Genomic DNA, 144,179 nt, shown 5'->3' with positions numbered 1-144,179 from the left:
TATACAGTATCTGCCACAGCAAGTGACATACCAAAAAGACGAATATCATTGAATTAAAAATCAATGCACAAAGGATAAAAATATAAAACACAGAAAGCATGAGTCTCGTCAGCCTCCAAGAGCCAGAGAATCTGTCTCACATAGTGTTCTCCGTCTTCAGTCCTCTGCCAGCCCAGACACAGCTTGTCCCTAGCCTAACAGTGTTAAGAAGCCGGCAGAGCATCATGAGGCCGCTACCACCCTATCCACCCTACCTTTGCAGCCTTCTCTCGCCTGGAATGCCTACTCTAAACTCCTTCACTCTTAATACAGCCATCCGTGCAGCGCTCTCTGGTGAATCCAGCTTTCGTTGTACACTACGCATGTATAAAGCCCATACGCTGTTGCGGTTTTCACAACATAATTCGGGATCATTCATAATCACCATTTGGAATCAAAGAAAGGTTCCATTGGCATGACAATTTCACGATCTTGTCCCTCAGAAAGATGAATTTTGAGTTGCTTGAAGATGAACCATGCTTCGGTTTCTTTTATATCCCTAGCTACACCATCCACAAGCTGGATACTATAAAAGAAATCAATATTACATGTTTATTGATTCTTTCACCACGCCAAGGCTCTTTGTACACGGAGGCAATCCTGGCTAGCTAATGAGATTGTGTAGGCATAGATTGATCTGGATCACAGTGAAGTCAGGAGGAAGGGAGACAGCTATGCCTTTTTACCTTCTTGGGAAGTACGTTAAAATCTCAACCTGTAACCTGCTTTTTAAAAGTCAATACAGTGGTGGAATTTTTCAGAAAAAAAAATACATGACTTCCTGGAAATTTGATGTATGTATCTAAGTGCACGTGGCTTTCCATCAGTCACCGGAATGTAGATGTCCCATACTGCAGTAATTATGAGAGGTTGTCACTTTTTCATGCTGAAGAAGTTCTTGTTTGCCACAAGCCTTCAGTTAGTAACAGAAATGAGGGTATATAAATACAGCGTGATGTTTTTCCATGGAGAAAAATTGAAATAGATGTCATCAACAGCGCAAGAAGTATTAATAAAAAGGAGGAAAAATGATGGGGGGAGTATCACAAAAAGCAATCAGCCAAGCCTGTCATTTCAAGAAGTCTAGTACAAATTGGGCAGGAAGAAGGTCTTTGACGGATGAGCGGTCAGACGGTACCCACTACCTCCATGCGGTACATCTCTCAACTCCTCAATAAGAGGCATTTTATAAACATACCTGACAACAACACACAGCCGTATTCAACTTTTGCCAGAAATGAATGTTTATTATTTTCTTGTGTAATCATAGCAGAATGTCTGGGAATGATGAGGATTTTTCCCTCTCGCAATCTCAAGTTATGAAAGCTTAGCTTTCTTGGAATTAAACAACCAGGATGTTATCTAAGCTACATCAATTTTAAAAGCAGTTTTGAACTAATTCACCTTACCCACTGATAAATATAAAAGCTGCCACACTTGACCCGTGCTCAGAGTTTAAGGGACAAATACATGCATATATGTTATGTATGTGCATGATACGCATACACAGAGCACATGTATGTGTGTATGTATCCTTGTAGTAATCCTGCCTGTTTCTTATATCTATATGAAAATGCATGGGAAAGCATGCCTTGAGTATGAACTCAGTCTCATAGGGGACCGCCCTGAGGCTAGCAGGAGAGGCCAAGCGCAAATTCTGCAAGCCTGTGCTTCCTAGATTGATCTACACTGCCAGTAGACACAAGTGGTTCCAGCCTTTGGAAATTCGAGGCCATCCACAAATGAGAGCTTTCAACCTTTCTTTTCATAGCCTCCTTTCTGACAAGAAAGAAAAAGAAAATCAGATTTGCCTATTGCTCAAGAGTTGTAAAATTGTGGGCCACATGTAGCCACAGGAAACGCATCCTACCACATTCTCAGGCACGCCGAGCTGAGCACGGTCTTTTCTGTTACTGTCAACCTTGCCACACCTTTGATTCTTTAGCACGGCTGTAAATCAGGTCACCACCTTGTTTGCACCATAGCAACAGCCCGTTGGCGTTACATATATTTTAATAGCTTAATTCCATAAGGCAAACATTCTGTGGTATCCATTGCATGCAAAGACAAATGGGGAGACAGCCTACTCAAGGCCGAGCCCAGCTCCAATGCTTTCAAACCCTGGGACTCTTCATAACTGAATGGTGTGATATCACAAAACAGGAAGTTTCAAGTTAGCCAATGTCATCAGAATCTACACAAACCTTAAGATTAAACAAAGACTTGCTCCTTAAGAGTTAATCTCAAATCTCCAGGCATCCTAATGTGAGTTCAGCATCATGTCACATACAAACACTGAATATGCAATAAAAATCAGTTGGCATTTCTATAATCCTACACTGCTGGAATCATATTGTTCTGGTAGGAAAGAATGTCGTCCTTCGGGAGGTGTAAGACTGTCGTCCGTCCGGATATTTTCATCAACCTGCGCCACCTTTGTTTCATTCCAATTCCACAAACTTCTTCCGTCATCTTCCTAAAGTTCCCACGTTAACTTTTCACTCGCAGCTCCTTCAGCTTTCTTCCTAGACCCTTAACCCTCTCACTGCCAGTGGAATAGTCAACTAAGCCTTGCTTCAGTCACCTTAGGGTCTCCGGTTCATGTCTTTGTAGTGTAATGCCAGGAAAAATTGTTTAAAAATGTAGTTTTGTTCTTTCAGGAACCAAGAACCTTTACAAGTCTTAGTACTATATCAAATATGGCCTCAAAGGGTGTGCATGCTGGGAATAAACAAGCCCTCAAACACGAAGCCCTCACAGTGACGGAGAGTCCTTCACTGTACATCTGTAGCTCCTCCTCAGCTCTCTGTGTAGCCCTGGCTATCCTGAATCTCATTCTGTAAATCAGGCTGGCCTTGAACTCACAGAAATCTACCTGCCTCTACTTTCCAGTGCTGGGATTAAAGGTGTGCACCATCACTCTCCAGCCCTAAGCAAACCAATTCTAAACACCATTGTTTCTTTCGCATAGTCCCCAAGTCCCACAGGATCCCATTCGATCACCATAAGGCAGGGAAGGTTGCTGCATAATACTGTTTTTATTTTTCTTCACACCAACTTCTCTGCACCATATCTCCACAGCCTTCTTCGCCTTCACCCTTGCTGTGCTTTCCCCACTGCCAGTTAAAAGAGGAGCAGTCCCACTGAGGTCCCGCATCTTGGAGGAACCACTGATATAAACATAAAACCTTTACACTTACAAACAACCCCAAGCCTGGCCTGCGGTACATGCCAGCAGTCCCAGCCTAAGGAGCCTGCGGAGAGTGGATTGTAAATTTAAGGCCAACCTGGATTGGTTGGTTCCAAGACAGCCTGGATGATGAGACCCTATTTTAGGAACAAACACTATCCCTTCCAAAAACAAACACACAATAATTAAACAAATGAAAAAATCCCACAAAGAATCCTTTCGACGCTTATAGTGATTTGCGTGTGGTGAAAACCTTGATTTGTTTGTCTGTTTTATTGATTTTTATTGAGCTCTATATTTTTCTCTGCTCCCCTCCCTTTTTCTCCCCTCCCCGTCAACCCTCTCCCAAGGTTCCCATGTTGTCTAGGTTCTCTGGGACTGTGATTTGTGAGCTGGTTTTCTTTGCTTTATGTTTAAAAACCACTTATGAGTGAGTACATGTGATAATTGTCTTTCTGGGTCTGGGTTACCTCACTTAAAATAATGTTTTCTAGCTCCATCCATTTGCCTGCAAAATTCAATATGCCGGCGGGGTTTTTTTTTCTGCTGTGTAGTACTCCATTGTGTAAATGTACCCCATTTTCCTTATCCATTCTTCTGTCGAAGGGCATTTAGGTTGTTTCCAGTTCTGGCTATGACAAACAAAGCTGCTATGAACATAGTTGAGCACATGTGCTTACGGCACGATTGATCATCCTTTGGATATATACCCAAAAGTGGTATTGCTAGGTCCTGAAGTAGGTTGTTTCCTAATTTTCTGAGAAATCACCACACTGACATCCAAAAGGGCTGTACCAGCTTGCATTCCCACCAGCAATGCAGTAGTGTTCCCTTTACCCCACAACCTCTTCGGCATAAGTTGTCATCAGTGTTTTTGATCTTGGCCAGAAAACTTTGATTTTATTTCTTCATAAGGTGTTACGTTTGTAGACTTTCTCACAAACACCACCACTCCCCCTCTTCCATCACACACTTCTAAGACACATCAGAAGCAACTTAGAAAGTCCTGGGATACCTCTCAGCATCATTGCTCATCTCTATTTGCAACAGGCCTGAAGCATTTTTTATTGTGGTTCCATTTTTAAGCAATACTTCTCCCTCTTAGCCTAGGTAAAGACTTTGTTTCATCCATGAATCAACTCTCTGCCCACTGAGATGCTAGAAAACCACACTCTCTCAACCTATTCACCCATGGGCTTTCCTCAAACCATTCTGCTATGAGCCACTGTACTAACACTCACTGTGCATGCTTCACCACACAACACACACTTGGAAGGTCTCTACTTAACAATATCTCTGGAATGGAGTTATGATTTTCTTGCCAGCCACAGACCAAATGCTTTTCCCACTCTTAGTGGAATTAGCCACCACCTACAACGTGTTACCCTTAACCACTCTTCCTTCCCATGGAGCCACCACCCCCTGATGTTTCCTCTTCCCCTTTTGCCACTTGCACGCGTAATCTCTCTAAATCCTTCTTTCTTAGCTCTAACTCTGAAGTAATGTCTAACGAGCATCCTTGCCTGGCCTGAAAATCGTCCTAAGCCTGGCTTCATTAAGATTCACTGTGAATTTGTGCTCTGCATCCCAAATGAGCTTAGTTCCAAGTCTTTTCATGAAAAAGCTCTTGTCATGTAAACCTCTAGACATCTCTATAAAGCAATAAAGATGTGGACTATCTCGTCTTGCTTCGGGAATCGGCAAACATTAAAAACAGGAACTGCCATGGATTCTCCCAAAGCTGCCCATAAAATAATGTTCTAATAGAACAATAGATTGAGAATGAAATTACTTACGGCTTTAGAAGTTGTTTGAATGGCATTGCTTATATTATGAAGACTGTTAGCTCTAGCAATTCCCATTATAGGAGACAGCAGATGGTTACTGGGGGCTGGCTAAGTGCATTTTTCTCAGTGATGCAGCCACTGGCATGTGATGCTACCCAGAGAAAAAGTACTCCCAGGAGTGGAAGGGGGTGTTTCCCAACTCCCATTTGTCATCATTTCACTGTGAGCAATTAGATAACACAGGGAAGTGCCAGGAATAAGAAAGGAACGGCAGGGTTTCTTCCTTGATCACGCAGGTTTTTTAAACCATATTTCAGAGGGAAGAATGACTTTATAGCTACTAATATCAATCATTTAAAAAGATATAATCAGGCATATTAGTAAACACCAGTAATTCTAACAGTTGGGAGGGAGAGCTTCAGCTCTACAGAAAGTTAAAAGTTAACCAGAATTACAGTAATAACCCAAGCTGGTCCTGGACATCTTGCACCCAGGCCCAGCCAGGACGATCCCGCTCATCCTCCCTTCCATGTACCATCCTCAAGCCCCAGATGTAGCCCTAGATCCAGTGTCATCCCTGCCCAACTCCCTTCTACCTCCAAGATGGACTAAGAAGCAGTTCTATGCACCCGCACAGACCCTCCTCCTACCACCCCACATTACTGCTCCATACTACCGCTTCCATGTTCCACATGCAGGACCCCAGCCTACTCTAGTCAGCTCTTGACATACTACCTCCAACCCCAGCTTGAAAAGATTGCACACCCTGCATGCCAGTCCAACCCCTGTATCCTTATGAACCCCAGGAGACAGAATTTAAAAGAACATCATAGGGCTAGAGAGATGGTTCAATGATTAAGTTCACTGCCTGCTCTTCCAGAGATCCTGTGTTCAATTCCCAGCAACCACATGGTGGCTCACAACCATCTATAATGAAATCTGGCACCGTCTTCTGGCCTACAGACATACATGCAGACAGGACACTCTATGCATAATAAATAAATAAATCTTTAAAATTTATCCAAGTATTGAAGGAATTTAAAGAAGACACAAAAATGATTCAATTAACTTAAAGAGAATAAACACCTGAGTGATTCCCAAGAAAACATAAGCATAAAGTTGATAAAAATGATGAGGACAATCCAGATTTAAAAATGGAATCCAACAAAGAGATAGAAACATAAAAAAAAACTGAAATAAGAATTAATTGAAAAGTCAAGTAACCTCACAAGAAAATTCAAGGAAAAATCTTACAGACTGACTAAATCAAACAGAAGATGAATTAGCATGTCTCAAAGATAAAATAAAAGAATATGACAACAAAGAATATGAAAAGAAAACTAAAAACACAGGAAAGGAGCATACAGGGATTGTGGGACAATGATCAAATAAAAAGACTTCAAATTATATAATATAATATAAGTCTTATATTATTTATTATAAATTACATAATATAATATAAGTCTTCAAATTATAGGCATAGATGGGTGATAAGTCAATGAATGGCACAAACATTCTAAGCCAGTGGCACAGACCAGACCTGCAACACGATCATAGAAGAAAACTTTCTCAAGCTGAGGAAAGACACACTCACAGAGATACAAGATGTACCAAAAAAAAAAAAAAAAAAAAGACAAGGTGAGAAAAGAAATTCCCCACATTATATTATACTAAAAGACTAAATACACAAAAACAAAGAAAAGGTATTGAAAGCTGAAAGAGAAAACACACAAATCAAATACAACAGAAAACCCAGAAAGTCAGAAGAGCCTAGAGCTGGGCACTCCAAGTTCTAAGAGACCGTGACTGCCAAGCTAGAGTATTTACTCAGCAAATCTATCTGCCTTGCTGAAAGGAGAAAGAAAAACAAGCTGAAATAATTCACATCCAGAAAACCAATGGTGGTGGTTTGAAAGAAATGGCCCCCATAAGGAGTGGCACTATTAAGAGGTTTGGTTTTGTTGGACTGAGTGTGGCCTTATTGTAGGAAGTGTGTCACTGGGGTGGTGAGTTTTGAGTTCTCCTTTGCTCAAGCTATGCCCAGTGTGGACACAGACTGCTTCTGCTGCCTGCAGATCAAGATGTAGAACTCTCACGTCATTCTATAGCACCATGTGTGCCTACACGCCACCCACCATGACAACAATTGACTAAACTCTGAACTGTAAACTAGCACAATTAAATGCTTTCCTTTATTAAAAAAATTGTTGTGGTCTAAAATAATGACAACAATGACAATAATTATAATAATAAACAAATTTCTAGATTCAGTCAAATTACCAAACCCATCCTCACAGTGACACACTTCCTCCAGCAAGGCCTCACCTACTTCAACAAGGTCACACTTCCTATAGTGCCACTCCCTATGAGCTTATGGGAGCCACTTACATTCAAACTACTACCACAGCAGCCATACCACTCCTGGGCCTATGCTCAAAGGACTCAACATTCTCCTCCATAGACACTTGTTTATCAATGTTCAGTGCCATTCTCTTTTCAATAGACAAGAAACAGAAACAACCTAAATGTCTTCCAACAAATGAATAATGAAATTCACATATGGAAAGTGCATTCCATATGTGAATTGGAATTTAATTCACCTGCAAAAAAATATGAAATCATGAATTTTGCAGATAAATGGATGGAACTAGGAAGTAACAGCATGAGTGAGCTAACCCAGATCCAGAAAGACAAACATTTGCTATTGTTTCTCATCTGAGGATCCTAGCTCCAAATCCTCAGATGTGAGTATACACGTGGAATAACCACAGGAATGTGAAAATGGACTATGATGGGGGAAGATCATTAGAAAGGGGGTTAGCGGGATACACGTTATATGATAAAGTGAGGGAAATGGAGGGGCTTCGATTGGAGTAGAAGAAGGAAAGCAAAGCAGAAAGAAAAGGAAGGATAATAGAAAACTCCCACTATGGATGTACAATAAAACGATAAAAAATCATATTGTTTTTATTTACCTAAAATTATATAATATATAATACATATGTATACATATATATATTTATATACATACACACGTATAGTTTAAATGAAGTTATTGTACTTGAACCGACAATGCTCCCCATGAGAACCATAGACTATCTAGCAAATTGGCAGTACAAGGCATGAGAAGTTTCCTTTTAAGTTGCTTGTCAGAGGACTCCAAGAAACTCCCAAAACAATATTGGCTATTGCTGTTGCCCTTGGGTGCCTCCCAGACATTGAAATTAAGTCCTCAATGCTGAAGACACTGCACATTTCGGATATAGGACTCAGAGAATCGAAGCTGGATCTGACCTAAAACCCTGTTCCCTGAAGTGTAGCTTTACTAGTTCAGGAAGGTGCTATAAAAGTTGCCAAGGGGGCTGGGCAGGGGTGGCACACACCTTTAATTCCAGCACTCTGGAGGCAGAGGCAGGTGGATCTCTGTGAGTTCAAAGCCAGCCTAATCTACATATTGAGTTCCAGGTCAAGCTCCAAATTGAGAAACTCTGTCTTGAAAAACAAAACAACAACAACAACAACAACAAAAGAACCAACAAAAATAAAAAACTACCAAGGGGCAGGAGCAACAAATAGATTCACCTTGATTTGATGCCAATGAACCACAACAATGACCAGCATAGCAAGATATGCCTTAGATTACACTCATCTTGGCAGTAACCAACGACTGTTGAATTAGACTTAAGGCCCACTAAGCAGAATGGAAATCATGACTGCTACAGGAAATACAGCCAACTCCCTGGAGTTAATGAGGTCATGGAACTTAGAGGGAAACCTGCTACCTCTACTTTACTAAACCATCATAATTCCCAACGGTATTCTAAATATTTATTCTTGCATCTACAGAGTAGTATAGCTTTTACCCTAACCAAAGAAGCATTTCTTTGTAATTCATGTTGACCATGGCATGGTAGACTGGTTCTTTTCTCATTGCTTCTGCCCTCAGGTACCAACAAGCTGCTGCTAGGGATGCTGAGTCCTCAACTCGGTGCCCCCCCCCATAGGCAGCGCTGAGCAATGGAGGAGGGAAAAGAGACCTCAGAAAGAACTCACCTTTAACTACTCCTTGGGTGTGGCCAGGAGTGTCTCCAGTAGAATCCTGATAATGTGTTGGAAGATGTTGCTGACTGGTCAGAGGTCGACCTCGCCCCTTGGCCTAGCAGCTTTTCTCAATGAGCTAGGCAACAGGGAACTCTTTCCCCCCAGCAAAGGTTCCCACTCTCTGCCTAACCTTATCTGGAGGATGTCTCTGAGCTGGAGGATGAACTTATCTGAAAGCTCTCTCTAAACCAGATGTCAGTCTCTAAAACCAGATGCCTAATTCATCTTTAGCTTGACCCTTGGAACAGATCCCTGCTAAGAAGTCTTGAACCAGGAGTTCTGCTATAGGGCCCTTCTGCCACATACTAAGTCTTGTGACAGGAGCAAAGAAAACCCCCACAAACACATCCTGAGAAAACAGGACTAAATTGTTCTTCCAATTCTCAGTAATTCATAGAAGTAACTTCAAAGCCAAATTCAAAGAAGTTACTATGTTACCCTCCATTTCTTTCAGAGTTCTATACCATGGTAAGTTTTTCTTGTGGTAAAGAGAATATTGAATTCAACAGTCAAAAAGAGATTTTTAATCTTAATCAATTCTTTGGGTATTGATCACTTCCTGGCTTAACTAGAACCCTCCAGGCTTCAAAGAAATAAGCCATTGCTGCTCTAAGAGTTGCTGGGGTGTAGCTAATAATAACCAATTGCGTAAATTTGTGCGTGGTGACGAGAAGCTGTGTGACAAATTTTCAGGCTGGTCGATGACTCAGAACCAGACAGGAAAACAGAGCCAGCAGGACTTCTAGATTTCCTCTCGGGGTGTGCTCCATCTTCTTCTCATTCCAGGGCTGAATGGTGATGACTTCCTGGTGGTGGACCCGCTTAGCAGCAATGGGGTTTACGGTTCTAGCCTGGGACCTGGCAAAGCAAGGATCAGGAACAAGCTCTCAACCTAAGCCTTTGAATCCACGGGGTCCACCGAGGAAGGCTCTTCTGTGCGGCGCCCTGTGTGGCTTTGTGTTATAATCCTGACTAGAGTGATAAGAACGTGAAGAAAGGGCGGCCACACAGCCACATGTTCCCAGGTGGGCCATGCTCACTTTGAAGGAGTGGCACCATCTATGTGACACCCCGGAACCTCAGCACAGTCATTAGGTACCGCGTGAGTAGGCGGGGTTAGCTTGTCTCAGTAGGAAGTAGCAGGAGAAATCTCAGGCCTCAGTTACAGGGAGAAGACAGCTTCAGATGCCAGTTTTCGCACACTCTCAGTTGTTCTTAAACTCTCCTACTCAGATCGGAGGAAGGCTTTGCCCATCTGAGCTGCACCTGAAGAAAGGCTTTGCCATGGTCTGCGCCCGTGGTCCTTCTCCATGATACATACTCACTCCGGCCTTCATCTGTTCTTTATACATTCGCTGCAGGTTTCCTCGGCTCCTGCGAGCTCAGAGACTGGGAGTCTACTGTAGAATCTACGCTGAAGTACAAACAAAGGCCCTGATCCTTGGCGGGGTAGCGCACGGAAGAGAGGAGCAGAGAGATGATCTTCGCTAAGTGGTGTGAGACCAGATGAGAGGATGAGGAAGAGAAGGTTCAGGAAATGCAAGCCAGAAATGAGGCATAACCTTAAATACACAAACAGGCACGCGGGAGAGCAGCAGCTGTAATACTTGTGGGCAGAAGAACTAAGAATCAGGACTTGAGAGGTGACTCAGCAGAGGCGGAGAGCACTTGTTGCTCCCTTGCAAGGAACCCAAGATCAGGTCTCAAGGAAACCTACCAGCTCCAGGAGATGCAATGCTTTCTTTTGGATTCCCCCAGTAGCTGAACACACACACATAAACATAAAAAAGGTGTGTGGGTTTTCAGGTGGGAAGCTAAGCAAGAGCTAGGGTTAGAGGGAAGCAAGGTCTGCAATATCAAAGCACTTGGGTATTGGGCTAGACAGTGTGTATTTCTGTCTGAAGCTGCGGAGAAATGCTTTAGGTTGGTTCCACAGTCGATTCCTGTTTTCGGAGAAATGGCTCCTTGGATGTATCAGGAATGAATGAGGGGTAAGCAAGATTGCATAAGACGGCTTCAGTGTGGTGCTACCTCTTAATCTTTGAGGCAATGTGAAACTATGAGCGTGGTGTTAATGTATCTGTGTTCACAGGCCCCACAAAGAAGCAGAGGATGCCATGGTATCAGTCATGTATCTTTAAACATCAGGTCTTTGTAATATTTTCTTGCCAAGTTAATGGAAATTAACAAAAGAGCAACTTAACCCTGGGGCAGGGGCTTTCCACCTCTAGGTCGTGACCCAGTTGGAGGTTAAACAACTCTATCACAGGGTTCACCTAAGACCATCTGCATATCAGATGTTTACAATATGATTCATAACAGTAGTAAAATTATAGTTATAATGTAGCAATGCAAAGAGTTTTATGGTTGGGGTCGTCACAACATGAGGGAACTGTATTAATGGGTCCCAGCATTAGGACTAGGGAGTTAGCTTACCGTCCGGAATCAATGGCTTCTTAAACAGATTTTGAAAAGAACTTTTTGTTTTTGTTTGTTTGGGTTTTTTAAGGTAGTTGACCATGAGAATAAGTTTGTCGTCTCCCCAGGAAGACTAACTGGCCTCAGTGTCTCCAGTCACTTTTACATGGGCGGCTACGGTGAATACACTCCAGGTCTCTTACCAAAGAGAGATGACTTTAGAAACAGCTTTAGCGGTAAGACACGAACAGTTTCTATATGACAGCCACGTGTTCCAACATTTGCGGCAAGGCTAAGCCTTCAAAGAGTAAGATTCCAGTTCCAAAAACCACCACGTGGGTTCCTTTCCAGTCTGACCTAAAATTTTATTTTAATGAAAGACATTTTTTTCACTGTTTATCTGTCACTTACTACAAGTTTACTGGATATTTAAGGTGTTTTAATGAACATAACAAAGATTCCTGCACTTGTGAATTTATAATCTACTAGGGTCGAATAGAAAACAGATATAATTCTCAAAATAAGAAATAAGCAATTATAGAGTAGCATAATAAGATAAATTCTATAGAAAAAAAGAAAATGTAGAGCATAATAAGAGGGAACTAGGAATATGGGTAATCTTTTGCAAAGGATGCTTTTAAATATGTTGAGCATGGCAAATCTCAGGTTGTTGCTGTAAAAACTGAAATTCTAACTTTGGGATTTATTGTGCGAAGTAAGAGGCCAGCTCCAGTCAGCCTACCCACGCCACCGAGACCGCCCACAGAGGTCACGGCAAATCGGCCTACCCACGCCACCGAGACCGCCCACAGAGGTCACAGCAAATCGGCCTACCCACGCCACCGAGACCGCCCACAGAGGTCACGGCAAATCAGCCTACCCACGCCACCGAGACCGCCCACAGAGGCTATGGCAAGTCAGCCTACCCACGCCACCGAGACCGCCCACAGAGGCCACCTCAAGTCAGCCTGCCCACGCCACCGAGACTGCCCACAGAGGCCACCTCAAGTCAGCCTACCCACGCCACCGAGACCGCCCACAGAGGCCACCTCAAGTCAGCCTGCCCACGCCACCGAGACTGCCCACAGAGGTCACGGCAAATCTGCCTGCCCACGCCACCGAGACCATGCCCACACAGACCACGGCAAGCTACCAAGATTAAAAGGGCTCTTGAAAGTCTGATGTGGAAGGTCACACCAGACCTAGCACTTGGGAGGCTGAGATAGGAGGATTACCATGAGTTTTAGGCCAACCTTGGCTTCACAATGAGTTTCAAGGAAGCCTGGACTACAGTGTTAGATGCTGAGAGGAAAAGAAAAGGTGAAACACCACCTTTGGACAAGGAATTGCTTTGCTAAGTTTCCATCACTAGGTTCAGAAAGAAATAGGCTACAAAACCCAATTGTAAAATAAAAAACGTGCTTTGAATTAATACAATAATAACACATGGTACAACTAAGCTTCACCGTAGATCCAGAGCCGAAGTATTTGGTCACAGCACTGCTCATATGGTGTCCTCAGGCCCTTAGCCAGGTCCAGGCTGCTGTCCAAAAGACGTGTAGGAACGGAGGCCAGCTCAGGAAGGATATCCTGGGAGGCAGGTGCTGTCTCAGGCAAGGCAGGGTCCCGCCTGCCTGGAAGCACTCTAGTCCACACCCTGCCTGACTTCCCCCTTCCAAATGCTTACACCACAGGGAGTTAGCACGGCTAATCCTTCAGACCACAGGGCAAGGTCTAATAAAATCACTTCTTTCTGTCAAGAATCTCTAATAAACATTTTCTTTGAAGCTCTAATCGGTACTGATTCTCAGAAACATGTCTTAAAGACAGCTTTAAAGCATATTGTGGCTTTGTGCTAAATGTAGTAAAGAGATGAACCGCTCTTTCATAGCAGGAGATAATCGGAAAGGGATTACAGAGGCATAATAAATCACTCGGCTCTTGACGTTATATTCAAGGAAAGAGATGGGCAAGCTTATGTATAAATGCAAAGGCTGCATCTTCCACTCAGCAAGGCCGAGATCTGTAAAAGATCAATGGGAACTTGTCAGTGACTGAGAGAGCTAGGTCAGTGGTAGAGACTTCGCTAGTTTCAAACCCTAGGACACACACACACACACACACACACACACACACACACACACGCATGCGCACACACACTATAAATCCACCATTCCGACCATGCCACTTATTCATGGATACACTCTTTATTTAAGCAATTCAGATTGGCTAATTGCTCTGTGTGAGAGGCTGGAATAGCATCAGAGATCCTAGTGTGATCTCTGGAAGAGAGCTGCCAGGTCCTTCAGCTCTCCATCATGACCCTAACTGGCTGTCTAACTTCTTCTACCTCGCCGTGCTTTCCCTTGCTATGCTGTTCTGAGAGTGAGTTGATAAAAGACACAGATCCCTACCCGGCCACAGCAAGCCTTGCATGCTAGCAAGTAAGACATAGCAAGCCCTGCAGGCTAGCAGGGGGAGGCACAGCAAGTCCCGCATGCTAGCGGGGGAGGCACAGCTCCTGAACCAGGCTTGCTGTTTCCTTGGTTACAAACAGTGATCGAAGCACAGCCTACCGAATCAGGCAGCCTGCACTCTGCCACCCCACAGTTATGTGAAACACGGTGTGCACACTGGGGAAGCAGGGCAATCTCCACACCTCTTAGCCGAGAGGGGAACCTCCTTGACAATTTCTGCTTAACCTCCAGCCTTGAAGATGAAAGAGGGAAGCCACGGGTTTGCTTTTTCATCCCTTGACACTTTTCTATCTGTGCTCTAGTATTTGCTGCAAAGCACTGATAACTGCTGCCAGCTTTCCACAACAACCAAACCACATCTGTCCCAGCAACCCACAGTTCCCGAAAGCTCATGTATATCTTCCCTCTCAAATATGAAATAGGATAACTTCTTAAGAGCATATATCTGGGCCTACCCAAGAAATGCTTAATTGGATTCTCCACAGTAACATCTAAAAAAAGTGTTAATTAACAAGACTCCCCATGGTTAGATGCAATTATAATTAGTATATAATATCAAAATGGACAGAACCTAGTGGAAGAATTTAACATTTGGGGTAAAGTTATGGAATACATCTTTAGCAATGCAGTCAAAACACATACCAGAAGATCATCTGATTTAGTCTTTGTCATTTCTATAAACACTCTCAGCAAATAACACCAACCCAAATGCTTATAGTATAACATACACATCCTCACTACACATAGAGTTGTTTGGTTTTGTTCTGTGAATTGTAGGTTTTTTTCCTACAATATTTAAGTTTCTTGAGGATACCAAGGTCAGCCACATTCTGCCATCTAAGCAGCCAGACCAACAGAGCTGACCGGTGCTGGCTGATCCAGTGATGCCTCCCTGCTACTCATAGCTGCTTCTGTTCACAAAGCTATAGACTTCTGAGACTGAGACTTGTGGGTAGTGGTCTCAGACTGAGCAATAAAGAAGAAAGGAAGAGAGGAAGAAAGAAGAGAAGAAAAAGTAAGAATATAGGGCCCCCAGTGATAGTCAGTCCATGCTTTTCAGCAGAACCCCCTTTATTTATAGAAAATCAAGCCTGGAGGCTACTGTGCAAACAGAACATATGACAGGCGATAAACATCTTTGTCACCACCAGGGTCTTTTCCCAACACGATTGTCTACTTATTTCTTCCCCCATTGTCACCTGGTAGAAGTCTTTGGATGATAACCCTTAAAGTGTGACTCCTAGACCAGCCCTCCTATCACAGCAGAGCTCATTAGAAATATAAACTCCTTTTTATAAAACTAAATTTACTTACTTAATTACTTATCATGTGTGTGTGTGTGTATACACCGAGTCTTTCTTACCTAGCCTTACTAGTGAGCGCAAACTGCCTTCCTCAAATTACCAGTTCAAATGTTATCCTAATCCAGAAACACATACACATGCACACACATGCACAGCCCTTGGTCCAATCCATTTATGATCCATAAAATGAATGATCACAGTATCGATTCATTGTTCTGTTTGTCAAATCTGTGGTCTCCGTCTATTCCAATTCCACTTGCCAACTCAAATCCCACCTTCTTAGTGGAAGCCCACTTCCTGAGCCCTCACTACACTCTCTACCCCTTTCTATGCCAGGTCCTTTCCACTTGATATTTTACCACCTAATATAATTTTATGTGCAGCGAATACATATGTGTGTGTGTGTGTGTGTGTGTGTGTGTGTGTGTGTGTGTGTGTGTGTGTACATACACACACTTCTAAAAGTTCAATAAGCTTCTGGAGGCAGAGCTGTGACTCCAAGTTTTCAGTAAGTTTCTGGAGGCAGAGCTGTGACTCTAAGTTTTAAAGATCTCCACAGCAACTGGAATGATGCATTCACACCATACATGCTTATATAACAAGTTGCTGCTGTTAGACATACTCTACAGGCTCCCTTGCAACTACACATGAGCCGGCAGCAGAAGTCTAGCCAGCGCAATGTCACCAGCGGCGATAAACACTATTTCCAGGCCATTTATGTGAAGACCTTATGCACAGCTGTGTCTGCCTAGCCAACTTCAAGCTGCTCGTGCTATAGATATTACATTTAAAAAAATCAAGTGTTAAAAAAATTAGTGCTTCTTGGTGCAGCAGCTATTAAATATTTATTGTCAACTAAAGGGAATGAACATGAGCTAAATCAGAATGACTACCAGTAGGTGAAGCTGTTATTCCAAAATAATGTACTCAACAACTATCAAACAGTTTCTTGATTTTTTTTCCAAACAAGAAAGGAGTTAGCTTGATATAGTAACTTAAAAATACTGTCAAATAATAGAGATTGTAAACACCGTCATTTCTTTGGTGCCCAGCCAGCATCACTTCCCACTGCACGCATGCTCAGAGCTCCAAAGGCTTCTGTAACTATTTTCTTACCTTTCAGATGCGTGGATTGTGCACAAAACCTGCTTCATGCTGTTGTATTAGGCAAGCACTGTTATATCTTCCCTATGAAAGGGAAGGACTTCCTTGATTACACAGACGACCTTACACAATTTTCCACTGTAACTACTGTATTGTCTCTAAGCCGCATCGCATATGACTGATGGGAAGCATCTCTACAAAAAAAATGCATTTAACTGTGTTGTACTGGTTATGTTTTTCTAAATATAGCATCATATTTTTAGTCAAAAGCTTACCATGGCATTTCTTCATAATGTGGACATTTCATTTATACATATAAAAATGTTTTGAATAAATGCTTCCAGACATAAATACATCATGGTTTTTTTAAGTATTTTGTGTGTGGTTATAAAACATACTAAGCATACTAAAACATACAAAACATACCAAAAGAGCTAGTATTAGAATTATGCAACATTTTTCTTTAAAATTTTCAATATTATAAAGGAGGAGATTTCTGAGTAGAATACAGGACCTTCTAATCTCAAGGCATTATATGGTGTGTGTGTGTGTGTGTGTGTGTGTGTGTGTGTGTGTGTGTGTGTGTACGGCTTGAGCTCCTTCAGGAGTCTCCTTTAGTGGGCAACAGTAAAGCCCCACAGTTTGCCTTCTGAACTGAAGGCATGAAAACGAACCCAGACATACTAAGTAGGGGTAACTTATTCAGTGCCATTTCTATCCTTTGCAAATGCAATATAAGAGAGGCCCAGAAAATGATGCTCTATGGTCTACACCAGTTGTTTACAAAAATTCCTATAGCAAATATGCACATATACACACATGTCACAAAACAGTTTTCTCATGATCCCTGAGAAGATCAGATACTCTTCAGTAGGGCCACAGGCCCTCTGGAGGAAGACAGTTCTCCAAAGGACGGAGGCAGAAGCAAGGACAGTGCACCTCCACGTGTGATGCTTTTGTTCATCTAACAATTACCCACGCCTTCTCACTATAGAATGACTGTAAGAAACTTCCTTGAATTGCACAATACCTTATGGAGAGCATACATGCTTACATATATTTAAAAAACTAAAAAATACAAACCCAAAATACTTCCTGACCAGAACACCAATAGCACAGGTTCTAAGATCGACAATTAATAAATGAGACCTCATAAAACTGAAAAGCTTCTGTAAGGCAAAGGACACCATCATTCGGACAAAGTGGAAGCCTACACTTGGAAAAGGTTTTTAACTACACAACTGATAGAGGGCTATTATCCAAAATATTTAAAGAACTCAAAAGGATATATATATATATATAAATGACCCCAATTAAAAATGGGGTACAGGGTACAGATCTAAACATAAAATTCTCAAAAGAATGCTCAAATGACTGAGAAACACTTAAAGAAATGTTCAACATCCTTAGTCATCAGGTAAATGCAAAAGAAAATTACTTGGAGATTTCATCTTACATCTGTCAGAATAGGATCAATAAACAAATGGCAGCTCATGCTGGCAAAGATGCGGAGTAAGGAGAACATTCCTCCATTGAGGGTGGGAGCGCAAACTTGCACAACCACGCTGTAGATCAGTGTGGCAGTTTCTCGGGAAGATGGAAACAGATCTACCCCAAGATCCAGCTACACCACTCTTGGGCACATACCCAAAAGATGCTCCATCCTATCACAGAGACCCTTGCTCAACCATGGTCATTGCTGCTCTGCTTACAATAGCCACAAATTGGATACAATCTAGATGTCTGTCAATCGAAAAATAGATCATGAAAATATGGCACATTTGCACAATGAAATAGTATTCTGGCATTTAAAACATAAAAATCGTGAAATTTTCAGGAAAATGGACAGAACTAGAAAAAGATATCATCCTGAGTGAGGCAAATATGGTATGTTTTTTTTATGTGAATATTAGCTGGTAAATCAGTGATGAGCAAGCTACAAGCCTTAGAATCACAGAGATCAGGCCGAAAATAAGGGGCTAAGGGGAGGGCAGAGAGACATAGCTCTCCCTGTTGTTAGGAATCTTCCTAATGCGAGCTCTCTGAGGATGCAAAAATTTCAGTCAAGCCAAATCACAACAAGCCAAATTAAGAAACATCCAGGTTTAATGGGATTCCTGCACTTTCTGATGGCCCAAGGGTGAACCGGGAAGCCACAATCGTGACCACCACTGGGAGTAGGGGGGAAGAGACCACGTGGGAACTTTTCAGGAAGTAGTTTAAATAGACTGGGGAGTGGTCAAGATTTTGGCGGGCTCATTTTGACCCTCCTCCAGGGATGGGTCAAAACTTGACAGGCACTGGGACGCAGCCTCCATTCGAAGGCCAGAGACCCGGGCTTACACCTATGAAAGGGAAATAGAATAAATCCTTATGGATGGATGTGGTAGGGACTGAAACTGAGGGATCAAGTGGGAAGGGGAAAGAAGATGAAAGAGGGAATACAGGAAGAGACAACCAAAAGTAAGAGCCATTTGAGGGGTCATACGGAAGCATAATGAAGTAGAACCTTCCTAAAATATATACGTATATGGAAGCAATCTGAGTGAAATAGTCAAATAATGGGGAAACAGAGCCCCCACTGGACATCTCTCACCAAATGAAGCTTCCATTACTGGGACTGAACTACACATCTAACTGAGTCGTTGACCAAAGAGGTTCCATAGGAACCCACAAACAATCCAGGCCCTTGCCAAGACTACAGGGTGCCCTCCACAAACTGTTGGCAAGGCCCCATTTTTAAGACAATACCTATGCAACTCAGTAAACATGCAGAGGACGAGCTGCGCCTGCGTAGCGCCTGCGTAGTGCTGGCCCTCCTCCGTGCTCCACAGACTTACCCCTGAGAGCGAGAGCAAGCAGGCAGACGGATCAAGCTTCCTTTCTCTGTGACCTTGTTATAGGCTGCCAGCAGAAGGTGTGGCCCAGAGTAAAGGTGAATCTTCCCACCTCAAGAGATCAGGATTAAATATGGGTCTTTCCACTTCAAATGATTTAATTAAGAAAATATCCTTCCCAGGCAAATGTACCGGGCCTCTTGAGTTTTAATTAACTCCAGATGTAGTTGATTGCCGCTGCTCTAGAGGAAGTGGGATGCGGGAGAATGAAGCTGATTTATTAAAAAAAAAAAAAAAAAAGGAGGCTAAAGTCTCATGCAATACCAACTTTATTCATAGCAGCAGACAATGTAAACTTCGAGAGTTAAGAAAGTTCGTATGAGTAAATTCCTGTGAACTCAAGCTGTCTACAATAGCAAAGACAAGCTGAGCACGCAAAAACATGGGTTTCCCTAGAGTCCCACCTCGGACAGTTTAAACATTTAGTTTGTTATCAATACCAAGCAGTGATAAGTAATGTCCAGTAATGTCCCTTTCTGCTGTGCCCCGAAGAGAGCACAGAAACACATTCCAAGAGCATTTCTGTTTTGAAGAAACTGAGTCACGAGGCCTTTGCCCTGCTCTCTTGGAGCGTTCCCATGAGGATTCGGGGTTCTCCTCACCCAACTCCATTCCTGGGTAGACAACCAAGAACAGCCATCACACTAGCATATCCATTTCCTTACCTTTTTTAGCTGGAAAGCACCTTTTTTTTTTTTTCCAGCTCCTAGTCACGTCCCCATATTTAAAGGCAGAGGAGAGGCCCACTTTGATGCTACCATTTCCGACCTTCTCTTCTGGTGCCCTTACACTTAAAGGTCTGTGTGATGTCATTTGCCCGACCAAACATTCCAAGACAGCCTCCTTATCTGAAAGTCAGCTTCATAGGTATCACCTGTGACCACTTCTCTGCTATGGAACCTGGTGTTTACAAGTACTGTAAAGATTAAGATGTCAATAGACATCTCTCGTGGGGGGAATCCATTCTACCAGGGCTTATAAATTGTAATTTATATTGAATTATAATTAAATTGTTACCCTTCTGAGATCTTTATCTATCACTATCATTTGGTAATCTTGAAAGACAATACTGAACTTATACATTTTCTCCAAATTAGAAATAGCTTGTATGATAGCACAAACCCTAGGTTTTCATCAGTCACTGTGTGGGGAGAAAGCTCTATCTCACAACTAACCAGCAAAGCCTTACTTGACAAAATAAGTAGACGTGAGCAATAACAATACATCTTACAAGTTTCCTTACAAGGACTAAGTGCTTTCATATAGAAACAGGTTGGGACTAAGTCGTGATGGCATCACAAATACTTACATAAACATGAATGGGACTGTTGGGGTCACTCTGGGGTTCTCCAACTGATGTAACCACAAACTATTTATTATGTTAATTATTAGCTGAGGTACAGCTAGTTCTTGCGACTATCATTGTCATAATAGCCTCCGAAACTTGAAGCAGCTGCATTTTCTGTTGAGTAAATGATGCCTCAAAAAAAAAGTGATTTAAAGATATTAAGACTGACATTCATGGGCGCTCAGCTCTCTCTGCAGCGGAGTTCAAAGGATTTTTTTTCCTTTTGAAAGTTTTTCTTATTCAGTTCCCAGCTCAATAACAACAATCCCCCCTTTAAGGGAAAAGAAAACGTGTGTTTTATGATACGCTTTTCAGTAATGCCTAAGACGTTTTTTTTCTGCATTTGCCTGAATCCTGGGCTTTTACTTTTATGTCTCTACATTTTTGTGTTTCACCTGAAGCAGAGCAATATTGAGTTTCTAAATAACATTACGGGTAATAAAGGGCTAAAACTCACTCTTCTGAAAAAATAACTAACAGTCGTGCTAAAATATTTTCTAAATTCCCAAGAAGCAAATCCTTAGCCAGAAGCATAAATCTCGTGGTGTTTGAAACCAATTATAAAAACAGACTCTTAAGGCAGATCAAAGATATCCTCCTGCTTCAGCCTCCAGAGTACTGGGGCTCCGGTGTGCACGGCCATAGAAAGCTTCAAAGTATGGAAATGTGTAAAATGCTCCTTTTGATCCGTTCCTCAAAGCTAGGGAAAGGAAACTTTGCTTTGGTGTGCAAAGAAAACTCTCTTTAAGAGAGGGGCGAGAGTGTGCAGAGCCCCGGCACAGTGATGAGAACCACGCCCTCCTGTTTGGACTCCGTCGGCACACAGCTGTTTTCCAAGGCTAGCTCTTGTGGGACAGGGCTATAAGCGGCGTTCATGGCAGAACCTGCCATGCTCCTGGTGCAACAAAGAAACGTGAAACTATATCTGTTGTTAGTGAGTAGGAAAGTTTAGTGTGTTTAACACTTCTAGGGCTGGTGAGCTGGTTCAGCAGGCAAATGCACTTCCTGCTATGCCTGAAGACCTGAGTTTGATCCCTAGAACCCAAATGATGGAAAGGAGGAAAAAAAAGAAACAACTCCTACAAGTTGTCCTCCTCCCCCCCACATGGTGCACATATACACACACAGAGACTGAGATAGATAGATAGATAGATAGATAGATAGATAGATAGATAGATAGATAGATAGATGATAGATAGATAGATAGATGATAGATAGATAGATGATAGATAGATAGATAGATAGATAGATAGATAGATAGATAGATAGATAGATAGATGATAGATAGTAGATAGATAGATAGATAGATAGATAGATGATAGATAGATAGATAGATAGATAGATGATAGATAGATAGATAGATAGATAGATAGATAATAGATAGATGGATAGTAGATAGATAGATAGATAGATAGATAGATAGATGATAGATAGATAGATAATAGATAGATAGATAGATAGATAGATGATAGATAGATAGATAATAGATAGATAGATAGATAGTAGATAGATAGATGATAGATAGATAGGTAGATGATAGATAGATAGATAGATAGATAGATAATAGATGATAGATAGATAGTAGATAGATAGATAGATGATAGATAGATAGATGATAGATAGATAGATAGATAGATAGATAGATAGATAGAGGATGGATGATAGTTCATAAATGTAATATAAATAATAAAACTATTCTAATTTAACCACGTGGTCATGTTCTTTGAATGTATTTAAACAAGTTTTATTCCACTAACGTGCTTTTCTTTTTTTGATAAACTATAAGACATGTATTTATAATGTATATCATATTTTAAGCATGTCAACATCATAATATGAAAACACAATCTGCTCTCATGGTTTCCAAAACATAGAGGCTGCTGTAAACCTTCGCCGTGTTTAACCTAAGTATCCTGTGAAAGGGAACCATGCCCATATGCACCCCATAGGAAGCACCAGACACGCTCCTCAAGGCTGGGGGTCGGTGCTACTGGGTGTTAGAACACCTGCCTAGAACGCGTGGTGGCCTAAGTTCCGTCGTCAGCACCACTCAAAGGGAGGGGGAAGGCAAACAAGGTAGAGTCAAACTTGACAAACAAGTCTGAAGCCAGTGTGAGTGTCAGAGACGGTAAATGCAATCCCGTCGACGGGACCTCATTTAAAAACATGAGACCGAGAGGGTGTGGAATGAAACTAACCTTGCCCTTCGCTTTGTCTTCTTGCAAGTACATAAACGGGCCAATAGATGGCGCAACCATCATTGAAAAATGTAAACACGTTGGCCCGCTTAAAGTTCTTTATTAAAAGTCCTCGGGGCTGCAGTTCCTTTGTTTCTGTGGCCTGCCTGCACCAAGCGGGGTAGGCGCTTTGTTAGCGAGCTGCCCAACCAGCATGGAGGCCTGATCTCTCGCGCCAGGAGACCCAGCGTTGGGGTGAGTTTCTGGCCCCCGGCGCCAGCCTGGGAAGGGGAGCTCAGGGGTTCCTCGGCCCCCTGTCCTTCTTGGGCTCTCTGCAGGGCCTCTACTCCCTGGGTGCTGCCTCTTTCTTCCTGATCACCCAGCTTCCATCCAGAGCCCTCCCCACTTCGGCCCCACTGCCCTCTTTCGGGCGCGTGGCATTGCCCAGCCCAGCCTGTCTGGGCACTGGGTCCGAATCCTCGGGGCGCCCAAGCGGGCTGGAGTTCCTTTGTTTCTATGGCTTGCCTGCACCAAGCAGGGTAGGCACTTTGTTTGCGAGCTGCACAACCAGCACGGAGGCCTGATCTCTCAGACCCAGGAGACCCAGCATTGGGCACAGAGATCTGATCTCTCGGCGCCAGGAGAGCCAACATTGGGGAGAGCCAGCGTTGGGTAGGCAAGGAGACCTGATCCGGTAAAAGAAGATCCATAAGGGAGCATTTGGAAGAAAGGATGGGCAGACGCCAAGGCAAGAATTCGCCCAACAAGCTGAAAAGCAACATGAAGCCACCAGAAACCAGCGACCTCACAATGGGAGGACATGAACACCTTAATCAAGAAGAAGGAGAAAAGATTGACTTCATGAAAGTGATTGACGCCCTTAAAGGGCGTGTAAAAAAACGCCCTTATAGAAATGGATGAGAAATATAACAGAAAGTTTGAAGAATTGAATAAATCAGTGAATGATACCCTAGAAAACCAAGGAAAAACAATCAAACAGATAATGGAAACAGTTCAAGACTTGAAAACTGAAATGGAGGCAAAGAAGAAAACATAAACAGAGGGCCGGCTGGACATGGAAAATCTAGGTAAACGAATAGAGACCTCAGAAACAAGCATAACCAGCAGAATACAAGAGATAGAAGAAAGACTCTCAGATTCTGAAGATACCATAGAGAAAATAAACACACTGATCAAAGAAAACAGCAAGTCCAACAAACTCTCATCACAAAACATTCAGGAAATATGGGGCACAATAAAAAGACCAAACCTAAGAATAATAGGAGTAGAAGAAGGAGAAGAAGTGCAGCTCAATGGTACAGAAAATATATTTAATAAAATTATAGAAGAAAACTTTCCCAACCTAAAGAAAGATATACCTATAAAGGTGCAAGAAGCATACAGAACACCGAATAGGCTGGATCAAAAAAAAAACATCCCCTTGCCATATAATTATCACAACACAAAGCATACAGAATAAGGAAAAAATATTAAGAGCTGCAAAGGAAAAAGGCCAAATTACTTATAAAGGTAAACCTATCAGACTTACACCTGACTTCTCCATGGAAACCATGAAAGCCAGAAGGTCCTGGATAGATGTACTGCAGAAACTGAGAGACCATGGATGCAAGCCCAGATTACTATACCCAGCCAAGCTTTCGTTCACTATAAATGGAGAAAATAAAATTTTCCAGGATAAAAACAAATTTAAACAATACGCAGCCACAAATCCAGCCTTACAGAAAGTAATTGAAGGAAAATCACTAACCAAGGAGTCCAACAATGACCACAATAACTCAGACATCTAGAGACCCTTCACCAACACAAATCAAAGAAGGGAAACACACAAACTCTACGACTAAAAAAAATGACCGGAGTTAACAACCACTGGTCATTAATATCACTTAATGTCAATGGGCTCAACTCACCTATAAAAAGGCACAGGCTAAGAGATTGGATAAGAAAACAGGATCCAACATTCTGCTATTTACAAGAAACACACCTCAACCACAAAGACAGGCACCTACTCAGAGTAAAGGGCTGGGAAAAGGCCTATCAAGCAAATGGACCTAAGAAACAAGCAGGTGTGGCCATACTAATCTCTAACAAAGTTGACTTCAAACTTAAATCAATCAGAAGAGATGGAGAGGGACATTTTATACTCATAACAGAACAGTTCATCAGGATGAAGTCTCAATCCTGAACATCTATGCCCCTAATATAAAAGCACCCACGTACATAAAAGAAACATTGCTAAAATTCAAGGCAGCCATCAAACCGCACACACTAATAGTAGGAGACTTCAACACTCCTCTCTCACAAATGGACAGGTCAATCAGACAGAAACCTAACAGAGAAATAAGAGAATTAATGGAGGTAATGAAGCAAATTGACTTAACAGACATCTATAGAACATTCCACCCAAATAGGAAGGAATATACCTTCTTCTCTGCAGCTCATGGAACCTTCTCGAAAATCGACCACATAGTCGGTAACAAAGCAAACATCCACAGTTACAAAAAAATATTAGTAACCACCTGTGTCTTATCAGACCACCATGGATTAAAGTTAGAATTCAACAACAATGCTACCCCCAGAAAGCCTACAAACTCATGGAAACTGAACAGTCAACTACTGAACCATACCTGGATTAAGGAAGAAATAAAGAAAGAAATTAAAGTCTTCCTGGAATTCAGTGAAAATAAAGAAACAACATACTCAAACTTATGGGACACTATGAAAGCAGTCCGAAGAGGAAAGTTCATAGCACTAAGTGCCCACTTAAAGAAAACAGAGAAAGCTCACATTGGAGACTTAACAGCCCACCTGAAAGCTCTAGAAAAAAAAGAAGCAGACTCACCTAGGAGGAGTAGAAGACTGGAAATAATCAAACTGAGGGCTGAAATCAACAAAATAGAAACACAGAAAACAATCCAAAGAATCAATGAAACAAAAAGCTGGTTCCTGGAGAAAATCAACAAGATTGACAAACCCCTATCCAAACTAATCAAACGGCAGAGAGAGAATTTGCAAATTAATAAAATCAGAAATGAAAAGGGGGACATAACCACAGACACAGAGGAAATTCAAAGAATCATTAGATCTTACTACAAAAGCCTATATGCCACAAAACTGGAAAATGTAAAGGAAATGGATACTTTTTTAGATAAATATCATTTCCCAAAGTTAAATCAGGACCAGGTGAACAATCTAAATAGACCTGTTAGTCGCGAAGAATTAAAAGAGGTTATCAAAAACCTCCCTACCAAAAAAAGCCCAGGACCAGATGGTTTCAATGCGGAATTCTACCAGAACTTCCAAGAAGACCTAATACCTATACTCCTTAATGTATTTCACAATATAGAAACAGAAGAGGCACTGCCAAATTCCTTTTATGAAGCTACAGTTACTCTGATACCAAAACCGCACAAAGACTCAACCAAGAAAGAGAATTATAGACCAATCTCACTCATGAACATCGATGCAAAAATCCTCAACAAAATACTGGCAAACCGAATCCAAGAACACATCAGAAAAATTATCCATTATGATCAAGTAGGCTTCATCCCAGGGATGCATGGCTGGTTCAACATATGAAAATCTATCAATGTAATCCATCATATAAATAAACTGAAAGAAAAAAACATATGATCATTTCATTAGATGCTGAGAAAGCATTTGACAAAATTCAACATCCCTTTATGATAAAAGTATTGGAGAGATTAGGGATACAAAGGTCATACCTAAATATAATAAAAGCTATATACAGCAAGCCGACAGCTAACATCAAATTAAATGGAGAGAAACTCAAAGCCATCCCATTAAACTCAGGAACACGACAAGGCTGTCCACTCTCGCCATACCTCTTCAATATAGTGCTTGAAGTTCTAGCAATAGCAATAAGACAACATAAGGGGATCAAGGGGATTCGAATTGGAAAGGAAGAAGTTAAACTTTCGTTATTTGCAGATGATATGATAGTGTACATAAGCGACCGCCAAAACTCCACCAAAGAAATTTTACAGCTGATAAACAGCTTTAGTAATGTGGCAGGATACAAGATCAACTCCAAAAAAATCAGTCGCCCTCTTATACACAAAGGATATGGAAGCAGAGAGGGAAATCAGAGAAGCTTCATCTTTCACGATAGCCACAAACAGCATAAAATATCTTGGGGTAACTCTAACCAAGGAAGTGAAAGATCTATTTGACAAGAACTTTAAAGCATTGAAGAAAGAAATTGATGAGGATACCAAAAAATGGATGGACATCCCTTGCTCTTGGATTGGGAGGATCAACATAGTAAAAATGGCAATTCTACCAAAGGCAATTTATAGATTCAATGCAATCCCCATCAAGGTCCCATCAAAATTTTTCACAGATCTTAAGAGGACAATAATCAACTTTATATGGAAAAACAAAAAACCCAGGATAGCCAAAACAATCCTATACAATAAAGGATTGTCTGGAGGCATTACCATCCCTGACTTCAAACTCTATTACAGAGCTACAGTGATGAAAACAGTGTGGTACTGGCATAAAAACAGAGAAGTCGACCAATGGAATCGTATAGAAGACCCGGATTTTATCCCACAAACCTATGAACACCTCATTTTCGATAAAGGAGCTAAAAGTATACAATGGAAGAAAGAAAGCATCTTCAACAAATGGTGTTGGCATAACTGGATGTCAACCTGTAGAAGAATGAAAATAGACCCATATCTATCACCATGCACAAAACTCAAGTCCAAATGGATTAAAGACCTCACTATCAGTCAGAACACATTGAACCTGATAGAAGAGAAAGTGGGAAGTACCCTACATCAGATGGGCACAGGAGATCGCTTCTTATGTGTAACCCCAACACCTCAGACATTAAGGGCAACATTGAATAAATGGGACCTACTAAAACTGAGAAGCTTCTATAAAGCAAAGGACACTGTCACCAAGACAAAAAGGCAACCTGACTGGGAGAAGATCTTCACCAACCCCACAACAGACAAAGGTCTGATCTCCAAAATATATAGAGAACTCAGGAAACTAGACTTTAAAATGCTAATTAACCCAATTAAAAAATGGGGCACTGAACTGAACAGAGAATTCTCAGCAGAGGAAGTTCAAATGGCCAAAAGACACTTAAGGTCATGCTCAACCTCCTTAGCGATCAGGGAAATGCAAATCAAAACAACTTTGAGATATCATCTTACACCTGTCAGAATGGCTAAAATAAAAAACTCCAATGATAGCCTTTACTGGAGAGGCTGTGGAGGAAGGGGTACCCTCATCCATTGCTGGTGGGAATGCAATCTTGTGCAACCACTTTGGAAATCAGTGTTTCGGTTTCTCAGGAAATTCGGGATCAACCTACCCCTGGACCCAGCAATACCACTCCTGGGAATATACCCAAGAGATGCCCTATCATATGACAAGAGCATTTGTTCAACCATGTTCATAGCAGTATTATTTGTAATAGCCAGAACCTGGAAACAACCTAGATGCCCTTCAATGGAAGAATGGATGAAGAAAGTGTGGAATATCTACACATTAGAGTACTATGCTGCGGTAAAAAACAATGACTTCTCGAATTTTGCATGCAAATGGATGGAAATAGAAAACACTCTCCTGAGTGAGGTAACCCAGACCCAAAAAGATGAATATGGGATGTACTCACTCATAATTGGTTTCTAGCCATAAATAAGGGACACAGAGCCTACAATTGGTAATCCTAAAGAAGCTAAGTAAGAAGGTGAACCAGAGGAAAAACATAGTTATCCTCTTGGCTATGGGAAGTAGACAAAGTTGCCGGGGAGAAAATTGAGATCTTGGGGGTGGGGTGGGATGGGGGTAAGGGGAGATGGGGAGAGAAAAGGGAGAAGGGGAGGAAGGGGGGAACTTGGGGGAAAAGGAGGATTGGGATAAAGGAAGGTTGGATAGGGGAGCACGGAAGCACAATTCTTAGTTAAGGGAGCCACCTTAGGGTTGGCAAGAGACTTGACCCTAGAGTGGCTCCCAGGTGCCCAAGCCGAGGTCCCCAGTTAATTCCTTGGACAGCTGAGGATAGGGAACCTGAAATGACCCTATTCCATAGCAATACTGACGAATATCTTGCATATCATCATAGAACCTTCATCTGGTGATGGATGGAGATAGAGACCCACACTGGAGCACTGGACTGAGCTCCCAAGGTCCCAATGAGGAGCAGAAGGAGGGAGAACATGAGCAAAGAAGTCGGGACCATGAGGGGTGCACCCACCCACTGAGACAGTGGAGATGATCTATTGGGAGCTCACCAAGGCCAGCTGGACTGTGACTGAAAAAGCATGGGATAAAACTGGACTCTCTGAACATGGCGAACAATGAGAGCTGATGAGACGCCAAGGACAATGGCAAGGGGTTTTGATCCTACGTAATGTGCTGGCTTTGTGGGAGCCTAGCCAGTTTGGATGTTCACCTTCCTAGATGTGGACGGAGGGGGGAGGACCTAGGACTTACCACAGGGCAGGGAACCCTGACTGCTCTTTGGACTGGAGAGGGAGTGGGAAAGGAGTGGGGGGAGGAGGAGGAGGGTGGGAGGAGGGGGAGAAAGGTGGGCGGAGGGGGAGGGAAATGGGAGGCTGGGAGGAGGTGGAAACTTTTTTTTTCTCATTTTCTCAATAAAAAAAGATTTAAAAAAAAGAAAAATAGTATAAGCTAGGTATAGCACATAAATCAAAAATAGAAACATGGTAGCAATATGGAGCAGTAGAGAGTAACTTAAGAGATACAGAGGAGTGCTAGAGAAAGGAGCAGTCCTTTTGCCTTCAACAGCAAACTCCAGGGGCTCTGTGGTTAAGAACACACAGTGCTCTTCCTTAGTAGTTGACTTTTGTCTGCACATTGCAGTTTGCAATCTCTTCCAACTTTACCTATAGGAGATATGACACCCAACTGCATATATACTGTATACCCTCACAAATATACAAATACACATCCCAGAGCACATAAATAAATGAATAATACATAAATACATAGAACAAACAAAACGATGAAAAACTCTAGAGTCACAAGGCAGTGAATCCTCATAACATCATCTTCCTTGCATGCTGAAGGGTGAAACTTTTAAAAGGCCTGCTGGCATCTCTGTGCTCCTTCCCACCAGGTTCAGACATGTCTCATTTCACCTCTTCCCTTTCCTTCCTACCTTACCACAGACTGTTTTCATATTCACTTGGGCACTGAAAGTTTGGAGAAAATTATGCCTAATATATTTTGATGGTTTTACTTTATTGCCAATTAGACTACATTTGGAATTAACTAAAACATCCCTGAGGAATTTGTTTTATTGCATTATTTGAAGAGCTATCATAAATTCTGGTCTTCTGGAAAATGAACATCTGGATCGCACTTCTGGAAAATGAACATCTGGAGCACATCTGGAGAATGAACATCTGGATCCAACATCTGGAATAAACATCTGGATCCAACATCTGGAATAAACATCTGGATCACACATCTGGATCACACATCTGGAATGAACATCTGGATCACACATCTGGATCACACATCTGGAATGAACATCTGGAATGAACTTCTGGAATGAGCATCTGGATCACACATCTGGTATGAACATCTGGATCACACATCTGGTACGAACATCTGTATCGCACATCTGGTATGACCATCTGGATCGCACTTCTGGAAAATGAACATCTGGAGCACATCTGGAGAATGAACATCTTGGGCACACATCTGGAATAAACACCTGGAGATGAACATCTGGATCACACATCTGGTATGACCATCTGGATCGCGCATCTGGAATGAACATCTGGATCAAACATCTGGAATGAACATCTGAATCGCACAGCGGGAAATTAACATCTGGATCACACATCTGGATCACACATCTGGAATGAACATCTGGAATGAGCATCTGGATCACACATCTGGTATGAACATCTGGATTGCACATCTGGAATGAACATCTGGATCACACATCTGGAATGAACATCTGAATCGCACAGCGGGAAATGAACATCTGGATCACACATCTGGATCACACATCTGGAATGAACATCTGGAATGAGCATCTGGATCACACATCTGGTATGAACATCTGGATCGCACATCTGGTACGAACATCTGGATCGCACATCTGGTATGACCATCTGGATCGCACTTCTGGAAAATGAACATCTGGAGCACATCTGGAGAATGAACATCTGGATCCAACATCTGGAATAAACATCTGGATCCAACATCTGGAATAAACATCTGGATCACACATCTGGATCACACATCTGGAATAAACATCTGGATCACACATCTGGATCACACATCTGGAATGAACATCTGGAATGAACATCTGGAATGAGCATCTGGATCGCACATCTGGAATGAACATCTGGATCACACATCTGGAATGAACATCTGAATCGCACAGCGGGAAATGAACATCTGGATCACACATCTGGATCACACATCTGGAATGAACATCTGGAATGAGCATCTGGATCACACATCTGGTATGAACATCTGGATCGCACATCTGGTACGAACATCTGGATCGCACATCTGGTATGACCATCTGGATCGCACTTCTGGAAAATGAACATCTGGAGCACATCTGGAGAATGAACATCTGGATCCAACATCTGGAATAAACATCTGGATCCAACATCTGGAATAAACATCTGGATCACACATCTGGATCACACATCTGGAATAAACATCTGGATCACACATCTGGATCACACATCTGGAATGAACATCTGGAATGAACATCTGGAATGAGCATCTGGATCACACATCTGGTATGAACATCTGGATCGCACATCTGGTACGAACATCTGGATCGCACATCTGGTATGACCATCTGGATCGCACTTCTGGAAAATGAACATCTGGAGCACATCTGGAGAATGAACATCTGGATCCAACATCTGGAATAAACACCTGGATCCAACATCTGGAATAAACATCTGGATCACACATCTGGATCACACATCTGGAATAAACATCTGGATCACACATCTGGAATGAACATCTGGAATGAACATCTGGAATGAGCATCTGGATCGCACATCTGGAATGAACATCTGGATCACACATCTGGAATGAACATCTGGATCGCACATCTGCAATGAACATCCGGATCACACATCTGGAATGAACATCTGAATCGCACAGCGGGAAATGAACATCTGGATCACACAAAGATAAGTTTAAACACTCCAGTCTTCTGCATAAATACACCACCGACTCTGCCCTGCTACCCTGTCATGATGTCCTTTTTTTCTGCTGGGTCTTTTGGGCCTCGCTGAGCAGCCAATTATAATTACAGCAGCTGCGGGCTGTTGTGTGTTTATGTGCCCAGCAATATTATAACATATTGTTCTGTGTTGCTTTCATCCTTACTTGTCTCTCTGCTGTTCTGCGAGATTCTCACTGTCACTGTCATTTTATAGAACATGAAACGGAGGCTCAGAGGACCAATACAGCTAATGGGTGACGGAACTGGGATCAAAACAAAAGTCCCCAATTTTAATACCAATCGGATACCATTACCAACACAGGAAGCCAGATCCACTCCAGGAGGAGAACCTGTGGCTGTTATCTGGGAGATGGATCAAGAGCCTGCCCACCTCTCACTGCCTCTGCTGGTTCCTGTCTCTCACTAAGCAGCATGCAGATGGCTGAGAAAGTCTACCTGCTTCAACGTGAACAACTACCCACAGACCTGTTCCCAGGGCAACAGACAAAAGGACAGACATAATCTTACAATTTAGTCTGAAATCAGATTGAAATTACAGGTACCTGGGAATGATAGTGAGCCCTGATGCTATCAAGATGTCACCCTCATAATGATGCACGATGTGGCAAGACAAAGGCTATTTTTCCTGCTGCTTTTCCCAGGGTTCCCAGGGTAGCTTCCAGAAAACAAGACATCAGCTCTGTGAAGTAACACTCCCAGAGCTTGTTCACAGAACTGTGGTCGCAACAGAGAAATACTGTTCAGAAGTTATCAGATCTGTTTTTTCCCCTTCTGGCGGGATGACACCATCCATATGCCATGTTGTAGGAGACAACTCATGGGCTCTAATGCGCTAGATCACTGCTGCTCCGCTGGTAACATTAACTGTCCGTGCCATGCCTGGCTTAGGTTCTTGCATTCCCAGAAAGAACACAGCTTTCATAGGGCCGTAAAACAACCAGACGGGGGTTATAATTAGCAGAGTGAATTAAATGTTATAAGCACATGGAAGAAGCTATAACCAAGTTCACCTGGACACGGTGTGTCTGAAGGATGGGAATATGAAGGAGGAGTATCAAAACAAGGTTTCAGAGAAGTGCTGGTTTTATGGAGAGTATGAAGAATAAATTGGGTATTTCCTGGCAGAGATAGTTAAGAAAGTTATTCCAGGTTGTCTCAATTTAAGAGGCATGAGGCATGGACTTCATGCTGTGGTTGAAGGATGATGAAAAATTTCCCTCATTGAATGTGTAGATGATAAAGAGGAGGAAGAGACATTCAGAAAAGTAGATGGGTACCGATCTTAAATGATTCACTGTGTTGCAATGAGAATTTTTTTAAGGATTTGGATTTTCTCCTCAAGGCAATGGGGAGCATTCACGTGTTTTAAGAAGGCCAGCGGCGAGATAAGATTTATCACCTAGAAAGATCACTCTGGCACTGCTTGGAAGCAAAACTGGAGGCTAGCCAAAACAGAGACAGAGGTATGAGGAAGCCTCTATTTGCCACCAGGTGGGAGGGGAATGGGACTCTTTCTGGGATGTACAAAGGGGGTTAAAACTGGCAGACATGCAGAAGAAAGAACAAAGGAAACCTGCTGTTTGTGGGAGCAGGAAACACGAGAGGACAAGTTTTACCATGAGTAAAATCGCCTGAACATAATGACAGAGGAAGAGGTCTGACCTGGTATCCAAACACTTGAGGGAGAAAAACACCAGAGAAGACATCTAGACGAGAAAGACTGATAAAGAGTTGATGTATAGACATGAGAACATTCGGAGGAGAGAGCTGGTAAATAGCATCCAATGGGACAGAGAGGTTGAGCAGGATGAAGTTGACCTGAGTTTATGAATTAGTCATGGAATAGATGAATAAAGTTGTACAAAGGCAGACAGAGGGAAGATAATGAATTATTTTAATAAAAGTGTGTATGTATACATGAAAAAAATTAAAAATAAAAAAAATACTCTCTGACTAACAAAAAAAAAGTTTTACTAGTTTCATTTCTTTTGTAAAATTAGTAACTAGTTCAACCTTTATAAACTGTCTACATATTTTGTGCTCTGTGTAATCTTCAAACAATAATCAAAGTCGTATATGATTTAGTAAGAGATTAAGTCTACATTTTGTTGACCTTCATTTTAAAGGTTATCATTTTAAAGATATAATTCAAATTTAACTTAACACAACAAGCACATAACTTCCTATTTAATAGTATACTATTATATATGTATATGCGTGTATACATATAGATACATATAAATACCCTATTTTAATGCAGGGGAAATAGTCTCAGAGGTGCATTTGGTGTGTCTGAGTGGGGTATGTGTACTCATTCCTTATACCACTTCCTCTAACTTCTAAACAGATGATGACTTTCAGTTTAGATTCCTCCTTGTGTAGTCTAGGAGAGCACTGGTGAACATGGATTTGTCGGGTTAAGTATGTTCTCATCCATCAGTTTCTGGGTTCCAGCAGAATCTTGCCACCCCACACAACGGCTTCCTATCCGCCACAAATGCATCTGGCACTCATTATCTCAGCACAGTGCGCCTCTCCGGAAGCCAGAGCTTGCTTCTCACACCTCAGTGGCCTGTCCGTCTTCTGCACCGGAGTTATGAATGGTTATTAGCCACCTGTGGGTGCTGAGAAACAAAACAGGCTCCTCCACGAGAGCAGCAAGCGCTTATAACCATTGAGCCCTCTTTCCAGCCCGTGTAAGGGGTTGGTTTGTTTGTTTTGTTTTGTTTTAACAGGGAGCTCCATTTGTAGGACTTAGGGGAAAGTTGGTACACTACATGTTTATTCAAACCTGAATAACTTTTCAGATGTATATACTTCTGGGGCATTTTTACCAAATGTGAAAACAAACCGCTGACAGAGAACAAATAAAATGAAGCAAGATTCTCAAGGGCCAGCGTGGAAGTGGCTCTGCCCGAATGCTGCCTGCTGAGGCCGTGAGACTATGAACTTAACCTCTGAGGCCTATACAGAAGAGGATCCGACATGAAGGCTAATACAGGCCTAAGGTGGGAATCTAATAAGAGACTGTTGGGGCCCTCAACAGTCACACACATATAAGAATAAATGAGAAAACATGAATTTTTGCCGAGACATCAAGAAAAAAAAAAGCTTGAGACCAGTTAGAGGGGAAATATATAAAATAGCAAAAGGTGGAAAATAGTTAAGAGCCCTCAAGAAAAATGTGAAGCCACTTAACTTGCCATTGTAGACATAAAAACATAAAACTGGAGAAGCTAAAACAGTGTAACATTGAATCAAGAACAGACTTACAGAATAAGAGTATGAAGAAGAAGCATGGGACTGTGTTCAAGGGAGCTCATCAGCAGGAAGGCACCCAGTTACACAGTAACACATCCCTTCAGACAACTGGAACTGGATCTTTGTCCTGAATAAAATACATACATTTTTTTCAGACGTACTAAGAGTTTCAGTTTTGGTACAAAGGACAATTGTTAAATGTTTCAGGAGATAACAGCATACAGTAACGCTGTTGGCCAGGTGTGGCAGTGCAGGCCTTTAATCCCAGGACTCAGGCAGCAGAGGCAGGTGGGGTCTCTATGAGCTTCAGGCCAGCCTGGTTCACACATCAAGTCACAGGCCAGCCAGGGATATGAGGTAACAAACTTTCAGTGTAGAGTAATATTGGGCTGAAAAGATGGCTCAGCCATTAAAGGCTAAGCACACAAGCAAGAATATATAAATAAGGCAATATTTTAATATCCTACTAGGGAAAGTAAATAAATCTGAAAAAAATAAAACCATGAAAAAGATTATGATTTTGACCATGCTGAATTCTGACCTTCTGTGTGTTGTTACATTTCCGTGCCAATGGCGATGGTCTTCTGCATGGCCAGATCCCCATGCAGTCCTGACTCAGAGGCAGTCTCTGAGGCTTCTACATAGTCTAACACTACATTTAGATGAAGCGTAAAAACAAGCAAAATTAAAAACTGAAACTCTCAAGAAAAGTATTCTCTTTAGTTTAGGACAGTGGTTAGCTAGCTCCCTGAGTGGGAGATCAAAGGGTATGGAGTCTACATCCCTGGGACCTTGAAGGTCTCAGGAATTCTTCAGGTTTTATGTTTTGGGGCCTGGTGGTGAGGGTAGTGGGTTCAAAGAGGTTCATTTTTTTAAATCTTTGTGCTGTATATGTACATGGTATGTATAATGGACTCCGCAATAAAAAATTTTTTTCAACTAAAGAGCTACAAAATATTATGTGGAGCATTTTTAAATGTTAAAACTGGCTTAGAAAAAGGGCTGAGAAGACGCATGCAAAGAGACAAAAGCCGCTTCACTGTGATCATTGGTCAGAGCAAGGAAGTTTTTGTGCTGTGTTTACGGTGTGTTCTGACCTGCTGTGAAGTCCTGAGTCCTGCTAGTGCTTGTGGACGTGTCATTCTGCCCTTCGCTGTGCAGAACATATCTTCCTTCATCTAGGAAGAGCTGTGTGCACCTAAAGACCACAGTATCTGGGAGGGTCATTCCAGCATGAAGAAAACAGATCACAGAGAATAAAGTTACCATGTTGAGAATTGCTATGTGTTCTAGTCACAACAAGGAGTGTGAGCATGTCAGGGAATAGAGAGTAGGTTTGCTTCACCACCCTGCATGTGTCCTCATAGCAAAACATCCTAAATATTTACCTGTCAGCTAAAATTTCTCAAACAATTAGGACACTTCTCGTTATTTTTACCAAAATAAAATGGTATTTTAACACACAGTGCCAGTGCAATGATTTATTCCCACAGCTATAGACAGCACAAACTAGATGAGTTTTAAATTTATAATCTCATTGATTGGTCTGAGTTGTATATAAATATCTCGATTTATTTTCAAATATTATTATCATAAAACGCGTGTGCTAAATACAAGCTTCAGGCTGTATATTGTAGGTTGTTAGGGTTTCTATTGTTCTGATAAAACATGACCACAAATACTTAGGGAAGAAAAAGTTTATTTCAGTTTATAGTTGCACGGCACAGTCCATCCCTAAGGGAATTCAGGGCAGGAACTCAAACAGGACAGGAACTGGGCAGTATGTATGTACTTATTGCAGAGGCCATGGAGAAGTGCTGCTGACTAGCTTGCTCCCATGACTTGCTCAGCCTGCTTTCTTGTAGAATACACTAGCCAGGTGTGGCATCTCCCACAGTGACCTGGACCCTCCTGTATCAACCATCAATCAAGAAAATGCACCACCAGCTCACCTACAGGCCACACTGCAAGGGATATTTTCTCAATTGAGGTTTCCCCCTTCCAAATCACTCTAGTTTGTATCAAATTGAAATAAAATCAGTCAGGCTGTACTTAAACCCTGGAATCTGAATTAAGTGAAATACAGATGTGTGTCTCGTCGTAGCATGTATTTAGTGCTAGTATTTCAAGTGAAAATCGAATTTTGAGAGATAAACCTAAACTGTAAGTTTTACTAAACTGTGTTAGTGTTTTTTTTACAATTACTACTTAGTTGTCAGTGTTTCTATTTCATGTTAAATCCAAAGTTTGACTCCAAATGAGTCAGCAATCTAATTCAAAACCTAGAGCAATAACACTAATAGAAACAGCAGAGGGTGGGTTGCCAGTCTGTTGCCTGTTACAATTGCCCCTCACGTATGGTGCAACAAAAATTCAAACAACAAAAGAAAGATAAACAGGGTTGAATCCAGACTTATGCTTATACATATAGGGAGGTTATTTTTATGAAAAGGAACTTATCTAAGAAGGGGGATACTTTCAAACCTCATAACCTATATGTTTAGTGTATAGAATAGGTGAACCTTCAAACAGTAATCACTGGGATGATGGGCCATGCCACATGTCCAATAGTCCATCTGATAAAACAATTCTGCTTTTAAAAGCATAAGATAAATGTTAGAAGGAATGTGAAGAAATGAGAGTCCTCATGGGTTACTGCTGGGAAAGCAAAATGCCTTTTTACTTTTGTTTTAATCACGGTGGGAAAGTGTAGAAACTGAATTATCATACAAACCAGAAACTCCACTCCTAGTTGTATAGTCAATAGAACTGAAAATTCCGTGTGTGTGTACGTGCAAGTGTTTTTGAGAATGTGCACATACGTGTGCATGTGTTTGTATGAGTGTACACATGTGTATGCATGTGCTTATTGTACAGCTGAGTGTGGAGGCAAGGTTTAGAGTATACACCTGAATCAAGAAGGTAGACGTAGCAAAGCTCAGTAGCAATGGCATGGTTTGAATGAGAAGGGCCCCATAAGCTCCGTATGCTTGAATTCTTGGTCCCCAGTTAATGGAACTGTTTGGAAAGGATTAGAAGGGTGTGTGGCCTTGTTGGAGGAGGTATGTCACTAGCTTTGAAGTTTCAAAGTTCATGTCAGGCCCAGTCTCTGTCTCTATCTCTTTCCCTGCAACTTGTGGATCAGATCTGAACTCTCAGCTACTGCTCCGGAGCAATACCAACCTGCCTCCTGCCACACTTCTTACCATGACGTTCACAGACTAACCCTCTAAATGCTTTCCTTCCTTTATAAGATGCCTTGGTTATGATGTCTCTTCACAGCAGTAGAACAGGAACTATGACAGCAGTCTCTGGAGGAGAGCAGTCTTCAGACAGCAAATATCCAAAGATATTTGCTTCTCTCCACCCTGTCAACTCTCGCACTTGGCCCAGAAGGCTTTGTCTTTCCTCTGGGCCTCATGGGAGTGGGATGGAGCATTGCCAATTTCCCATGTCTCTGAAGCTTTCTTCCTTAACATACCAGATCATCAACACACATCCACACGGGATTTCATACACTTGGGACTTCCTCTGCTCCCTACGTGTGAGATGAAAAGAAGGCAGCTGTGGTGACTTATTTCTATCTATTAATTTTTAATGAGGCTCTTTCAGGTTCCACTTTCATTGGTGGAAAGTTTCCTATAAGACATTAAGCCTCAGGTGATCTGTTTCTTATTCCCATGCCCTCTTTTTAGATTTATTTTTATGGATGTGTATGTATAATATGGGTGGTATGTTATTACACAGTAACTACAGATGATAAATGAAACATGTTAGGAGTTTAAATATACTCACCACTTAGGTGATAAACGAGAATATAGTTGTTTGAGCTGATTTATTCATTAAGTGGTATATACATGTAACACATCACACCGTGCTCCATTAATAAGGACAGTATTTATATATCAAATTAATTTCTAAAACATTTTGTTATTTTTAATTATGTGCGTGTTGGAAGAGAGACATGCACTCTTGAATACAGGTACCAACAGAGGCTGGAAGTGTGGGATCCTCCTAGAGGTTGTGTAGCAGGCCGCTGCAAGCCACCCAGCTGCCCAATATGGTTGCTAAGAGCAGGAGGCACTCTTAGCCACACAGCCATCTGACTCTAGCCTAGACAGGACACTTTTATTCTACTTACTCATTCAGGTTCTATTTCCTATTAAGGAAATATTTTTGGCATCTGAATATTTTTTTCTCCTGCCAGCTCATCCATTTACTGCAAAAGATGTCTTAGAAAACTTCATCCAGACTTTCCGTTTCCATGATGTGCTATCCATCACTTGATTTATTTTTGAAAAAGTCCTTCTGACAAGCGTTGTGTGCAATACACTCAGACCTAGAAGAAAGCTGACCGATATGAATAGGAGGCTGTGAGAAGGAACGTGACTGTTTGGTCCAGAGTTGCAAGGAGCAGGTACAGTGCAAGCCCAAAAAGTAAACTGCGGACTGGAAGAGAGACGATGCTAAAGGAAATGGTCCCTATACAGTAGTACCATTGATGAGTCAGTCTGCGGCCCGCCTGCCCAGCATGCACATTGAAGACAGAGAAACACTGGTCCTTCTGTCCTAAAACTGCACTGGAGGCCAGGAAGAGAGGTTAGTGGTGGAACACTTTGCTGCTGTGCTGAAAGTCTATAACCGAGCACAAGGGCACCAGTCTGAAGGTCCAGCACTGGGAAGGCAAGGTGGCCGATGGAACATGAGGCCAAAGATTGGGGGCTCAAAGTCATTCTCGACTACATAGCAAGTTCAAGGCTAGCCTAGAATACATGAGAGCTTGTCTTGAAAACTAACAAATAAGTGAATACTGCACTAATATTTAAAAATAATGATTTACTTCAACAGAAGAATTAAAAAATTAAACCATTTTGGAATTTACCGCACTGGTAAACTTGGCCCTGGGTTTGGTTACCAGCACCAAAATATTAAATACATAAAATGGCAAATTAAAGTGTGCTTGAACCAAAGATATAGATTATAGAAATACAAATATAATGAAAAAGAAAAGAGGACTAAGATATACCTTAATGGTAGAATGCTTGCTTACCATGAACAAAACCCTGAGTTGAAACCCTGGCACTATCCTTCCAATGAGGAAAGGAACAAGACAACAGAGAATTGCTAAAATATAACATCTGTCTCTATAGATGGGCTATATTTCATATTTCACTGGGGTGTGCTATTTTGGAGTACTTTGGTATCCACAAAATGTTAATCAAGGGAATTCTGACTTATATACAAAAGATGCTTCTTCCCAATGCCTACGAAATACGTGTGTGTGTGTGTTCCGTGTACGTGAGCATGAGGGTGTACACACCTGTGTGGATATGTAAGTGGAAGCCTCAAGATCTTGGCTCTCTTCCTTGTTCCCTCTCCACCTACAGCCTTGAGATAGGGCCTCCCATGGAACTAGAAGCTTGTCAGTTTGGCTAAGCTGGCTGGCCAGTCTGTTCTCAGCACCCACTTGTCTCTGCCTATCTCTGCTGGGCATAGAACTAGAATATACACCCATGCCTGGATCTCTACCTGAGTGCTGAGGATTCAAACTCAGATCTTCACGCTTGCAGACCACAGGTTAATACCTACACATCTTTGCACACTGTTTTCCTCACAGTTTCTGGTTTCAAGTGAGATATTCCAGAGTTGCAGAAGGTGCCTCCAATGGTTACCTCATCCCTCACTGCTAGCAGCATCAAGGGGCAGAGCTCAACACAGTTTCTCTGAAGAAAAAAAGATATTTTAAAATTATGCTCAGCTTTTAGAGTCCTCTATTGGTTCTTCTTTAAGCCCCAAACCAGATTCTATAAGAATGGCATTTCTATTTTTAATTTCAGCCTCCTCTACTTTCTTGCACTCAACTTGAGAAACTAATTTGGCATAAAATTTGAAAATCAATCCAACTGGCCACAAAATCTGCCTGGTCTTCCTGCTATAAATGAGGAGGGTTTTTTATTAGTAGGAAAACCTGTCTGGCTGGCTCTGTTTTTGAGATGAGTTGTCAGTCTCCTAGGAAATGTCTAAGTCCTGTATGCAAATAGATTTCTGGCAGCACCCTAACATTCTGCCGGATCTACCCAAGAGATACAGGCTACATGGAAATAGACAGGTTCAACGCAAGCTGCTCTTGGCCAAATTACTTTTGACTAATACACAAATGCCTTCCTGGAAAATCTTAGCCTATACTAAGTCAGAGGTGTCTGAACCAACACGCAACAAGATTTCAATTTAGCCTTCCTTAGTCTCTAAGCATCACATGATGCCTCAAAGCTGAGCTGCAGTTCAACATCTGGGAGAATCTGAGACAAGACAGTCTTAAAACAACTGTTCACGTCACATTCACACTCAAAAGCAGAAAGAATGAATGCATATGTGCTTATTAGTGCTCAGCTTCTTCTCCACTTTGTACAGTCCAGGATTCCCTGCTAGGTAATGGTACCACCCGTGATGGGCAGGGTCTTACCACATGAATTAATAAGACAACTCTCCCTATACATGTCCTATAGACACACCTATAAAACAACCCAATCTAAACAATCCTTCATTGAGACTTTTCTTCCCAGGTGATTCTGGACTGTGTCAAGCTGACAATAAGTGAGAAGAGATGGAGAGCCATTCAGATGGACACAGGAACTGCCCTTTATCCATCTCCAGACTATGTGCAAAAGAAGAGGTATAGTAAGAATTGAAACTTTTGAAAGAAGATTATGAGCAAGATCAGGATGTACATAAGAAAAGAAATGAGAACAATATAAAAGTACCCACAGAAAACAAAAGACAGTGTCAGAGGGACATCTCATGATTATTTCGCTGTTGACAGTTCCTGCCAATTCACGCCGAGCCACTCTGGTGAACCAGAGTAGAAGTGGGGAGAAATATCTCAGAACCAGACCTGTGTTCCCTGCAGAGAAGACTCAAGAGCACCCAATCCATGTATAAAGTGTGCTTGAGGCAAAAGTCTGAATTTTTCCTAACGACAGGCCAGGAGCAGAGCATCTCTCCAGGGAGCCGAGGTACTCTTCAACAAAGAGCATAGCAGGAGCCTCATGGGAATGGCTAAGAAAAGAAGTTGACTGAAAATTCAAATTGTCTCAAGAAGAAGGTGAAACTCACAGGAGCAAAGAGAGTTATGAGTCTTGTCAGTAACTTCAGGATGGAAGTACCAAAGTGGGACTGCAGCATCTAAACAGCAACAATGTGACTGCAGAGAGGATATATCCAGTAGCAGACCAAGCAGCAGTATACAGGTCTCATCACAGGTCCTCCAAGTGTTCTTAGAAAAGCCCAATGCAACCAAGTGGAGCAATTAGCAGAATAAATAACAAAATGCAAAATGGCCAATGTGACCTGCCTCACTTTCCTACAACTTTTCAAACTTGCATCAAATACAACTCAAGTTATAATTAGGTAGATGGTGGGGAATTTGATTCAGGCTGAATGAGGTTTTTAAGCCTGAAAACATTCCACTGAGACCTGAAAAATGATCAAAGAGTGAAGGGATTTGCCCAAGACATCATGAGAAAATACACAGATTAATAGAAATGGGTCAAATTAAGATGTAAGGGCTAGCCAATAAGAAGCTAGAGCTAAACCAGGCAGTGGTGGAGCACACCTTTAATCATAGCACTCAGGAGGCAGAGGCAGGTGGATCTCTGTGAGTTCCAGGCCAGCCTGGTCTACAAAAGCTAGCTCCAGGACAGGCTCCAAAGCTACAGCAAAACTATGTCTCGAAAAAAACAAAACAAAAACAAAAAGAAGCTAAAGCTAGAGGGTCAAGCAGTGATTTAATTAATACAATTTCTGTGTGGTTATTTCAGAGGTGAGCAGCCGGGGAAAAACAAACAAATTGTCACCCATTATTCCTCTCTGGAAACTGCCTTTGGGAAAGAACCCTTTGCACTGACCAGAATAGAAACTGATTGTCAGAGCCCAGTAGATCAGTTATCCAAGAAAAGTGGTTTTCTGAATTCTTCTTAAACCAACCTGCTTTAATGAACAAGCTCTTCAAAGATGATTCACTGCCAGAGTGACTTCACATGAGTTACTAGGAAACCAGGAACTTTCCAGCATTTACTTCAGTGAGTAACAGAGGAAACACTTGGCAGTGCATTTGAAGATGATGGATACTGCTTACCGAATAGGGGCCCCATCAAGTCCTATTTGTAGCCTCTACCTACTTCTTCAGGCAGACCCACTCACATGCAAAGGGCATCGGAACTCTCACTCTCCCGCTTAAGCTGCACACTCCTGCTTAGTCAGCTTCCTGATTGATTCCTTGGAAAAAATAAAAACAGAAAATCAGCTTAAGGAGGAAATGGCTTTGAGTCATGCCTACAGCTATAATCAGAGTGTCTCTCTGTAGTCAGTAAAAGCAACACATATACAGAAGGGCATCCCATATCAAAACCCTGTCTCAATCCCCCTTCCCCCCCAAAATTTACTGGTTTAATAAAAAAAGCAATATTCTAGAAAATAGATCCATATCTATGGCCATGCATAAAACTTAAGTCCAAATGGATCAAAAACCTCAACATAAAGCCAACCACACTAAACCTCACAGAAGAGAAAGTGGGAAGCACACTTGAATGCATTGGCACAGGAGACCACTTTCTAAATATAACCCCAGTAGCACAGACACTGAGAGAAACAATTAATAAATGAGACCTCCTGAAACTGAGAAGCTTCTACAAAGCAAAGGACATGTCAACAAGACAAAACGGCAGCCTACAGAATGGGAAGAGATCTTCACCAACCCCACATCAGACAGAGGCCTGATCTCCAAAATATACAAAGAACTCAAGAAATTGGTCATCAAAAGAACAAGTAATCCAATAAAAAAAAATTAAGGTACAGACATAAACAGAGAACTCTCAACAGAGGAGTCCAAAATGGCTGAAAGACACTTAAGAAAATGTTCAACATCCTTAGTCCTCAGAAATGCAAATCAAAACAACTCTGAGATTCTATCTTACACCTGTAAGAATGGCCAAGATCAAAAACATTGATGACAACTTATGCTGGAGAGGTTGTGAGGTAAATGGAACACTCCTCCATTGCTGGTGGGAGTGCAAACTGGTAAAACTGCTTTGGATATCAGTATGGCGATTTCTCAGAAAATTAGGAAACAACCTACCTCAATAGCCAGTAATACCACTTTTTGCCATATACCCAAAGGATGCTCAATCGTACTACAAGGACATGTGCTCAAGTATGTTCATAACAGCATTGTTTGTCATAGCCAGAACCTGGAAACAACCTAAATGCCCCTTGACCAAAGAATGAATAAGGAAAATGTGGTACATTTACACAATGGAGTACTATACAACAGAAAAAAATAATGGCAGCTTGAATTTTGCAGGAAAATGGATGGAGCTAGAAAACATTATTTTGAGTGAGGAAACCCAAGAGTCTCCTGCATTAAGCATGTAGCCTACCACTGTAACACACCCCTCACTCATAATATAAGTTTTGGTATTAAAAATCCAAATTAGGACTTCTGGAATGCAATTACTTATTTGTTGTTTGATAGCACCATGCTTTTCTGTTTTTATGACTACTTTACAGCTTATTTCAGCATCCCTCATGTGACATGTAATGTGATGACACCTTTAAATCTGTTGAGACATCATGGCAGTTCTTTCGTCAATTAGTGTGTTAAATAACATCTTTCACTCATGTTTAAAATGCAAGTTAAAACTAATTGTAGGCCGGGCGGTGGTGGCGCACGCCTTTAATCCCAGCACTCGGGAGGCAGAGGCAGGCGGATCTCTGTGAGTTCGAGACCAGCCTGGTCTACAAGAGCTAGTTCCAGGACAGGCTCCAAAACCACAGAGAAACCCTGTCTCGAAAAACCAAAAAAAAAAAAAAAAAAAAAAAACTAATTGTAGATCCCATTTCAGTCTTTGTGTTCTGTTGTTGTGAAGAGACCCCATGACCATGGCAGCTCTTATAACAAAAAGCATTTAATTGGAGCTTGCTTATAGTTTCAGAGATTTAGTCCATTGTCATCACGTGGGCATGGCAACACACAGGCAGACATGGTACTGAAGAAGTAGATAAGAGTTCCACATCCGGATCTAAAGGCAGCAGGAAGACAGAGAGACTCTGAGACTGGCTTGGGCTTTCTGAAATGCCAAAGTCCACTCCCAGTGACACCCTTCCCTCAACAAGGCTATACCTAATTCCTCTCAAGGAGTGCTACTCCCTAATGATGTAAGAGCCTATGGTGGGGGGACATTCTTCTTCAAATCGCCACACATCTCCCCCAGTCAGAATGGCTAACATCAAGAAAAGAAAAACTGAGATTCTAGTGGAACTGCTTGCACACTGGGCAGGAAGTTTAGTAATAGAGATGGGTTGGGCTTTTTAGTCACATCACTGCTTTTGATTCACCCATGCACTTATAAGTAACCCCTCACCGGTGCTACTATTGGCTGTGGGACCTTAACTCTATATTGCCTGTCTAAGTGCATACATGGCCTTTTGAATTTCTGAATGACCACAACATCAGCAGAACTGTAGTGTCAAAAACAAAAAGCACACCTGAGATGGAGTATTAAAAAGCTTGCTGGGGCCAGGTAGTGGTGGCTCACGCCTTTAATTCCAGCACTTGGGAAGCAAGAGGAGGGTGGATCTCTATGAGTTCGAGGCCATCCTTGTCTACAGAGTGAGTTCCAGGACAACCAAGGCTGTTACACAGAGAAATTCTGACTCGAGGGAAAAATAAAAATAAAAAATTAAAAAGCTCGCTGGGATGGAGTGCACACTTTTAATCCCAGCAACTTCAGAGACAGGAGCAGGCAGATCTCTATGACTTCCAGACCTGCATTGTCTACATAACCAGTTCCAGTTCAGCAAAGAGATAGTCCATCAAAATGAAGCAAAAACCTAATTGCTGCTGTAGTCAGGAAAACAATGTCAGGTAACAAGATAAAAGCCCATATAAACTAAGTATTCAGATGGACTGATTAATCCCAATAAGGATTCTACTATAAATTGAGCCTAAACTATACCTGAGTTAATGTCCCTGACATGTGATGCCACCGGGGGCCACAGATGTCAAGCGTCTATGCTGCAATCGATGACCATATTGGTGTCCAAGGGCTGTGCTGCCACCAAGCTGATTTGTGTGGCCAGTGCTGTCACCTCAGGACCAGGACTGCTGCCAAGGGTGATGTCTGGCCCAGCTGCAGCCAGGGTCTGTGTTGATTTCCATAGCTCCTGAGACCATAAAAGGCTGTGACTACAAAAAACAACACACATGCCCCGGGTCTGGGTCCATCCTATGGCCACAAGGGTGTCCAAGGACCATGGTGTTGTCCAGGCCACAGCTGTTGCTGAGGACCTTGTCTGGGTTCATGGCCCTGCAGAAGCCAGGGTCTGAGTTGATGTCCATGGCTCCTGTTACCAGCAAGGGCCATGAGGATGCCTAGGGTCTGAACAGCCACCTGAGACAATGTTGGTGCCCAAGCACCATGCTGCCGCCAGGGCCATACTGATCTGGGTGGTCAGTGCTGCCACCTTGTCCCATGGAGTTGTCCAGGTCACTGCCTAGGACCACGTTTGTGCTGTGCCAGTCACACCCTTCAGTGGCCTTGGGATAGCAGCCCTGCCCCTTTGCTAGAGGCAGCAGGAGAGCTGGTTTTACCTGTTAGGGGAGAGCTACCCCCAGCCTGCCCGCATTCATGAAAAATGACCCCACTCCTCACCACAGGTGTGCACCTCACCTGGGTAGCACACGAGAGCTGACCTTGAGGACCATGTGATGGCACGGGTGAGAGAAAGATGCCCTCCCCATCCACCTCTCACTACCTGCAGCAGGTGAGAGTAGGTCCCGGGGTCATAAGAAGGGGAGAGCTAGCTCTGACCCTCACCAGCTACAACACACAAGAGAGCAACCCCTGTACCCCCTGCACAGGTGAGACAGCCCTGAGGGCATGAGACTAAGAGAGCTGATCCCAAACCCCCTCGTATGCCCCCTCTTGCAACTGGGAGTGAGCACCCTGCATCCCACCTGGGCCAAACAGTAGAGTTAGCCCTGGTGATATGAGTGAGGGGGACCCAGATCAGAGGGCCTTAGAGTAGGAAAACGGCCCTGCTCCTTGCTGCCAGCTGCATTGGGTGAGCTAGCAGAGGCAGTCCTGGAGAGCTCACCCAGGTAGTGGCGATGAGGGAACAAGGTCCATGTTTGTCTCTTCTGTTTCTGTGAGTCCCTGTGAGCCTGCTTAGTTGATTCTGTCCCCATAGGGTCCTAAACCTCTCTTTCCTTCCTCCTCTTTTTCTGCAGGGCCCCTGGCTCTGTCTAGTGTTCAGCTGTGGCTTTCACTTCAGTTTAGTATAATTCATTCAACTTCGATTTAGTATAATTTACTCATTCAGTAATAGCAATGTACAACTAGGAAATGTGCGCCAGTTCCTCAACGAAATAAAATACAGGTTATGTGTAGAGGTGTTTTGTTTACATGGAGATAAAATTCTATAGCATAGCCGTGATCAAGCTATGATCCAAGACCAAGAGCCAGACTTGGTGGTAGGCATTTCAGATCAAGTTGAGGCTGAGGCAGAAGATTGCCACAAGTTTGAAAACAACCTGGTTTACATAGTGAGGCATATCCCCCTAATAATAACAACATCCCAAAAAGAAACCACTACCAAGAGTTATGCCAGTTACCTATCCAAGTTGTTTGTATGAATATATGAATTGTAATGCAGCAAAAGTTAAAGGCAAAACAAAGAAAAATATTGCATGATTAAGAAGTGGGAAACTCTTTAATCCCAGCACTCGGGAGGCAGAGGCAGGTGGATCTCTGTGAGTTTGAGGCCAGCCTGGTCTACAAGAGCTAGTTCCAGGACAGGAACCAAAAAGCTACGGAGAAACCCCGTCTAGAAAATCAAAAAGAAAAAAAAGAAGTGGGAAACTGAGGAAGACTAGTTAAGAGATAAATTTCTGTTTTCATGGTAGATATGGCCAGTACTTGGCAACTTGTGCATGAAGACAAATGCACAAGAAATACCTGAAGGATTAAGTAGCGCCTAATGGTGCCAAGGGCAGCCGCTGCTTATAAGCCTTCCAGAACACCCGATTGTAAAAACCATGCACCTACAGAACCGAACAGAAATAATGCTAATCTTTACTTACATTTGTTTTCAAGTCTAAAAATCCCCAAACCAGACATAGGACAGATTCAGAATAATGCCTCTGAAGAGTACTAAACTGAGATGCTCTGGCCTTTTGCTGTGTTTTGTTCCCAGGGACTGAACCACATGCTTGGTAAGCCTCAGCTCACTGTGCTTTTCAAAAATACCTTTCTACTGAGTGTTGAATTCATCTCTTTCCCTTCCTTCTTCCCTCCCTCCCGCTAGTTCCCCCTCTCGTGTGTGTGTGTGTGTGTGTGTGTGTGTGTGTGTGTGTGTGTATGCGCGCACACGTGCACACGTACTCATACAGGTCAGAGGACAACCGAATGCCAGTGGCAACCTGTTACTGATCTGGAGCACTTATGGGTAAAATGGGTCACAGGGAAGAGGTCATGGTAAGAAGTAGTTTGTAAAAATAAAAAGTAATTATCACCAAGCAAATGGAGAAAAAACGACACAGAAAGGAAAAGTGAAAACAAGCTGAATCTAGACTCCAGTCTGTGTAGACCAACCAGGCAAAGGGAAAGATTTTGGTTTTTAAGGTTTATAATACTAGAGAGTTTGGAAACTTTTATTATTGCTGTATTTTTGTTGATTTGGGTCTCGGTATTTTAATTACTGCAGTCCAAAGAGGACATTTTGGGCTTTCATGAAAGTATTTAAAACAAAACCACTCTGTGAGACACAAATAGCTCCAATCGATTTTAAGATATAGGAAAATTACAGGATGTCTGCAAATTCACCAAATGTTTTTTTCTTTCCTTTGAGGCAGCGTTTCTCTATGTACTTTTGGTACCTGTTCTGAAACTCGCTCTGTAGACCAGGCTGGCCTCGAACTCACAGAGATCCACCTGCCTCTGCCTCCCGAGTGCTGGAACTAAAGGCATGCCCCACCGATGCCTGGCTCCCAAATGTTTTTCAACAGAAATCACCGAAAACAACTCCATTTGCAGAAAACCATTTGCTACACTTGCTCAGTCCTTGTACAGAACGTGAGATACTCAGATTCAGATCAACGTCATAAAGGTTTTTCAGGAACTGGGGAGCTGGCTCAGTGGAAGCACAGCATGGGGTAGGAGTGGATATATTTTTTTGGCAGCTGGTTCACAAACTTAAACACATTTCCTGAAGTAATGAATCTGTTCTGTGGACGCTTCCTAAGGTTCAAGAAAACTGCACCTTCCATATTAGATTGCATGTTCTCCCCCAACACAGCATGTCCTTTCTTTGGATTAATACTTCCCAAGGGTTTTGAAAGGACCCCCAGGATCCACTGGATCTTCACAGGGGATGAAGAATCCTCCACTTTCTTAAACTCTCTATATAAAGACTCCCCCCTCCCCTCTTCTCCTTTTGAGACAAGATCTCACTACATAGACTTGACTTGGCATGGAATTCACTCTGAGGCCAGGCTGACCTCAAACTAAAAGGAATCCACCACTGATCTAGCTCTAGATGTATTTCAGTGTTGTTTTTCTTTTGCAAAAATATAACATGTGGGAGAATAAGAAAAATAAATGGCAAGATTCCATATTGAAGACACCTGTTAGATGCAGAACAGAGAAACCAACTTCAACCATCCAGGAAATTTTCTCCCCGCTAACTAGCTTACAGTGTCAGATGGTGCTATGCAAGTTGTTGGGCAAGAAAGGCTATCAATGGTTGAACCCACACTGGAATAGGCATGATATCATATTGAACTCCCTAGCAAGCTAGGGTTGTTACTGAGATGGGCTCAATAAAGGCATGGTGCTTATGACGATAACCAACCGTATTCTAGTTAGATATGAAGCTTACTCCAAAGGAGATAATTCAGGGCTGGAGAGATGGCTCAGTGGTTAAAAGCATTGCCTGCTCTTCCAAAGGTCCTGAGTTCAATTCCCGGCAACCACATGGTGGCTCAAAGGAGGTAATTCATGCCTGGTACTGTAAACCTAATCAAAAGCCAAGAAAGGTCACTGGCCCTAGGGAGGAACCTTGTTTTATTAAACAGCTATACTGTCAAACTGCCTTCTCAATAGTGTTTATACTCATGGGTTTACGGTGATCTCAAGGTTAAAGGAGCATTGCAGAAAGGCGGGTGGGAAGAAACAACTGGCCAATAGGGAGAAGTATGAAGTACTGAATTCAGAGTATAGGATGGCTGATGCACTTACCTAGGCACAGCTGCTGTGATTGCCCACACAAAACCAAACGAGTCAAGATTCCAGCATAGATGGTCCCACCCTTGGCAGAGAAGCTATAAGTAACTGAAGACTGATAAACCAGAGAGTCACTCTGCTTTGAGGACATGAATGCTGAAGGAGCTCAGGGAGAATTGGGAAGGAGGTGGTGGTGCATGGATAGAAAATATACATGTGAAAATTTTGAAGAAAAATATTTTTACAAAACAAATGACATTCTTAGTGTGGAAGCTACTTTTCATTCCATTTTGAGACGTGTGAGACGGGCTCGTGTACCCCAGCTGGCCTACAACTCACCACCTACTTACTTCCACTCCAAACTGCTACCATTACAAGGGTGCAATCCCTCATCTGGTATATATGGTACTGGGGTCTGAACCCCAGGTTTGTACATATCGGGTTAAAAAATAAGAAAGATCTACCAACCAAGCTACAGCCTTACACAAATGCTATACTATAAATAAGAGGACTATGGCTAAAATAATTGCTCAATAGTTCTAGTGATATAGGTCAGAGCAACCCCGAGTAGTTATCTAGCATGGGTCCAAACCACAGCAATGTGGGAAGAAAAAGTAAAGTTTTACCACTCAGCTTTGGCCATCTCAACAAGCGCCCCAGATCTGCAGTCCCACACTCAACTATCACTCCTCCCACCATGCGGCAAGACCTGCCATCTTGGGAACTTACAATGACACTCAGTAATGAATTCCAAGTGCCATGCAAGTGTCTGCAGAGCGGGTACATTACAAACATCAACAAACGCAATGCTTCCTAGAGATGGCCCAGAAAATGGCTTGGTGAAAGCCCCTTCACTTTAAAACTGTACTCCATGTAACAAACGATGAAGTGATGGTAAGCAGGGCTTATGTAAACATGCTCTGAAAGCATGAAACAAAAATAAGAACTCTACATTACCTCACTTTCTTCTATACTGTTGGTATTTACAATGACCTTATTCTGTATTTCCAGGCTAACGATTCGACAACTACAATTTGCAAGCCTGGCTAGAATGGTTGCCCAATCTTGGAGATGTCAATCTACATCTTAGTTCTTGCAGAATCTGTAAACACCAGGTTCCATAGCAGAGAAATGCTCACAGATGACACCTATGCAGCTGACTTTCAGATAAGGAAGCTGTCTTGGAATGTTAAGTCGAGCAAATGACATCACATAGACCTTTAAGTGTAAGGGCACCAGAAGAGGTCAGAGGTGGTAGCATCAAAGTGGGCCTCTCCTTTGCCTTTAAATACGGGCAAGTGATTAGAAGCTAAAAAATAAAGTGCATCTTAAAGCTAGAAAAGGTAAGGAAGTGGATACTCTAGTGTGATGGCTATTCTTGATTGTCGACTTGACTACATCTGAAATTAAAAGTGGGTGGGTACATACACCTATGAGGGATATTCTTTTTAATAATTTAAAGTGGGAAGACCTACTTCTATTCTGGATCTTTTGAGTTGTGTAGTAGCATTTCATTTGTATTTTAATAAAGGTTGCCTGAAGATATGAGAAAAACAACCCCACTATTCAATCTTTACAGACCAAGGTAGTGGTAACACACACCTTTAATCCCAGTAGCCACACTAATTTGCCATAGAAATCGGGTGCTGCACATCTTTAATCCCAGCCCTGGAGAGGATTATAAAACAGGAGGAAACAGCCCTCAAACACAGTCTCATTCTCAGATTACCAGAGGCAGGATCGCCATTTCAGATTGAAGTCGAGGTAAGAGCCAGTGGCTGGCTGCTTGGCTTTTGTGGTCTTCATCTTGAACCCCAGTATCAGTCTCTGAAATTTTATTAATAGTGCTTCAGAAATCTTTAACCTGTACCACACTCTTTGCTTGCTTGCTCATTGTAAAGTCCATTCCTTCATTTGTCATTAGAACTCACTTCCCTGGCAATTCTGACAGCTCAGAAGACCAATGGACTTACCTAGTCTTGTGGATTGAACTGGATTCTTGAATCTACCACTGGTAAACAGACATTGTTGGACTAGCTGGATGACAGCCTGTAAACTATTCTAATATATACCATTCTTTAAGTTCTGTACCTCTGGAGTACCCTAATATACCTAGATTCCCCAACAGGAGCACACCCTGTGGCTACCTCCCTTATATGTGTGACATTTTCATCTGCAGAACTGCAATGAGTGGTTGTAGCTGCACCGAGGCAGCCACATCACAGCAGGGACAAATGAGCGCTGGTGTTCGGGCACGTGGCTAACATAATTAGCCAATCTGTGTGAACAAATGTGTGGGCATACAGTTATCTTGCTATTCCTGTTTGAGTTAGATTGCTGAAAAGGGGTTCAGGAATGCTGATGACGAACAGAAAGGCTATAAATGCTTTTGCTTCCCTCTCTCCATTTTTAGAGCACAACTACTGAACAGACTGTAAAGGAAAGCAAAGCTTAACTGGGACTCCATCTCTGATTATAGCAGTCTAACCTTGGACAATTTCCCAGGTTCCAGATTCTTAAATTCTTAATCAACTGTTCACCTATCAAGGCTGGTCAAAGATCGCATGAACCAAGAATATTCAATACAAGACCTGGCATCTAGGGCTCAATGCAGCTATCTTTTTCCATTCAAAAATCCCCTTTCTTTTTACGTGTACCTTAGAAAACAAGTCAGGTGTCGGGTGAACCCACAAACCACATACATCAGGAAAAGCAGATTTCCTGACACATGTGGAGTAAGTAACCCATGACTTCACAATCATGTAAACAATGATTAGCCTTAGGGTTGGTCTTGTGTAAGAACTTTCTTTTCCCTTGCAAGTTAACTTCCAAAAAAAAGTAGACCAAAGTTAAAAATACTTTATTTAAGTGAAAACCCTTCACTTTAGAACTTTCATGATGATAAACTTTAGAGGCAAAGATGAAAGAAGTCTACTGTAATCCTTGCAATTCAGACAAAATGTTTGACTGTTATTTTCTCTAGAGAGAATAGCAAGGTTAATCCAGTTTCAAAAACCTGGTAAAGCCCCTTTAAGTACAATTTTCTTAATTTTGTGGAGTTCCTGGCATTCTTATTCATGGGTACAAGTAGGCAAGAACAATGATCGCTCTTGATTGGGTCTCAAGTGTTTTAACATCGTCTGGCAGCTACTGCTTTATAAATTTTAAACATCAGCACAGGCTGTATTTCAGGGTGTAGGTAAGTTTAAATACGAAAGAACAACAGTCTCATGTATTTTCTATTTCAAGTCAAACTGGTATATTCAATTTTACAGTTGCCCTACAAACAAAATCGTTTTACAAAAAAAAAAATTTTCAAAATACATTTCACTTAAAAGTTCTGCAGTTTTACAATGATTACTGAGTCCCGTATAACAAAGTTTGATCATATATAAGTTTTCAGAATCATAATAGCAACTAAGTGGATAACTGCAAAGCTCCCTGCTGGCAGATCTACATACTAGTCTCTTTAGAAGTGGTACATCAGATTGAAAACCAACCATTTCCTGCTGGTCATGTCTGACATTGTGTCTATACATCCTTTCGGGGTAGAAGAACAATGAATGTCTCACGGAAAAGAAGCTTTGAGGAACCTCTCTTACTACTGAATTTCAAATCACACACACAAAGCAGGTGAGAAATTCTTTTATCATATTTAGAATCAAAATATCCCTTAAAATATTTACATTTTACAGTAAAAAGGATAGCAAAACACAAGATCATGTACAAGCTTAAGTATTCAAGTTTCTGAAGAGCCAGAAGGGAAAGGAATATGGCCTACCACAAACTGCAGGACATGGTAAGAAAAGCCTTTAATGAGTGCAGATTAAAGCAATAAGTGGACTCCTTGGGCTTCTGATTCATGGTCAAAAATTGCCCAACTAGATGATTAGTATGGTCTGATTATGAAGTCGCTTGGCTTTTTTGTTGCTCCTCTACATTTTCTTTAAAAACAGTGCAATTGAAAACAAATGTACAGAGCACAGGTTACTTTCAAATTAGTCATTATATAAAGGACATTCACTAGAGGCAGTAAATATATTTCATAGTTAACCATGTTTACCAATTAAGGAATAAAACTAAAATTTCTAAGCCTTTATTGCATATTAATAAAACAATCTTTGAATATACAGCATTGTAAAACTTTCAAAAATATTAAATTCCTGGAAGTAGGATGGTGGATGGTGGGCACTGTGCAGACCTGCTCCAGCAGCTGACTGCTCTGCAGACCAGCAAGAGGAAAGATTTAAAAGGTGGAACAGTCCTACCAGGCGATCTTATAAAGATACACAACATCTAATAGTTTTTTAAATGCGACGTTGAAGCAGCCTGCAAATTTCACCTTTTGCTTTTTGCTCTGTCAGTGTGGTCCCTGTCTTTATGGTACTTCTCTCTGTCCTTCTCCCCTTCTCTATGCTTATTCTTCTCTCGTTCCTTCTCCTTTTCATGGTCCGGTTTCTTGTCTGCATTCTTACTCTCTCTGCCTACTTTTCCATCTGTCGCTCGATCACTATGTGATGCCCGTGCCCGTTCCTTATGTCCTTCCTCTTTGTTTTTCCTGTCTCTGTCTTTTTCTTGGCTTCTGTCTCTGTGTCTGTGTCTTTCAGAGTCTTGCTCCCATTCCTTGTCATGACGCTCTCTTTTCAAGTGGTGCGAATCACTGTAAAATCTCTGGCGGTCCCCTTTACCCCTATTGAATGGCCTGTCTAGTTGTTGTTGGTCTTGCCTACCCCAAGGGTCACTATGGCGCCTTTCTGGTCTCCGTATGTCTTTGACCTGATAAAAATTTTGTGGGCCCATATACCTGGATGCTTGTGAAAGCGGCCCCATCATACGTTGAGGTTGGCCTGGGAGATGAACAGGTGGCCAAGGAACCATAGGGTTTTGAGGAAAACCAAAGCCTGGAGGGGGAAGTAACGGAGGTGGCAAATGTGGTGGAAATCCAAACACACTTTGGGGAGGGAAGTTTGGAGGTCCTGGAAATGGGAACCCAGGAGGACTAGACTTGAGATGCTGGAGATTGGGTTGCTGTGGCCTCACAGGTGAAAAGTTTGCACTTGCCCTGGGGCTGGTACTCCTAGAAGTAAAGTTGATGCTTTTAGAAGGAAATTCTGACTGGCATGTACTTCCAGCTTCAAAATGAGATGATGCTGTAGTTGATCCTCTTCTAAATGGGTGAACGGTTTCAATACTTTGTGTTAAAATATCCTCCTGTGAAGGACTGGCTTGTTCTGTCTGTGAAGAATTTACGTTTTCCGCCGAGGATGGGTTTTGTGTAGTCTCAGAATCATCATTCTGCTCTACACATGAGTTCCTCTCTATGGAAGACAGTTTTCCCTCCCCACTGACTGATTCTGCTAAGAGCTCTTTGCTGTGCGATAAACCAGGCAGAGCATTCTTGTCTCCATTTCGGCAGCTCTCTGCCTCCTTACTTTCTGAGGTTGTCTGCTGATTTCGTCCTGCTGCTTGCCTAGGATCCCTTTTCAGATTGATAAACTGGGGGGACCTTGTGTTAGCAACAACATTTTCACTGCAACTCACATTCCCATCTACGCTACCCTTTCCTGTACTAGGCCTGCATGGAGAATGACTCGAAGTCCGAGTATCTTGCAAACTACTCTCTTGATCTTGGAGCAGCTGTCTTTTTAATGTTCTGTCTTTGTTTTCCACCGTTTCCTCATGTTTTGATGGAATTGATAAATTTGTTAAGAATGCTTCTGTAGAAACATCTGGTGGTTTCCCTCTCAGACTAAGACTCGCCAAAGGCCCCGGGGAAATGGAAGGGCAGCCCACTAATGAAGTGTCTTCTACTCCTGAATTTTTACTTATAGATTCTGTAATATTATCTGCTTTAACTTTTATCTCCTTGGCTTCACCTTCAGCTACATCCACTTTATCTATTTTCTCTACTTTTGGGTTGGTTTGATCATCTATAAAAGGAATTTCTTTGAGAGTGCTTTGTTCTCCAGAAGGCTGAGCCTGCTCATACACTTGACCAGTGGTACCCAAAAGGCTTTGGAGTATATCATCCACAGGAAGAGGCTTATTTGCTAATTCCAAAGTAGAGGGTTGATTTTCCCAGCCTATAAGGACCCCAGGAAGGAACCGCAAGGGTTTTGGTGGCTCTGGCTTATTGACTTCCAACAGAGGTTCGGTGGTTGTGGGCAGGTCTTCCTGCATCGGCTGAGGGAGCTTGTTTCTCTGCTTGTGCAGCACAGTTGTGAAGGAATTGAAAAAGTCATTCTCCTCCTCAGCGGTTTCCTCCAGAGATGAGTCCAGTTTCCCCTTTTTGTCAGGTGGCAAGGCTACGGGGGCAGTCTCAGGAGTCTCAGCTGTGTGACTAGGACCAGCACTAGCGCTATGCTGTCGCTTCAGCTTCTGACGAATAATGAGGCCCAACAACAGATTAGGTCTGTGCAGCTCAAGTCCTGGAGAAAACAAACATCAACCATCATTTGCAATCAATTCCTAAAAGGGTACATTTCACAAGCAGTCCATTCCAAGCTACTGAACGGTGGCTAGCCCTGTCACGCCGTCTCTAATGGGTCTGAATCCTAAAACAGATAGCAGCCATTCTTTTTTATTTGGACTGACCCCTCCCACTTTATTTCAATCTTATTCTATTACCAAAACATGTACCTACCAGGTCCATCAAAAGGCACAAGAGGGTGTGGAATTTTATCTGCAGCACCCAAAGGAATAAGGTACATATCTTTAACCTGCTTCATGTTGTTAGCAGCTACGCCATAACGCTTTCTGCTACTGAAGTATGCAAACAGCAAAGTGTAAGAAATTTGATCTTCTTCAGTTACTGGTGTGAAGCGAACCACACAGATTTCCTATTCAAGAGAGTAACAAACAATTGCTTAAAATAATAATCTAAGATGTAGCTTGATTTCAAATACAGTTTATTAATTAGTACTAATCTAATTTGGAGTTTTATGAAGGTCATCAAATAGCAGTCAAGTTAAATAGAAACTAGAATTCTAAAAGGAAACAACTTCTAAGAAAATACCCTTCCTGGTTCATTGAGGATTCTGTATTATTTGAAGACCTCCCATAATAAATTGAGACCTGCACAGGATAGCGGCATACACATCTATACTCCCAGGCACTTGGGGACTGAGAGGCAGAAGAACGAGAAGTTTAATTCCTGCCTGGGCTACCCAATAAGTTCAATGTGAGTCTGGACAATTTAGGAGATGCTCATTTATGATAAAATATGGTCTATGCAAATAGCTCACCAGTAGAACATTTGCCTAGTATGAGTAAGGTAGGGATGCAGGGGAGAAAGGCCCAAGGTACTTGGATACAATGAGATTGTTCAAGGTCATACAAATTATCAGTGGCAAGGACAATGCTGAAACCCAAGTCTTGGTATCTGCACAATTCCTGCTTTCCAAAGATATAACTTCTAGAGAACAGCCTGTATTCTGGGCACACTGAAATAATAGTGCCCACACTACTACCCAACAATGTCACAGAAGTTGGTCCTATTGTGGGAGATATAACCAAGACCCCAGCAAATGTCTGAAATCACAGATAGCACTGAACATTATATATTCATTCCCTGCATGTACCTATGATCCCAATGATAAAGCTAATTAATAAATTAGAAACAGAAAGGCATACAGTAATGGGAAAATATAATGTATTAAAATTGTTAGTATCACTAATTTTGTTGAGGCTATTAAATAAAATAAAAATTATCTAATGATGGAGATAGCACGTGGGTAGCACACACTGTCTGAAAGCTGGATGACTCACATCCTTGATGGACAGAGAGAGCAGAATGGAAAAATATTTTTCGTCATATACCTTAAAACCAAAACCTCAGAGCGTGGAAAAAAGTGATGAGGACTTAGATAAACACAAACATGCAAGTCTGATATCCACCCTAAGCATAGGAATAAAGGGGACTCAGTTTTGACAACACTCTAAAGACACATACACACAAACTCTAAGCTTTTAAGGTGATTGGCTAACTCAGTAATTTTGCTTCCCATTTCTGGGGTTCTTGGATTTATTATAAATAAAAAGACAGTCATAATTTTGTATTATTTTAGTAATGGAGGGCTCTTCCTAAAGGTTTGCAGTCAAAAATGGCAAAGGCTTGCTTCACTACAATGCCTAATGACACAAAAACAAGAAATACATTAGTGAGCTAAGCTATGGCTCTGCTTCCTAGACATTAGATAGAGTTCTTACAACTCCTATCTGAAGATTTGGTATCGATGCTCTCAACTCTGAAACTTGGAAGGCCAACATTTAGAAAACTCCATACCTGTCGACATATGATAAAATGCAATCAAAACATGGGTACTCTAAAAATATGGTAAGAAATTACCTTCAGTCTATGCTTGTAAGGTTTATGTAATCCATAAATGCATTTCATATTCACTCTCGAACCTCCATTCCAAAGGTACCATCTTACATATATGCCAACATCACAAAATTCAGGGAAGGTCAAAATCTAAAGCATTTCTGATCGATCATAAGCAGTTCGGATAGGGGATATCCAAAATGTCTTAGTAACATCACATTACATATAAGCTAAGTATTCTTGTGTTTAAACCAGTTCAATCTGAAGGCATGCTATAAAGTACTGGGTAGTAACATACATTCCCCATGCTTTCACAAACACACACACACACACACACACACACACACACGTTAAATGTGTGTATGTGTATAAGTGATAGCAAACAATGCAATTCTGTCTATCTCTATCTCTCAAGCTTAGTAGCCTTTTACCTGCCTCAAAGTACTGAAACACAATAATCAATTTAATTTAAAAATCTATATGGGGGGGGAGTGTTTAAGACTCTCCATTTTGGTTCACTTTAAAGAAAAACAAGAAACTTCTACAAAGAAATTATTTAAATTATTCGTGTATATTACCATTCTCTATGAGTTTAAGAAACTAGAGAAATTATATAGAAAACCTGGAAGAGAAATATTACCATGATGGGGGGCTACTGATTATCTCCTAGTTTATAGTCTCCTCTTTCTGTTACTAACAAACCTTAATTTTTGGCTGGCACTTGGGCACCCAGTAGAGACCACGTTTGCCAGTTTCTTTTGCAGTTACACATAGCTGTTTGACTACATTCATGTCAAGTGAATTAAAGAAAAAAATTAAGTGATGACTGTAATTTCTCAGGTTTGCCTTTAAGAACAACTTGACAGACCAGATGGTGATGGCAAACACCTTTAATCCCAGCACTCAGGAAGCACAGGCAGACAGATCTCTGTGAGTTCGAGGCCAGTCTGGTCTAGAGAGAGTTCCACAACAGGCTCCAAAGCTACACAGAGGAACCCTGTCTTGAAAAACATGAAACAAAAAAACCAAACAAACAAAAACCCTTGACAAATAGCCCTCACTTATCCCCACCAGTGGCTGACATGAGCTTTGAACAATTTTGCCTAATGAAGGCAAGCACTCCTGGAAACAATAAATGGACAGAAGCAGCCTGGTTACCAAATGATCCTACACAACCAGAGCCCAAAGCCGTAAGCACCCTAACTGGTAAAGGAGGACTGGCTTCTGCAGTATCTGAACCCCTGGACAGAGAGTGCAGAGCTCACCTGCAGCCTGACTAAAATAGGGTAAATCAACACCTACTCTACCACATTTCCTTCCACAGTGCTGACAGAGCTATGGAGGACACACTCCAGAAGACAGGGACTAAAGGGAATGCTGCACCGCTTTGAGCAAAGGGCTTTACTTCAGTTTGCATATCCACATGTGTAGCCTACAGGTCAACCAAAGGGTCATTTCTAGAAAGCTGTCCTTATTGTTCTAAGAAACAGTATCTTACTGGGCCCTGTGCTCTAATTAGCTTGGTATCTGGCCAGGCACCACAAGTCCGCACCTGTCTCTCCAGTGCTGACATCATCAATGTGCACCTCCATACTCTAGACTGTTATGTGTACTGAGAATTAAACATAGGTCCTCAGACTTGCATAGATGCCATTTTACCAAATGAGCTGTCCATCACCTCCAGGGCCCTTTACCTCCATTCTGTAATGCAGATTATAACATTTCAAACTTGTATTAGCTCCCTTCCCCAAAGAAACACCGGGCCCTTGTATAAAACACTAAGTAGTTTGATTCTGTAAACATTTCACATACTGGCATTTTTAAAAAGTTTACATACCTTGGTTCCTGAGGCTTTTATTTTTTCCACGTAATCCCAAACTGTCTGAGGTGATATCCTGCCACCTACTTGAATACTATCTGGTAAGTCCTATGGTTAAAAAAAAAAAAAAATTCAACAAATATAGAATATCTTCATTACAATATCCATGATTCATACATATTTAGCTTTGAGAATAATTTGAAAAACAAGTAAGCAAAGCTAAGAACATGGTGGTAGAACATGTACTTAGCATATATAAGACTCAAGCTTCAGTTGATCTCCAGAACACACAGTGAGTAAAATTGCAACAGAAAACAAAACACAGTAGAGAAATAGCAACAGATCTTATTTCAAATGCCAACTTCAAATAAGTAATACTAAAAATGCAGTTTACTAAGGAGGAAAATGTTAGATAAAAACATAAAATACAGTCTCAACACTAAGAAAGAAATATCCAAGGTCATGCCAGGTCAGAATAAACAAGCACAAGGAAAAGAACCAGCAGCCAACACAGTGATGTGGGATTTCCCTCTGGATGCTGTGATTACCACTGGTTAATAAAGAAACTGCATTGGGCCTTCACAGGGAATAGAGGTAGGCAGGGAAAACTAAGCTGAGTGCTGGGAGAAAAGGAGGTGGAGTCAGGGAGAAGCCCTGTAGCCCCTCCCTGCCAAAGACAGTCACCGGACAGAACATTGGCAGGTAAGGCACAGCCATGTGGTGATACACAGATTAATAACATCAGTACACTCCTGGACACTCAGAGGCAGGTTTTCTGTTCTTCAGTAGTTATCTGTGGTAGTGGGCAGGACAATTCTTTGCCTTTGTTTTTTTTTTTTGTTTTGTTTTGTTTGGCTTTGGTTTTTTTTTTTTTTTTTTTTTTTTTTGAGTGAGGGTTTCTCTGTGTAACAATCCTAGCTGTCCTAGAACTAGCTCTTGTAGATCAGGCTGGCCTCCAACTCAGAGATCGGCCTACCTCTGCCTCCCAAGTGCTGGGATAAAGCCGTGTGACACCATTGCCTGGCTGTTTTATATTTTCAAACAGGTCTCACTATGTAAACCAGCCTGGTCTCGAACTCATAGAGATCCACCTACCTCTGTCTCCAAAGTGCTGGAACTACAGGGATGCACTACTATGCTGGTGCTTCTTTTAACTTTTTTTTTTTGAGGTTTTCTTAATTATGAAGTTCAGATTTGATGCAACTTACTTACAAAGTATATTTTTGTAAAAAGAAAATTAACTCTAACAATGCAAAACATTTTTAAAATGTATAGGCACACACAAGGTATACTGCTATTATATATAAATATATAAAATTAATCAGACATTTAAAACTTTATTCAGTGTATTCCTTTTTTTTCTGAAGACCAAGGAAAATCATAAAGTAGAATTAAGATTATTTAACTCATTAGTTGCTTTGAATATTTTGAGATTTTAGCTCAAAAAAAAAACTAAACTAAAAAGCAGAAATGGAGTTAAAGAAAGTGAACTCATAGAAACGGTGGCATTCAGGAAAACAGTTTCATTCAAAGTCAAAGGGTCTGGGAGTCTAGGACCAAATTACCATGTAAAAGAATTGCCTTAAAAATAATATATAAAAAAAAAACACCCTAAGAATTCAAGACTTTTTTCCTTCAAAAGACCATCACTGCCCCATCTAATTTTTCTCTAACAAAACTCACATTCCTAAAATATTATTATCCAAGTATATTATGTAACAGCAGCATTGTGTAGTGACTAAAAACAACAGTGATGTAAGGGTCTGTGGCTGTAGCTTGGTGGCAGAAGGCTCGACATACACACAGGGCCCTGGGATGGGTACCTAGAACCACAAGGAGGACAGGGAAGGAGGAGATGGACTCAGGAAAATTTCAGCCTAATCAAAAGAAAACTCACCTTAACATTATAGAGAATGATCATATGATTTAGACTTGTTAAAATCTGAAATGAATTATTTAAATAACTGGCTTATGATTAGAAGACTAAGAATATATGAAAAAGCTAATCTAACAAACCAGCAAAAATAATGTACATAATACTTTGTTTCCTTTGATGTAGTTGTTTAATGTCACAGCTGGTCACTAATTACAGCATTACGCTACTACTGTTTATTTTCTATTATTTAACATTTTGTTCCTTTGGATATACAACCAACCAAAGGTACCACTGCACTGATTAGTCAGTGGTCTCCTGAGGCTGACAATTAGATGTAAGCTTTACTTCCCAGTATAAACAGACAGGCAAATACTCCGGTCCTGAACATAAACAGTGTAGGAATTCCATTTCTTCAGCAATTTAGAAACTTTTTTCTTAGGCTACCTTTGCCATAAACATGGAAGTCTCTTATGCAAATCTCTACTTAAAATCAAACTTGGATAATCATGGAGACACAATGGTTTTTAACTGTCTCGGTGAAGTGCATTTTAGAAAAAGTAAGGTATCTAAGTTTAAAACTTTCAGGATACAGTTTTCTACCAGTATGCAAATTCATTTGTGAATTAATAATTTCATTAATATAACTGTTTTAAGGATCATTAATAAATGGGCTTTTAACAATTTAAATTATTATTAACTGTATGTCTCCCTGCCTACTGCTTTCAGAAACACAACCCAAGTAAGGAAAGGCAACAAAGTTCACAGTACCTCTGTCAAGTACTCAGGGGATCCAGATACAGGGTAGGCTTTGGTAACAAACTTTGCCACACTTGGCATATTGATAAAACCTTTCCAGATGAAGTTCAATCGAGCCAGGAAGGTAGACTCAACTTCAACAGTTCCAGGCATCTCTGGACTAGAAAAGGATACTAAAGTTAGCAACAAAGTCATTCATCTGACTCTGTGGGTAAAGACACTTGCTACCAATCTTGAGGGCCTGGGTTCAATCCCTTGTACCCACATAAAGGTGGAAACAGAAAATTAACAAACCAAGTTGCCCTTTAACCTCCACATGAGTGTTGTAGCACATACACACACAAACAAGTACAGTAAATAAAATGCCCAGAAATGAGTCAATTTTCTACATAGTTATTAAAGGCATTTTATATCAAGATGATCAATAAAAATAAGTATAAATAAAGGTCAATAAAAAGAAAAGCTATCAATCCATAGAAGTCTACATTTTCAATTTATAAATTTACAATCACAAACACATAGTTATGGTTTACAAAGTCACTGTTCTGGGCTGGCTTGAGGTAGGCTAAGATCCAAAACTGTGCAAGTATAGAGCAAGTGCTGTATCCTGTACTTCTTGGGACCAGCATATTTAAATCATTTGCCTCCGGTTTAGCTATAAAGAGTCACTTTTTACTTTATGTGTCTGAGCGTTTGCATATGTACCATATGCATGTCCATGGAGGCCAGAGGAGGGTGTCAGACCTTTTGGAACTAGAGGTACAGATGGTTCTGAGCTGACCTCTGGGAGAGCAGTCAGTGCTCTTAAATGATGAGCCATAATTAAAATTTGAAAGTTGTAACTTCATACTCTCAAGTCTCTTAAATCTAAAATCCATTCAAAATAAATTAACTTTCAGAGTCCTGTTCACTTAACTCACTTGGCCCGAGTATAACAGATACTTTCTCACAAGTCCCTGAAAGTATGCCACTTTTCTATTTGTAAAAGGACAAGTGAGCAACGGTCACAGAATTATGACTGAGAGAGCGCTACCGTGGCGTAGGAGAGAACGTTGATTTGGGAGACTCCTGTTTCTCTTCCTCAAAGAATTCTGAAGCCAGAATAGTTGTAGTTGAAGACAAGGCATCCGCTATACTTTCTGCTTCGTTGTCCGAATGTTTGCGAGCTCCCCCCACAACAACTTTCACGGTTTTTGGAGAAAGATCATCTACAGGTGGTGCCATTCGACCTGAAGCCACAAGACACCAAAATATGCTTGTTATCTGAAATTTTAAAATGTTCATTCAGTTTAGTTTCTAAAGGGATTTCGTTTCTTTGGCTCAATTATTGAGTAAAGATTTCCTGAGGCAATATACACCTGCAATGTTTTCTCACACCAAGTTATTACAGCTATTCTCAGAACCAATAAGGAACTCTTCCAGAGGACAACTCCCTCTTCCACAGAGACCTAAACTAACCGAAATGCAACTCCTAGCACACTGTGGAAGGTTCTACCTGAACTAACCCAACACCCCCTTTGACCATTTTATAAAACATCACAAGTAAATGAGGAGTTGATGATATCTGTCCTCACCTATGAATGTGAAAAATCAGCAAAACAATGTTAACTAATCAAGCATAGAGGCACATGCCTTTCATCCCAGCACTAGGGAAATAGAGGCAGGAGGATCTTTCTGAGTTTGAGGCCAACCCGGTCTACAAAGCAACTTCCAGGACAGCCAGGACTGTTACCCACGGAAACACTGTCGAGAGAGAGAGAGAGAGAGAGAGAGAGAGAGAGAGAGAGAGCGAGCGCGTGAGCGCAATGTTAAGCTACACAACACGAACGACACTGTAGTTTAGAAAATGACACAAATGTGGGACTATAGCACACGAAAGGAAAAACAAACTCGAACATTCTGAAAACAGGCATGTCTAGTCATCTAACAAACGCTCCCCATGTGCTACTGTAAATTTACATTTTTGTGCACATGGAAAGGCATGGCTATGCCTGCTTTTGCATTTGTAAAATGGACCTAATCTCATAGAACAGGAGCAGGTAGATGCTGCAGCACCCAAGCTGGGAAAATAAAACCTACCCCAATTACAAAGACAACTACAGAAATACCCCTTAAACAACGAGCGTAATACTGGAGAAGGCAAAACTCCCAACCTATGCATATTTTGCAGTTCAGATCAAAGAGATGCTGTCTGTGTTGACTGGTGGTATCTTTAGATGTGGAGTCAGACTCTTTTTGTTTTTCAGATCCTTCTGGCTTCTCCAATGACTTATTGGCTGAAGGTTCCTAACATAAGTGAGAATAAAAATAAGATTTAGCAATAAAATCTGGTACTGATTTTAAAAGTCAACTTGCTATTTCATAAACATAAACATATTTCATTTCCAAAGTGAAGCCAAACAGCTGCGAATGGTAGCACACATCTTTAATCCCAGCTCTCACTTGGGTGGCAGAAGCAGACTAATCTCTGAGTTCAAGCAGACTGATCTATGTGAGTTCAAGGCCAGCCTGGTCTACAAAGTGAGTTCTGGGACAGCCAAGGCTATATTACACAGATCCTGCCTCAAAAAACCAATAAATAAGTAAAAATAAGAATTAGCATTTATTACTTCGAGCAAAATCTCAAAACAACTCAAAGCTTTTAATCAGTCTTCAAATTATTTTTTCCACTGGTATTTGAAAACAAGGAAATTTGAAATAAAAATGTCTCCATCTTGATCTACTTCTCATTTTTTATTATACAAGAGAAAATAAATCTTCATCTAGTTAAAGAAAAGGTGCAATTACTCTCAAATTACACTATTTACAAAACACCAAGGAATTACTGTATCAAATACCCTCAGGATTCCAACAAGTTTTTAAAAGGCGTCTATAATGCAGACAATTTTCTGCTGAGAAAAATAAGCTCATAATAACCAATCCAGTAAAACAGACTCCTTTAAAATCCACAATTTAAAAATAATGTTCTGCTTTAATAAGGCAAGTCTTACCCATCTTCATGTTCTAAGCTACAGATAGGACACATCTGCTCTTTACCTGTATCTCCATGGCTGCTTCCTGTTCTTTCATTGGGGCATCACTCTCAATTTCTATCTCCCCTTTATGAGTTATTTTTGTGATCGGTCGTCTTTCCACTTCTCTTTGCTCTTTCTCAATCATCTCTATAGTCTAACAGAAAACATTTTAAGAAATAAGTATGTGCTTTAATAATGTACTTACTTACCTAATAATTTTACATAATAAATTTATAGCTCCTCTCTCACAGAAAATACAAATATACACTGTAAAATATAGAATTCAACTCTATGTCTCAGTCATGAGAGGCTCACATTAACATATGAGATAGTGTATGGGCGGGGTGTCAAATAGAGCAAGGAGAAGTAAGGAGTGCAAAGGTCTGTCCATCTATTCCTTGTTTGTTAGTTGTAAAATATAGATAAGAAAGTCAGATAGGATCAGTAAGATTGCTCAGAAGGTAAAGGCTCTTACCAAATAACCTGAGAACCTCAGTTTGATCCCTAGAATCCATGGAAAGGCAAGTGGAGCGATCCGCTCACAAACTTGTCTTGTGACATTCGCAAATAAAGGTGCCCTGGCACACTGTCATTCCCCATTTATCATACACACAATAGCAGCAAATAAAACAACTAAAAAAAAAAAATTCAAGCAGAAAATCCAAGAAAAGGAAAACTGGTCTCCAATGCACGGGCAGTCAATTTTAAAACATAACTTTGGCAAGTGTGTATTTAACATGCGGAGAGAAAGATGATGTTAACATTATTTTCAAAATAAAGAAGAGGCAAGATTATGTAAGAATAAAGGAAAAAAAGTGATGTACAAACAGGATACTTCATGACGGCCTCGTGACCTTCAGACCACTGCTGACACAGACGAAGGAGGGTCAATGCCCATGATGAAAGCAAGCATCATGTTGTGTAGGAGGCCTTTCTGTATTTGTGTTGCTTTCATTGGTTATTAAAGAAACTGCCTTGGCCTAGTTGATAGGGCGGAACTCAGGTAGGCGGGGAAGACAAAAGAGAATTCTGGGAAGAAGAAAGCAGAGACAGGCAGACGCCATGAAGCTCTAATTCTATAATTCGCTGACCAGCAAAAAATGAAAGAAAAAAACTAGAAAATGTATAGAACAAAAAAGGCAATAGAAAAGGAAAAACCTACAGTAGGATATAAGAATTGGAGCACCGGACAGAAATCTCAAGATCCAAATCAGGAGCAGAAGGAGACGGAGCACGAGCAAGGAACTCAGGACCGGGAGGGGTGTACCCACACACTGAGACAATGGGGATGTTCTATCGGGAACTCACTAAGGCCAGCTGGCCCGGGTCTGAAAAAGCATGGGATAAATCCGGACTAGCTGAACATAGCGGACAATGAGGGATGATGAGAACCCTAGGCAGAATATAAGGTCACCCTGAAAAACTGGGGAACATGACAAAAGAGGAGAAGGGAGGGAAAAGAGAAAAATGGAGAGATGGGAGAGAATAGGTGTTACAAAACAAAGCCTGTTTTACTTGCCCGCTGTATTGACTGACCTTTGTAAAGTTTGCCCCATGGTTAAAAAGCAAAGACTTTGATAGCCAAGCCAAACACAGAGTTATGAATGTCCTTACGTGTCTGTTTTCCCTTCGTCTCCACGCAGCTAACTCTTTAGAGGCTAGTTCTTCTGGACTCATTCTTATAAGATGATCAGGGGTTACTTCTCCTTTTAGTACTTTTTTAAATAATATCTACAGGATTTTAAAATGAGAAGGAGACACAAACATTTAGAAACAGAAGAGCTGTTTCATGTGTGAACTTCTAATAAGTAAACTTTGAAGTAACTTTTAAGTCTGTTTTATAAACATTCATAATTTATATATAACCTAGTACACGCAGCCTAACAGCTTTGTATTCTGGAAGAGTAAAACACTTCCTATATAAAATTCAACTTGATGCCAATTGGTGTCCACACCTGTAATGCCCGCAGTAGGGTGGAATGTTCAAGGACAACCTCAGCTACAGCTTGCTACACTGTGACATTCTGTTACAGTTCTGCTCCACCCCACTCCACCCCCCCCCAAAAAGAAAAGAAAATTCATGTAAAAATTAACAAGAAAAAACAAGTGCAATGAAACTATCATACAGCTGTCCAAAAACTGTATTAAGTCTAACCCAGGACGAATTATAATAATCACCCACTGTATAGTGATGCACTGAATAAAAACAGCTTTTATCACTGTAATAACTTCTGTTTTTAAGACATTTACCCTTGAATCCTGGCAGGCCTGAGTGGAAACTATAGCAAAGTACCAACTGTGAAGAAAAACAGTCTTCATTTGATTACTGAGAAGTTTCTAGATTATATATTTCCAAGACTTCTTGGTCCATGACAGATTGTACAACGTAAATTTTCTTCAATAGGTGTGAGTAACTTAATAATATTTCAATCAAATACAGTTGTCCATAAACATTAGGGAGATTGGTCCCAGAAACTGGCCTAATACCAAATCCTCAGATGTTTAAACTGCCAATGATGATATACTACTATTTGCATCTAGCCTACATAAGTGATTCCATATATAGTTGTGTGTGACCTAACACTTCAGTCTACAATAGTCTATCCAAATAATAATATACAATTTTAATGCTTAGTGACAGATAAGATGACTTAGCTGCCTTAGTCTATGCAAATACATTCCGATGTATACACAATAGCAAAATCACCTAATGATGATCCTTTTATACTGCATCAGCATTGTTAAGTGTCACATAAGTATAAACTATATATATATTATTTACTTATAATATCTAATACAATGCTAAGAGCAGTGTACAGAGTTGTTACACATATTACACAGGAAATAACAACTAGAAAAATAAGCCTATATATGTTCAGTACCTGTTCTGCTGATGGTGGAAAACAGATGCAGAAATTCACGAGTATTAAGGGATGACTATGTTGCAACAAACATTACTATGCAAACTTACATAACTGATGTGAAAGCTCTTACACTAACAGATTTAGTTTAATTCCATAACCTAGAGTCATCTTTAGCCCAAAATTTTCAATGGCTCTATGTAAATCTAATACACAAAATAATCAATCTTATTTATACTTTGAACTCTGAAAGTGTTCACTACCTAACTTTTGCTTAGTGCACACAGCACAGAACTTTCTGTGTATAAACACATACAAATACACATATATACACACATATAAAACACACATACACAGAGCTTTAAGACTTTTGCTAAGTCTCAAATAAATCCCAAAAGAAAATTAAGAGATCAATAATGTTTATGCCACATTTAAAAACATATTTTTTAAAAAATTCTATTTCATTTGGTAAAATTATTTCAAATACTTTTCTCAGGGAAAGGGGGTATTGCAAGTTGTTCAGGAACTCACAGCTTAAGTGAACTTTCTGCCTTTGATTCCCTAGGCAGCTGTAAAGTCAAACATGTGCCATCATGCATAGATTTTTGTTTTAAGTTTGTAACTAAATGTGACTTGGGATTTTAGTGAGAAATGCTTAGGCTTGCCGGGTAGTGGTGGTGCATACCTTTAATCCGAGCACTTGGGAGACAGAGGCAGGAAGATCTTGGTGAGTTCGAGGCTAGCCTGGTCTACAAAGTGATTTCCAGGACAGCCAGGACTGTTAAGACAGAGAAACCCCGTCTCAAAAACCCAAAGAGCTTAGGCTTAACAGATTTTCAAGAATACTGAAGAATTAATTTTTTATTCAACAGAATTATGCAAGACAATAAAGGAAAGAAAATGCATATAAATCTAGACATACGGTTCAACAGACTCACAATCACTAACGTATAGGATTCACAAATTAGTAGCACAAGACCCTATTAAAATGTTATGTTCTGGGGTACATATGCAGCTCAGGTGGCGAAGTGCTTGCCCACCTTGAGTGCAGCTCTGGATCTGAGCCCATAAACATGGTAAGGTGAGCAATGTGTAATCCTGGCACTCAAGAGCTGGAGACAGAAGGAAGAGAAGTTTAAAGTCATCCTCAGCTACATCTAATTCAAGACGGCGTTCCCTTTTCTGGCCAGTGAAAACTTAGGTGCCTTTAGTGAGTGCGATGGTTTAAATGCAATTGGCCACCATATTCTCAGAGGGGGTGGCATTATTAGTGTGACTTGTTGAAGTAAGTGTGGTCTTACTGGAGGAAGTGTGTCACTGTGGGGGGTGGGCTTTGAGGTCTCAAATATGCTCAAGTCACACGCAGTGTCTCAGTTCACTTCCTGTTGCCTGTGGATCAAAGACGTGGAGTTCTCAGCTCCTTCTCTAGCACCATGTCTGTCTGAATGCCATGGCACTCCATGATGATAATGGACTGAACCTCTAAACTGTAAACCACCCAATTCAATGTTTTCCTTTATCAGAGTTGCTGTGGCCATGGTGTAAGACAGTGAGGAAATGCGGTAGGTCAGCTGAGGGGACAACCTTTATGACAAGAGGCCGAGTGCAGTCACTAGCTCCACAAACAAATAAACCAAGCAGCAGAGAGTATTGTGTGAGCTCCCCAAAGGTGCTGAGCATTTTCACCATATGACACCCTGTCATCTACAAATGTGCTGGATCACACCCACAGCTATTCGGGATGCACTCAGGCGACGAACCTCTTGCAGGGCATATCTGAGACAGTCTCATTCCAAATAATAAATTGAAGAGTTATATTGTATTATATTACATTATATTGGATCCCTATTCAGGAAAGCTGCAAGCATAGATATTTATAAGACTAGGGGGATGGCTCAGTGTGTAAAGGTGTTGTTACCAAGTTTGTGGAGCTAAGTTCAATTCTCTGAACTCACTGTAGAGAGAACTGACTCCTCAAAGTTGTCCTCTGACAAAAGAGCCAAAAGTACACACATGCCCCCCATACACATGCACAACTTACAAAATTAAATTTACGAAAATTTAGAGGCAAAACAAGCTACTTACATTGTTTTTAGGATCTTTTAGATTGAACATCAAGCTTCTGTATTTATTCTTATACTTGGAATCTGTGTCTCGAAAAAAAGAGAAAAGCTCTTTTTCAATTTTTGTGGCAACCTTTGCTGCCTTTTCCTCTGGGACCTTCAAATTTGAGTCTGTAAGTCTTAAAATTAAAATAATTCAATTATTTTCAAATACATGGAATAACAGTCATTCAACCCTATTATAATAACAATATATTACCTTTTCATAAGAATATCTTTAAGAGAATGCCGGACGCTCTGTCTGATTTGATCTGCAGAGGGTTTGGAAGCAGCAGCAGGGGGGTGCACATGAGGTCCTCCTTTTTCAACTTTCCTCTTTTTCATCTCTTGCTTCTCATGTGTACCTAATTTTTAAAGGATCTAAACTCATTAAACTATTTTAAAAGGCACTTTCTTTTATAATGAATGATTTAAGTTTAAATCAAAGCAGACTAATTCACTACTTAGCAATAACATCAAACGTCCTGGTGTTAAAGTGATAATTAAAATGTCCAGTGTTCTTTTAAAAAGTAGCCCTAAAGCCATGAAGTGTATGCAGTCTTGACCCCATTTAAATAAGGATTTCAAAGACAGTTACTCTTCATATTCTACTGCACTTTTAAAAAGGTACTTAGGAAGCCAAGGCAGTGGTGGCGCACGCCTTTAATCCCACCACTTGGGAGGCAGAGGCAGGAGGATCTCTGTGAGTTCGAGGCCAGCCTCTACAAGAGCTAGTTCCAGGAAAGGCTCAAAAGCTACAGTGAAAACTATCTCAAAAAAAAAAAAAAAAAAGAGGCTACTTAGGAAATCTGACCCAAATTTATTAGGTAAACTAATAATGTGATGTCTTCATTAATAGAACTGACTGCGCTTTTCACCTTGTTTGACATTAACTGAATACTAATCTACTCCACTGGTTTTCTTTCTTCCATTATTAATTCTCCACATTTTCAAATTTTCAATGTCAACCTACTACTTTGACATCAGCTGATTTATTCTAGAATCTTCTCAGCTCAAAAATTCTGAAATTCTTTTCATTTCTATTTGCTAGCATTCAGAAAAATTATTTCAGGTGGATTGAAAGACGGCTCACTGATTAAGAGCATGTGCTCTTCTAGGATGCACCATGCCAGGCTACTCATGATCACCTATAACTCTGGCTCTGGGGGATCCAGCACATCCGGCCTCCACAGGCACCTGCACTTACATGTACATAGCCATACAGTGATATACACACATACACACCATTAAAAATAAAAGTACATCTTTGTCCTGAGTTCAATTCCCGGCAACCACATGGTGGCTCACAACCATCTGTAATGAGATCTGGTGCCTTCTGGTGTGCAGGCATACACACAGACAGAATATTGTATACATAATAAATAAATATTAAAAAAAAACAACAAAAAGTACATCTTTAAGAATAAATTTGACGGGGGTAGGGAGAATGGGAAAATGAAGGATCAGGTTGGGCAGGGTGAGGGTGGGATGGAGGAGGAAAGAAATTAAAGAGTCTTGATTGATGGGGGGGGGGGGCAGTTCGGGTTAGCAAGAAACCTGGTGCCAGGGAAACTCCCAGGAATCTACAAATATGAATTCAGCTAAGACTCCTAGCAATAGTGGAGAGGGTGCCTGAACTCTCCTTCTCCTGTAATCACATTGGTGACTACCCTAATTGTCATCAGAGAGCCTTCATCCAGTATAGAAGCAGATGCAGAGATCCACAGCCAAGCATTGGGCTGAGCTCCACAAGTCTTGCTGAGGACAGGTGACCCTCAAGCTAGGGGGATCTTATAGACTCTGGACCAGTCCAACAGCTAGGGAGACTGCATGAGACCTAGGCCCTCTGCATGGGACTAACAGCTATATAGCTTGGTCTGTTTGTGGGGTTCCTAGCAGTGGGATCAGGACCTGCCCACTGTCCCCTGCACTTGAGTTGGCTTTTAGAAACCTATTCTCCATGCTGGTTGCTTCACCCAGCCTTGATACAGGAGGAGGAGCTTGGTCCTGCCTCAACTTGATGTTCTATGCTTTGGCTTTGTTGCCACCCATGGGAGGTCTGTCCCTTTCTGAAAGGAGATGGAGGAGGAGTAGATGGAGGGAGGGAGTAGAGAGGGGAAAGGAACAAGAAGAGAGGAGGGAGGGGAAACTGCAAGGGGGATGCAAAATAAATGAAAAACTTTAGTGAATTTTAAAAAGAATGAAATTATATACATTAAAAACTGTACTTACTAATTATACCATGCAATGCATAAGTTACCTTAAATTTATATCATCACTTATTACTTCCATGCATGGTGAACACACTTAAACTCCTTCTGAAACATAAATCATTACTATCTGCAACCACCAATACTATACCAGAATCTCTTGCTTGTAACTTAGCCATTGCATAAATTTCCCTATCCAACTCTCTCCAACCTCTGGTGACTCTCAGCTGACAAAACTGCCCATCTACTCTCAGCTTCTATAAAACCAGCATTTCATACTCTACATATAATAAAAAGTAGACTTGCCACAGGCCGTTAATTCCAGCACTCGGGAGGCAGAGGCAGGTGGATCTCTATTGAGGACAGCTTGGTCTATAGAGTGAGTTCCAGGACAATCAAGGATACCCAGAAATCCCGTGAGGAAAAACCAAAAGAAAAGAAAAAAAGAGTAGACTTCAACTCTATGTATATAATGCATCAGCTGGCAGACACTTTGACAGTACCATTTCTCTTCAGTCCTTCCCATAATAGCCATTCCTAAAAGAGATAAACTGATATCCTACTATAGTTCTGATTTGAACTTCCTAGATGATTAATGATATTTTTCACATATCTACTATTCTGAAAACCATTTAATTCTATCATTTTTATTATCTTCATAACCCCATTTTCAATAAAAATCAAATTAAATAGTACATCACCACTGCTCCTTGTATGCTTAGCACTTACTCTCCTGCTGGACAATGCCCTCATCTACTGATCCTATCTTCCCAGGAACTCTGATACCCCATTTGAGACATTTCATTCTTTCCCTTCTCTTAACAAAACACTCCCTTATCTTCCAGTTTTATTTGCTTATTTCACATTTTATTGAGAAACAGAATCTCAGCTAATACTTTTTTTTTTTATCATGGAGTCACTCTACTTACATCAGTTTGTTTTCTCTTACTGCAGCCAATATTCTCTACAACTACTGACTGAACATCCCTAAACTGAAATCTTTTTGAAAACAGGATAAGCAAAAAAGCTTCAGATTTGAGGCCAGAGGAGTAAGACAAAAGAACTAAATAAAAGACATCTAAATAGGAAAAGGGGAGGTCAAATTATTTCTCTTGCAGGAAGACATGATGTCATATATATGAAAACAAATACTCCATAAAGTAACACAAACAACAACAACTCAGTAATTTTAAGAATATATATCAATAACAAAATTACTGAGAAATAGAAAATTAACTTCACTGCTAACAGCCGTAACAAAATAAAATACCTGGGAATAAATTTATCTAAGTCAAATTTTAAAACCATGATAAAAGAAATTAAAATACAGAGAAAGTTATTCCTTGTTACAAGCTGAAAAATACCATTAAAATGTTCATTCTAGGGTTGGAGAGATGGCTTAGTGGGTAAGAGCTCTTCCAGAGGTCCTGAGTTCACAACCACATGGTGGCTCACAACCACCTGTAATGAGATCTGGTGCCCTCTTCTGGCACACAGGGACACATGCAGGCAGAACACTGCATACATAATAAATCTTTTTAAAAAAAGTTCGTGTAGACTTTCAGTGGGTGTACCCATCATAGTCTTGACCTCTTTGCTCATATTCTTACTCCTCCCACTCTTCAACTGGACTTTGGGAGCTCAGCCCAGTGCTCGACTGCAGGTCTCTGCCTAGTTTCTATCAGTTGCTGGATGAAGATTCTATGGTGGTATTTAAGATATTCGTCAATCTGACTACAAGGCGAGGCCAGTTCAGGCACGCTCTCCTCTATTGCTTAGAGTCTTAGCTGGGGTCATCCTTGTGGATTCCTGGGAATTTTTGTCAGTTGCATGGCTGGGGCAGACTGAGGGGTCATGGGCAGTGGCACCAGGATTTATCCCTACTGCTTGTACTGGCTTTTTGGGAAACTATTCTCTTTGGATGGATACCTTGCTCAGCACAGATACAGTAGGGAGGGCCTCGGACCTTCCCTAAAACAACGTGCCCTATCCTCTCTCAGGAGTGGATACGGGGTGGGGTGTAGGGGTTAAGTGGAGGGAATTGGAGGAGGGGAGGGAGTGGGAACTTATAATGAAAAAAAGATAGTTTCTTTTTTTTTAAAAAAAAATTTATTCTATCCAAAGCAATCTATGGTCAATGTAATTCCTATCAAAACAACAAAGACATTCTTTCTCACCACAAAAATAGAAAAGACACTTCTAAAATTTTTAGTGAATGACAAAAGATTTTACAGTCCTGAGCTGAAAAGCTGAAATCACTACAATATTTATGAGTCTAAACAGCACACTACTGGCATTTTAAAAAAATGCACAAAGCAATAGAACAAAACAGAACACAGAATAAGTCACCATATTTGCAAACAAACAACTAATTTTCAACAAGGCATCAAGAACTTAGATTAGAAAATAAAAGTATGCCAGTATCTCAAGTACAATTCCTTAACCTGACAGCCACCTCTACCTACCACTACTTTCCTACTCCTATGAGTTACTGTAATGAATCCCTCTGGTTTCTCCATCATATACTGACATAATTATGCTACAATTGTTTCTATCTGACTGCTCTCTAAAAGCATTTTTGTCAAGGTCACCAGTGACCTATTTTGCTAAGAGGTTTGTTTAATATTGTATTTCAGCTGCTGAGATACCCAGGCAGCACCTGACAGTTTATCATTTCCCTTCTAGCTTTGCAGCACCGCATTACACTTCTCCCCATCTCAAAGGCCTCCACCTCTCAAATTACCCTTGCTAGATCTTTTCATATTCCCGTTTTTTTTTTTTAAAAAAAAAGCTGGTTATTTTACAGGCTCTGCTTCTACCTTGCTGTGGAATATTCCTTTATACTGTGTGAATATATGTTGCTGTGAGTGGTTTAATAAGCAAGCTGATTGGCCAATAGATGAACAGAATGAGGTTTGGTAGGAGTCAGACTACGAGAATGTTGGAAGAAGGGCAGAGTCTGAAGTCTCCCATCAGAAGCAGAGAGAGCAGGAGATGAATGTGCCATGCTAATAGATACCACGACATGGCAGGATGTAATACCAAATACGGGTTAACTTAAAATGTTAAGAGCTAGTTAGTAATAAGCTTGAGCTACTGGCTGAGCATTTATAATTAATATAAGCCTCAGTATGTTTATTTGAGAGCAGCTGCAGGACAAAAAAACTTTGCCTAAAAATGGTGCCCAAATATTCGGGAAGAATTTCCACATAAAACCTGAAAAGCATTTTTTAAAAACGTTCTAAACGCAGAGAAACAGAGACAAATGCAGCTTCTAGTCTCACAGTCTCATGCTAGCCGCAGTGCAAATCATCTCCCAACAGTTGTTGCGAGATGGAGCCAGCTGCCAACTGTCATGAGCTAAGCAGCATACCGGTTCCCAAATCTCACAAAAGGGCCACCAGGGGCTTCTCCCAGCAGCTGCCTAAAAAGTTGCCAGTGCAAGGTCCTCCAGAATGCTGCAGGTTTGGAGCTTTGCTCATGCAGACAGAAAGGGATTACAGATACACAGTAAAGGCAGATTCAGATGGAAAAAGCCTCTAAATGGGTTATAATGTGTTTTAAAATGTACAAAGGCTTGAGAGAGAAGAGAAAAAGTATATAACACATTAAATTAAAAACTACAGTATTAAAATAATGAAGTCTTTAATAAGGAAGTAATATTTTAAAAAGCCATGTAAAGAAAGAACACAGAGTCTGGATACCATATGTTACTGTATTGTCTTTGAATTTTCTGACTGCTGAGAAAGAAGCAATGGTTGGTAAGGGACACTGGGTGAAAGCTGATAGATTAAACCAACCTATATATTTTCAAAATATCTTGACTTCAAATGTTAAGTAAAAAGGTATGTTTCTTTGGAGGAGAGGTTATGCTTTTATTTCCATAGAAATTGAGAAGCTCTGGATTCATTCTTGGCTAAAGAAAATCTGGTTTGATGGAGAAAGAACCCCTGAAAATCCAGGCTACAAACATAAAGATATAAACCTAAAAGAACTACAAGATATATGATTACATATTTTACTGCTCAAACACATAACAAAAAATTCATCTTTGGCTGACTTATGTACAATGCACAGTATATACTTGTCTTGTGAGGATCTGACTTTGCAAACTCCATTTTAAAGAAGAGGCTTCATCTTAAGCCACATAACGAGCTGGGGATGAGCAGATCTCAGCTCCAGAAATGTGCTGCGACAGCAGAAATCTGAACAGATACCCTAAAAATTGGTCAATTAAGAAGATAGGGAGCAGGATCATAAAATTTAATGAGGGCTAGATGTTCCTAGGAGGCATCCTATCCTTGAAGATACCTTGTCAGTAATTTATGGCTCTTTGTTAGGTTTTTGCCCAAAAACTGGCAAATGGTATCAGAACTATTTTATCCTATGTCCTTCTTACCTAATTCCAAGACGACAGGATGTAAACTCCCTGATTACGGTGTTTCCCCTTTAAAAGTTCTATGCTCCCAAGGCTCCCTGCCACACTTTCTCTTCCCACCCCATGCTGAAGTGCTGGAAAGGTGTTGGTCCAAACTTAAGCTTGAATATTATTAAAAAACCCTCATGTAATTTGCATCAGAAATCCGGCTCCATGAATTCATTGGGGACAAGAAACTTGAGCATAACAGTATTAATGCAGATGTATATGTAATAAGTCTGAGTTACTGGTCAAGCATTTATAATTAATCTAAGTCTCAGCATGTTTACTTGAGAACGGCTGTGGGACGGGAAAACCCTGACTATATACAGCCTGTCCATTGTGGAAATTTCTACAGCTGTTTTTTATTAAATCTTTGATTTTAAATAATAGCTATGGATGGATGTGTTCACAATTCATACAATAGCTCTAGATATCTAATAAGTGTTCAAAGTTATAATGATTAAAGCAGTAATTTTTAAATATTCCTCCAAGTCCTTTTCTTTCTCATCTCATTAAATGAAAACTAAAATTCTATCCAATCATCCCCACTTCCTTCATCTGCCTGTAACTAATCCCCTGTCAAGTTCTGTTGTTAACTTACTGTAAAAGTCATCTCAACTTGAACATTTTCACTATGTCTGCTGTACCTGTGCAACAAGCCACTGTCATTTCTTTTACAGGATGCTGCTATGAGTGTACTCCTCCCTTCCTACCGGCCTACAGACCCAAACTATTAAGGTCATCTATTACTCCCAAGCACAAAATCCAAAGGTTTCACACATATTGAAAATAAACTGAACCATCTTCCATAATTTCCTTGAACTTGCCTTCTAGTGCTAGCCTATTCCTAAGTCTACATATACTGCTCCTGACCTTGTATATCTCTTTCAGTGTCTTATACTCTCCAAATTTCACAAGTTATCTCCCTCCTAAATCAGTCCCCCCGGCTCTCTCCCCGCAACTGGGACTCTGTATCTCATTTCCACGCTTTTTCTTAAAGCTTCTGATACCGTTTTCTTACTTGTCAGTTTATTGTCTGTCTCCTTCCACTAATACTTAAAAGGCCAGGAAGATGGGGCTAAGGTCTTCTAGCTTCACTAGTATCCCCTAAATTTGGGGCAATGTTTTTCATTACAAATATAGTCAATTTATTTTTTATTTTATTTTTGAGACAGGGTTTCTCTGTGTAGCCCTGGCTCTCCTGCAAGTCACTGTAGACCAGGCTGGCTTGGAAGTCAAGAGATGCACCTGCCTCTCGAGTGCTGGGATGAAAGGCATGTGGCATCACCGCTGGCAAAAATATTTTACTTTATTATCTATTTTTTAAGTACATTGGTATGAGAGTGTTAAATCCCCTAGAACTAAAGTTACAGATAGTTGTGAGCTGTCATTAACTGTCATTAAAATGTTCATTGAAAAAAAAGTCCATGATACACTAACCTATGAAATAAACTAAATATATGGTACATAATTCTTAGTATTACCTGATTTTGATGCTTTTTCTACTGTGCAAGTAACAGTTGTAGATTCTTTGTGTATTTTTTCACTTTTTTCATCTGATGATCTCCGAGGTAAAACTGGTTGTCCCAACTTCCGAAGAGGAGCTAGCTGCCATTTTTTAATTTCATTATCTCTACTGTCAGATGAAGATTTTCCCTCACCAGCCTCCTGGAAAATGGGATTTATTTCATTAAAATGAAAACTACCACATAAGAGAAACCTCAATAATATATAAGTGAAAGAAACTAAATCTAACACACAAGCTGTAGAGAGGAAACAATTTTCAGTCATCAAACATCTAAACTGTCTTAAGACACACAAAAATAAACTGAATAAAAAATGAATGGTTCGCTAGGCAGGGGTAGCATACGCCTTTAATCCCCGCACTTGAGAGGCAAAGGCAGGCACATCTCAGTGAGTTCAAGGCCAGCCTGGTCTACAAAGTTCCAGGACAATCAGAACTGTTACATAGAGAAACCGTGTCTCGAAAAACCAAAAAAAAAAAAAAAAAAAAAGTCATTCTTTCATTCAAAATCTATTTCTTAAGCACCTACTTTGCACAAAACACATAACATCCTATAAAGGAGGACAAAACAGATCAGGTGGTAAGGTCCTCAGTTCGCTGTAAAATGAAGGCAGTGACTGTGGAGAATGCAGACACTGAGCATCTGCATTTGTCAGTACTTCTAAAGAATCAGTTCACACTATGTCAATAAGCCATTTTTACTCCCTGGGTACCATCAGTGTCCTTGCTACTTGGTTCCTAAATTTAAAGGTACAAATAATTACTAGTGAAAAAAGGCTTCTCAGATAAATTAATTACATTACACTAATCTTGAAAAACAGGGAGAATAACCATGTACAGATAAATAAAATACCAAATGTGAAACATGATGTTTTCTTTAATGTAGGAATCCTCAAAATTTTTACTTATGCTTTGCCGTGTATGTAAGTGCACCACATGCATGCACCATGCCTGTGGAGGCTTGAAGAGATGTCAGAGCCCACAGCTCTGGAGCTGCAGACACTGAGCCACCATGTGGACACTAGGAATTATACCTGGCTCCTCTACCAAGACAGCCAGTGCTCTTAATTGCTGAGCCATCTCCCTAGCCCCAGTAACATGTTTTACTGTCACAGGTCTGGTAATAACATTCCTAGCACACAACAAAAAATACAACAAATAGTTCAACATAGAAATCTGGTGATGTGAAAAGCAGACACTGTAAATTACCAGACTGATACAAAGATTCAAGAGTTCACCATCAGCCACGTGTGGCAGAACATGTCTTTAATAACAGTACTTGGGAACAGAGGCAGGCAGATCTGTGAGTTTGAGGCCAGCCTGATTTACAAGTTCTAGGACAGCCAGGACTACAGAGATTAAAAAATTTTAAAATAAAACAAAAAGGGTGGACAAAGAATAGAGTTCACCATCAAAAAGAAAACTGCGCAAAGACGGGCAGAATGCAGCACACATCTATAAATTCAGACCAACTTCTAGAATTTCTGAAAACATTAACAATCTTAATGTTCTATAACGTCTTTTCAAGTAAGAAAGACAAAAAGACAATATAGTAAGATATATTTCCAGATAGACAAGAAACTGTACACAAAAACCAACAGTTGTTAAATAACAATAACATGGGGGCTGGAGAGATGGCTCAGTGGTTAAGAGCACCGCCTGCTCTTCCAAAGGTCCTGAGTTCAATTCCCAGCAACCACATGGTGGTTTATAACCATCTATAATGAGATCTGGTGCCCTTTCTGGCCTGCAGGCAGAGTACTGAGAATATTATATACATAATAAATAAATAAATAAATAAATAAATAAATAAATAAATAAATAAATAAATCTTTATAAAAAAACCAATAACATACAGAAGTTTTCAGAGAACATACTATAAAACACTAATATAGCACTCAGCCATATTGTCAATTAGCTTTATGTTAACCAAGAAAATCTAACTCTCCAAACATCCTGTCAGACAGAAATGCTAAATGTCAAAAATATTTGACAAAATGGAAATCAACCAAAATTAGACAAAAAAAAAGGAGTGTGTGGCAGAGCTGAGTCAGTAAACTATGGAGGAGGCCATCACGAGACGCCCAGGGTCTGGTGAAATATCTTCCCTGCACAGTAGAAAGCTGGCTGTGCTCGGGAACTGCAGAGTTCGATGCCAGCTCAACTGCAGACCTTTCTAACAGAGCTGTGCTCCCTCACCATCCTTTGAAAACAGAAGCTGCAGCTTCTCCCCAATGTGTGGCTTACTAACAGATCTGAATGGCTAGACCAAAGGCTTCCAGTGCTTCCTTCAGCTTCTAAAAATAAGTGTTTTGTCTTTTAGAAGACACTTGCTTATTCATATACACTTATTGCCACTACATTTTTTTCCTCATCAGGATTCTACTATAAATTAGGAATAAGAAAAAATCACTGGTAATGAAAGAAAAATTGGATAGAACAATACACCCTTTATATTTTTCTTCTTTTAAATATATATTTTAGAATTTGTTTAAGAAATACTTTTAGAAGGCGGTTTAAAATGTCAGATCAGGGCCGGGTGATGGTGGTGCATGCCTATAATTCCAGCACCCAGAAGGCAGAGACATGTGGCTATGTGTGAGTTCAAGACCGGCCTGATCTACAGAGCTTGTTCCTGGACAGCCAGAGCTGTTACACAGAGAACCCCCCTCCCCGCCTCAAAATAAATACATAAATAGATATATAAATAAATAAAGGATAAAAAAGATCAGGGAAAATAAACCTTTAGAAGTCTACAGCTTAACAGCAGAAGTGGGAGGAGTGACTTCCAAGCAAATGAGATCAAAGATTACATTTTTTTTTAATTCTTAAAGAAAATACAAAATGGTTCACCTAAAAAAAATCAGTATTTAGATTGAAAAGTTGTTTCAAAAACTCTGTAAACATAATTTGTACTTAGTCATACAGTCACATAAACACTGTAAAACAAAAAATCAAATATAAAACTACAGCTTAGCACAAAAAAGCTGAAAATGCCAAAGTCCCTACTTTTCAGCAAAATTGCCCCCCCCAAAAAGACTCAGTCTTATGAAAAAATAAGGATGTACATTGTAATAAGCGCGAAAGAGAAGTTTTTGAAACTCATTTAGGTCCATATAATGCTTCTGAAATAATAAATGTACTTTTTGGAAAGCTTACCCGTTTTAAAATTTTGACCTTGTGCTTTACATTATCATTCATGTATTTGCTTTTATCATTGGCTACCATGTGCTTCGATGACCCGAGCTTTTCACACTCCATGGTTTTCTCTTCACTGTGGGCTTCAAATGTAGTTTGGTCTTCCAAAATATCTGTGTCCAATATGTCAGTCTTTTTGTCTTCTTCAGCACAACATCTTACACAAACATATTCTTTGTCTTCCTCTCCCATTTGTTGCGCTTGGGAAAGACTTAACCCGACACAGTCACCATGAAACCAGTCATCACATCTCCCACAGCCAACCATAAACCTGAGGGGAGCAGAAAAGTAATTTATTAAAATCAATATTCAAGTGAAAACAGTATTTAACTACTGCTCCTACTTTCCATGTATGCAACAGTTCAACACGAAGCAAGTTCTGAAGGAACATCCCAGGAGAGTTTCCTCTCTAGAATGGATAGAAGACACTAAGGGATGATAGAAATGAGGACACAAGTCGGTTTCAGGTGAAAACTAATCTCCCGGAGTACAAAAACACCATAAAAACCAAGCAAAAACAGAAACAGTGAGCAGGGCGAGGTGTGAGATCCTCAATCCACCCTAGAGCTGATATCATACAGAAAACTAGGGGATTTGACTAAAAAAATGTTTAAAAAGCAAAAAACCATAGAAGAAAGTCTCTTTCATTCTTACTAGCCAGTATGTAACCTGAATCATTCTTCATGCTGGTCCAAAGTATCAAACTGATTCAACTGAAGAAATCTGTTTACTTTTGGGAATGAATCTTAGTCAATGCCCATGTGTTTGAGGTTATCACCTCAGTTCCCAAAAACAATACTCTTATCTTAACATAGATGCATTCACATTTAGGTTTTATTTCAAATGTGGAAATTTTTTTCCTTTATTGCATTCTACCTTGACTACTCATGAATCAGTAGTCAAGTCCAGTGTGAAGTTTTAATTAAAAAAAAATTGTCATTCACCTAAAGATGTGATATTTAATTTTTTAAATTTATTTTTTGGTTTTTTGAGACAGGGTTTCTCTGTGCAGCTTTGGAGCCTGTCTTGACATTCACTCTGTAGACCAGGCTGGCCTCAAACTCAGAGATCCACCTGCCTCTGCCTCCGAGTTCTGGGATTAAAGGTGTGTGCCACCACCGCTGCCTGGTCATTCACCTAAAGAATATTTGCAACTACTTAGGAACAAAGTGGCAAATCAGACATGACCACATAAGCAGCAATATTATCAGCATACTTGGATATTCAGATTTCATCCCCTTTTCCTCTTTCACTCTGGCAATTCATGGTATCTGAAAGACTTAGGGATAGCCTTTTATCATGTTAGCACTTTGTGGCACCACCAAACACGCCCTACTCCTTTTAAAGTATGTGTGGTCTAACAGATGGAATGCTGAAAATTAGCCTAGGTGAAGTGACCCAACTCTAAAAACACCTAAGTTCCTATTTTCATGTTGGAAATAACAAAATCCGAACATTTGGGAGGTGTTTTAAAAGTGGTACCAAACCCATCCATTCATCTACAGTAACTTTTCATTCTTTATCCTGTGTGATTTCTGTCTGCCCAACTCCTGCTGAGTCTTAAGGAGACTAGTACAACTGGCCACTCATCCTCAATGGTTGTGTCTGCTGCCAGTGCTGTCAACCTTCACTTTCCCTATGATGCTCTTGGTTTGAAAAATAAGGATACAAATGTGCTGGCTTTGTGGGAGCCTAGCCAGTTTGGATGCTCACCTTCCTAGACCTAGATGGAGGGGGGAGGACCTTGGACTTTCCACAGGGCAGGGAACCCTGACTGCTCTTTGGACTGGAGAGGGAGGGGGAGAGGAGTGGGGGGAGGGGGAGGGAAATGGGAGGCTGAGAGGAGGCGGAAATTTTTTTTCAATAAAAAATTAAAAAAAAAAGAAAAACTAAAGAATACCTTTCTTCACAAGATGAGAGAGCATTTAAACACGGTAACATTTGTAAGTTTCTGTTTGAGATTTTTGATGGTTTTGTGATGTTTCAAATGATGTAGCTCTTCCATAGGGTAGGGATTTTGAAGAATTCTTTAATTTTTAATACCTTAATGTTCTTTCCTTACTCCATACGAAGCACACACATTGCTATTTCCTGAAACCAACTGTCTAATATAAACAGCTTTGAGATTCTGAAAGAAAACTGGTGGTCACTTCTCTTCTACAACCACAGCTGCATTGACTTCAAGGCAAGTCTACAATGGTTTCATCTTAAATGTCAGATTACACAACACTGTAAAGTGACACATAACCAGGCCATCTCACTGACCTATGATCATAAAATTTATCTAATTATTTCATCATAACTGATTTCAAGTTTACTTTGGAAATGCCTACACTCAAATGTTGACATATTTTGAAACAAATCTCATGTCATCTAAAGATGTGATCTTAGGTTTGCTTTTAAAAACAATGCATTAAAATAAAAAAAATTCTACAAAACAAACAAAAAAAATGGTAAAAAAAAAAAAAAAAAACCTCCCAGCCACCATCTGGGGTTGTGGAGGGTGGGAGAAATCTAATATAGTCAATTACAACTGTTAACACCAATTTCTAAAGTCAAAACTTCTAAATACCATGAACTTAAAAAAAAAAAAACTTTCTGTAAAGACAGGACATAAACAGGAAACGGGAGAGAAGAGGGTTAGAGATGGATAGACGAGAGACCTTTCCTTCTTTCTGGCTATCATGTTGCTTTAAAGACACAAGGACAAGGGGGCAGAGTTAGGAAGCAGAGCCCAGAATCTGTAGCAGTGGGGCAATGAACAACTATTATTCCATTTCTTGTCCTATGCTTGAATTTCTAAATAACAAGAGGTTTCTTTACGGAAAATAGTAAGTTTCTGTGTAAAAATAAATTCCATGTAGAGCTTCTAAATCAGTTAACTCAGGTGAATCAGTATGAATTAGTAAGTGGAAAAATGCAGCAATAACTGTCTTTTCTTACTATATGTGCACATACAGACAGAAGACAAAAATTAGTTACTGAAAAATAATAGAAAGCAACTATTTCTAATTTTAATTCGTTTTGGTATGAGCCAGAAAAAAATTTCTCAGAAAACTTCAGTTGTTAAAGTAAACTATAGAATTAATTCCAAGAACATCTGCAGTCACAACAACAAATAAAAAGTGGTGGGGTCACAAATTAACACTGAAGGTGTTACAGGTTCTACTAGTTCTACTAGGTCTATAGTTCCCTAGGTAATAGAAGTGACAGCCCAGAACGTATTGTCACTACATATAAACTCACTCTTCTAAACTGAAGAATCTATTTCACATAAACATTAAATCTCCTTAATAGTAAACCTAGTCTGCGAAGAAAAATAGTCTACAAAACTTAAAATAAGAAAACCAAAATTACTTATTCTAATGAATTATGTCCTCAGAACTAAGTGTTCTTTTCTGAATATAACACTATGAATTAATGTTGTCAAGTAGACTTTTTGCTCCTTGTTTTGAAATTTTGTCCAATATACAATTAGGGTCAAGAAAATGCATTACAAATTAAAGTTACAAAACATCTTCCTAACAAAGGAGGAAAGAGAAACCCAAGGTAGATAATAGGAAGAGACTAAGAAAACTTCCATTCAAAATGCCTTCTAATTAAAAGGTTCTAAATTCATATTTAAGTAAAAATAAACAAAGGTCTTATTTTAAAAGTAATATGAATAATTTTGATACATTTCTGCATCAGGAAAATAAATTTAAGAAAAAATGCACTATATTAAAAGAACTACTGTCTCTAGGACATAAGAAAGTTAGGATATTGCGGGGCGGTGGTGGCGCACACCTTTAATCCCAGCACTCGGGAGGCAGAGGCAGGCGGATCTCTGTGAGTTCGAGGCCAGCCTGGTCTACAAGAGCTAGTTCCAGGACAGGAACCAAAAGCTACGAAGAAACCCTGTCTCGAAAAATAAATAAAAAAAAAAAGTTAGGATATTATGCCCTGAAGAATTGTTCATACAAACCATAATATTCAACTGGACATATGTATAAGAAGCTAACCCAAGTTGCAATTTGTGTAAAATACTGATTAACTCTACTGTCACAAGTGTGACTAATATATAAAATCAGACACTCTACATACTTTCCTAGTAAATCTATAGTTTTACATGTACATTAAATGTGGAAAATAACAAACTGAAAAGCATGTTTTATGTATTCAATGAATGAAAGGATAATGTAACAGTATAGTGGTGAAGCTAATATATAAGGAAAAAAAAACAACCAATTACTTAGGTTTCTTTATTCACAGACTGAAAAAAATTATTGAAGGTGTCTGAAGAACTAATTTAGAAACTGTTTCCAATGTACATCATCAAGATCAATTATAGAGGGTCAACATCCCAGTCCCCACAGCTAACATTCTAAGCTGTATTCCAGACTAAAGCAAATAAAGTCCATATTTTATAAGGCAGGTTCAAAAATTACGCTAAAAAAAAGTATAAGCAGAATATGTAACCTTACCTTCACAAAATTAACTGCTGATGCTATGAAGTGACAGCCACCACTAAACTAAAGAGCTTCGCTAGATTCCTGAAGACTAGGTCATTAGACAAAATTTATCTATTAAAAAGCAACTGTAGCATACTGCACTAGGGTTCTAACTCTTATGCCAAAGTTGTTGCTAAGTTTTCTAAGCCATGACTCGTAAACACATCAGTGCCATGAATTTTGGAAGATACTGAGACAAAGGGCTGGCTTTTATTAAAAGGACAAGAAAAAGCACAATTTAATCCTTAAGTCTCTGAGATCTGAAGAGTAAGTTTCCTTTAGAAGATGTAAATGTATCATGAACATAAAAGCCATTAGAAGTATGTAACTGGGATAAAGGTAGCATTATATTCAAACATTAGAAAAACAAGAAAATACTTTTACTTATAAAAAAGTACTTCCTGACATTAAAATAGGATATGAACAATTTTAGTACATAAAAGCTGAGTCAAGAGGACCACCCCAAGATCAAGGACAGCACATGTTACATACTGAGCTTCAAAACAGGCTCTGCTACAGGCTCTGTCTCAAAACAAACAAAAAAAATTAAAGCAACTCTCTGGCATAAAATCTGGTTTAACAACCCCAAAACTTCCCCTTTCCTCTCCAATTGAAATTATGTACACAACATCAATTACTGACTGCCTCTCTCTAAACTCAGTGTCTTTCTTATGTGAGCTGACAAGAGTAGAAAGGTAACTGTCATTTTACTTGTCCACGTTTTCTCTTTAATGTATAATTGTTGACAGAAGTCCCAACAGCAACGTGAACACTTGCTCAGCACCATCTGGAGTAGCAACTATAGTAGAAACTTCATTCTTTCTTTGTACTTTCTCAAAGTAAATGAAGAAACACTGAGGATGGGGCATTGTCATTCGCTACTAGAAATGGAGTCCAAAACAACCCTATGATAATAGTAGTGGTAAAGTCAACTCTAAAATTTTCAAAGATTACAACTCACAAATTCTTTAAACTACTAAAACTTTCCAAAAACATTTTCAGTCTATTCCATAACAGATACAAAATTCATCTAGGTGATCTAACGGTTGCTTTTTTGCTACTGACTTTAGTTCCCAGCTCAAATCTGTTGGTTTGAAATGGGAGTGGTTGGGTTTAAAGTGCATCATTCAAAAAAACAACAGCTTCAAAGAAAACTAGCAATTCCATTATGACCTTCACACTTTATTACTAGTTCTTCTGCAGTCAAATAATGTGACAGATAACCTCCAGTCCTGAGGCAGTATGACAATTCTGATTAGCATAGGGGTTTTGAATTTTATCAGATGCAATGACATTAAATCGTAACTGGTTACAATGATAAAACATGTACATGCACATCAGCTATTGGTCAGACTAAGCTTTTAAAAAATATCCTATGATGATCTGATTGTAAATTCAGTGGCTCCAGGTTCCTATCATTTATCCAGGATTGGTATGGGGCTTTTAGAAGTCTTGTATATCAAATTTCTTTTCATATTAGAAAGTTCTCACACCGATCTCAATCCTCATCCTACAAGCTTCTCAGTGTACACACCCATACACATATACACACGCACACACACCTGTTGCCATGTGGTTTTTTACAAAACCCACATTGCTTGCTGGGAGTCCACATATATTTGCTTTCAACTGAGGAGGTTTGATCTGACCCTTCTTTTTTTACAGTAGCTATGTTGTCTGGAATGAACAAAGGAGGCTCATCCAGAGAAAAACTTCGACTGCTTCTCCTTTGGCGAGGCTGTAGGTTTTTCTCTGGTTTTTTAAGTTTCAGTTTATCCTCCTCCTTAAGATGCTCACTGCCTGGATGCTCATGCTCATCCTTCACATAGCTAGTGACTTTCACTGGTGCCTGTGGTTGAGGCCTATGGCTCTGTTTCTGGCTGGAATGCAGCAAGTGTCCAGTTTGTGCAGGGTGATGAGGCTCCTTAGAGCAGCCAGAGTGACCATGAAGCTTATCACTAAGAGAATGAGTTAAAGGTTTGGAAACTTGCATTACATTTTGATCCTGTGAGGCCTTTTTCAATACAGAATGAGACTGGCTTTTCATAGATTTAACCCCAGAATTACAACTCAGACTCTTCGACTCCTTATCAAGTTGTCCCTTCCTCACTTTGGCCGGCCTCTGAAAATCATGCTGGGGCTCTGGTTCGTCAGCATTTCGCTTCACACTCTTGACATTAGATTTAGTTTTGCTATGAACTACTTCATGCTTCACTGCAGCAGTTTTTCTTGGAGTCTCTGTGGTCATACTTTGTTTAGAATGAGTTGTAGATTTTAAGTGCTTAGATTTTACATTTTTGGGTTCTAAACCGCTTATATCATCCTGAAGATCTGTTGTTTCATGAGAATCTATTTTAATACTTTGAGTAATATTCAACTGCTTTGAATTTTGGTCAGGAACATCACAAACAGTGTTTTCCAAAGTACTAGTTTCTGGTTCAAATGCACAAGTATCAACCTCCTCCAAATTTGATTTATTAAACTCTGTACTCTGCAATTGAACATCACTAGATCCCATGTCCTCACAATATCCTGATGTTTCCATTTGACTTCTTGGAAGACAGTCTTCAGCTTTATCAACAATACCTACGGTATTCTTCAATTCCAAATTACATTCAGCCAGTTCATTCTTTTCTGTCTTATTTTTATCTGTACAGACAGAGTCACTAGACACATCAGAAGATACAGGTTCCTCCGTCATCTGGTCATCTTCACAGGGTAGCTTTATCTCCTCTAATTCTTGTTCAAGTTTACCTATTGTGCCCCTATCTTCAATAGTGTCATCCATTTCACCTGAAACAAGATCATTCTGTTCATCTTCCTTATCTGAAAACTTAAACAATGGGCTACGATCACTCTTAGGTTTACATTCTATCCGAACTTCATTTTTCTTTTCTTCTATACTATCACAAGTCTCTGAAAGAAGTGGACAATTTAACTCATGAGATGGCACATTTACTTCCCCCTGGTTATCACACGTACGCTTGGGATCCAATTCAGTTTCATCCTTCATTTCAACACAAGGCGACACTGAAGAGTCAACAGAAGATGCTGAGACTTCTGGCACCACATTGACTGGCTCAGCATGCCGGCTACTCCTTCTATTCTCCTTGGGGTATTCAGATTTCAGAGATGTGTGAAGTTCTTCTTTACTGTGACTTCTCTCTGACGGTCTCACCCCTACTTTAGGGGTAGATACAGTCTTCCCAGATGGCTTTTTTGTGCTTAGAGGCGCTGCATTTGAACGCTTGGCAATAGTGCTTTGTCGCAAACTTCTTACTTGTTCTATCATAAGAGAAAAAAATAAAATAAAAATAAAATAAAAACTTAGCTATTTGCTGTGTGCTTTTATTTCAGTAGAGATTAGAATATATTGTTTCTTCATTCTGAACTATGAAACTTACCTTATCAAAATAGCAAAAATTTACTGATAGCTACTCATGATGATCATATATACATTAATATATATAATTTAATGTTAACTACATTCATCAGAATCTCTTGAATTCTGACAGAAGAAATAGAAATGCAAACTTCAGACTCATCTAATTTGAAATTATCTTTTCTATACAAAGTAAAAGATGGAAATCAAAGTAACCAAAATGAGAATCTATTACCACTAATAACTACTTAAAGACAGATTACCTCATATTCCTAAATAGCAAATATTTCTAATTATATAAAACCAAGTTATGTCCAATTGCCATTATAAGCCCAAATACCAATAAAGCCTTAAATGCAAATAGAACCATGTATCCTAAACAATATCTGTTGTTTCAAGAAATAACCGCTAAAGACTTCCAATTTCCATTTTAATATATTTTCCTTTTAATTTAATGCTATTTTTTAAGTGAGACTAGTCTCCTATAGCCTAAGGCTAGCCTTAAACTCCAAGATGATCCTTGAAGTTGATCCTCTTGCCTTCACTTTTACAAGCTGAGACTTAATAGGCTGTTAGCACAACTAAAACCCAGGTTTCTGCATGCTAGGTAGGTAAGCACTCTAAAACAGAGTTACCTACAAACATCTCCAGTCCCTACACTATTCCTAAAGAAGAAATTAAAGTTTATACCAGTGTACCATATACAGACTGCTGCTAAAGGAATCAGTAACTTAATCTGAGAAAAATGTATAATAAGGAAAATATTTTTTAAAAAAGTAAAGAAACGCCGGGCGATGGTGGCGCACGCCTTTAATCCCAGCACTCGGGAGGCAGAGGCAGGAGGATCTCTGTGAGTTCGAGACCAGCCTGGTCTACAAGAGCTAGTTCCAGGACAGGCTCCAAAGCCACAGAGAAACCCTGTCTCGAAAAACCAAAAAAAAAAAAAAAAAGTAAAGAAACTTCCTTAACAGTGCTCCTAGTGGAATCTATTAAATTTGATTTTCCCCCTTTCCCCTGAGTCTGATACAAATCTTTTAGAGAAAGGAAAAACACACAGTAAAAAGAACTGGGGGGAAAAAAAACAAAAAACAAAACTTTAAAAATTCACTAAACAGAAAAGCAATTTGTAAATTAAAATTCAAAATAGAAGCATGAAACTATACTTATCTTGTTCCTCTAAATCAAATTCACATGAACACATCAATTTCTTTTAAAGTTCAAAATAAAATCCTACTCTGCTACTGCTTTGAATTTTTCCCCCAACTTGTCGCTTATCGTCGGAGGATGAAACTACTAAAGAATGTCCTTCCACCCGCAGCAATCCCAGGTGACACTCCAGGCCCTGGTGTAACACAACAGCAGTCTCGTTCTTCAGTGTCCCATTGAAAAATAAACTATACACAGTCATCCAGTCTTTGGGACCCTTTCTATTCCCTCCAGGCCTCACATTATCTGGACATTCGGGACACACTCTACAACTTAAAAATTATGGGCTGTGGAGATAGCTCAGTCAAAAAAGTACTTGTTATGCATGCACAAGGACTTGAGTTTAGATTCTCAACCTCTTTTATATAAGATGAGCAAGGAAGTCTGTAATTCCAGTGCTGGAGGTAAGACAGGCTGTTGAGACTAGACCCCTTGGACTCACTGACCAACCAACCTAGTTCAATCAAGGAGTTTCAAGTTCACTGAGAGATTCTGACTCAAAACAGTAGGTAGAAGACGATGGAGAAAGACAACTGGCCTTCATATTCACACAACTGGTGAATACATACACCCACAAATAAGCACATACAACACAAAAAGATAAAATCAGAATTAAAACACTAATTAATGTATTATGAACTGTTCATTGTGTGCTCAGTTATTTTTAAAATAACTCCCTAAATTTTATTTCTGTATCAGAAGACATTTAAGTTCTGAACGCTATACATCCATGAAATGGAACCATTGAAAAACAGTAAATTAAAAAAAAAAGAAACCTTTTGGCTTTGAAGTGGTTGCAAAAAAAGAAGAGCAGCAGTTGACTCAGAAGGTATCCGAATGAAATATTATTTTCTAATAGCAAACTTATCTATTAAGTGAAGGATAAAGCTACTTTTGCTTCTCTAAACTGCCTTTTTGAATTTCTATTATTATATTATACACACACAAACACACATGTATCTCAAAGAAATTATAATAACAACCTTTATTTCCTTAGCTACAATAAAGAATCTTTTTGAAAAGATATGAATCCACAGAAAATGAAGAACAAGAGGAAACAATGACAAATTTTATAATTCAAACAAAAGACAATTAAGACGTAATATCCCTTAACCTGGGCTCATAGGAACTCAAAGACTTAACCAACAAAAAAGGAGCCTGCATGGGACTGACGTAGGCCCTTTACATATATGTGACAATTGTGCAGCTTGGTCTTCTTATGGAACTCCTAATGCTTTGGCTAGCTTTGGGGAACCTACTCCTCATACTAGGTTGCCTTGCCCAGCCTCAGTACAAGGGAAGTGCATATAGTCTTACCACAACTTGATAGACCATGCTTTGTTGATACCCATGGGAGGCCTGCCTCTTCCTGAATAGAAGAGTGGATGGGGGGGGGGTAGCAGAGGGGAGGTAAATAGAGGGAAGGGAAGGAGAGGAAAAAAGGGAAACTGTGGCCAGACTGTAAAATAAATTTAAGAAGAAGAAAGAAGAAGAAGAAGGAGGAGGAAGGAGGAGGAAGGAGGAGGAAGGAGGAGGAAGGAGGAGGAAGAAGGAGGAGGAAGAAGGAGGAGGAGGAGGAGAAGGAGAAGGAGAAGGAGAAGGAGAAGGAGAAGAAGAAGAAGAAGAAGAAGAAGAAGAAGAAGAAGAAGAAGAAGAAGAAGAAGAAGAAGAAGAAGAAGAAGAAGAAGAAGAAGAAGAAGAAGAAGAAGAAGAAGAAGAAGAAGTAGTATCCTTGAAACAAACACTAATAAACTGGCAAGTTTAGCAAATTCACCAACATCGTGCCCAAAACTGATGGCTTATCCCCTAGAGTAAGAAAGGGTTTTTCTAGACTAGTAATGTCACAGTTAAGGAATATAAATACGAGACACTGATGATAGTTGTGAGACAAAGAGAATTTACATATACTGAAAGTTTTGAGATATTCCCATCAGCTGTCTTCACAGGGTATCAAAATATGCCAATATACTAGAGAAATAACCTGAATTCTGTTGAGAGGTTTCTCAAAGAACATAATACATAAATACAGCCCACATACTTACAAGCTCCCAGTGTTTGTTCACTGAAGCAGGATCAAGAGTCAAGAGTCAAACATATTTAGAAATATGGGATTGTACAAGTATTGCTCCTCTGTTCTAGCATTCCCAATCTCCTTCCACACCTCTTTGAAACACTGACTTCTGACTTAGTGACCCTTACCACTTTCCCTCACTGTGTCGTTGTGATAGCAGGCACTTGCTCTACTTCTGAAACAAGTATAGCGACAAAATGACTTCGGTCCTTTCAGCTAGCAGTCCTACTCACTAACCCAAGAAAACTCCACCTAATGCTGTGAATCTTGCTGGCAGAAGCCAGTGACGAACCCTGTGATGTACAAAATCTCTGTATATTTGAAGTTTCCTTAGCTCTTTGACTTCTTGCAATTTCTAAATAAAACATATTTACAAAATGAGGGAAGGAAGGTTTCTAAATGAAAAAGACTAAAACTCCTTTTCTCTTTTAAAGCAAAATGGAGAAAACAAACTATTAAAGGAAATGAGACACTTTAAAACATTTTGATTATCTTCCTAAAGACAAAAGGTATGAGCACTTAAAGACAAAAGCTATTAATATACACTAAAAAAAAAAAAGAAGAATGCATCAGAGCCATTCCCCAAACAAAACAAAGACATATTTGAACATGAGGACAGAAAAGTCAGAGGAAAATAAAACAATTTCAAAAGATTAAGTAAAAAAGATAAGATAGGAAAATGTAAGGAAAGAAAATAAAAGGCCAGCATCTTTTATCAGATATACATTCCAGAATACAAGAGTTGACAAATGAAAATGAGTAAAGGAAATTTAGAAAAACCCCCAGGACTGAACAATAGTTTCCAGACTCTGAAACTAATCAGTGTTAGGTAACTTTAATAAACAAAACATACCAAACACCAAGATTTCATGTTATGAAATTTTTTAAAATATAGTGGGAAAGATTCTACAAGACTCCCACATATAGCAATGCAACACACACATCGAAACACAAACAAACAAACAGAGAAAAACATCTTAATAAGTGAATGGAATCACTTTCAAATCACTTCCTTTGGTAATTTGTCCTTGCTAACATAAATTATTCCCCACCCATGCCCATGAAAGCAACCCGAATTAAATGCTGTGGATACAAAAATAGAGACATTAAAGTAGGAAAAAGACTAGGCAAGAAGACAAGAAGTATTTCCAGCAGCAGAAAGGACTAAGATGATGATGATAGTAGGGGAGAGGTGACTGACTAATGTGTAACATATATATGTGCATTTGTGAAATTGTGAAAAAATATTTTTTAAGTATACATACATAGTTTAAATAAAAGTACAGTTTAAATAAAAGTTTCCCTCCCAGAACCAAAGACAATCTAACAAAACACCTAACACAAGGTCTGAGAATCCCTTTTTTGAGTTGTTAGGGTTATCCGGGAGACTCCCAGAACATTATAGCCTACTGTTACTACTTTGGGTTACCACCCAGAGGAAGGTAGGTCCCTATTGCTGAAGGTGTACCATGCACTTGAGACACAGGGTTCAGAGGCCCCTGAGCTAGAACTGGCCTGAACGCCTCCTCTCTGAGGAACAGCTTTCATAATAGCAGATGGTGCTGTGCAAGCTTCTGAAGGAGGGAACAAGGAACCAATAGTACTACCCGGTTATGACAGCTATGAGCCACATCAACAACCAGCATAGCACATAACCTTAAGGATGCAGTACTGGCACACACAACTTGGTAGTAACAAACAGCTCTCTAATTGGACTTAAGACTCAGTTAACAAGAAGGTAATTATGTCTGGTACTAAAAACTCAGGACTAGTTAGTGAAGCCAAGGATCTTGCAGTAGAACCTACAACCACCACTTTACAAAAAAACAGCATCATCCCTAATTACATTCTAAGTATGTGACTTTATATCCACAGATAAGTGTGGCACTCACGCCTCAAGTAACCTTCTCTTTGCAACAGATGAGGACCACTACAGACCACTACAACCAAACAAAACACAGTCGTGGAGCCCAGTCCCAATGGTTACACTTACAAAAGAACTGTGTCACTTAAGGCTCAGGAATCATTGCAGAAGAGGGGGAGGAAAGAGCCCAAAGATCTGGGAGTTTGTTCTAAGATTGCAATCCTAGTAATATCAGAAGATACAACCATAAAATCTCATGAATATGACTGACTAAAGATGAGCTGAACAAGGGCAGCAACAACAGACATGCTAATATAGACAGGGGCAAGTGCAAGAGGCCTCAACCTCAACAAACAATTATGAACAAGTGAAAATGCTGAAAATGAGAGAAATAGTCTTCCCCAGGTAAGAGCTCAACAATTGCTTATCCAATACCAAATGGTCAGCCCTGAAATACTATATAGACTGAGCACGAAGTATTTGTATATTTAGGAACACGCACATATATATCAATCAATGAAAAAGGTGCCATGAATTTGAAAGAGATCAAGGAGGGCTATTTGGGAGTTTGGATAGAGGAATGGGAAGGGAGAAATACTATTAAAATCTCAAAACAATAATTTAAAAACACACCACAAAATACATTTTGAAAAACAATCTTTCAAGCCAGACATGACTAGAATACCTCTGTAATTTGAGTCTTGGAAAATGGAGTTAACAAGATAGGAAGTTCAGAGCAAGCCTTAGCTTCACAAGGTGTCCGAAATCAGCCTAGGCTGTTAAGAGACCATATTGATCAGCTGGTTGGTAGGTAGATAGGTAGGTGGATGGATAAATAAATAATCTGTCTAGCAAGTGTGTGTAACCTAACACATGTTTTATGCATCTGACTTTCTAGCTTAACCTCTTGGGGAGGATTACCTTGTGCCATTAAACGAGGTGATTTTCTTGGTGATCTCACTGAATTGTCTTCTACTCTGTCCCTCAAATTCCTGTTAGGTAAAATCAATTCTTCTTCATCAATGGTATCATTACCACTTTCTTTAACAACTCCTTCATCCATAATATCGTCAAGACCAACAACTAGAAAGAGACAAAAACAAAAATTAATTTTAAAAATATTGGGTGTGTTATAAATTTAAAATCAGTACAATGGGGAAAATCAAAGTATTTTAATCTGATACTGAATAGTCATAAAAATCTAAGTCTATTGATAATCTATGTGATACTGTTACTGGCAAGCACCCACATCAATTCCATTTGACAAGTGTCTTCCTGTGAGGTAACTACTCAGAGAATTAGCAATAACCTTTTCCAATTTGAGCTCAACTACTGCTCTATTATCATCTGCTTGCCCCTTGAGACTGTCATAGGCAACTATACCTGGAATACTCAATTATCTCAATTCTACTTAGGTAGTAAAAAAGTGTTCTATCTTGAGACGTTATGCTGCATAAGTGAGAATGATAGAGGTAACTTATAGATGGTTAAGTAATAAGGAAGGAAGAGCAGACAGAAAAAGAAAATGAAAGCTGTACTCCCTTTCCAATGGAGAGGAAAGCAGTGGATATTTGTAGTTCAACAATTAAATTACTTTCCCCTAACCAGTAAGACAAAGTCATTTACTCAGGAAAGGATGGAAAAGGTCTGGGGTCACTAAAGAAAATATTAACAGTATTCACATTGTTACTAAGTTTATTTCTGTACAGAACAAATGCCACCTTAACAAGTCAATATGTATAAATAATCTTAAAACCACACTTGCTGAAATCTTGTACAAAGAATGTTTCTATTTTCATTAAATGGCTTGGATGTAAATTCCTGGCAAAATACGCACATGAAATGTGACTACGGCATTTAACCTGTCTACTAGTTTCCTCTATCTCTGAAAGGAGAGTAACAGTACCTGTCCTACCTACCTCACAGGGTTGTTGTGAGGATCAAGTGGGATGATGTATGAAAACTCACTCTGTAAACTTTAGAGTACTATACAAATGTTAGTTATTATCTTCATCCTAGGGGTTAGAAGGAACCTCAAGAGGTTATCTAGTCCTCATCTTTGTATCCAAGTAGAAGAACTTCATTTAAAAGAGCTCAACAAGATAGTGGTCTATCCTAAAATTTAAAGAGAACAAAATTCTTAATAAATATACTTTCAAATAACACAATCTTTTTGAAGAGCAATTCAGCAATGAGTAGATTCACAAAACTGCTTCAACCCTTTCCCCAAAAACCACAAAAGAAAAAAAAAAGAGGAAAAGAATGAATTGAGAAGAAAATGTTGGCCAGAAAACATCTAATCTTTGTTCAAGAAGTCTTACAGACGAAATGCATAACCATACACATTTAGACAGGGAAAAAGACTGACAAGATACAGATGAAAATATAACAATGGTAGTATTAATTCTTCTCTATAAAAGGTAAGGCTTTACCTTTAATCTAATCCAATTATCTTAATACAAAGCATGCATTACAGAATGTAACACAGATTGCTAGCATCAATTATCTCTAACAGTTAAGGTGGATAAGGAATAGTTGATAGTCTAGTTTCTTAATCTTTCCTATACTTTCTGTCAGCAAATGTCTACAGTAAGCACATGCCTTATATTGCAATCAGGAGAAAAAAAAGGGGGAGGGGAACAATCTGGAAAAGTAAAACTGTCCATAAGAATAAAAAAGGCTAACAATGGTTGGGGAGATTTAGTAACTCAAATCCAAAGGCTAATTAATGAGTTTTACATATTGTGAATGCGTATGTAAATACCATAGCACAAAAGTGTGTGGGTCAGAAGACAACTTACAGCAATTCATTCTCTCAACCCACAATTTAAGTGCCTGGGATTTTAAACTGAGGTCTTCGGGCTTGGCAGCAAGAACCCCTATTTGCCATTTCTCACTGGCCTTAATCTGCAGTTTTTTGGGACAGGTTGCTTATAATCCTTTTGAAAAGCCATTAACACTACCTCCCTTGCTACATTTGTCTCCTTACCTACTTACTATACTAACAAAAATGCTTATTTGACTCAGCAAGTCTTTGAGCTAGAGTTAAATGTGATGATGAAACTGAAAGGGGATACAAAGGTAAGAAGTATATTTATCAGCATTACTTATATCCCTATTTATATTTAGGAACATAATAGTAAGAAAAATCTAATTTACTATGAAGGAGTTAATTTAATGTATGTTATGTACAATTTGATAAAGCCAAACTGGCATGTTCATACATATCTCACTGAGAGAGACTCCTGTCAAACAAGATTAATGGCTCCTGAAGGATAACAATGAGGGTGATCTTGGGCCTCTACACACATAAACAAGCATACTTGACAGCTGAATCACAAAGGTTTTTAATTTTTTTAAATTAGGGAATCAAGTGACATACCACAAGGTAAGTATAAATAGAAGAACTTGTTTAAAATGTGAAGCATAAAAACAAACAATCTGGAAAAATAAAAAGATCTGAGTGAGACATATGAACCAGACAACAAGTAAAAAAATATTCCAGAAAAGCAGGTCAATTAAATTAAATGTCATTGACAGATGAAAGAAAAGATAAATGATTGCTACTAGTGTGACCTTAAGGAGTGGTAATAGTGATCTAGACTCAAAGGAGAAATATTTTGATAAAAGGGACAGAAAAGTGAAATATAGATGTTGAAACAAAAATAAATTCAAAATAACATGTATTGACAATGAAATTCAATAGTAAAGGCCCCACAATTCAATTCTTCCATGCATAGAAAGGGAAAAGAAAAGACAGGTATATTCTATATCATATAACTGCAAACCATATTTACGGAAAATATGGAAAATCTAATTTCAAAACACCATCTTAAAACAAATTTCATGAAATGAATATCTAAATATAAAACATCACAAGAAAAGCTAACAATGAACCAAAGGGCATTTTTTAGCTTACTAAAAATTATGAAACTGAGGAATATATAAAAATACACATTGAAATTTTTCATTTCAGTTTGTACCTCCCCCATGTTTCTAAAAACATGCAAGAGACACATGTATTCACGGGTCAATTCTAGGATGCCTAATGATGGGATAAACACTCTTGATTGGCAGTCTTTTGGGGAGGGATTTGGGAATACTTAAAAGCTCCTTCATTTTATTTTTATTATTCAGACTTTTTTTTGGGGGGGGGGGTTCGAGACAGGGTTTCTCTGTGGCTTTGGAGCCTGTCCTGGAACTAGCTCTGTAGACCAGGCTGGTCTCGAACTCACAGAGATCCGCCTGCCTCTGCTTCGCGAGTGCTGGGATTAAAGGTGTGCTCCACCACCGCCCGGCTCAGGCTTTTCTTTCCTGCTAAGATAGATCATGTGGAGATCAATGTCCTAATTCATTTGAATAGCCTCCCTGTTATAATGCTAACTCACAAGTAAAAAGTTATAAATTATTATAAAAATATAACAACTCTAGGCATGACAAAATTATTAATTTACAGCAAATTACCTTAAATGAATGAGTTAACCAACCACCTCTTTTCGTATGCTTTTGTTACAATGTACTTTACTTGGCCATGATCTTCAAAAAGTTGGCCACTACATGTCTCCCTGAATACGGCTACTATTTGTTGTTTCTTGTTTTGGTATGTGTATGCACACCTGTGCGCAGAGGCCAGAAAAAAAAGGTCAGCCGTTTTATCTTCCTTATGCTTTTTTACATTATTATGGAGCCAGTGTTTCTCATTGAAGATGGAGATAGCCAAACCAACCAGTTTCTCTACAATGGCAGGACTGCAAGCCCTGGGGATCCTTTTTTCTCTGTCTTCTCAGAACTTGGGTTATTGGTGCACATCACTGCAGCCAGCTTTTTTAAAAGTTTGCCCTATCTATCAATCTACCTACCTAACTACCTATCATCTATTGATCTATCATCCATCCATCTATCAATCTACTTATCATCCATCTATCATTTACCTACCTACCTACCTACCTACCTGTGTACTAGAGGTGATGACCATGTGTATTGCCTGGCCCACATATGGAGATCTAAAGACAATTTGCAGTGGCCTATTCTCTCTTCTTAATAATGTGGCTTTCAGGGATCAAACACAAGCAATCAGCATTGGTATCGAGCATCTTTAAGCTCTGAGCTTCCTCACCAGCCCAACCCAGCTTTTGATGTAAATTCTGTGGATCTGTGGTGGTTTGAATGAGAAAGGTTCCCATAAGCTCCTGTACTTGAGGATTTGGTTTCCAGAAGATGGTGCGACTTGGATGTGTTTTGGAGGGGTGGCCTGCTAATGGAAGTATGTCACCCAAAGCAGGTTTTGAAGCTTTTTAGACTCTGGCCATGTCCAGCTTGCTCTGCTCTGTGTTTATGTTTGAAGGTTGAAATCTCAACTTCTGTGCCTCTGCTATGCTTGCCACTACCCTAACATGATCTATCCTTATTGCCCTGGAACTCAATAAACTCTTCCTTCTGTAAATTGCTTAGGTCATGGTGCTTTACCATAGAGAAAGAAAAATAACAGGATCAAAAATACTGAGTCAGTCAGGTTTTCATGCTTGCAGGGCACACTTCCACAGCCTCCAAACATTCTTTTTAATAGAACACACTCAAATAATCTGTCTTTCACTATGTAAGAAAAAAACTAGACTTTTGCAGGTAGACTAGGGGGCAGGTAGGGTTGGGAACAAGAGAGATCAAGTAGAGAGGAGGGAGAAACAACTGGAATGGGGGTAGGCATTTCAGGGATGAAGTCGAAACCCAGTACAATGGAAACTCCATGAAATCTACAAAAGTAACCCTAGCAAAGACTCCTTGTAATGGAGGACACAGAGCCGAACCAGCCATCTAAGGTAATCAGGCAAGGCATCAAATGGAGGGATTGGGACACCAAACCAGCCACAAAAACTTTTTTGACTTAGTTTGTCCTGCCTTCAGTGTCCTGGGATCGGAGCCTAGCAGAATTATCAGAGACCAGAGAAACTTCATCCACAACTGATGGGAGCAGACACAGAGTCCCACAGTCAAATATTAGGCAGAGTGTGGGGAGTCCTGCAGAGAAGGAAGAGGAGGGATCGGAGGAACCAAAGGGGTGAGAGAGCACCATATAAACATGGTCCACAGATCAACTAACTGACTGGGAACCATAGGGACTTGCAAAGATCAGGGAGCCCATTGGGTTCTGACCTAGGTCCTCTACATGTATGTCTGTTATTGCTAAGTAATTTGGAGTTCTTATGGGATTCCGAACAGTGGAAGCTAGAGCTGTTTCTGATTCTTCCACTTACTGTTTTCTTCCTATTGGGTTGCCTCATCCAAACATGATATTATGGGGAATGTCTGATCTTACTATAGCTTGTTATGCTGTTTGGCTGATGTCCCTACGAGGCCTGCTCCTTTCTGAGGGAACTGCAGTCATGATGTTAACATATGAGTGAATGAAAAAGAAAGAGAGGAACGGAGGGAAGGAGGGAGGGAGAGAGGGCTGGGGGAGGAAGGAAGCAAGCAAGCAAGGCAGGAAAAACTCTATTATCTTACAATTATACTTAGAAGCTACATGAGGGCAGAACTTGCACCAACTAGCGCTGCACCCTCCAGCACTTTAAACAGCACAACACTTGACAGATATATAGCATTTTAAAAGTGAGCAAGTAGTACAGAATCAACTACTTATAAGTCAAAGTAAACCTTAATTCCTTACATAGACTTTCCAACCATGCAGTATACTGCTAATGCTTAGGATGTTCTTTAATAAGAATCAAGCTGCCATAAAATAGGAATAAGCTTTTAAATTTAAAGACTCAGCCTCTTATTGAAACATAAACTGTTTTATTCATTGAATGTCTCATTTCAATGAGTCAGTTCCCAATTAGACTCTTCTGTAACTGCTGTAGCTTGGATCGTAGTTGGTTCCCTACTGTCCATGTGTCAGATGCTTGGTCTCCAGGAGGCTCTAAGGGAAGGCTGGAGAAATTGAAGAGGTGGAGCCTGGTGGAAGGTCTTCAGGTAATTTTGAGGGTGTTCTTGAAAGGTGTTTGGGGATGAAGGTCCCTTCCTCAGCCCACTCCCCCGAAACGTGAACTAAGCTCTTTTGCTACAGCACACATTCTAAGGACGACATGTTGCTTCCCACATTGAAAGTAAAGGTGTCAACTGACTGGACTGAAACCTACAAAACTGTTAGCCCAAATAAACTTCCCTGTGCTATTTGGTTACCTAAGACATTTGCTATAGTGACAAAAAGTGAACTAACATACACTTTAACATAAATGAAAGAAAACAGAGACAAACAAGAAAGGCTTCTTCAAACTTCTAAAGGAAATGTATTCTTCCCCTAGAAAGTAAAAGCTACCACCACACCCCAAAAAGGAACTTTGGTGGTTTTACACATACAACTAAATAAAACATAAACTTCATGAGGGTATTAATTTGTGCTTAAGCCTTCTGACAGAGTATCAATGTCTAAACAGTTGCAGATATGCACTATTCAATCTTAAGGACTAATGGGCACAAAACATCACAGATTCCAATTATCTACGTCAAGAACTTACAACCTTCATGTTCAGCTAGAGTTAGTCAATAGCTTAATCAATAGAAATAAAAGAATTCTACTAAATAAATTACAGAAGTGTTGGATAGTCCTTTGCAGAATTCAGAGTTAGGATGCTAAAAGTTTAGAAACACAAATTAGAAGTCACAGACACAAGAAAAAAAGCCACTCTCTCTCTCAATAAAAAAAAAAAAGACAATTAGTATTTTTTAGAACGCATGTCTAGAAACTAAATCCTCTTTAAAACTACAAAGGAAAAGATTAAAGACAGGAGTATAAAAAGGACATTCTAACAGTATTTTTGATCCAGAGTCCTTGTGACAAAAGGGATAATAGTAGCACCCTCCCCATGGTGTCAGATATAAACTCTCAAACTGCTAATTACATGCTAGTTTTGTCCCTTTCAGCAGTCTCAACAGGAATTGCATATTATCTTGTAGGTGATGAGTAAAATCTTAATTTCACTAAAGAATGCCAGCCAATAAATTAAAATAACCAATGGTTACAACTGACGCCAATAAGCACTGCCAAAGAATGAAACGCACTAAAGGAAAAAAAACCTAATGAGAAACAGAGTATTTCATGTTAGCAAAGTTATGGTTTTATGATGGCATGTCATCTTAAGTGCTAAGAAGAGATTTATCTCTTATTACCTTAACCTGGTAATCAAACTTAACATAAAGAGTTCCACAATCATTATATATTAATTACAAAGCCTAACACATGAAGAAGTCTTTTAAATATGTTTATCCTTAACTCTAATCAAGCTTTTAATTCTCACTTCCAACTTGGAGGAAATAAAGAACAGAACAAGCCAGGTGACCTAATCACCATGCACAAACACATGTGTGTATAAACTTTTAAAAGTAGTATTTAAAAGTCAAGTATTAAGCAAAATTTAGGGGGATAATATATGAAGTCTGTATACATTGAAATCATACTGTAATATCAATTTTATAGAATCCCTTATATAGCACTTTTTAAAAGATGTGTTTTTTTTTTAATTCTGTGTATGATTGTGTGTCTGTGTGTTTGTTCATGCAAGTGTAGTGTCCTCAGAGGCAATGTAGCTTCAGATGCCCTGGAGCTGAAGTAACAGGCAGTTATGAGCTGCTGCCTGACATGGGTGCTGGAACTGAACTCAGGTCCTTGTTGGAGAATATAATTTTAAGGTGTGTTACTTTTGTTTATGCTGTGGAACATTTGCTTAATGATGTAAAGATGTGTTGCTTTTGTTGATGCTGCAGTTGTTTAACTCTGTGAAGCTGTGATTCTTTGTTTAAAACACCTGATGGTAAAATAATGCACTGAACAGCCAGCAGCAAGTCAGGAGCAAGGAAAGGTGGGCCTGGCAAGCATAGAGTATAAATAGAAGGTGAAATGAGGAAGAAGAGGAACAAGATGGAGCAAGGAGAGGACATCAGGGGCCAACCGCCCAGCCAAGAGTGAAAGATATAATTAGAAAGAAAAGGAAATAGTCCAGAGGCAAAAGGTAGTTGGGACAATTTAAATTATGAAAACCTGGCAAGAAATAAGCCAATGACGGGTATTCATAACTAAAAATAAGCCTCTGTGTGTGATTTATTTAGGAGCTGGGTGGTGAGCCCCCCAAAAGACAAGAGTAAAACATGGCACAACAAGCCCTCTAAGAGCAAGTACTCTCTACTCCCCACACAGCAGCTTTAAAAGTAATCACAAGAAGCTACTTTTGTTCCCAGAAAGTATCTATAAGTAGATAATCAATGACCTAGAAGAAAAACTTGTACTCACCTAAAATATAAAACAAATTAGCTTTCCCAATATTCAATCAAACTAACACTAGGACAACACTTCCTGATGAGAGACACTGAGGATCAGAACCTCCTAGAAGAGAGAAACTGACCCCTAAACATACATCTGCCTTCAGTGTTCTGCATTACAGCATTATTAATACACAGTTCTCTATATTTTAAAACTTTATGAATAGTAGACTATTTATAGTACTAGAATGGGAAGTGACTATTAAGATATACCACATCAAGTGTCTGTATCAATTCACAGCAAAGGCTTTAATACTTAAAGATGAGTTAAATATTTTTGTTTTACAAAGCAAGCTAAGTGTTTTAAAATGAGACAGTGTTGTAGGGAGGCCGCTTATTTGTTCCCGGATGCCCAGACTCGAAATAACCACACAGAAACTATATATTTGCAAGACAGGTATTACAAACATAATGGCCTCTTCTATTATGAAAAAGTCTAAGTGGTAAGTGATACCAAAAAAATAAACACCCTTAGTCTGTCCCTTCCAAAAAAGTAACATTTTAGTAATGTGTAGCAAAAGGGGTATGATAGTGAATCCCTATACTCTCAACAACCTGGGAGGTAGAAGCAGAAGAATCAGGAATTCAAGGTCATGAGACTACCTAATCGTTTACATGAAACCCTGAGCCAAAAAAAATGAAGTGAGAGTAACCAAGTAAGTCCCTTGACATGGACCTCTGTGCCCACCCATCACCCCCCCCACACACACACACACACAAGAATGAAGCCTCAAATAAGCAAGCAGTAATGCGAACACCCATCTTCTTCAGGGTTCAACACTACAATAACCTGCTTTCTCCCCTTACGATAAAAAAATGATGCTGGATGCTTACAATCCATTAAGGAAGTGAAAAATAAACAGAAAAGGTATAAAGTCTTAGATAAGTAAAGCAGGGTCAGCTCAGAAAATAAGCCAAGCATTCTAAATACCTTGGGTGACACAGAAGTGGGAAGAGGTATCAGTACATAGAGCACTAGTGAATGGCAGGCAAGCTTGAAGCTACTAGTGACTGCTCAGGATCACTCAGCTGATCTTTTCTGTATCTGGGTACATGTCACTCATAGAGACTGCATTACCCAATCCACCTTACTACAGATGCTGAGTACTATCTAGGCTGTGACCTACAAGATTCACAATGTCAAATGCAGTTGTTTTCACACTAGGGTGAACCTAGCCCTATCTAAAACTGCAGTCAAATATTCTGAGACTACATAACCTAGGTTCTGAGTCAGAACCTAGGAAAGAGCAAAGGCTGGAAAACAATGTTTCTGGAGTTAGCAAGAAGGCAGAAAATGTCTAAGCTTGTCAAGTGGATGGAAATCAGGTCATCAGTGAGACTTTCCTTCTTTAAAAATAGGACCTGCCCCTACCAAGACATTACAAAAACCAAGTAGGTACACATCAAGAAGAAAGAAAATGAGCCAAGACAAGGCCCTGAACCAAGAATCTCCCTCCAGGCCGCTGAGGTGCCAGTCCCCACCTCAATCTTTAGTCAGAACTCTTTCCTGTTCAGTGTCCTTAAAAGGTAACACGGGAAAGCACTTAAAGGTTTTTATTATTCACTGTCCTTCCTAACATAAAGAAGTTAATTATGGTGTTTTTAGAACAAGATAAATTCAAGTTCAGAAAAACATCTCATGAATCCTTCACATAAAAAAAAAAAAAAACAAGGGCAGGAGAAACAGCTCAGCAGATAAAAACATTTAACACTGTCAAGCCTGACAACTGGAGTTCAATGCTCAGAAATCACATAAAGGCCGAATGAGAGAACTGACTCACAAATCTTCAACCATGACCTATGTATGCACCATGGTACACACATTCACATCATACAAACACTCACACCCACAATGATAAAAATAAAATAAGAAAATCATAGACTGCCCACCGTTCTGCCTAAGAATACCTGTCACCCATATACATGAACACGTGTTCCAAATTCTCTTACTGTTCTTTCTGGGGGAGTAGTTTTATTTGGAGGAGGTGAGTTCTTCTTCTTCTTCTTCCTTTTTTTTTCTTTTGGTGGGGGAGGTTTCAAAACAGGGTTTCTCTGTAGTTTTGGAGCCTGTATTGGAACTAAGTCTTATAAACCAGGCTAGCCTCAAACTCAGAGATCTTCCTGCCTCCCAAGTGCTGGGATTAAAGACGTGTGCCACCACTGCCTGGCTTGTTTTCTTTTTACTCTGAAGCCCAGGGTGACATCTAATTTGCAACAATCCTCCTGCCTCAGCACAAGTGTGCTAATATAACAAGCACCAAATTCAGATAAACCTTTTTTATCTTTATTACTTTTATCTCATGGGGGGGGGCAAGTAAAGATCAAAGAAAAACTTGTGCAAGTTTTTTCTCTCCTACCACATGCGTTTGTTATGTGGATTAAACTCAGGTCATTAGGCTTGACCAGTGTACCTTTACCCATGAGCCATTTCACTGACCCCCCCCAAAATCTTGTAAATTCCACATTAAAATGTATAAATATAAAATATAAAATTATATAAAATCACCAAACAATTAAATTAGAACATTCTCTCAAAGTAGTATATGCAAATATAATAAACTTACTTAAATTTTCAGTTGAGGGTATGGGCTATAAAAATAAAATTTGGGGAGTTAGAGAGCTAGTTCAAGGGTTAACGTCAGCACTGCTCTCCCAAGTTCAAACCCTATCAAGTGTCTCACAAACACTGGTAACTCAAGCCCCAGAAGGATCTAACAACTATGACTTCTGCAGGCAGCTGCACCAACATGAAGATACACAAGCATATGAATAGTAGTGCACACATGTGTGCACATGCACACAAGAAACATAGCAGAAAAAAAGAATGAGACGAAAGCCAGGTGCTGTGGTGCACACCTGTGACCTAGTATCTGGAAGGCAGATGCAGGAGGGCTGTGGGACCAGCAAGCATTTTTCCTACTAAAAAGAGTAAGGCTATCGAAATATAGTCATTTTACATAAAACAATTTCAGAATATGTTAATAGTCTCCTTTAAACTAGTATCAGCTGCTGTCCATTCAACACAAGGGGCACTTTTCGCATTTTATTAATGGAGTTGGTATCTAATGTAGTTGTGCAACCACATGAAGAAAAATGTCTCATCCTGATTTCAAGAGGAGTTACAGAAAATTAGCTTTACCAGGAAAAGGGGGCCTACATCAATCAGCACTCAGCAATCTCATCACCTTCGATAGCCTCAGACTTTAACAAATGTCTATGTAAAGGATTTCACGACAGTTTTCCTCTAAGCCACATTTAATAACTAGCATGATGCACTTACAGCTGTGACTTCTGCAGGCAGATTACAAGTCTGTAGCAAAACGTCAGAACTAGGAAACAGTAATATTTGAGAGAAATGGACAGTAAAGCACAGTATTCACACCAGAAACTTCAGCTGAGAAATCGTCTAAGAAAATTCTCCAACTAAACCAGTGAAGATGAAATAGAGGGGAATCCAGGGAGAAAAATCAAGGCATAAAAGAACGCCAAAACCCAGCAGGTAGTGCCGTGGAGATAATGATAGCAGGATTCTGCAATGTTATATTAACTGGAAAAATAATCACGGATAATCATTCAACGAAAGATGATCAAACACAGGAATTCACTCTCTAAGTTACCACTTTAAACTTGAGTTGTAAAACAAAAGTTATGACAAAATTGCATGTCTAATAAGAGTCCTCCCCCATGGAACCCCTCCCCCCACCCCACACACAGGGCACATTACAAAGAATCCCAGATGGCTTCTTGGCCCTATCTTCTACAAAGAGAGCAGTGCAAACCTGTAAACAAACGTCCCTAACAACCCCCTTAAATTTTCACAATCTCATCCCCATGTACTTAACTGACAAAAGAAAACAAGAAAAACTTGTCTTGGCAACACTCAAACAGTATCATATAACTTATACCCAAGAAAAGTTATTTGAAAAATAACTTTAAGATCCATCTTGAGATTAGGCCATACTAGTTAGTCTTCATTAGTCTCATAGTACTGCCTATAAGGGGATATATTGGAAAATATGTTTTTAAAAGTCTGTGTTCAAAATATAATAAAGCCTATGTTCCCTGAAAGTATATTGTTAAAGACTGCCACTTATTAAACATTAAAATAAAACTATGGGCAGAAATTCTAGTTTAGTTTCTGAGATAATTTTCCCTGAGGCACCAGGCTCTGCTCCTTTACAGTGAAGGTCTCTGTGCTTTGGTTAGAAGCTGCAGAAGGCCAGATGCAGCACACCTGCTCCCTGCCTGGCCTCCTGGTCCCCCACCCTCTTCTTTCTCTGCTTTATTTTTCCAAGTCAAGATTACTAAATGAATCTTTAAAAAAAAAAGTTAAAAGGAATGAAACTTTAAAAAAAAAAAGATTACTAAGTGCCTACTTCTTTACTACATATATGAGTAACAGAAATGTTAAGAAGTGTAAAGGGGCTAGGATTTGATGGATTCATGGTTGCTGACAAGATACACAAGACTATCAGGACAAAAGAAAGTCATCAGTGCTTCTGACCTCTTCCAGTTTCACAGGAGTGACACACAAGTATGCCTGGTGAGATGCCTGCATGCTCAGTGAACTACAGTAAGAAACTGGAATGATATACGTAGAGCAGTTATGGCTTTTGCAGTGAACACTGAACAAGTCTGTTCTTTGGGATAAAAGATGTGATAACGTACTTTTATTTCATCATTCAAGGTTGTTTGCTGAAATCACAATTCTGAGAAATAATCCAAGATTTTCTGGCATAACAACACAGCTCAGGAACACTCAAGGCCACTGCTACACTAACTCTTCCAACAAATGAATGTTAAATGCATAACTAGTCTTACAAAATATACTAAGAGAATTCATCAAGAACTGTTATTTCTATAATGAATGCTAAGCTCCATGATAACTGAGGCAAATTTTGTTTTATTTGTCTTTGTATATTTGTAGCCTAGTACATGGCTAGCACAAAACACACATTCAGCAATGAATACAGCTCAAAATATTTCATTTTAAACAAAAACACTGTGCTTAGCAGGCTAAGGTAGGACTGTGACAGTTGCAGGGGCAGTAAGGACAAGGCTAGGCAAACTCTGCACAGCAAAATACTATTCTTAAAACGATTTTAAAACTAGACAGACAGGGGTAGTATGTGTCTTTAATCCCAGCACTTGGGAGGCAGAGACAGGCAGCTCTCCATGAGTTTGAGGCCAGCCTGGACTAGAAGACCTAGTTCCAGGATAGCTAGGACTGTTACAGAGAGAAACTATATATATATACAAATAATGTGTGTGTGTATTACATATGTATGTGTGTGTGTGTGTGTGTATATATATATATATATATATATATATATATATATATATATATATATATATATAGCTTTAAGTTATGTGTGCATATATAAAATCTGTTATACTACACACACACACACACACACAAAGGGGTAAGGTTTTATTCTTCTTATAGCTAACTGAATTCTACCTGAAATGATAGTTTGTTTGCCTGACAAAAACCATTTAAGGCAGCTTGTCGCATGCCTCTACCCACTGTACTTATTAACTGCACATATTTAAGAGCACTGATTTGCACAACCAACTGAATCACTAGCCAGTTGTTTCATGTCACTCCTCTCCATCTCCCTTTCTAAATCCCAGTCTTTTTTTAATTAATTAATTTATTTATTAAAATTTTCCACCTCTTCCCCTCCTCCCACTTCCCTCCCCCTCCCTCTCCAGTCCTAAGAAAAGTCAGGGTGCCCTGCCCTGTGGGAAGTCTAAGGCCCTCCCCTCTCCATCCAGGTCTAGGAAGGTGTGTATCCCAACAGACTAGGCTCCCACAAAGTCAGTACATGCAGTAGAATCAAAACTCAGTGCCACTGTCATCTGGACCTTGGGAGCTTAGTCCAGTGCTCCAATGTGGGTCTCTGTCTCTATCTCCATACAGACCCTAATAAATCTCCCTTAATGCCATAATCTTAAAAACAAATATAGTCTCTTTATTCTTCTAAAAACAGATTTTAAAACATCATCCTAAATGAAAATAAAACTAAATGAAATTCGAGGAAAAGCTTTAGAGCCCTGATTAAAAGAGTATTCAACTGGGCTGGAGAGATGGCTCAGTGGTTAAGAGCATTGCCTGCTCTTCCAAAGGTCCTGAGTTCAATTCCCAGCAACCACATGGTGGCTCACAACCATCTGTAAAGAGGTCTGGTGCCCTCTTCTGGCCTTCAGGCATACTGACAGAATATTGTATACATAATAAATAAATAAATATTGAAAAAAAAAATGAAAAAAAAAAAAGAGTATTCAACTACATAAACAGCAGAAAACTTAAGATATATTCCAATCTTGATACTGTGGGTTTTTTTATTAATGAACTTGGGAAATTAACCATCTAGAAAATCTGTTGATAACTGTTGTGGTTTCCAAGAAATAACCCCTAGAGAAGCATGTGTTTAAACACTTAATCAGCAGTTGGTAGCACTTTTTGACTCCGGGAGACTGCAGAACTTTTAAGACTGTAGCCTTGCTGGAGAAAGTACATCACTGGGGTGAGCTATGAAGGTTTAAAATCTCAGCTCTGCTTCCTTTTCTCCTTCTCTGCTTCCTGTGTAGAGCTGACATATAATAAGCCACCTTCCTACTTTGGCCATCAATTGCTTGCCACACCTTCCCTACCATCACAGACACTGACAATCTAGATCTCTAAACCAAAATAAATCAGTCTTTTCTTCCTTAAATTTTTCTTGGTCCTAATACTTAGCCACAGCAATGTAACTGACAGTTACTATGTGTATAGCTACAGCTCTTCAGGTGTCCTGAAGATGTAATAAAGTCAGTTAATCACCTCTACACAGTATCTGTGTGCATTAACAAGAAAGCATTAACCTTGGGGCTGGAGAGATAACAACTCCTAGGTTAAGAGCACTGCCAGCTCTTCCAAAGGTTCTGAGTTCAATTCCCAGCAACCACATGGTGGCTCACAACCATATGTAATGGGGTCTGGTGCCCTCTTCTGGCCTGCAGACATACATGCATACAGAATATCGAGAATACTGTATACATAATAAATCTTTTTAAAAAAGCATTAATTATTTACCAAGTTCCTTCATAAACATCCTCTGTGAAAAAAGAACTAGGAGCTTTTTCATAAACTACCTCTGCCTGTAAGCTCCTTCTGCAAACACTGCCCCAAAACTTTTATGACTGAAATGACTTTCATGACAAAACAAATACAAAGTAGCAATTCAAAATAAGTTACATGTTTGCCAAGTTTGGAGTCTTGATGATTAATTTTACATCTAGGATATACCTAGCTATTCAGTTAAACAATACTAAGTGTTAGGTATTAAGAGAAGATTAACGTTTAAACTTTGAATAAAACAGATTTCCCCCTCCCCTTCATTACCTAACAAGGCCTATCTATACCCAAGCACTGACTTGTAAAGAAATAAAAAATCTCCCCCTAACCTAAAACTGAAGGAGAGAAAGACAGAAACTACTTAATAGCAAATATTTCTCAATCTGCTATTTAGCATTTTCCCAAATAACTGCGGACTACCTGGCTAATAATCAATTATTTCACAGTAAAACATCATTAAATTTCCTACTTACCATCAAAAGATCTAAAACAAAATAATCCAACATTTGGAGAATATTCACACTACTACTGGAAAAGAAAAATAAATTCAGATAAGAACTACTCTGTCCCTATGACAATAGAATGTCATTGTAAAATTGTATATACAGAATACATTAAGAGTTCGTAACAACTTCCACAATTAAATTTTCAGACAAGGGCTGGGCAGTGGTGGCGCATGCCTTTAATCCCAGCACTCGGGAGGCAGAGGCAGGCGGATCTCTGTGAGTTCGAGACCAGCCTGGTCTACAAGAGCTAGTTCCAGGGCAGGCTCCAAAACCAGAGAAACCGTCTCGAAAAAAACAACAACAACAAAAAAATTTCAGACAAGGAAAATATGACTGTGCAAATCAAAAAAGGAAAACTCTAAAACAAATTTCTAAAAGAGAAAAAACAGAAAAGATGTAAAAGGTAAACAAAAATGATGCTGAATACAAAGAAGGAATATGGTTACATGGAATAAAGTGATGTGAAACTTGTCAACACAAGTCAGTCTCTAAAGGGACCATCATGCACTGTGTACAAGTACTGAATTATCACACTAACCTATGAAGATATATAATTATTAATATTTTTTAAAAAAGAAATAGGCAAAAACGGTACTGAAGTATACTACTGCTAAGAAAGCTCACAGTCGCTATGAATCAAAACTCTACTCTGCTCAGAAGGAAGCAGCGTGAGCAAAGGTTCTGAGGAGACCGGGTCATATGGTTTCCTTAACTGAACTGGAACTCTTGACAATCCTCCTGCCTCAACCTCTCAAATACTGAGATTACAGGCGTGAGGTTCCTATAAACAATGAAAATATAATACAAACCACCCAACTGTGTCACTAAAAAAACAAATCTGCAAACAGCTACAGAAACACCGCAGAGTTCTGTAGAGTAGAGCTAAGTTTACACAACTATAAAAAAAAATCCAAAGTTATAAAATAACCACAGTATACAGCCTTCCTGAGAAATACAGACAGGAACATTTCTCTGTTTACCTCCAGTCAAAACCATCAGTAAAAACCTATAGAGTACAAATGTCTGGCTAGAAACCACATCATGTTTACAACAACAACAACAACAAAAAAGTAACTTATGAAAAGCTGGAAAAATTACACTCCACAAAGTATTTCCATTAAGTTACAATAAAATTTCTTCTTTGAAGCTCTCTTAAATATAGTATTATTCCATAATTAAAAATTAAAAAATGTCTTCCATTTTGTAGTCATTAGAAAATAAGTGAGCTTTTGACCAATCCAACTATTTCAAAAGAAAAAAGAAGCGTGAATCAAATCCCCTGACTGACTGGCAAATAATGAAATTTAAACAATCATTAACAGGAGCTTTAACATTACTGTAAGTGTCCCAAAGATTATCTTGCATGTCTTAAAAAGTGCATATACCATACAAATATGGATACAAAAAAATAATTTACTAAAGACCTAAGATAATTACAGCCATCAAATTAATGAGAACATTTCTACTCAAAACAGAATCATTATAAATATTAATAAATAACTCAAAAATAAGTATTTCAATAAAGAAATTTTAAATATTTAACTAGAAATGTTAACCAAAACGGAAGTCTTTGTACATCGGTTAAAAACTTTTATATCAGCAAAAATTATCTTTTAAAAAGGTTTTTTAAATAGCCAGTAGAAATATTAGGATTACTAATGAACCAGAATCTTCCAAGTAAAAACTGTCAAGCAAGATGCTAACCATGCTAATTCCAGATCTCCAAAGCATTATCAGTGGTGACTAATTTATTATTAGTACTTCCAACAAGTATACAGGTATGAAATGTTTCTCCTGGATGTGCACTAAACCAGCCAATAGTGTGAGGACAAGCAAAGGCTACCAAAGCACTTAACAAAAGATATATTCAACTACACACAAACACAGGCATAAATGTTAAAAAAAAAAAAAACCTTGCACAACACATACAGAAAACAATTTTAAAGTTTTGAAACATTTGTTAATACAAATAACGAAGTGACCTAAATGATAACACCACACAAAAGGAATCATTTCAGAGATACACCATTAACAGCGATTCAAACACTTCAGTAATAAGGAGTGACTGAAATCAGAGTCCTAGTAATCAGTGTTGAGGTCTTCAGGCAGCATGGTATGAGTCAACAGCAATCCAGACATTCCAAACCTTCAGTTACTACATAAATTTAAAATATTGGACAAAAATATTAAAAATAAATAATAAATATACTGAAAGGAGAAAAGAGATCTAAAGTCACTAGCAAACAAATCAGCATCACATAAGTCTGGGAAATACTCTGGGAAACAGTCAGGTGTTCCCTAGCCTTTTTCCTTGACTTTGAGGCAGGGTCTTGGTATGTTGCCCAGGTTGGACATAAACTTAAAAAATCCTCCTCCGTCAGCTTTCTAAGTGCTGGGATTATAAGCATGTACCATTATATGAGCCACTTCTCATCAAGAATACTTTAGCCTAACAGAAAGTTGCTCTCCTTACTACTTTCAGCTACTTCAACTACAAATACTAAAGAAGTGCTTTCCAACAGTTCAAGTCACATGAGTGATTTCAAAGGTCCAAATAGTCACTTGTTTATAAAGGCAGGCTAGGCTTACATCTGACTAGTGGCAGGTTATTTGTCTGGCATGTGCAAGGCCCCGAGTTCAATCTCAGCAAATTAAATAGATAGACGGACAAATAAATAAATGCCAGCAAAGAAAGTAAGCAAGGTACAGAAATCCTCCACTCAGGCAAAAGGATTTCATGAGCCCAGGAGGTAGAGGCCAGCTTGAGGCATTTCTTGAGACCCACATTCATAAAATAACTCTGTAAAAAATTAGGCAAAATTAATTTCATAATTTAACCAAATGTCTTCAAAATATTGCTTTAACACATAATCAAGAAGTTAATGAAATAGTTTGCAATCTTCTTTCATATCAAATATCTACAATTTAATGTACATTTTATAGCACATCTCAACAAGAGCTAAGTTAGTTTGGGGTAATAATTATGTATGGCTAGTGGTTACTGTACAGGACAGCACAGACATAGAGTTCTCTGTCTGGTTTTCAAACACATGTACAAAATATATCTGTAATTCTAGCCAAGAAAACTATGAAAGCTGAAGACTTATTATATCAAGTCAGTCCTTGTCCCTGACTCTAGCAGGCCAAAGGTGACAGTGTGTCCTATTTGCCAGACAAACTATTTCTAGCATGAGTTCCAATTTTCACAAGTTATGAGGACGTAATTATTAACAGAAACCCCTTTAATCCTTATAAACATTCCATCTTATATGACAATTTACACGGCCACTTTACCTACATCCATATCCTTGAAAACAACTCTATACACTGCATGGAAGAAAGCCTAGCTGAAACTCTCTAATTCTGATGCCTGGAAGAGACTCTACATGTAAAGAAAAGAACCCTAAATTCACTACGCTCATGTTTAAAAAAGAAAAGGAAAAAAGGATGCTGCTGAAAAGTCTTTATTTTAAATTGCAGACTTAAAAAAAAAAGTAAGAATTACCTGTTGAACAAGGCATCTGGAAATTGGGATCATTGCTATCCAAAACAGGCAAACAGAACTGGTTACTTGCAGATCCTAGCATAGGATCCTTATCGCTGAGCATGTTCTTCAGCGAGTCCTCTAAGACATTTTGACTTGTACTAAAATCCTCACAGACTTCATTCTCCAGGTTGGATCCTAGAAATAGGGCATCATCTAAGTGTTCAGTAGGAATTAAATGATTAAATGTATCAACTATATCCATGAAGACTTCTGTGTCTTTCAACCCTATAGAAAGACAAAAAAAATACCATAAGAAATAAAGCTATCAATTGAAAATCACCTAATACCAAATTATTTTAATAGTTTTGAATCTAAGAACACACTTCTGAATCTGTTTTTAAAAAAAAAAAACCTTCACTATTTTTTAGAATAAACATTTGAAAATGTGGAACAAATCTTTATTGAATGACCTTTCTTCACGCATGTAGAACATTATTTTACCAGAAACCCTACCAAATGTTTACTCTGTTCATTATTAGAAAAATAATTATATAGCTCATTAATTTGACATATCTGAAAGAATTACATGGTTTAAACCATAAAACTGCATGTTTTTAACCATAACATTTTCATAAAAATAATCAAACAACGCTTTTACAGTAAGTCCACATAAAAGAGCTAAAATTCAATTATTTAAATTATGGTCCCATAAATACTAGAAACCACAGATAGCCTTGTTTTATTTACAAAGCATTTAAATTATTCACATACAACAAAACGAAACAAGGTTTGTTTTTTTCCTGTAGAATCAAAGAAACTATTAACTACACCCAACAAATGACAAGTCTGCACATGCACACAAAGTTGTGCACATATACACACACATCCTCTGAGGATCTTCTTTTAAGAGAAAACAAGGTAAAGAACAAGAAAACATTTGCATCACATATGTAGATTTATTTTAGTGAGTTATGTGTGGTTTACACAGATGTTGAATTAGTTTACTTGAACTGTACCTACACACCGCTATCATTAAGCAAAAGATATTTCATGCTTTCAAGATGCAGTAATTATCAAAGACTAAATTATTTTTATGAATGGTTTTAGGTAAAAAGTGAACTAGTTAAAAAAAAAACCGCACTAATCACCTAGAATATCTTGTACTCTGTATTTTCAAAATTTTACAGTAACTCCAAATCTACCAAAACTTTCTTAACCAGGCTTAAGCTCTTTCTCCTTAAAAATGAGAAGGAAAGGTAGGTGTGACGCTGCACACAAACAATCCCAGAATTCACGAGGATCAAGGGCTTGAGACCAGTCTGGGCCACATGCTAAGATACTATTGTAAAAAAGGGAGGCAGTATGGAGTTCCCATATATAACTACTGGATCTAAAATGTCCAGATATTATATGCAATACTTTGGTGAGCATTTTATCCAAATGTGTATAACTTAATCCTCAATGAAAAACAGGATCAGATAATATGCTTGCTTTACAAGGAAAATGCATTTAAATAATTTAAAGGTCTTCCTCAAAGTTATCCAGTTCCATAGTCAATGCATAATACCTATTAACCCTTAATACTGTGAGCTTAAGAACTGGAAAGATTTGGCTCACTGAAGGCTATTGAAAAACGATTTCCCAGCAAATTAGTGATTGCCAGGGGATAAAGACAAGGAAGATGACTCTGAAGAATAAAGGAAACCTATAAGGAATGGTAGGATTATTAATTACTAATCTTAATTATTGCAATAGTTTCAGAAATATCCCATCACTCTTCAAATGGAAGATGACCATGAGTTCAAGGTCAGTCTTGGCTAACAGAAAGAGGAGCTTGAAGTCAGTCTGGGTCAATAAGACCCTGTCTCAACTTATTTTCCCCTGCCAAAAATGAGCAATTTAAAAAAAAAGAAAGGGGGGAGGAAGAGAAGGAAGGAAGGAAGGAAGGAAGGAAGGAAGGAAGGAAGAAGGAAAGAATGGGGGAGAGGGAAGAGGGGAGGGAAAGTAAGGGGAGAGGAGGGGAAGGGATGGGGAAGGGGGATAGAGAAGGGAAGGGGAAAGGGAAGGGGAAGGAAAGGGAAAAGGAACAGAAAAGAAAGGGAAAAAGAGGAAAGGAAAGAGCAAAGGAAAGAGGAAAGAAAAAAGAAAAGAAGAAAAAATAAGGAAGAAAGGAGGAAAGGCCAGGGAAGAGAGGGGGAGGGGGAAGAACAAGAAAGATGGGGGAAGGGGAAGAAAGGGGAAGGGAGAAGGAGGGGAGGGGAGGGGAGGGGAGGGGAGGGGAAGGGAGGGGAGGGGAGGGAAGGGAAGGGAAGGGAAGGGAAGGGAAGGGAAGGGAAGGGAAGGGAAGGGAAGGGAAGGGGAGGAAGCAATTAAGCATACTGACTGAACTCTTTAAAATAGGTAAACTTTCCAATATGGCTCTTTAATCCAAACGGTGTGACTTCGTGTTTCCCTAGATTTAGAAAGCATTATGAAGGAAAAAAGATTCTATGATCAAAAGCTGAGAAAGACTGGGTATAATAAGGTTGCATTTCTTTAACAATATTTTCTTCTTTAGTTGTCGAACATCTAATATGCAGCTACCACTGCATGAGACACCTTGACAGGCCCCTAAGAATAAAAATTCCTTTAAGACAAAAAGCAAAAAGATCCCCATATTTATGGGTCCAAAAAGAACAATTTTCACAGGACATATCACAACACTAATACTCTGGGAACATATTTTATGGGAAATTGATATAAATTAACGAGGCTGCCTTTTCTAAGGTAGGTCCTATTAGATTTGTACTCAATTCAATAAAGAAAAAAATACCAAAAACAGTGTACCATCATCCATCATTCAAGCTATACTGCTTGAGTTATCATTTATCAAAAATATAAAGAAATCTAAGAAATTGGTTTCAGATATTAAGTACTTAGTATCAAAAATAACTCCTGTTAAAGCTGATGATGGCTCTTGGCTGCTCATGTGCTGCTCTTACAAGAGATGAAAACTGGTTCCCAGCACCCAAGTCCTGCAACTCCAGGAAGATGGGGATCTCCATGACCAGTCAAACACTGACAGAAAATTTAAAATGCACCTTAAAAAATAATCCATGTTAAGTAGTAAAACAATCGTTAGTTAATTACAGAAATACTAACCGACTTAAAATAGACACATTAATCCCAGCACTCGGGAGGCAGAGGCAGGCGGATCTCTGTAAGTTCGAGACCAGCCTGGTCTACAGAGCTAGTTCCAGGACAGGCTCCAAAGCCACAGAGAAACCCTGTCTCGAAAAACCAAAAACAAAAAAAAAAAAAAAATAGGCACATTAATCTAAGTAAAATGTGGACTGACAACAGAAGAGAAAAAGTACATTTCTGGAAAGTTGGTAAAATCTGAGTATAGTATTAACTTCAGTTAATAATCTTCTGTTTTCTCTGACAGAAGCACTACCATTACATCAGAGGTCAGTAATAAAGGGAAATGGATTGAAGATATACACAGGGTATGTAGGAACACTTATCCTGCTTTTCGGATTTTCTATAAAGTATTCCAAAATAAGACAGTGTTCAAAAGAAAGAGAACATTGAGAATACCAAGTAATATAGAAGACAAAGACAAGCAGGTCTAATTAAAAAGGTATTTTCAGTCTGTTAATTATATAGCTGCTTGATATAAACAAATCTCTGTCTCAAAGTTTTATTTAAGTACTTCCCTGCATTCAGTATTTTAAGTTAAATACACTCTAGTGTCTATTTAAAATGGCTCATGAAATACATTATAAATCATATATATATATTGGTTTTTCGAGACAGGGTTTCTCTGTAGCTTTGGTTCCTGTCCTAGAACTAGCTCTTGTAGACCAGGCTGGCCTGGAACTCCCAGAGATCCGCCTGCCTCTGCCTCCCGAGTAAATCTTATAATTTATACATGTTAAAATCTGAATTTTTTCTGGGATCATAATCACACTTATTTACAAACAACAAAATACACAAAGTTGTCACAGAATTGGATATTAGTTCAAACCATTTACTCATTCATTCATCCATTCAGATTTACTAAACATCTACTACAAAGGGAAAGCAACTATGGTCTCAAATTTAAGAAATTCATAATCCAAGACAGATTACAGACATACAAATACAATAAAATATCAATACACTGTTAATATTTGAGGCTGCTAATAGGATCAGAAATGCGAACTTGGGAGGTAGGTAGATGTGTGACCTGAATTCTAAAGGTTCAGAGTGTAGACCAAGAGAAGGAAAACAGTGCTGATTATGAACAGCAGTGTTCTGTTCTATTAAACCATTTATAAAGGCTCAGAACATAATTAAAAATATAAATATTAATTCTGTAAGTAAAATTTAATCCCATAATTAAATTTAATAGTGTATGTAAAATTAAATATCCAAAAATTTTTGCAATTTTAAAATACTTAATTTTGAGAATTAAACTGTAGTTAAATTTTAGGTTACAGTAAATAAAACCAAAATATGCTATTCTGATTCAGGTATAAACTGAATGGGGAAAATTACAAAGTGCAATAAAATTACTTTAAAAAATTGACTCTAAGCTTAGATTTTAACTCTCACTTTTAGCCGGGTCTGGTGGCAGAGGCCTATAATCTTACCTACTCTGGTAGGCAGGCAGACAGGCACAGGATAATTATAAATTCAAAGGCTGCCTGGGCTTCAGAGCACATTTCTGTTCAAGGCCAACCCAGGCAACTCAGTGAGACTGTCACCCAGAGATACAGGTCAGCGGTAGATTTCTATCCCAATACTATATACATTAAAAAAAAAGTCTCAAACAAAAATCTCTAAAGCAAACCTACATAAAATATATTTTCATCAAATATTACTTTGTTCAAAGCCTAAATAAATAATTGCACCAGTATCACAGCTAAGAGACCTATACATGGGTAAAGGGTTGTAATTCAAGCACTAAAGAAGGGGATCAAGGTTAGTTTTGGGTAAATATCTAGCTCCGAGACAATCTGGGACAAGAGATCTCCCGTCATTAAAGAAAAAAAAGGCTGAAAAGACTGGGGGATTATATAATGAGCTTTAGCTGCCTCATGTAGTCTACACATGTGCATGGACATATTTAACATGTGCATGTAACATGAAAAAACAAAAAATATCCATGATGTCTAAATGAGACAGGCCCCCACCAGCTCATCTGAATGATTGGTCTTCAGTTGCTGATTGGTTTGGGAAAGATTACGTGTGCACTGTTGAAAGGGGTATCACTGGGGGTGGGTTTTGAGGTTTCAAAGGCTCACCCATTCCCAGTTGCCTACCCCTCTTCCTCTCTGTCCCCTTACTGCTTTTGTGTCAAGATGTCAGATGTCAACTGTTCCTGCAGCCAAGCCTTTTTCCTGCTATTATGGGCTCATAAAGCCAATCACATGCTTTCTTTTACAAGTTGTCTTGATCAAGGTGTTTTGTCATAGCAATGGAAAAAGTAACTAAAACACAAGGGGAAAAAAAAACACACACACACAAGGGAATAACAGCCATGAAATTTTAAATAAGGTAATAGTAAATGGAAGGGAACATCTTATATATGCTCGTGAAGTTCTTACTACTAGGATAAAATGTTAGTGAAAACCTAATGAGAACTAGTGATCAACTATGTGTGAGAGAAATTCAAGCAAAGACCTAGAAGAAAAGCAAAGCTCTAGAAAGGGACCATACTTGATGCTTTCCAGCATGGACATAATAGTTTAAATTTTAAATTAAACTATTTAAACTTAATTTGAGCTTTAAATCAAGACATTTGATTGGGTATACTTAGCAAAAACAAATTTCTAACAGTCAGCTACAGTAAAAAAAAAAAAAGTACTGCTGCTACTAACAGTAAAACAAAAAACTTAATGTATTCTAACTTAATGTCAAGCTGCACAGAAATCACACCACTTACCCACCGATTGAGGGAGGATGAGACAAGGTCTCCTGTAGCCAGGCTGACCTAACTTAATCATCCTGCCTCTGCCTCCCAAATCTGGGGGTTCTAGGTGTGGGTCATCAGAACCAAATTATTCTTTTTTTTTTTTTTTTTAATTTTCGAGACAGGGTTTCTCCAAAGCTTTGGTTCCTGTCCTGGAACTAGCTCTTGTAAACCAGGCTGGCCTTGAACTCACAGAGATCTGCCTGCCTCTGCCTCCTGAGTGCTAGGATTAAAGGCGTGCGCCACCACCACCTGGCCCCAAATTATTCTTAATTGGAGGCAATTATACCAGTCCAAAGATCTGGCTATGCTTAGATGCCTTTACTGTCATAACAGTTGAAAAGGGTAACACAAGTATTTAGTAAGCACATCATAATGCATTCAAACAATCGACATTGCATGGGGGGGGGGGGCAACAGTATGGTCCAAGAAATGCTCCTTCATACATATTCATTTAATGAAATAACTCTGTATTATAAACCCAATTTTCAAAAATTAATAAGCAAAGATCACACTGATAGAGTAAGCAGTGGAGCACAAAGCTAAACCCAGAGAAAATTTAATTTGTAAAATTAAATTCATTTAATATTTACTAATCAGGACACTGTAGTACACAGCTCATTATTATAAAGCCATTTAATTCTGACAATCGTACTTTTAGGCAGGTACTACTTACTCTACTATTACTAACAATTTATAAGAAAGCTACTGCTTACAAGTTACACCTTTTGTTCAGCATATGAAGCAGAACGCGTAAGCTCACTTGAATGACAGCAAGGTGATTTCTTGTGATTTCATAAGGACTGGTATATAAACATTATAGGTAAAGACTAGAAAGATAGTCCAGGGGGCTGGAGAGATGGCTCAGAGAGGTTAAGAGCATTGTCTGCTCTTCCAAAGATCCTGAGTTCAATTCCCAGCAACCACATGGTGGCTCACAACCATCTGTAATGGGGTCTGGTGCCCTCTTCTGGCCTGCAGGCATGCACACAGACAGAATATTGCATATGTAATAAAAAATATTTAAAAGGGGCTGGAGAGATGGCTCAGAGGGTAAGAGCATTGCCTGCTCTTCCAAAGGCCCTGAGTTCAATTCCCGGCAACCACATGGTGGCTCACAACCATCTGTAATGAGGTCTGGTGCCCTCTTCTGGCCTGCAGGCATACACACAGAAAGAATATTGTATACATAATAAATAAAAATATTTAAAAAAATATTTTAAAAAAAAGTCCAGTGGTTAAGAGCACCAGTTGCTCTTCCAGAGGGCCCAGGTTTGATTCCCAGCACTCACATCCTTGATTAAAAGTATAAACCGGGCGATGGTGGCGCAGGCCTTTGATCCCAGCACTCGGGAGGCAGAGGCAGGCGGATCTCTGGGAGTTCGAGACCAGCCTGGTCTACAGAGCTAGTTCCAGGACAGGCTGCAAAGCCACTGAGAAACCCTGTCTCGAAAAACCAAAAAAAAAAAAAAAAAGTATAACAAGTTCCAGATGATCTGAGGAACCAGGCACACATGTGTAGACATACATATAGACAGATATAACACCCATAAAACTTTATTTTAAAAATTCACAAAACTATAGACGAATCCTAGGTTATCCTTCTAGGACAATAAAGGAAAATTATCAAACAGGTACCATCCTACAAGTGATTGTCCATACATTTCAAACTCTGTTCTAGTTCCATGAGTTAGAATCTACCAGTAAAATCTCCTAAGTGAAGATAAAGGTCATAAAGTCTTTGTGAATTTATCCAATAAAAAGAAAAAACCGGTACCCTGCCTACAATGACGCCAAAGGCTCAGGCAGATCTATGAACTTCAAAAAAGAACTAGCAGGTAGAAGCTGAATCTGCAAATGCAAAATTGAACAAGCCAAAGGTGGTAAAAGAAAAAAAATTATTTCAAAATTTGGTCATTTTGCATTATAAGTAGCATTAAAATGCTGAATTTTGAATTAACCAATGAAATATTATCATAGCATGGCACTAACAATCAAACATGTACTTCACACTTACTGAACATCAGACCATGTAAAGCAGGTGCAATTATTGTTTCTCCTCTACAGAAGAGCAATTTAAAACTAAATTAAATAATTAATTTTCAAAAGGTCTCACAATATAGGCAGTGTGATTTCTGAACGAGCATTTCTGAATTTTATTTTATGCACTGTACTTACTAAGTTTATATTATATAACTAATATAAGTTTATAACTTTAACTCACAACAATGAAATTTGTAAAAATGTTGAACAAGTATCTCACTTTTCTTTCAAAATAAAGCAGAGAATATGTACTTAGCCACATGATTCACACAAAAAATAAAATAGCTCTCCTGGATGTAGATGAACATGTCATTTCGAGGAAAAGTAAACTCACCACTAAAGACTTGGCAATGGACTTCACAGCCTACTGTTTTGCTTCACATGTTCACCTCACACAAACTGTGAATTACAGTATTATGTCTATCTTTTCTCTATCACCTACCATGCCATTCGAAACCTCTGATATACTTAAGATTATACCAACAGATTAAAACTTCTGGATAATATTCAAGTCTCAACTACTTTCTTAGAGCCATTCTTCACTGTGTAAATGGTCAAAAAAAAATTAAGTCTTGAGCCAGGTGTGGAACCACCTTTAATCCCAACATAGGCTATGTGAGTTCAGGGCCCAGAAGTCTAGGCAGTGATACTGCTTCAAATAATAATTATCTCTGACAAAGAACTGTCTAAAATTAAACACATAATGAATAACACTTGGCAATTCATACAGGGAATTCCTAACACTTGAATTCCCTTCTACAATTTAATACACTGATTTCTGACCTAATGTCTTTAAATTTTTTTCAGTCAAAACTCCATTCTCGCCGGGCGATGGTGGCGCACGCCTTTAATCCCAGCACTCGGGAGGCAGAGGCAGGCGGATCTCTGGGAGTTCGAGACCAGCCTGGTCTACAGAGCTAGTTCCAGGACAGGCTCCAAAGCCACAGAGAAACCCTGTCTCGAAAAACCAAAAAAAAAAAAAAAAAAACACTCCAAGCCGGGCGGTGGTGGCGCACGCCTTTAATCCCAGCACTCGGGAGGCAGAGGCAGGCGGATCTCTGTGAGTTCGAGACCAGCCTGGTATACAAGAGCTAGTTCCAGGACAGGCTCCAAAACTAGAGAAACCCTGTCTCGAAAAAAAAAAAAAAACTCCATTCTCTCAGAGCACCTTGGTTTCAGATACTTTTAGTGAACTAATGCTCTGGGATCCCCTATGTAATCAAACAGCAACAATTAAAGAGTATTTTTCTTTCTTGCTCTCAAAACTGTAACAGCACCCTAAGTTTTTAATAGCTTACAAGTCATTTTTGTAGTTAAAAAAATTAATATCTCTTACATTTTTAAGGGTTTTCTCAGGATTTCTCTGAGGATGTGCACCTGGAGGGGGCAGGGTACTAAGCCCAAGACATTTTGTTCCAATTTAAAAAAAATAAAAAGAAAGAAGCTAGCAGCCATTTAACAATAAAAAAAATTCCTGAAAAGCAGGTGAATGAACATATTTAGCACTCTAAGAAGTTTCAACCTCTTGAAACTGAAGTGATTATGTACATTAGAAAAGGGGCACTCTAGGAAAAAATTGAAATACAAAAATTACTTTAAGGGAAATAATGGAGCTTAATCTGGACTTTCTTCAAAAGTGTACTTTTAAGAAAGCAAAATGTGCCATGCAGTGGTGGTGCACACCTTTATTCTCTGAGGCAGGCAGATTTCTGTATGTTCAAGCACAGTCTGCTATAGAATGAGTTCCAGGACAATATTACCTATTTAGACACCTGAAACATCAAAACTGTAGTCCTGGTTTTCATAGAGCAGCTTTTCTAAGCAGGCCCATATTAAACAAACACCTCAAGTCTTTTGAAGTTTCTGTCTGTGCTGACCCACATTTGCAGTAGTCCTCAGCCATGCGCAGCCTGTGTGGGCACATCTGCCGGAGCGTGAGTTGTTATATTCCTGCCTGAAAACCTGGCCCTCTGTCTCTCCATTCCCTTTCCTTGTATATTTATTTATTTGCAAGTTCACTTTCACCAAGACTGAGGGACCATAAAGAATCACAGCAGAGCTCTCCAAAACAGTGCTTTCCCACTTTATGACACCAATCCAATACCTATGTCTCTGAGTGCTGGCTGTCCGTGTCTCTCTGTGAATGCCTATGTGTATGAGTAAGTCTCCAAAATCTCAAACTCTTAAGATAATTATATTTTAAACTGTCACTTGCTGCCTTCCACCTTTTACCAAAGAGAGATCAAAGGCTATCAAACTTTCCTTAGCTGATTCCCAGACTATGTTAAATTTTAATGTGGCTTTAAAAAACGATTAAAAGTTTCAATTTCTCTATCCCAAAATTATTAACTTAACCTAACCTAGTTCCTACCTACATTTATACACCATTTTTCTCTTACAGCATGAGAATATTCAGCATTAAGTACTCAAGAAACCTATACATACATATAAATATAAACTAATTCGGTGCAATGGATAAACCCACTGTTCTTCCACTGGGATGCAAGAGCACAGTAAGAAATTACACCACTCATGCTCTTCAAGAAACATCTATGAAGTGTAAAAGGGACAGGAGACAACTTTGGTCCCACCACTGAGTCATTTATCATCTTGACACATCACTTGTACAACTATAAAATAAAGCTTAACATCTCCGGACTTAACTCTTTTTGAAATAGCCCATTTCACCTATGCGACAAGTCTTTCTGCTGCTAAAGAATTATCTGAATGTGTGGCTTCATCGGAGCTAGGATGACTCCTCAACGTCCTGTTTACATTGATACTATCACTGAAAACTAGATTATTCGTTGTAAAAAAAAGTGATAATGGTAATGATGATGAAAAGAAGAATCATTGTGCACATAAATGACCGGCAAAGAGAACCGTGGGAAAGGGCGGGGGGAAATCTAAGTACAGCAAACGCTAAGGAGGACTGATTTTTCTCTCAACATCTGTGCTCTGGAATAGCGCTATAAACAAAAAACATAAAGATGCTACAACAGAACACTTGCTTCTTTCAACTATCTCTTCTATAAAACACACCATCCACATCTTCCAAATACCAAACACTTCATTAAGAATTTTAAGAAACGTAGGAAATGAGATGTGGGTCTGCAAACTGAAAACACTTGACAAAGTTTGAACCCAAATACTAAGTGCAGCAATATAATCTGCTATGATCAATTTAAAAATCTCGTCGTAAAATAAGCAAAATTCATAATGCGGGCAAAGTCTCGATTGTTCGATCCTTGTTTAAAAGATCTGTACGAAGAATGACCATCAGGTAGACATCAAAGCATTGTTGCCACTTCCCTCAAATCACAATCACGCTCTGCTAATGATTACTGCCTAGCAATAATAAACACACGTTCTAACTATAACGACTAGGAAAAGGCATTTTGCTACCCAAAGACAAGAAGGGGCGTTTGAGGGTAAAGGCCATCTAAGGAAAGCGCCTCGGGCTGGAAGGTGCTACAACACTCTCTCCCCTCTCCCTGGGTCCCCAACCCCCGCCCCGTGTCAGATGATCAGTTATTTAGCACCATTAACACGTACTTATCGACTAGTGGTTCATTAAATTACACGTCCTGTCGGCAGGCAGGACTCTAGGATTCCCATTTCAAACTAGGCGAAAGGAGTCCAATGTCTGGGTCCCCAGCACAAAAGCGCGCGTTCCCCCAAGGTCCGCAGCGCCTGGCTCCCCCGATGCGGGAGCAGGGATCGGACTCGGTGCGGCCCGGCTCCGCGAGCCGGCGGAGTCCGAAGCGCCAGGCCCGGGGCCTTCGAACCCGGCCTGGCCCACGACGCCTGCCCGCGCGGCGGCGGCGGAGACCGGGTACGCTCGCCGGCGGAGGCCGAGGCTCGGCGGTCGCGCAGAGGCCGCGCCGCCACCTCTGCTCCGAGCCCGCGGGCCAAACGGTGGGGCAGGCCGGGGCGGGGCGGGGCAAGCCGGGGAGGCCCCAGAGGCCGTACGGCCGGGGGAGGAGAGGGCAGCCCCTGCGCGAGGGATGAAGGACGCGGGCCGCCCGCGTGGGGAAAGGAGGCCACCGAGTGCCCGTCGCGGCCGGCGCCGCCACTCACCCGCTCCGTAGACGAGCGCTGCCACCGGCAGCCAGAGGAAGATGGAGGCCGCGGGGCCGCGGAGGAGGGGGCCGCGGAGGGGGTGCGCGCAGGGCGTCGGCGTTGCTGCCTCGGCTCGGGGCTCCAGAGCCCGCGCCGCCGCGGTGACGACACTACGGCTGGCCTGCGTGCCGCCCTCCCCGTCCAAGCTGCAGTCGCTGCCTCCCTGAGCCCGGGGGTCGCTCGCCTCGTGGAGCCTGTGCGGCGCCGCGAGAGCCCGCAGCCATCGGCGTGCGACGGCGACGACAGCGGCGACGGAGGCGGCCGCGGCGCGGGAGCAGGAGCGGGGCCGCGTCACGTGACGCTACTGTTTACCGTTCCGGGGCCGGGGCTGCGTGAGCCGCGCCTGCGCGCTACGCTCTGCGCGCAGCCGCCCAGAAGGCTCCGCCTGGCCGGCCCGTGTGGCGGTGGAGGCGGCAACGGACGCCGGCTGCCAACCGGGATGAGCAGGAAACCGGACCGTTGATGCGGAGCTGACCCCTCTCTTTCCCCGCCTACTGCTTACCTCCTGAGTGTGACTTGAAAATGGAACCCTTAGGCCTCAGTGTTCTGGAAGGCGCTGCCCCCACCCTGCAGCCGGTTAGCCAGGACCGGCTCAGAACGCGAACTGCCTTATTGAAGAAACGTTCCTGGAAGCGAGGCGTGGTTTATCACAGTGCTGGAGGCCGAGGCAGTCGGATTTTCAGGAGTCCTATGCCAGCCTGGTCTACATAAAGAGTTCCAGGCACACCCGTGAGACGCCCTGTCTCTGAAAAAAGAAATATTCCTGGATACCCAAAAATATTCTTGGTAAGCAGTTTTCGAAATATGGGCCGCAGTCCTTGGACGCCACTCTCCATTGCTAACTTGAAGAGATACCTCATTCCTCTGACAATAGCGTGTGTCTAAGTTTCTTGTCCCCCTTACAGAGCACTGGTTAAATACTCTTAAAATTTTTCAGTCTTCATTTTATTGCAGAATCGATCTTAATATTTGTGACATGTAATGGAACTTGTGGTTATTTTTATCTTTTTTTTCTTACGTTTCCTTCCCAAGGTATCAATACTACAACACTACAACTATAAAATAGCCCCCCTGGAGATACTAAATTTTTTTATTTTTTATTACTTTATAAATAATAGCAATCAAAATTTCCACTTCCTTTCCTCCTCCCGCCTCCCTCCCGCTCCTCCACTCACCCTCCTCCCCACCCCTTCAGTCCTTAGAGAGGGCAGAGTATCCTGCCCTGTGGGAAGTCCTAGGTCCTCCCCCCCCTCCATCCAGACTTAAGAAGGTGTGCATCCAAACAGACAAGAAAATCCAGTACATGCAGTAGAGACAAATCCCAGTGCCATTATCATTGACTTCTCAGTCTGCCCCAATTGTCAGCCACATTCAGAGGGTCCAGTTTGATCCCATGTTTGTTCAGTCCCGATCCAGCTGGATTTGGTGAGCTCCCATTAGCTCAGGCACACTATCTCAGTGAGTGGACCAACCCCTCGTGGTCCTGACTTGCTTGCTCATAGTCTCTCTCCTGCTCTTCAACTGGACCTTGGGAGCTCAGTCCAGTGCTTCGATGTGGGTCTCTGTTTCTATCTTCATTCGTCGCCTGACGAAGGGTCTGTGGTGATATTCAAGATATTCATCGGTCTGACTACAGGGTCCCTCAATTTTTAATAGTGTGTAGAAGTCCAAAGAGCAAACATTGAGACTCCACAAGAGTTTGTTTACCCCCATCCCGGCCTTCAGTTAAGTACAGTGGTCTGTTTCCTATCAGTCACGGTAACCAAAATGAACCCATTGACCACAGTTGTGTTTTCAAGTCTGCAGAGACAAGAGACAATTACAGTGTTGTCCCGACCTGCTGAGCACCTAACCACGAGGCCTGCACACTTCCTTTGAAAGCCTTTGTTAAGCTAAACCTCACACCAAGCACCCTTCACGTACTAAGGTCAGCAGGAGGTAGAACAAGCCACAGGCCTGTGGTGACCTGCTCTTCTGGTAACTTCACCGCTAAAAGCAAACACTTCTACAAAGGTTGTCCAGATTCGAGTGGCAGTCCAGGATGCCATCCCCTGCTGTAAAGCATCAGTCTTTGTTTCACAGAAAAAAAAAAGGAAGGAAGGACGGACTAGAAACGTTCACTTGAGTTGTTTGGGAAAGAACTGTAAAAAGTTAATACTACGCTAACTCTTCTTGACCTCAGTGTCATAAAAGCAGGGAAAGTATTAAGAACTGAGGAAAACTTATCTTTTCAGAGAAATCTTAGTAAATTTAGGACAAAACCCAAAATGAAGGTAAGAATGAGTCATAGCACTGTCATATTCACACAGCAAGGATTTCGGATCCAAAGCAGTGCCATGAAACATGGTATTTTGAGTCTGTTTTTTAAATGAAGCATCCAAATCCGTATTTGCCCACTCCTGGGCTTTGCTTGTTGTTTCTAAAGGTAAACAAGAGTAGTTGTATTTTACCCAAGTCATACGTTACAAAAAAAAAAAAAAAGAACCCTAAGAATGGTTTTAACTACCCATAGGTCCTTTTTAACTAAAATGTTTAAACTCTGATGCGAAAAATCAGGTAAAACTGGTAGCATTAAAAGTCCAGATTAACTTGAAGAAGTTGAATTTAGTGGTAAAACACAAAACGAATAGTGTGTGTTTATATTTGACTGAAAATTATGGGCGTGGTGGCACAATTTGGATCTTGCAAAAATGTGGACCCAGCAAAACCAAAGTCCACCAGAACTGGAAGACAGTAGTTAATGCAAATACCAGAATTAGTTTTGATTGCCAAGTTAAGCAGCCTCCTGGGGCTCATCTACTGCCTTTAACAGCTAAGCTGCAGGCAGGGGACTGGGCTTGCCCAGCCTTAGGCAAAAGAGGGTTATGTTTGTCTGAAACACCATTGTTGCCATAGATAGAACAAACTCTTGCAAGTCCCTATTGGCTGTTCTGTTTGGTGTCCTGTCCTAAATCTTGGAGATCTCAGGCCTCTGGGGGCCAGAGTCTTGCATCACACTTGTAGATGTGAGCCTTGCTGGTGCTCCTGCAACTGAGGTTCTCATTCTAGGGTGAGCTTTGCTCTTGTTTTCCTACTGTTGCTAACCTCCATCCAAGGCACACCTAAGACAGAGAGGGCTCATGGTGCACAACGGAGGTCAGGCCAGGCTGGGAACTGAAGACACTGGTATCAGTTTTTCAGTATCTTGGTGCCATACCACAGAAGCATCGGATCCCAAGTGCCAGACCCGGTTGTCTCTGCTGGCATCTTGCCAGTTGGATGCTGTCTCTGGGTCAGCAGCTGGCACTTTCTAAGATATACCGCACCAGGGATATCTGTCACTCAGCACTATACAAATGGTCAGACTGGAGAAGGTTCAGGCTTTATACCCTCACATGCTTCTCCAATATTAGGACTCAAATCTTCTAAGAATTTCATTGTGAGCTGGAGAGATGTATTCATGGGTAAAACCATTTGCTGCTCTTCCAGAACAGGACTAGAGTTCAGTTCCTAGCACCATCCACAGCAGACAGCCACAACTACCCATAAACTACAGCTCCAGGAATCCAGTACCCTCTTCTGGGTAGGCACCGGTATCATGTACACATACCTACACACGCACACAAATACAAATAAAATCTTTAAAAGATTTAGGTTTGATATGGAAAGTGTCTTCACTGAAACACTGGTCTCTACAGTATCAGTTCAGTCATGTGGTAAAATTGTCGGGGTCCGGTGCTAGCCCAGACCATCAATTATTTCTCTCAACCAGACCCCAACATAAACTATCTCTCTCTGGACCAGCATGATGGAGACAGGAATAAAAACACGACTCACATGGTTTCATTGGGAGGGAGATTCTCAGAGATCCTTCATGATATCCTGAGTTCACATCCTGAAGAATTTCCTCTGTTTATTCTCCAAAACAGCTTTTATACCAAAACTTAACTTAGGGGAAATACATTTGCATTCTATCTCCCAGGTAACCAGGTGAATGGCTTTTCCTCACATCCACAACTTCCTGTCTGCTCTGTATGCTAGCTGTCACTTAGGCTTGGATCTGCATCTCTATCAGGCATGTCTGCTCTGTATGCTAGCTGTCACTTAGGCTTGGATCTGCATCTCTATCAGGCATCCTCCAAATTACAAAGAAAGGAGAAACAACATCCTGACCCTTTGTTAGGACAGTGACAGCCTGTCTACAGGGCTATGTGACCCATCTCAGGTGTGGCCTATGGCTTGATGGCTTGGCTGCCATGCCATATAGAAATATGGGCCTACATAAAATGGAAAATTTTTGAGTTGCCCATTATGAGCAGATAGATAATTTGGCATATAGGACTAGCACCAGGTGGCTCAGCGAGAAAGGCACTTGTCACCAAGTCTTACCACCAGAGTTCAATCCCTGGGTTCCATTTAGAACAACAGTGATTCTCAACCTGTGTGTCACAAACCCTTTGGCAAACCTCGGTCTCTGAAAATACTTAATTATAGTTCATAACAGTAGCAAAATTACAGTTATGAAATAATAACAATAATTATTTTATGGTTGTGTGTCCCCACAACATGAGGAACTGTATTAAAGGGTCGCGGCATTGGGAAGGCTGAGAAACACTGCAGTAAGAGAACTAACTCCTGCAAGTTGTCCCCTGACCGCCACACATGTGCTGTGACATATATTCCCCACTTCCTGAAACACAAAGTACTTTAGAAAATAAAATATACTGTGTAGTAGGATTTTCTCTAGAATCTGTTCTAGATATACACTGTCATGTTGGTTTAGAAAAGCTTTAAATGTTTTTATGTTTCACCATGATATGAAAACAGCAGTCAAAATATCTAGACCTCTTTTTAGTGAGATTGTCATTGAACATCTAAGCCTAGTCCAGAAAACTGTATCCCTTACAGTGGCGGACTTCCTCCCATCCACACATTCACTTTTCTGCTAAACATGGCTAGCTGTATGAGCCTTCAGCATAATTACTGGGTAAAGGGAATGCCCTCCCTATTCAAGAATAAATAATTGCCGTCACATAACAGAGCTCCAGCAAAGGTAGCTAGGAAGACTGGATCAAATAATAAAATAAGCCTCCATCTACCCCAGGCCTTTGTAGGCCATAGAAGCCTTTTAAAGATGTCAATCATAAGGTCATCTTCTCTGCATTAGTCTCCTTACTTACCTACAGGTTCTTTCATTTGCTCATTTGTCCATTAAATACACCAGGAATGAACCCAGTTATTCCTGCCCTGAAGAAACTCAGAGGACGGGGAAAGATGAGCAGTCCACAATTACATGCAGCATGGTGTGACATTAGCAGGCACAAAAGACAGGTGCTTATGTTTTCTACTGCCTGCAAAATTTCTGGGACATTCCTGAGATCTAATGGGGAGGCTGCCCTCACCATAAAAATAACTAAAATTTTTGCATAAAGTACTTTTAAATGTCTTTCTATGACAAGCTCAATGATAATATTTCCTCCTAATTAAACACTCCATGGTTTTACAAAACAAAATCCAACAAAATAAACTTCTTCAGTTTGTTTCTCTTTGTTTTGTTTTTGAGACAGAATCCCACTGTGAGGTAGCTCACTGTAGCCTAGAGTTCAAGGTCCTACTGTCTTAACCTCCAAAGCTAACACAGAGCACTGGGGTTGCAGCTAAGTAGTCACCATCACAGCAGGCTCCAACTTAATGTAGTAGTCAAAGCCTTTAGGATTGGTCACACCTACCTCTTCAGCTTTCCATTTCCTGAGATACTACAGAAATAAAAACGTAAATTAACAGGAAGTTTGCCAATGTACAGCATTGTGTTCGAGCCCCACGTTGGGCGCCATTTGTAGTAATAAGAGCGGCGGCAGGGCTGCGTCCCCAACACCCCAGCTGCCTGCTCGGCTAGCTTTTGCCCCGAAATAACAACACACAAACTGTATTCATTTGATCACTGCCTGGCCCTTTAGCTTTTGCCCTTACTGGCTAATTCTGATATACCGATCAACCCATCTCTAATAATCTGTGAGCACCGGTCTTACCGGGAAGATTCTAGGTCGGAGCTTCATCGCGTGTGTCTGCCCCGGAGCGGGGCATGGCGTCTCTCTCTGAAGCGTCTGCTCCCGAGCGGAGAGCTGTCGAGTCTGAGCTCACTTCCTCTTCCTCCCGGTATTCTGTTCTGTTTACTCCACCTACCTATTTCCTAACCAATAAAAAAGGGCCAAGGCAGTTCCTTTATTAGCCAATGACCTTCCTCCATCAGAGAACATGCACCTAAGTAAGACAACTTCAAAATGAGGGTCTGAGAATTAACTTCTCAGAGGGCTAACCATGACCTAGGTTGCCCAGGTATAGTTCTTTCAAATGCTATCTCTGAAACCAATAGCTAGATCACCTCCTAATAATGTCATCATCATATTATAAATTTGTCAAGGGATTAATTAATGTTCTTAGATCAGATATGTGAAAATCTACTCATTTACCCAAAACCCATCAGGCAGCAACCACATCCCACTACTTGAACTTTGGGGTACGAGTATCTGAGATTCAAACCATACGAGGGCAAAAAAGAATGGGTAATAAGGGCTGGAGAGATGGCTCAGTGGTTAAGAGCGTTGCCTGCTCTTCCAAAGGTTCTGAGTTCAATTCCCAGCAACCACATGGTGGCTCACAACCATCTGTAATGAGGTCTGGTGCCCTCTTCTGGCCTGCAGACATACATATAGACAGACTATTGTATACATAAAAAATAAATAAATATTAAAAAAAAAAGAATGGGTCATAAGATGACCCAAGAGCTTGCTTCTTACTTACTCTTTGGGTACATGATAAAATTAAATCTGTAATGCCAGGCAATATCGCCCTTTCTTGCTGTGGGACAATGTACCCTGTCAATTGTACTTTAAATAAAGGCTGTTTGGCCAGTAGCCAGGCAGGAAGTATAGGTAAGGCAATGAGAACAGGAGAATTCTGGAAAAAGGACTCAGTCTGCAGTCATCATCCAGACACAGAGGAAGCAAGATGTGACTGCTTCACCAAAAAAGGTATCAAGCCATGTGGCTAACACAGACAAGAATAATGGGTTAATGTAAGATGTAAGAATTAATAAAAAACCTGAGCTACTAGACCAATCAGTTTATAATTAATGTAGACCTCTGTGTATTTCTTTGGGACTGAATATCTTCGAAATTATATCTTGAAAGACAGAATCACTGGGCAGTGGCGTTGCATGCCTAATCCCAGCACTTGGGAGGCAGAGGCAGGCAGCTGTCTGTGAGTTCAAGGTCAGCCTGGTCTGCAAAAGTTAGTTCCAGGACAGCTTCAAAGCTACAGAGAGCTGGGCGGTGGTGGCGCACGCCTTTAATCCCAGCACTCTGGAGGCAGAGGCAGACAGATCTCTGTGAGTTCGAGACCAGGCTGGTCTACAGAGCTAGTTCCAGGACAGGCTCCAAAGCCACAGAGAAACCCTGTCTTGAAAAAAAAAAGCTACAGAGAAACCCTGTCTCAGAAGAAGAAGGAGGAGGAGGAGGAGGAGGAAGAGGAAGAAGGAGAAGGAGAAGAAGGAGAAGAAGAAGAAGAAGAAGAAGAAGAAGAAGAAGAAGAAGAAGAAGAAGAAGAAGAAGAAGAAGAAGAAGAAGAAGAAGAAGAGAATCTTTAAAAAAGAAAAGAAGAATCAAACTTCCATGATATGGTACAAAATGGGAACTTGAAAAATAAGGCCAGTCTCTATTCACCAGTCCCTGGAATACTGTTTCATAGAAAAATCAACAGCTAAGTTGCCCTCCTTTAGGACTAATTTGTAGAGTTGTTTATGAGACAGAGTCCTACTGTGTAGCCCAGGCTGGTCTTGAAGTTGTAACCCTCCTGCCTCAGCTTCCCAAGTAATAGGATTATAAACATGGCTAGGTTGGCTGCTCTGAGGGAATGCATGGCCTCAATCTCTTTTATTCTTGTTCTTTGAAAACTGCCACCACCATGGCTGTATCTCTGGTCTCCTCCAGTCCTTCTAAATCACTCAAAGGTTCAAGGTCTAGGTCCTTCTCCTTTGGTTAAGAAAGGATCTCGCACCAAAATCCATCTACAGATTCAACGCAATGCCCATCAAAATCCCAACAAAATTCTTCAAAGACCTCGAAAGAAGAGTACTCAACTTCATATGGAAAAGCAAAAAACCCAGGATAGCCAAAACAATCCTGTACAATAAAAGAACATCTGGAGGCATCACAATCCCTGACTTCAAACTCTACTACAAAGCTATAGTACTGAGAACAGTCTGGTATTGGCATAAGAACAGATAGGAGGACCAATGTATATCAATCTACATATCTTCGAACACCTGACTTTTGACGAAGAAGCAAAAAATATCAAATGGGCCGGGCGGTGGTGGCGCACGCCTTTAATCCCAGCACTAGGGAGGCAGAGGCAGGCGGATCTCTGTGAGTTCGAGGCCAGCCTGGTCACAGAGCTAGTTCCAGGACAGGCTCCAAAGCCACAGAAAAACCCTGTCTCGAAAAAAAAAAAACCAAAAAACAAAAAAAAATATCAAATGGAAAAAACAAAGCATATTTAACAAGTGGTGCTAGCATAATTGGATATCAACATGCAGAAGAATAAAAATAGACCCATATCTATCACCATGCACAAAACTCAAGTCCAAATGGATCAAAGACCTCAACATAAAGTCAGCCACACTGAACCTTATAGAAGAGAAAGTGGGAAGTACACTTGAACACATTGGCACAGGGAGCCACTTCCTAAATATAACCCCAGTACTGAACTGAACAGAGAATTCTCAACAGAAGAAGTTCAGATGACCAAAAGACACTTAAGGACATGTTCAACTTCCTTAGCTATCAGGGAAATGCAAATCAAAACAACTTTGAGATATCATCTTACACCTGTCAGAATGGCTAAAATCAAAAACTCCAATGATAGCCAATGCTGGAAAGGATGTAGAGTAAGGGGAATACTCATCCATTGCTGGTGGGAATGCAAAATTGTACAACTACTTTGGAAATCAGTGTGGTGGTTTCTCAGAAAATTGGGAGTCAACCTACCTCAGGATCTAGCAATATCACTCTTGGAAATATACCCAAGAGATGCCCAATCATGCTATAAAAGCATTTGTTCAACTATGTTCATAGCAGCATTATTTGTAATATCCAGAACCTGGAAACAACCTAGATGCCCTTCAATGGAAGAATGGATAAAGAAAGTGTGGCACAACTACACCTTAGAATACTACTCAGCGATAAAAAAACAGTGACATCTTGAATTTTGCATGCAAATGGATGGAAATAAAAAACACTATCCTGAGTGAGATAACCCAGACCCAAAAATATGAATATGGTTATGTACTCACTCATTAGTGGATTCTAACCATAAACAAAGGACATTGAGCCAATAGTTTGTGATTCCAGAGGAACTAATTAATAAGGTAAACCCAAAGAAAATCATATATAGATCCTCTTGAAAATTGGAAGCAGACAAGATCACCAGGCAAAAGTTGGGATCATGGGGGTGGGGGCACGGTGGTGGAAGGGGAGAGGGGGAAAGAGAAGGGGAGGGTTAGGGAGAGCTTGAGGGAGTGGGATGGTTGAGATGGAGGAAGGACGGATATGGGAGCAGGGAAGAAGATAATTAAGGGAGTCATTTTGGGGTTGGCAAGAGGCTTGGCTCTAGAGGGGTTCCCAGGTGTCCCCGGGAATGTCCCCAGGTAGCACCCTGGGCTGTGGAAGAGAGGGTGCCTGAACTGGCTTTGTCCCATAGTCAGACAGATGACTATCTTGAATATCACCATAGAACCTTCGTCTGGTGATGGCTGGAGATAGAGACAAAGACCCACATCGAAGCACTGGACTGAGCTCCCAGGGTCCAGTTGAAGAAAGGAGAGGAAAGAGGGAGAAGATGATCAAGGAAGTCAGGACCAGGAAGGGTTGGTCCACCCACTGAGACTGTGTGCCTGAGCTAATGGGAGCTCACCAAATCCAGCTCAACTGGGACTCAACGAGCATGGGATCAAACTGGACCCTCTGAACGTGGCTGACAATTGGGGCAGACTGAGAAGTCAATGATAATGTCACTGGGATTTGTCTCTATTGCATGTACTGGCTTTTTCGGATCCTATTCTATTTGGATGCACACCTTCCTAAGTCTGGATGGAGGGGAGAGGTCCTTAGACTTCTCTCAGGGCAGGGTACCCTGTGTTCTCTTAGGACTGGAGGGGAGGAGGGTAGGTGGTACATTTACACAATGGAGTACTATCAACAGAAAAAAATAACATCTTGAATTTTACAGAAAAAATGGAGCTAGAAAACATTATTTTGAGTGAAGTAACCCAGACACAGAAAGACAATTATCACATGTACTCACTCATAGGTGGTTTTTAAGCATAAAGCAAAGAAAGCCAGCCTACAAACCACAATCCGAGAGAATTTAGACAACAATGAGAACACTAAGAGAGATTTACATAGATCTTATCTACATGGGAAGTAGAAAGTAGAAAAAGATAAGATCTCCTGAGTAAATAAGGAGCACGGGGACCTTGGGGGGAGGGTTGAAGGGGGAGGAGAGAGGCAGGGCGGGGAGCAGAGAAAAATGTAGAGCTCAATAAATATCAAAAAAAAGAAAAAGTAATAGTTCTCCAATTAATATCCTTGTACATGTATCTTTTGGTATCTGGCTAAGCTAAAAAAGAAAAGATCTTTTGTGAAAACATGTTTGGGTGTGGTTCGTACCTCATCTGGGGTCCAGAAAGGAACCTCCTCTGTGTGGGGGTCCCTTCATAGTCTCTGAGGCCAGAGATTCTGCAGGAATACAGGAGAAATCAGTGGCTAGAGAGCTGTGTTAGGGTGGGCTTTCGGTGGAGCTGGTTTTGAGATCTCCCTGCTCTCTGTAAATAACTCTCATCCATACTTCTGTTATTATCACCAATAAAAACTCATTAGTTCACCCAAACTGGACACAGGTCTGTCCCGGACTCCCTTTTGATGGTGAGTAGGTCTGTTGTTCTCCCCAGGAAGTCTCAAGACAACACATAGGTTGTAACCAACCGCATCATGCTGCCAGCCCCACTGACTGAGATGATTCCACTGTCATGCCTTCTCCCCCATGACTGACTAAAGTTGCCTGAAAACTTAAGCCAAGGTAAACCTTCCTCCTGTGGGTTGTCTCTGATGGGTATTTTGTCATGGTGTTGAGAAAAATCACTGATATCCAGGTTGGATTTTCTTGGACACCTTCAGCCTTTTCCTAGCTCTGTCTACTCGTAATTGCTTAACTAATCAGGTACAAATTAATTATGTAATCATTTTGTTCTCTTACAGTCTGCAAACTTCAAGACCAGTGGCTTAGCAGGTAAGGCATTTCTCACCAAGCCTATGACCTGAGTTTGATCCCTGGAACTCACATAATGGAAAGACTTGGTTGTCGAATATTATTTTAACCAGGCAAAGATGTGTTACATTTGTTTACAGTGCAGACGATTACTTAAACTGTGTAAAGGTGTGTTACTTTTGTTTATACTGCATTTATTTAGTGATGTAAGGATATGTGTTTAACTATATAGAGATATATTGCATCTGTTTTACCTTGCCTGCCTAAGGCAACTGATTGCTCTAATAAAAAAGCTAAATGGCCATTAGCTAGACAGGAGAGGGCTAGGTAGGGTTGGCATGCAGAGAGAATAAATAGGAGAAGAAATCTAGGCTCGAGAGGAATGAAGGAAGAACTAGAGAAGGAAGAGAGAACAAGGAACACGCCAGGACAAGAAGCCAGGCAGATAGATGCCAGACAGACATAAAGAAGCAGTGAAAGTAAAATATACAGATGTAGAAAGGTAGATAAAAAGAAACAGGTTAATTTAAGTTAAAAGAACTAGCCAGAAACATGCCTAAGTTAGGCCCAGCATTCAAAATTAATAATAAGTCTTTGTGTCATGATTTGGGAGCTGGTTGGTGGCTCAAAAGAAAAAAAGCCTGGTACAAAAACAGACACCCAAAAGTTGTCCTCTGACCTCTATACACAGGCTATGGCATATCTTCCCCATCACACACATGCACACAATCATCAGCCAATAAAGCTTTTATACTTTAAAACAACAGAGACCATGGATTTTGTTCAAACTTTTATCCCTTGAGCCCATTATGACACGTGGATCTACAGAAATTCAGTAAACATTTCTCATCCTGATGACCTATATTTGCCAATGATGGATTTGCAGGAAGGCTTTAGCCTCTAGGAATTTTTTTTTTTACTGTGTTTCAAAGAATGGGAGCTGAATAGCACAGATGTTAGCTCAATGTACTTTGTCCCAACATTTTGATAAGCAGTAACCTAGATTTATGTTCACTGAAAGACTCCATTAAGCATGAGTACTCAAAACACCATTCCTTTGTTGTCTAGAAGGCCAAGAATGGTATAGAAAGGAAAGTGTACTGCCCGGCTTCGTGGGTCAACTTGACACAAGCTAAAGTCAACAGAGAGGAAGGAGCCTCAGTAAACAGCACCCCTCCATTGCCTCAGTAGCAACCCCTGATTCCGGGATCCTGTCCTGTTTGAGTTCCCATCCTGACTTCTTTCAGTAGTGCTGAAGTATAACCTTTCCTCCCCAACTTGCTATTTGGTCATGGTGTTTCATCACAGCAATAGAAACCCTAAATAAGACAGGAAGGATGTGTTTTCCTGTTTCCACAGTAGAGCATAGACAGAGGTAGCAACCACCAGATCTCAGGAAATGTGGTATTCTGTTGGCACATGTCTTAGGGTTTCTATTTCTTTGATATAACACAATAGCCAAAAGCAACTTAGAGAGCAAAGGATTCATTTCATCGTTCAACTCTCAGGTCAAAATACACATCTGAAGGAAGGCAAGGCAGGAACTCAGAGCAGAAACCTGAAATCAGGAACTGAAGTAGGGGTCGTAGGGCAGTGCTGCTTACTGGCTTGCTCACTCGTAGCCTGCTCAGTCTGCTTTCTCACAGCAGCCAGTACCAACAGCCTAGAAACAGCACCACCACAATAGACTAAACCCTCCACATCAATCACTGATTATGAAAATGCACTACAGACTTGCCAGCAGGCCTGTCTTCTGGGGATATTTCCTCAAATGACAGACCCTCTTCCCAATGATTCTAGCATGTGTCACGTTGACATGAAACAAACAACTCAGAACTTTAACAAGAGTTGACAGTTTAGGTAGCTTTAAGAGACATGATAATTCAGTCTGGCCATCACCACAATCCTCTTCCTATACACACACACACACACACACACACACACACACACACACACACACACACACACGGTGGTTTAGTAATTGTTGACCATAGAGAGGAAAGTTGGAGGAGAATAGTACAAGTAGACTTTGACATCTTGAGAAAGAGTAATCTTCCAATTAAGGGACACTTACTTGAATACTGATACTCATGTGATCTTTGCACAACACCTGCTCTACGTGCTATAGTTACACCTGTAGCATACCGCCTGCACTACAGGATGGTTCATGAGGGGCTGGAGATTGAAACACATACACACACACACACACACACACACACACACACACACAAGAGACATGGGTCATCCATGTCTCCTTGACTAATGGCCACGCCCTAACTCTTAGCTACAAACCACTCTCCTGACATCAGGAACTCCTGAGGGTCATGTGCTCAGAGCAGCTGCAAGACAATTTGTTTGCTCAGAGCAGCTGCAAGCATAGGAAAACAAATTGTTTACTCCAGCAGGCAGGGGATCACAGGAAATTCAGTGTCGGGGGGTCCACAGTCCCCAACATCCCCTTTTACCAGAAAAGTGTCAGAAGGAATGTTTGGCTTTAAAATGATAGCACTGACCTGCGCTCAAATTCCCTGTGTTAAAACAGATTGTGGCATGCTGTCTCCAGCTGGAGTAGGCAGAGACAGGTACCCTTACATTATAATAAAATAAACAAAATACATATGAACAGATTTGACAAATTCCAGGCTACTGAGTGGTAAAATTAATATCCAGCAAAAACTAAAGCCATACAAAATGTTATCAACAAATGAATAAATTTCTAGGTGTGGTAATTTGAATGTAATTGACTCCCCCATAATCTCATAGGGAGCAGCACTATTATGAGATGTGGCTTTGTTGGAGTGTGTATGGCCTTGTTTGAGAAAATGTGTCATTGTGGGAGCAGGCGTTGAGGTTTCCTATGCTCAGGATACTGCCCAGTGTCTCAGTCAACTTCCTAGGGATCAGCAGCATTTTTAATCCATGTCACTGACTGTGTGTTTATTGGGAGGAATTTGGACTTTGGTACTTTGGATTATGAAAACAGTGGAATGCTTTAGGCACTGCTTAATGGACCATACTAATAGAAGCATGGAATACAGATGTGATAAGAGTTATTTAAACTGTTGGAGGTTCACTCAAAAGGTTTCAGAGGAGAAGAATTTAAGTATGTTGCCTAGATATTGTTCTTGTGATATTTTGGTGAAGAAAGTGACTGCCTTTTGCTCTTGTCTGAAGAGTTTAGTGAAGCTAAAGTGAAGAGTTTTGGATTAATTTCATTAGCAGAAGAAATCTCAAAACAGCCTAGTATAGACACTGCCCTGTGGATATTGGTGATATCTCTAATGAAGACTTACAGTGAAAAGCAGCAAGCTAAGCAGGGTAAATTGCAAAAAGTAAATGTGGAGGAGAAAAGAGCATCAGGAAATGAAATAGAACTAAATCCAGGGGATAAATGGATTAAGAAATGGAATAAAGGGAGTGGTGACCTCAGGGCAAGATTCCACTCAGCGAGGTTTCCAACTTGTGGAAAAAACTAAAAAAAGGCACACCTTTAATCCCAGCACTGGGAAAGCAAAGACTGGCAGATCTCTGAGTCTGCGGCCAGTCTAATCTACAGAGCAACTTTCAGGACAGCCAAGTTTAGGCAGAGAAAGACAGAAAGCTGGTGAAGGTGTAATTGAATGAAGGGTTATGTTCCAGCTGCAGCAAGCAGCAGAACTTGGCTGAAGCTTCTCTCTCTCTCTCTCTCTCTCTCTCTCTCTCTCTCTCTCTCTCTCTCTCTCTCTCTCTCTCTCCTCACATAGTCTAGGACTCCTGAAGCAGCTGGTCACATGGCATGCACATCTGGAAAGCAGAAAGCAGTAGATACACTGTGCTCTGTCTCTCCACTCACATAGTCTAGGACTCCTGAAACAGCTGGTCACATGGCATACACATCTGGAAAGCAGAAAGCAGTAGATACTCTGTGCTCTGTCTCTCCACTCATATAGTCTAGAACTCCAGCTCAGAAAATGGGCCCCCCAGAAGCTGAGATGGGTCCTCCCTCACCAATGAATAAAATATCCCTTCACAGGCGTGTCCAAAGCCCCATCTCCCAGCTGGTTTAGATTATGTCTAGTAGACCATTGGCACCACTGCCCGTAGACATTCAGCAACTATTAACTGCGAACAGTCCCCCAGGGTCTCTCTCTGGAGTAAACAGTCATTTGTTCGCATCTCTCTAGGGATAATGTCACAAACCAACTGTTAAACTTGAGGGGAGGGTCATAGGGATCTAAATTAATAGCCAGTTGTCCAGAATCACAGGTGGCAGCATGGGCCTTGTGATTGGTGCCTATAGTGGGGCAGTCCCATGGAACTGAGCTTTTAATCTGTGCAAGTCAATGCTGTTCTGGGTAGATAGCATCAGAGTTGAGTGGTGTCTGCTGGAGATCTGGGTAGTGTGTGAAGAAAATGCTATGTCAGAGTTTTCTGTGTCCTGTCAGGGACATGATAATAACAAAAAAAAACACGTCTTTTTCCCTGTCTATTACATTATACCACCCAATCTGTGCTGTTTCTGTTAGAGAAGCATTAGGAGAATAATAGGGTTGGAATATAGTAAAAGTTGAGAGTCTGTCAGGTCTTTACTAGCGATCATATTCTGAGCCCCAAGGACTA

The 144,179-nt window shown here is 40.2% G+C and overlaps 1 protein-coding gene across 8 annotated transcripts; it reads right to left on the bottom strand.

The window, feature by feature from the left end:
* Positions 1-53,855: 53,855 nt before the first annotated feature.
* Positions 53,856-128,367, bottom strand: Phf3 (PHD finger protein 3). Of its 8 annotated transcripts, XM_075980550.1 has the most exons (17): positions 128,238-128,327; positions 116,195-116,461; positions 97,671-97,866; positions 96,673-96,834; positions 88,791-90,513; positions 82,700-83,009; positions 79,500-79,683; positions 71,606-71,750; positions 71,369-71,525; positions 68,037-68,153; positions 66,445-66,576; positions 65,562-65,694; positions 64,442-64,637; positions 63,421-63,568; positions 60,795-60,884; positions 57,278-57,473; positions 53,856-57,062 (listed from the first exon to the last, which is right to left on the bottom strand). In XM_075980550.1, the coding sequence occupies exons 4-17, from the start codon at positions 96,812-96,814 to the stop codon at positions 54,973-54,975; spliced, it is 5,763 nt and encodes a 1,920-aa protein (XP_075836665.1). In that variant the 5' UTR covers positions 96,815-96,834; positions 97,671-97,866; positions 116,195-116,461; positions 128,238-128,327; the 3' UTR covers positions 53,856-54,972. The 8 variants fall into 8 exon arrangements, with proteins under 8 accessions (XP_075836665.1, XP_075836664.1, XP_075836667.1 ...); XM_075980549.1 differs by lacking the exon at positions 97,671-97,866 and having other exon boundaries at positions 128,238-128,357; XM_075980552.1 differs by lacking the exon at positions 97,671-97,866 and having other exon boundaries at positions 116,195-116,371; positions 128,238-128,317.
* Positions 128,368-144,179: the final 15,812 nt, after the last annotated feature.

This window comes from Microtus pennsylvanicus, chromosome 7 (genome assembly GCF_037038515.1).
Source record: "Microtus pennsylvanicus isolate mMicPen1 chromosome 7, mMicPen1.hap1, whole genome shotgun sequence".
Taxonomy (NCBI): domain Eukaryota; kingdom Metazoa; phylum Chordata; class Mammalia; order Rodentia; family Cricetidae; genus Microtus; species Microtus pennsylvanicus.
This window is presented reverse-complemented; position numbering and strand designations above follow the sequence as displayed.

Coding starts and splice junctions, on each gene's coding strand:
- Phf3 (XM_075980549.1), bottom strand. CDS start 116,438: ATGGATATAGTTGATACATTTAATCATTTAATTCCTACTGAACACTTA. Junction 83,010..88,790: donor AAAAAACCACATGGCAACAG/GTGTGTGTGCGT, acceptor TGCTCCCCTCAG/GTTTATGGTTGGCTGTGGGA. Junction 79,684..82,699: donor AGGTCAAAATTTTAAAACGG/GTAAGCTTTCCA, acceptor CCCATTTTCCAG/GAGGCTGGTGAGGGAAAATC.